We start from the raw sequence: 128,951 nt of genomic DNA, 5'->3' as shown, positions 1-128,951 counted from the left end.
TTCCCATCTGTGAAAAAGAGGGGGTCCCTTCAGGAGGGGCCTTCTCAGGATCACCTTCCTCACCAGGTCCCTGGGCTGCCGTTGGTGGAATGGGGGAGCATGACAGGTGGAGTAACAGCCCCAGGTGGACAGCTGGGACACACCCTCTCTGGGCTAATGCAAGTAAACCTCCGGGTGTGTCTGAGGCCTACTGTCTAATGTCTAATGAGGTCCCGGTATGGATGTGAAAAGTCAAACACACCTACTTCCAATCTTTTTTTAATTTAAAATGTTTAATGTTGACACCATTGCAGATGTCCTCCATTTCCCGCCTTTGCCCGCCTCCACCCAGCCCCCACCCAGCCCCCACATTCCCCCCGTAGCCCTCCCCACACTGTTGTCTGTGTCCCTGGACTATACATGTATGTTCTCTAGCTAATCCCTTCACCTCCCTTTATCCAGTCCTCCCCTCTCCCCGCTTCCCTCTGACATTTGTCAGTCTGTTCCATGTATCCGTGCCTCTGGGTCTATTTTGTTCATCAGTTTATTTTGTTCATTAGATTCCACATGTGAGTGAGATCATATGGTATTTATTTTTCTCTGACTGGCTTATTTTGCTTAATATAATAATTTCCCAAGTTCCTTCTTTTTTACAGCCGAGTAGTATTCCATGGTGTAAATGTACTATAGTTGTTTTGTCCACTCATCTACTGATGGGCACTTGGGCTGTTTCCAGATTCGGGCTATTGTAAATAACGCTGCTACGAACATAGGGGTGCATATATTCTTTCTGATTGGTGTTTCAAGATTCTTAGGATATATTCCCAGAAGTGGAATCACAGGTCAAAGGGCAATTCCATTTTAAATTTCTTGAGGAAACTCCATCCTCTTTTCTGCAGTGGCTGTACCAGTCTGCATTCCCATCCCTACTTCTCATCTTTGTCTCCCTGCCAGCAAGCCAAGCTCTGAGCCTCAAAGTACTCATTTGTAAAATAATAATGATAGCATCTCCCCACCTGTAAAAAAGGAGGGGCATCCCTTCCTGGGAGGGGCCTTCGCATTGAATAAAAGTATTGTTATTACTGGCATTAGAAGCACTTACTATTGTCCTAGATATTAAGTGCTTGCCATGCCCTGTCTCCATAAACCCTCACAACAGCTGGGTGAATTAGATGCTCCTGTCCTCATTTTCTGGGAGTGGAAAATGAGGGGCTGAGAGGAGAAGTAAATAGTAGACTGGATTCAAACCCAGTACTCAGCTACCATCACGGGAGAGGGGAACGTGAATGCCTACCTCCATAAGCTGAACGGACTGTGGCAGCAGCAGCGATGGGCAGCCCCTCCGTAAAGGACCACGTCCTCTGCCCTCGGCTTGGCGGACACGCAGTTCCGTGCTCTAAGGCTCTCTGGGTTGGGGTGAAGGGGTGCTGTGCATTGTTGGAGAAAGAAGAGATTCCGAGTCTCCATATCAGACTCAGACATGCGGTCCTCGTTTTGTCCCCCCAAAATGCTGGGGCTGGCGTTCTGGAAGCCCCTGCCAGATGCCAGCACTGGGGCAGAGGAAGTGGGTTTCCAGACTGACTTTATTTCCTCTGTGAGGCCACTCCTTCCAAGAAGGACAATATCGGGGTATACCTGTACATCCACTTATTTGGCTACTGGATTCCTTTCTGACAAAAAGTATCCTTCTTTTAATGCCTACATGGCAGGGATGTGGATGTGCAAAGTGAACGGAGCCCACTCTCACCCCCAGCCTTCGCAGCCTGGTGTTTGGACTCTCTGGCTAGCACTGCTTGATTCTGCCTTTTTTTCTTCTTCTTAATATTTTTATTGACTTCAGAGAGGAAGGAAGAGGAAAAGAGAGATAGAAACGTCAACGATGGGAGAGAATCATTGTTTGGCTGCCTCCTGCACACCCCCTAGTGGGGATCGAGCCTGGCACCCGGGCATGTGCCCTTGACCAGAATTGAACCTGGGATCCTTCCCTCCGTAGGCTCTGTTCACTGAGCCAAACCGGCTAGGGCTGATGCTGCCTTTTATAAAGTGGTCCCTGCCCAAGGGAAAGGAAGGAAGTTTGGGGAAATTCTATTCCAGAAGTTAGAAGACAGGCGCCCAGAAGGGAAAGGGTTGCAGTGTGTCTCAGCCTGGGACTTTTATTTGGATCACAGCTGCTTTAAAAAACTTTTATTTTATTTTTCAATTACAATTGACATTTAATATTATACTAGCTCCAGGTATACAGCATAGTGGGTAGACATTTATGTAACTTGTGAAGTGATCCCCCATAAGTCTTGCACCCACCGGACACCGAATATAATTATTACAGTATTATTGACTATATTCCCTAAACTGTACAAATTGACAATTACAAAATAGTCACAGAGCATCTTTTTAATGCATATATATTTTTATTGATTTCAGAGAGGAAGGGAGAGGGAGAGATAGAAACATCAATGATGAGAATCACTGATCAGCTGCCTCCTGCACGTCCCCCCCCCACCCCCCGAAACTGGGGATGGAGCCCGCAACCGGGGCATGTGCCCTTGACTGGATTGAACCCCAGGACCCTTCAGTCTGCAGGCCCACGCTCTATCCAAACTGTGTGTTTTTAAAGCTCTGCAGGTGATTGTGTGCAGCCAGTGTGAAAACGCTGGGTCAGAGACTCAGGAAAGGAGTCCTCTGTTTTGAGTGGGTTAATATGAATGGAAGAAAGTGGAGTTTTGGGTGACAATATGGGATAGGAACAAGATCACTTGCCGGGTGTTTTGGGATTGATGCTGCCTGAGGCTCCCAGGAAGAGTGAGCAGAGCTGCCCCCTAGTGGACATGAGGGGCTGCAGCAGGGTCAGGCTTCTCAGCCTGAAGCTGGGACTAGAAGGGGTGTGCTGAAATATGGTGTCAGAAGTGCTGAGTGGATATGGAATGTGAGGTCGTTAAATCACGCCAGCAGCGAGCCCAAATTAATCAGCTTCCAGCTAGAGGAGTGGGAAGAAGCTGGGTGAATGCGATGGACACTGCCATATGGCTGACAGAGCCAGGCTTGATGGCATGGGGCAAGATTAGAGGGCTGGGTCTGGGGTAGCCAAGGGCCCAAAATGTGCCAAAAGCATCCGATTGTGCAAGATGTCTCCTTTAGGGGTTCAATCCTGGAAGGTATGCAGGGGTTTCCTGGGAGATATTTGAGGGAAGGAGTCCTGGGCATGCTGTCCTGTGGAGATACAAGGATGGGAACTTTGCCAGACAGGAGCCGTGTGATGACAACAGAAGCCACGGCTGCTCGTGCTGGTTACCCACACTCGAGAGAAAGAGCTGATAGAGTTCCTGGACTGCCTGATGTGTGCCCTTGTGGCAGAAGAGCTTCCATTCGGGAAGAAGCCCTTCCCAGGTCCAGTCCATCCTTGGAGGCACAAGTTCTCAGGCCCTGTCTGCCAGCTGTGGAGGCACCTGCCAGAGCAGCTGCTGGCCGCCAGAGGCATCCTACCTGGGCTTCCTCAGAGCTGCTGGGGCATCACCTTTGTGGGGAAATGCACGAGGAACCCAGGCTCTTTCTGGATCTGGAAGATCTTCTCAACTCATCTTTGCTCAGGACTCCAAACCTGGTGACCCCTGGTGTCACTTTTGGGTCCCTATTCGGGCGCTCAGAGTCCTCAAGAGTAAGGCAGGGCTCTGGTCCTCGCTGGTGCCTTGTCAGAGGGTCTCCTGAAGAGTCCTGGGCCCAACTCCCATGGGGAGGAGCAGTCTCTTCTAGAAAGCGGAAAGTCAAGGAAGTGAGTGGGAGTGGAATGGAAGGAATATTTAGGGCCTGTCGGGACCAAGAGACCAAGTAGGAAAAAAGGCCCAAATGCTGCGAAGGAATCTGAGAGGTGAGAGATGGGAGGACCTGGCTTTATGTGAAAAGTGTCGCTGGCCATTTGCTGGAAAGCAAAGCCTCATCTCATTGCACATTTACCTACAGAATTCATCCAGCATCCAGCCAAAGTGTTTTAGTTCTTACTATGTGCCAGGCATTTCCCATGCACTATTTTGTTCAAATTTTTACAACAAACCTGCGAGGATATCACAGGCAGATGAGGAGCTGGAAGTCAGAAAGGTTAAGAAATGCATCCAAGGTCACAAAGTTGGAGGCAGAGCAGGGGTCTCAGCCTTGGTTTTCTAGCTCCTGATCACAGCCACCTGGCAGGGCTCTGCAAGGTGTTCTCTTGCATTTTGGGCCTCGAGGGAGCAATGTAGGGAGAGTTGCAGGGGCATTTGTCCCCCCCCCCCTTTCCCCCACACACCCCTAGTTGTTGTTCTTTTTTTTTAATTTTTAAAGAAAGATTTTTAAAAAATATATTTTATTGATTTTTTACAGAGAGGAAAGGAGAGGTATAGAGAGTTAGAAACATCGATGAGAGAGAAACATTGATTCAGCCTCCTCTTGCACACTCCCTACTGGGGATGTGCCTGCAACCAAGGTACATGCCCTTGACCGGAATCGAACCTGGGACCCTTGAGTCCGCAGGCCGATGCTCTATCCACTGAGCCAGACCGGTTAGGGCCCTAGTTATTGTTCTTATTATTTGTCAGTCTTAAAGGGCATGTGGAGGAGGCCAGAGGGGCAGGCAATGCCACTGATTAACCCTGCCCCTGGGCAGAGACTCCCAGACTTTCTGCACTTCCCCTGAAATAATAAGTAGCATTTATTGAGCACCTTCTGTGTGACAAGTAGTACTTTTGGGCGCTTTCACTCATTTCATTAATCCTCAAAACAACCCTGAAAAGTACGTAGGTATTCTTATTTTACGTCTGAAGAAGCTGAGACTGAGAGAAGGCAAGTAACTTGGCCAAGATCACCCAGCACTTTTTGTCAGAGCTGGGAATTCCAGCGCAGGGCTGGCTGACTTCAGTGCTTCTTGCAGATTTTTAAGTTCCAATGAACACATGCTGGTTGCTTCCAGGAAAGGAAGAGAAAGGTAAATATGAAGAGTGGTTAGGGTTAATTCTAATCCCTTGTCCACTTCCCTCCAAGGCATCATTGCCACAGCTTCCCTGCCAATTGTCCTTAAAAGAAATTGTTTTGGCTGTTCAGGTTCCTCCATAAATTGGAGCAGCATCTGGTCTTTGCAGAGAGCCAGGCATTCCAGGAGCTCATAACCCAGGGTCCGGATGATTCCTGGTTTGACGACCAGCTGGCACCAACGCCCCTGGGAGTGTGTAGGCAAAGTCTGATCTGCAGAGCAGTTACTCATTTCCCCAAATTAGGAGGCCCAGAAAAAATGATTCTTTTAGAGGCCCCAGATACGATCTGAATCCCAAGTTTGCACCCCTTCTTTTTTTTAATCCTCACCTGAAAATATTTTTCCCATTGATTTTTAGAGAGAGTGGGAGAGAGAGGGAAAGACAGAAATAATGATGTGAGAGAAACACCGATTAGTTGCCTCCTGCACGTGCCCCGATCAGGGCCCTGGCTGGGGAGGAGCCTGCAACCGAGATACGTGCCCTTGACCCAAATCAAACCCAGGACCCTTTGGTCCACAGGCTGACACTTTATCCACTGACCCCAACCGGCTAGGGCTGCACCTCCTTCTTTAGTAAAGATGCTGTGTTCATTTGAAAGCCCGCCACCATCTCAAGCACTGGTGCTCATGGAATCCGAGGAAGCCAAGGCAATGCACCTTCCTACGCACCCACACTCGGGGGGGGGGGGGGGGGGCGGGAATCTGTCTCTCTGTACTCCACAGTCCTTTCTGCAGAATCTGTGAACCCAAACTGTGCTGGAAATGAACAGTTCTGTGGTAAGTTTGGAATCGAAACTCATTAGTGACAAAAACCGGACTGGACCTTGTATTTCTCTCTCTTAGTGTGAGTATGGATAGGCTTCAGTGCAGAAATCAGTTGAGGAGTCTGATTATGGTGCTGCTGCCGCTGTGGGGTGTTATATAACATGTTGTATATGCATCACCCATTATTTCTAAAATGCAAAACGTTCTGGAGTCTGGCCCCACACGTTCCAGTTAAGGTGTGGCCTTGTTTTATAATGCACCGTATTCCAGCAGGAAGGTCATCTGATCAGGAAGCAGGTGGCTTACTTAGATTCATAAAGAGAGGCCTCCCAAGCCTCCCAAGTGGTCAGACGAGGCGCCTGACTTCCATCACCCAGGGGCTCATGCTTTGCTATCTTCTCTGAGAGGTGGATGAAACCTGAAGTAGCTTATCCCTGTATGTGGATTTTTCCTCTGTGGGAGAAGGCAGCTTGAGACAAGTGGGTACTTGGAGAGTGTGACAAAGTGCTAATGGGAAGGAAGATGGGACAGGACAGGGGTCTCAGGCAAATCGCAGGCCCAGGTAGGGCCTACAGTGGGCAGAGCCTGCAAGCGGTGCTGGGGGAGATCTAAACAGCATAGAGCTAAGCCAGGACCATGACCAGTTAGCCCGGCTCATTGCTCACCGCTGTCTGAGCTTTAGTGCACAGAGCACAGCCATGGAGTGGCCTTCAAATTACAGAAACCCTGTCCTTGGCAGATGTCACTCAGGGCTCTCTGGGTCAGGACCAGGGGGAGGCCTTGCACGTTGCTTCCCAGCTCCCCCAGGAGGGCCCCAACAGATGGGCAGGTGTCAAAGCCCATGGTATCAAAGGTGCGACCCACCCTGAGTGGAACCAGCCATTGTTTTCTAATAGAGCTGGCCAGTGTCGAGGTGGAGTGGCAGGAGACGTCTGAGGCCGCGTCTTTTCCATATTCAGAGGTTCCAGTTATTTACAAATGAAGAAATGCTGAAACACGGTTACACACATGCGGGTCAACTTAGCGTGGACGGTGCGGTCTTTCTGCAATCCTTCACAGCGTGTCTGGGACCGCAGGGCTGTTTGGGGGTAGCGGGGATGCGAGGCGAGGCGGCGGGGGCGCCCCCTACCGGACACGGCCGGCCGCGCTCAGCCGCAGACTCCGAGCTGCCGCGGGCCATCGGGGCGCTCATTCCGCCACCTGGCGGCGGCGGCGGGAACCGCGGGGGCGCACCGACGCCGAGCCCCGCAGGCCGGGCTGGGGCCTCCCCGCGGCCGAGGCAGCAAAGGGTTAAGCTGTCAGCGGTGCGATGTTAAACAGGTGTCAAAGGCGCCCCATATATCTGCAGATTGAAATCAAATTCTTTGCCGTATAAAAAGATAAATTACCCAGGCGCTGCCGCGCGTCCCACTCATCACGCCAGCGCCAGACGGCAAGCAATTTTTTTTTTTAATGTGCTAACGACCTAATCAAGCAATCAAGTCTGAGAAGATTGCAGAGTGACCGGGGCAGCCATCTGCCGGCGAGCCCCGCATTCATTTCCCGCGCCCCCGCGCGGGGCGGAGCCGGGGAGGGAGCTGCCGGGGGAAGAAGGGGAAAAATCCTAAACAAATTAACACCCAATTTTCCCCGTCTAATTAGTTAAATGAGAAGTGTTTGGGGTCCCCCGGGGAGGGGGGGCGGCTCGCAGCGCGGCTCGTGCTGCCTCCCCAGCATTAATTAGTGCGGGTCAATGCCACGGCTCCCGGGAGAGCAGCCGCTTTAATTTCCCGTGATATTTCAGTGCCTGAGGCCCATCGATTCAAACTGAAATTAACTTATTTTTCAATCAGCCCAGGGCTGCCCCTGGGGGTGACTCTTCTTTTGCCGCCTCCTGAATAGAGCTGGAGCAATTTTTCATCAAAAGCTGAAACCTCCGCTGCCGAGGGCGGGGCGGGGCCCGGAGGGAAGGGGGGACCGGCGAGGCGAGGGAATGGAAATCGCAGCGGAAACTAATAGATTTCTGAGTCCGCCCCTGCCCTCCCTCTTCTCCCCCCTTCCCAGAGCTCCTCGCTGCGCTGGGGCGACAGAGCCCAAGGGGCTGTGAAGGAACCAGAGGGGCTCCCCGGGCCTGGGGTCCTTCCCGCGCCTCTCACTCCTGGGGGAACAGTGGCCTGGCCCTGGTTCCGGCTCTGGCTCCTGTCAGTGGCTGGAAGTCTCAGCAAAGCTGCTTTGGGACACAGGAGTCTCCCCTCCCCCAAGCATGGCAGCTCCTCCCGGGCGGAGAGCGCCGGGCACCCCAGGACAACCGCCCATCATTCAGAGTCCGCACCAGTCAGTTGGGGGACCAGAAAAAAACCTTCCCTAGCGTGCCCCCACCACACTTTCCTAGGTCCCCACTCCCCTTTGCTGCTCCCACCACTGAGAATTTCCTTTCTTCCCTGACGGAGGGCTGGCTGCCCAACTCCCTCAAATATGATGCCGTTAGGTTGGTAGAGAGCTGCTGAATGGAGGGCCCTGTGGATGGCAGGCTCAGGGCAGGGCACGGAGGGCGCTGGCTCAGGCCTTCTGGGAGCATCCCCTCCTCTGCTTGGTTCCCAGGCTTCATGATACCTTCATGCTCCCTGGAAGCCTTCCGGAGACTGCTCGAGTCTCGGGCTCGGGGGAGAGGGGGTTCTGAACACGGCTAGTCCAGGCCCTGGGAAGGAATGTGTCCCTCTGCAAGTCAGGAAAACATTCTCTACGCCCTAAGGTCTGAGCACAGGAGCTACCTGGGTCGGGCTTCTCAGCTGCAAACTGAGGACCACGTTGGGCGCTGCTCACCTGCAAGACCCTGTCCTAGAGGTGTCCTTATCCCATTAGAAAAAAAAAAAAAGACCCGTTTCACCCATCAGACTCTCACAGGACTTGGGTCCTCATTCTGATGGATACCCCTGAGCCTGGAAGAACCCCCTGGGTACCGTGGGGCTTGAGTAAGGACACCCACCTGGAGAAACCAGCATTCCCAAGAGTATGGGGCCATTGGCCATGGAAGGAGTGGGGACCTTAACTCGACATAGACATGGGCGGGGGCGGGGGGGTGGCCTGGGCCCAGGACCCCTCAGAGCATCCTCCTGACCTGTTCGTCTACACCTGCAGGTCTGGTTCCAGAACCGCAGAGCTAAGTGGAGGAAGCGAGAGAAGTGCTGGGGCCGGAGCAGCGTCATGGCGGAGTACGGGCTGTACGGGGCCATGGTGCGGCACTCCATCCCCCTGCCCGAGTCCATCCTCAAGTCCGCCAAGGATGGCATCATGGACTCCTGTGCCCCGTGGCTGCTCGGTAAGAGCCCACACCCTCCTTGGGGTCCTGCCCCTGAGGCAAGGAGAGTGGGCTCTCCTAGGAGGGGACAGGCCCTGGAGCAAAGGGACCTAGCACAGCAGCCGAGCAGAAGGGAGGCCCTCCAAAGCACGGCCCCAGCTCCCTTGGGGGGCTCTGTGTGGGCTGGGCCCAGGGCTTGGTGTCTCTCTTGCATCTACCCACGGTACCTAGACGTCCATCCTGGACAGGTCCCTGACTGTTGGTTCTTTTGTCCTGTGAGGGGGGTGTGACTGGCGCCCCAGGGTCTGTACCCCTTCCTTCCCTTGTGGGAGGTGCACTTGTGAAGAATGAAACTGCCCCTCCTGGGGGCCGGGGGACCCCTGGGTCCCTGTGGCCACCATTCTGGCTTTGCCCAAAGGCCTTCTTTCCCCTAAATCTCCCCACCTGCCATCTTCCCCCGCCTGCCATCTGGGCCTCTGTCTGATAGCACCAGCCTGTCTTGGGGTTCTGGGATCTGGAATCCCAGGAGGGAGGGATGGGGAGCAAGCACTGCTTGGGAAGGCACAGAACAGGCTGCCAGGGGGGCAGTGCCCAGGGCGTGGCCGGGAGAAGCCCTCTGCAGGCCGGAGCCTAGCTGCTGGTCTGCAGCCCTCCCGCTGCCCTGGCCCAGCCCTGGGACTCGTGTGACTGTGGTGGGTGAAGTAAGGCTTTCTGCTTGTCCTTAATTCTGGCCTCTCTCTATCTTTGCCGTTTTCAGTTCAAGATGGCTTTCCCAGGCGCTTTTCTAAACCCGAATACCAACACTTCTTTTTAGGAATGCACAAAAAGTCGCTGGAGGCAGCAGCCGAGTCGGGGAGGAAGCCCGAGGTGGAGCGCCAGGCCCTGCCCAAGCTGGATAAGATGGAGCAGGAGGAGCGGGGCCCCGACGCCCCGGCGGCCATGTCCCAGGAGGAACTGAGGGAGAACAGCATTGCGGCGCTCCGAGCCAGGGCGCAGGAGCACAGCACCAAAGTGCTGGGGACTGTGTCCGGGCCCAACAGCCTGGCCCGGAATGCCGAGGAGCCCGAGGAAGAGGAGGCCATGGACGAAGACAGGCCGGGGGAGAAGCTGAGTCCTCGGCAGCTCGAGGACGTGGCTTAGGTCAAAGGTCAGGGTGCGCTGCCACTGGAGCCCAGGACTCTGCTCTTCTCGGGGCCTGTGGTGCCGGGAGGTGTTCTCCAGGCTGGACCCAGCCTGGCATTTGCCACCCTCCTCCTGCCCCATAGGCCCTCCATGACCCCTGGGCGACTTCAGACACAGCTCCGTTCTGGCCAAGGCTTTGGACCACGCTGGTATCCCCTTCCCAGTCTTGACCTCGTCAGCCTCCTCCTCAGCCCAACAGCCCTGCCTCAGAAGCCTTTCTGCTGCCCACACCGCCCCCTCAAGCCGCTTTCACTCAATCCCTGGCCACTCTCACTGTCGGGATCCACCCCTCACAGTCCTCTTGCTCTAGACCTCCTCCCAGCTCTAACCCCCTGTGGATTCTGCTCCCCCCAGGGAGAGGGGCCCTGCACTCCAAGGCCAATGTCCTGAGCACCCCAGTCCTCAGCCAACTTCTCCCCTCAGCCTGTCCCTTCCCGTGGGCCTGGACCTGGGCCTCCACCGTGTGAATGTACTGCCCTGCAGGCCCAGGTACAACCTCTGCTCCACCCCCATCAGTGGGACCCAGAGTCCAGATTAAACGTGGGAGGGAAGACTCAGCCTGGGCCCCTCGGCCGCCCTCCACGGTCACCCTGAGGAACCTTCCCTCTCCACACCCAGGCTGCCCCACCATCCCTCCCAGCACTGGTACCAGCCACACGTGAGATGATGTACACCTGTAGTGAGTCCAGGGCCCGTGCCCTGCAGCCAGGGGCACCTCTCACCGATGCCGTGGCTCTCTGCACTGCTGGGGGGGGGGCACCCCCTCTACCAGGGCCCTCGGACTGTGCTCTAAAGCACCGACTCCCCGATGTGCTGCCTGTGACCCTGACTTGCTGTGCAAGGCACCCTTCCCCTGGAGCTTCTCACAAATTACTGGTTCGCATGTGCCCTGCCTTGGAGCAACCCAATCCAGCTGTTAAATGAACACCTGGGAAGTCACAGACCTTGACCCAATTTCACCCAGGTTGTCCTTGGAAGGGAATAAGGCTCAAAGGAGGGAAGCAGGAGCCACTGTTAGACCCAAACTACAAACTCAGCAATAGGCACACACCTTCATGCCAGGTGTATGCCCAGGTGCATGTGCACTGGAATCAGACAGACAGTGACCATGTTGGAGTAGGGGGCAAAGGGTTTCTTCCTGTCTGCTGGGAGGAGCTGTCCGTACGGGTGGCCTCTCTGCAGCTGTCCCTCCACCCCCAGGCCAGGTCATGTCCCCCTCACCCCATCGCATCCCCTTACCATCCCACCACTTCTGCAGGGAATACCTCGTGAAGGGCCTGAGACAGTGAATTGGGATTTTAATTCCCTATCAGAAGTTGATTTCTTCTTCATTCCTTTCACAGAACTTCCCCCCAGTTCTTGTCTTTGCCCCCTGTTGGTTTGAAGTGTTAGACTGTAGCCCCTGGTGTGTAAATAATGTACATAGAGTGAGAAGAAAGAGCCTTGATATTGAGGTGTTTGAAATATGGAACTGTAATAACTTCTAGGTATTCTAAACCTGTGATTTCTGTGCCATTTTCTGTAAAGATACAAGTAACAATAAAATTGATGTAAAAACAGCAGGGGAGGGATCCAGCAGTCCTGTGTGTGTGTGTGTGTGTAGCATAAAAACCAAATCCATAAAGTCATTTTAGGTGAAATTGCTAGGTTCCCCTTTTAAAATTACTGCAACTGTAGAAGCACCGTGGCCTGCCTTTCTCCACTGAGCTGACATTTGTCACCTTTCAGTGACATTTATCACTGTGATAGGGGCCCTCCTCCATTGCAGGCACATCTGAAACAGCCCAGCCCTTGAGTCCCGAAATTATTACCGATGACTCCCTCCTGCTCCTCACACAATAGATTGCATTAACCTTCCCCTCTGGTACTTAACTTACAAACAACCCTATTTCGTCCACCCCTCAGGTGAAGCCCACAGCCCATCTTGGCCCCCAAGAGTGCCGACTCCTTCCTTTTGTGTATACATGTGCACTTGAATGTCTTACATCACAACATTTATTACACAACAAATGGAAAAGGCAAGGGTATCGGGAACTACAAGTCGGAGGAACCCTCGCTAAATCCCGGTCCGAGAAGGGAGTAAAAGACAAGCCGAGGAAGACTGCATGGACTGTCTGCAGACAGCTGGGGCCTACCTGCTCGATGATGTGTGGGATGGAATTACAGATGCGAGAGAGAGCAGGGAGCAGAATGGAGAGATTACATTTGAGCTGTTGGTTCAAGAAATCTTATGACTGTTTCCAATTGGCTCGGAGTGGAACTCAATGTCACCATCCCCCAGACCTCGGGCTAGGAATGCCCTTCCCTCACTCTGCCCAGCCACAACGCTCATCCTGTAAGGCCCCTCCTCCAGGAAGGACTTAGAACCTGTTTTGTCCTAGCACGTGGGACATTCCTCCATTAAGGTGTTTTTATGCAGTGTTGTAATTTCTTATTTACAAGTCTGTCTTCCTCACAAGACTGACTTCTTCAAGGGTGGGGGGTTACATCTTATTTATCGTTAATCCCCAGGACCCACCAAAGGGCCTGACACTCAATCCATTGTTGAATGAAGGAATGTTCTTCCTCTAACTCATGCATTCATCCAATGATTTAAAAACATTTATGGAGCATCTGTGTATCAGCCAGTGGACAAGGCCCTGGGAATAGAGTGGTGGGCAAAGCTGTCCTATTTGGAGGGACAGAATTCAAGTAATCACACCAATAAAACACAAAATTGCAAATGTTCTAAGGCAGTGGAGGCGTTGAAATAAGGGACCATGAAAACAACCATGGGCCCTGACCAGTTTGGCTCAGTGGATAGAGCATTGGCCTGCGGACTGAAGGGTCCCGGGTTTGATTCCAGTCAAGGACATGTACCTTGGTTGTGGGCACATCCCCGGTGGCGGGTGTGCAGGAGGCAGCTGATCAATGTTTCTCTCTCATCGATGTTTCTCTTTATCCCTCTCCCTTCCTCTCTGTGAAAATCAATAAAATATATTTTAAAAAAAAACACATATCCATGGGATTTGAGTCAAGGTGTTGAACCTCTGAGCCTCTCTCCTGTGTTCTAAGAATGATGTCTGCTCAACCAGCCTCACAGTGTTGCAATGTCCCACTTGAGCACAGGGGAAGGGCAGCCACACCAAGGCAGCCCAAGCCTGGGTGAGCCCTTGGCAGCTGCCCCACCCTCAGATCTGGGGGACAATGGGGACACTCAGAGGCTTGGGAGCTGCCAGAAATCCCCTGGACAATCACCCCAGGAAACTGAGCCTGGGAAGAGGCGTGCAGCTCTCTGCAGAGGGACATCATGCAAAGAGGCCTCCAGGTGATTAAGGAGGGGAGAGGCTGGGACACTGCAAAGGGAAGAAGCTGGACAGGAGGGGCCTGGACAGCAGGGCCCCCCAGGCAGAACGAAGAGAAGTCCTGCTAGGTGCTGACCAGCCCTGTGGGGGACTTCTCAGGGTCTCAGTGCCTGGGAGGATTTTATTTCAGGCTCCACCGGCCCAAAAGGCTGTGTGCACCAAGAGCCAGAGTATAAAAGGGCAAGGAGCCCTGATTTATGAGGGCTGCCTGGAGCTGCTAAGCAGACCTGGCAAGGATAGATGAGGAGTCTGGTAAGAGGAGGCAAGGATGAGGGTGTGTGAGCTTGAGGCCCAGACCTGTGGCCCGCAAGAAAGTGGGGCCATGACCTGAGGGATCTCTGGGACCTGGTCCATCCAGGCCCGTCTCTTGCACCCCCAGCTCCGTGGGGGCCTGGAAGTCTTCCTTCTGAGAGCTGCAGTGCCCTCTGCTCTCAGACTCACCCAGGGTGTGGAGGTGTGGCACTCCACCTGGTTTCTACACACTCATAGGGGAAACTGGCAGAGGGAGTTATGGGAACTCTGTACTATCTTCGCTGTTGTTTTATAAATCTAAAATTGTTACAAATATAAAGTATATTTAAAAAATAAACTAGGAACAGCTGGCATGGCTCAGTGGTTGAGTGTGGACCTATGAACCAGGAGGTCACAACTCAATTCCCGTTCAGGGCACATGCCTGGATTGCAGGCTCAATCCCCAGTAGGGGGCATGCAGGAAACAGTCGATCAATTATCTCATCATTGATGTTTCTCTCTCCCTCTCCTTTACTCTCTGAAATCAATAAAAACATATATTTAGAAAAACAACAACTAGTTTGTCTTCTAGAGGGAAACAACAGAGGGCTTCTCCGGGATGGAACTTTTGGCTGCTCCTTTCCTGATCTCTCACCCCTGGGCTAGGAGTTGCAGTTCAAGACCCCCCAAGAGCATCCAGCACGCAGGACCCACCTCTGGGAGCGAGACTGGGTCCAGAGCCACTGGCCTCAGCTAGTTCTATCTCCTGGTGTTTCCTTGCTACCTCTCCCGGATCAACCCCTCCCAACGCCAACTCTTCGTGGTGGCTGCCAGCCTCCTCCCGACCCTGACTCCTCACCTGATTTACCTGCATGGCTCTGCTCCCAGAATGCACTTCAGGGAGTCTGTCACAGGAAGGGGTCAGGGTCAGAGTGATGAGATGCCCTGATTGTGGATTTTCCACTTTCTCCTTAATTCTACTCGTTTACTGCATTTGCTGACTCATGCTATATTGTCTGCTTGTCTTCTGTAAGTTAATGTGATAGCTTTTATCTTTGTTTTTTCTGTGAGAATACCTGGATTGCGTAAGTATTTTTTCCAGTTTTCACCTTGGGCTAGACCTCTGTCAGTGTGTAGGTATTTAAAATGCAAGCTCCCATCCCCGGTTTGGCTCAGTGGATATAGCGTCGTCGGCCTGTGGACTGAAGGGTCCAGGGTTTGATTCCAGTCAAGGGCACATGCCCATGGTTGTTGGCTCCATCCCCAGTAGGGGGTGTGCAGGAGGCAGCCGATCCATAATTCTCACCATTGTTGTTTCAATCTCTCTCTCTCTCTCCTTACTCTCTCTGAAATCAATAAAAACATATTAAAAAATAAAATACAATGCAAGCTCTGCCCTGGCCAGTGTGGCTCAGTTGGAGCATCGTCCTGTGTGCCAAAGGGTCACAGATTCGATTCCTGGTCAGGACACATTCGTGGGTTGTGGGTTCGATCCCAGGGCACGTATGGGGGTAACCAATCGATGTTTCTCTTTCCCTCTCTAAAAATCAGTAAAAACATATCCTTGGTGAGGAATAAACAAACAAAATGAAGTCGCCAATGCTTTCACTGCCATCACTGTTCTGGCTCTCATGCCTGGGATTGCCCTTCTGGTTTCCTAGTTCAGTTATAGATGAATCTTGCTTTTATTATATTCTAGTCATCTCTAGCTGATCTTAATGAAAAATTTTTTTAACCAGCCTAGTCCACCGTTTTCCCAGAAGTTGCAAAGCTCTTTGCCAATTATTAGGGGCTGTAAAATCTAAATAACATAATTACCTCTCAAGCCTTCCCACTGCCCACCTAGCTCCCCACGGGAATACTTCCCCCAATTCTGACATCAGGCCATATGCTTGGATTTATTTCACTTGGTTCTTGTCAACCCCCTCCTACCACTGACACCTTCCTCTCCAGTTCTGTCCTCTTCATTCAGAAATGCCAAGTAAGCAGTAGAGGCCTGCGAAGTGATTGTTTGGTTAGGCAGAGAAACCAGGAAACCGTTAATTTTTCTTCTAGCCGTTTGCTCTGGCTGGTTCCAGATATGGCTGGAAGCATGCCAAGTTCTCCTGAGGGCATGCTGGCCATCTACCTGGTATGGCAGAGGTGGCAGTGGGAAGGACTTATTTAGTAGTTGCTTTTTGTTTTAACTGTTAATTTTGAATTGTTGTGATCTTTTATTTTTAAAATGAACAGCTACTACATTGCCTTATTATTCTCCTTACAGATATTACTGCTTTTCTAAGCTATTTGAGAGCAAGTTGAAGACACGATGTGCCATTACTCCTTAATATTTCACTGTATATTTCCTTAAAATGAGGATACTCGCCCACATAACTTCTATACAACCAATAAAATCAAGACATTGACATTGATTCAATGCTTTCATCTACTCCAGAGAATGCTGATCATTCCCATAATGTCCTTTGTAAGTGGTGGACCCAATCCAGGACCATGCACCCAATATAGTTGCTAAGTCTCCGTAGTTTCCTCCAATCTGGAATAGTCCCGTCAGTCAGTCCTTGCCTCCCATGACCGTGTCATTTTTGAAGATTTCAAGCTAGATTTTTAAACCTTTATTTTTATTGTTGACACTATAGTGCTGTCCCCAAGGTCATCCGTTTGAGTGTGTCTGGTATTTCCTCATGATTAGATTGCATAACCTAAATCTTATCATGAGGAAGTATCAGACTCAGTGCATCCCAGTTCACAGCTCCACTTATCTTCCTGCCCCTTCAACAGGGGTGCGGGGGTGCGGGGTGTGGGGGATGACGAAGGGCAAAACAGGAGGTATGGTGAGCTGATTGCTCACAAATCAGCCTTGAACCTCAGTTGTGCATGTTCAGCTGCATGAGGACCCAGGAAGAGCTGCACCCCTGCCCTTTGGAACGAGTGTCAATGGGAAGATGTGATCACGAATAGTGAGCAGAGAGTGAGGCAGCACCTTGGTGCGCACACTAGACTAAAGTGACATGAGGGTCCTGGGAAGGCTGGGGCAGGACAGACTGTTCCTTATCCGTTAGATTTTTACTGTGTGCCAGCACTGTGCACACACAGACACAATGCCTTCCTGCCCTCATGGAGTTCACACTCCAGTGAGCAAGGGGGCCAGGGAAGACAGATGTCAGGCTCCCCCGAGGGGAGAATTGGTCAGACATTTATGGAGAGTGCCTTAGGACTGAGGAACTTTGGTTCCTCCTACTCTATGACCAGGCTTGCTCCTGCCTGGGCAGCCAGAGTAGGTTTGGGATGGAATGCGGCTGGTCCCTGAATGGGCAGTGCCAGGTCCAACCCCTTGCAGAGGTGCCGAGGGAGGCAGTGTGGAGAGAAAAGCCAGGGCTCTAACTCTGCTACCTGCCCATCTACCCCCAGTGCCTTCTTTTTCATCCTAGGCATCTGGCTAGACCAGTACTTGGAAAATTCCTTTCAGCTTCCAGACTTTCCCTGCCTGAAACAGCTGATGGCCTTCATGCATCCCAACCTGCCTGGCTTGGACCTGGAGTGCTGTGTCCAACTTCTCCAGAGCCAGCTCCAGTGCCAGCTCTTACACCAGCTCCAGCTGTAGACCTACAGTCAGAGCCAGCTTCAGAGCTATAGCCAGCCCTAGCCCAGCTCCAGTGCTAGCTCTATCACCAGCTCTAGAGCCTGCTACAGAGCTACATTCAACTTCAGTGCCAGCTCTATAGTTAAGTGCCATTTTCAGAACTCATCAGCACCAAAGCTAGAGCCTGCACCAGCATCAGCCCTAGTTCTAGCTCTAGAGCTAAAAACAGCTCTCGCACCTACCCTCAAGCTAGAGCCATACTGAGTGTCAGCTTCCGCATTAGAAGCAGCTCTAGCACCACAGCCAGAGCTGGAACAAGCTCTAGGACTAGAGCCAGCTCCAGAACTAGAGCCAATACCAACACTAGCCATAGCAACAGCTTCAGAGCCAGATCCAATGATAGAGCCAATGGTAAGTACCAGCTCAGCCCCTGCTCTAACAATCAGTGAGGGCTAGAGCTTGCTTCAGAGGTAGAGCCTGTTCTTGAACATCTCTAGCAACCAGCTACAGGGTCACACCCAGCTATACTTCCAGCTCCAGAACCTGTGCCAGTTATAGATCTTTGGCCAATGCCAGTTCGAGTTAGAAGTGCCTGTAGCACCAAATCCAGCACTAACGCCAGTGCTAGGTCCACAGCTAGCTGCCAGCTCTAGCACCAGAGTCAGAGCTAGAACCAGCTCTAGGGTTTCCTTTAGCTATTTGAGCATATTTAAGACAATTGATTTAAAGTCTTTGTCTAGTAAGTCAAACATCTGGGCATCCTCAGGGATAGTTTCTGTCAATCTTTTTCCTTTTGAATGGGTTTTGTTTGTTGAAAACTGGACATTTACATATTATAATATGGTAACTATGAAAATCAGCTTCTTCCCTTCCCTCAGAGTGTGCTGTTTTTTGTTTTGATTACAGTCATCTGTTCATTTGGACACATTCCAAAAATATTTTAGCAAAGACTGTCACCTCTGTCATGTGTAGTCACTTGAAATCTGTTCAGCTAGTATTTTGACAAAGATTTCCTTGAACAGCAGGAACTAAAAACAAACAAAAGAAAACACATATCCCAGTCTATGCAGACTGGCTCTGTGCTGGGACACTCCCTTAACACTTAGCCAGGCGGTTTATAACTCTGCCTTAGTCTGCTTGGAGTGAGTCCAGAGACCACCCAGAGGTGAAAGCTTAGGTTGTTCTCAGGTCTTTTCTGAGCATGCATCCCCTTGTGGCCATGTATGTGCCTTTCTAGAGTCCCTAGTACACAGTCTCGCTCTCTGACCTGTCTGCCTGAACACACTGCCTTAGCACCACTACAGGGTGGAGCTGAGTAAGAACAGTGCCAAGACCTAGATGCCAGTCAAGCCAGGTGGGTGAGACTTCAGTTACCCAGGGCTGCAATTCCCCAAGTCTTGGACTCCCAACCCACATCTAGGATCATTTTCAGTGGTACCAATAAGGCATTAAATAACCTCGTCTTTTTTTCCCTCCCCATTCATTTTTAGAGAAAGTGGAAGGGAGGGAAGGAGGGGAAGAGAGAAGGAGAGGGAGACAGAAAGAGAAACATCCATGTGAGAGTTACGACTGGATACCTCCTGCATGCACCCTGACCAGAGCCAGGGATTGAACCTCAACCTAGGTATGTGCCCTTGACCAGGAATTGAACCCACGACCCTTTGGTGTGTGGGCCGAGGCTTTAACCACTGAGAAACACCGGCCAAGGCTAAAAAACCTCAAGTCTTATATTGAGAAAGTTACTACCCTAGTTCCCACTCCATCTTTCAAATTTTCTGAAGGAGAAATACCTCATTTGGGTGCTAGTATGTCTAACTCCTATAATATCCCTTAAACTCCTTTCATACAGAGGGCAAGACTCAGGCCTAGGCTCAGTCTTTGTAGACCATAGTATGGAGCTGCAATTTCTCAACACTATGGTTTTCACTGGATTCATTTTTAGAGTTACTTTCTATTTACATCAAGTGTAAACTTTCTTTAAAAAATGCATTTAAGCCGAAACCGGTTTGGCTCAGTGGATAGAGCGTCGGCCTGGGGACTGAAGGGTCCCAGGTTCGATTCCGGTCAAGGGCATGTACCTTGGTGCGGGCACATCCCCAGTAGGGGGTGTGCAGGAGGCAGCTGATCCATGTTTCTCTCTTATCGATGTTTCTAACTCTCTATCCCTCTCCCTTCCTCTCTGTAAAAAATCAATAAAATATATTTAAAAAAAAAAAAAATGCATTTAAGCCCTAACTGGTTTGGCTCAGTGGATAGAGCGTTGGCCTGTCGACTGAAAGGTCCCAGGTTCGATTCCAGTCAACCTGGAATGGTTGCGTGCACATCCCCAGTGGGAGGTGTGCAGGAGGCAGCTAATCGATGTTTCTCTCTCATCGATGTTTCTAACTATCTATCCTCTCCCTTTCCTCTCTGTAAGAAATCAATAAAATATATTATAAATAAATAAATAAATAAATAATGCATTTAAGCCCTAACTGGTTTGGCTCAGTGGATAGAGCGTTGGCCTGTCGACTGAAAGGTCCCAGGTTCGATTCCAGTCAACCTGGAATGGTTGCGTGCACATCCCCAGTGGGAGGTGTGCAGGAGGCAGCTAATCGATGTTTCTCTCTCATCGATGTTTCTAACTATCTATCCTCTCCCTTTCCTCTCTGTAAGAAATCAATAAAATATATTATAAATAAATAAATAAATAAATAAATAAATAAATAATGCATTTAAGCCCTAACTGGTTTGGCTCAGTGGATAGAGCGTCGGCCTGTGGACTGAAAGGTCCCAGGTTTGGTTCCAGTCAAGGGCACGTACCTTGGTTGCGTGCACATCCCCAGTGGGAGGTGTGCAGGAGGCCGCTGATCGATGTTTCTCTCCCATCGATGTTTCTAACTCTCTACCCCTCTCCTTTCCTCTCTGTAAAAAATCAATAAAATATATATTTTTAAAAAATGCATTTAAATGTAAAAACTGAGCTAATTAAAAAAAAATGTAAGTAATCAACAATACAACAAGTACAGAGTTGCCCAGCAGTGGTTGAGTGTTGACCTATGAACCAGGAGGTAACAATTTTATTCCCAGTCAGGGCACAAGCCCAGGTTGTATGCTTGATCCCCAGAAGGGGGCATGCAGGAGGCAGCTGATCAATGATTCTCTTTCATCACTGATTTTTTTTTGGTTGATTTGTTACAGAGAGGAAGGGAGAGGGATAGAGAGTTAGAAACATCAATGAGAGAGAAACATTGATCAGCTGCCTCCTGCACACCCCCTACTGGGGATGTGCCTGCAATCAAGGTACATGCCCTTGACCAGAATCGAACCTGGGACCCTTCAGTCCGCAGGCCAATGCTCTATCCACTGAGCCAAACCGGTTAGGGCCCATCATTGATTTTTTTAATCTCTCCCTCCCTCCTCTTTCTCTCCGAAATCAATAAAAATACATATTTTTTTAAAAACTAAAAAAAAAAAAAAAAAAACAAGTAGAGAGTTCTGGCAAGAATCATGACGGTGATAGAATACTGTTCTAGAATAAGGACTTTGGATTTAATAATTGTCCATCTCATGCTTTTGTGATTCCGGGGTTTTTTCTGTTCAACTGGTTGTTGTTGTTCCCTAACACAGATTTTTAAAAATCTCAACCTTATTTTTTTGAGGGATAAGACACAATCAAGCCAGCCAGCCAACCAACCAACCAAACAACAGGAAGTGCCTCAGAGGTCAGTGCCTCAGGAACAACCGGCAATTGGGGAAGAGATGACACGGAATGAAGTGAAAAGCCAAGAACAGAAGATGCCAGTGTGGTGGAGAACGCTGCTCCCTTCTCTAGGCTCTCAAATACAAGTCTGGAAATTCAGTTAAAAACATCACCTTATACTAGAGAAGAAAGAGAAAGAGGGAGAGCTGTAAATATTTTTAATGTTTATACTTTATATAAAAAAGAAGTTATAAAATTTAAATAGCTGATTAAAGTTAAAAATCTGTTGTTGTATAATTTAACCAATTAAAAAGATTTCTGATCTCTTGACTCCAAGTCCAATATTCTCTCCACATTGATCCTTCATTTCTTATAGAGCCCTCACTTTCAGGTTTTTCTTTAGAAAACAAATCTGAAGAAATTTGTAAGTAAATAATCAGCACTTCAAATGTATGGCACTCTGGCTGAGGTAGCAGGAGGCCTGGCAGGACTAGCACCCTGTGGAGGCCACACCTAGGTGGGCCACGGCTGCCAGCGCTCCCTGCAAAGAACCTGTGAGACGAACCTGTGGCCTTTGGGTGTCTCCTGGGCACTGCCATGCCCCAAGCGTGGCTCTCCTTTCAGTGGCCAGCCACCTCCTTGCCTTCATTCCACTTTGATTCTGGTCAGTTCCCACCTTCCTCCTCCACAGAGTTTCAGAATTAAGGAGTGAAACTACAAGAGATCACCACCATGCAGAGGTCAGGCTGCCCTGGCCATCACAATGAGGCCACTGACGCCCTGTCCTCTGCAACCCCATCCCCCATTTTGAGGGGCCTCTGGCCCCAGCCAGGCTCAGCCATTGGGTTCTTCCCCCTCCTCAGCCACCCTGTGAGCACAGGTACCTTCTCGAGGCTGCGCCGATGTCCCACGCTGATAAACGTTATGCCTAGCTGCTGGCCGATGCGGTAGAGTTCACTCTCCACCTCCTCCGTCAGGGCACTGGTGGCTTCATCAAGCACTGAGGGCAGAACCCGGTGGGAAGAGATGGAGAACTGCCCCCGCCTGCCTCCGTTTCTCCTTCAACCCACATTCACCTCCAGCGGGGACCCAGAGGGAGGCTGAAAGCTGCTCTGGCTTATGGGAACCCAGCCTTAGAGAGGATGGGCCAACCGAGCAGAGGCCAGCAGCATTCAGCCAGCAGAAGGACAAAACCCCTCAGCTTCCTATAGATCAGCACCAGACACAGCCTGGGACCACTCAATCCAGGGAATCCTGCTTCCCCACAGGATGTCAGTCATCCCTCCGCCAGGCACAGCTCAGGGGATGTGCATTTATGGATGGCAGAGCATAAAATCACAAGCTCTCCCAAGGCAGCTCCAGCTGCAGCGATGGCAGAAAGCTTATTGCAACACATCCAGAGCCACTCTGATGCCAAGCACTGCTGCCTTATGGGCAGAGACTGCCATCCTGTCCTGCAGGGACAGAAAGACATGCCCACCAATACAGGCGAGTTCTCCTACAAAACCAACCCTGCCCAGGTGTGCATGAACACACGCTGCTCCCTGTGGGCACACACAGCACCTGGCATGCACACTTACAGGGCAGACCTCACCTGCGTACTTCGGCTGCAGGTAGAAGAGCCGGGCAAAAGACAGCCTCTGCATCTCTCCGGGGGACAGAACGTCATACCTGAGAAAAGGGAACGGGAGGACCACTGGAGGAAGAAGTATATAGTCTGGCCTTTGCCTAGAATGGGTCTAGGCAGGAAGAGGTTCTTGCTACAGAGAGGCAGGCCCAGGACAGATGGATGTCACCTCCCCTTTCAATCACAGCCCTGTTGCCCGCACAAGGTGAGGCTAAAACTCTGCTCCCAAAGGCATGAAACCTAGACTTTGAGGTCAAGGAGCCATTCTATCCCTTCAATGGTCCCCTGGAACCCACAGTCTTTGGGGGAAATGGTTCTGGAGCATCCCAGCCCCCTTCTTACCAGTTCCAATCGATCTGGTGGTCCAGCCCCTCTGTCCGTGCCACCAAATCGGACTGTAACATACCCAGAGGAAACGATATCCATGAAAGTGCCCATCCTGCTTCCTGAGGAACCCCCTCAGTCCACTCCACACGTGTGTCTGAGACAGACCTACACCCCACTGGCGTACCAAGGTGGGGGCAGTCTGCCCCGGGCAGAGAGGAATATCCTATCAACTACATTGTTTAGACCGTGTTGGAGCATGGTGACAAGAAACAATAGTTTTATTATTATTTTAAAAGTCACTATAGAGTGTGCCCCTGTTTTGCCCATTATCTGGCCAACAGTTCCCTCAGCCACTTTTTACTCCCATTCTCCTTGCCCCAGGCTCGTCCTTCGAGTCCTGGGCTAGTGATCCGTGCTACCAGGTGGCCTTGGACCTCAGGGTCCTGCCCTCACTTACCAGGCCTGCCAACTCCAAGAACCTCATGATCCTCTCGTCATCGGTAGAACCTGCAAAACAGACAGGCCTCCTTCAGAAGTCAGCTCCTCCTCGGCAGCCAGAATAGATGGGGCACGGCATGGCAAGGGGCAGGGGAGGGGACTCAGGATCTGGGCTGAGGCTCTAGAGTGCCAGGCTACAGGCCTAAGAAGGAAAGGTTCTGGTGAAGGAGGCAATCACCTCCCTTCCTCCAGTGGGTTCTCTCCTCCCGGAGGGGAAGACAGACAAGATGAGGTCAGGGCACAGGCCCCACGAGTAAATAGTCCAGGAGGAGGGGACCCAACCTGAACCCAGCAGCCTGGCTGGGGCCTCTCCCAAAGGGCACAGGTGAGGCCGCAGTCAGAAAAAAAGTAGGAACGACCGAAGTGGGAGAACATGCCCCGAGGAGGCCAGCTCACCTGAGTCCGGGTAGATCTCCTTCAGGGGGTATATCACCTGATAAAACAAAAAGCACACTGGCCTCGGCCCAGGCCAAGCGGGGGCTGCACTCAGCCCACCCTCCCTCAGAATCAGCCCAGGAACCGCCAGAGGCCAGGCTCCTATCCACCCCAGGAGAGTCAGGAACGCCCTGGCCAAGGGCCCAGTGGGAGAGGTCACGCGGGTGGACAGTGGGCCAGGGTCACTGCAATCTCCAGAGCGTGTCTGGAGGAAAGAGCCTGTGAGTTAGTTTCCTGAGGGCAGGGCCCCCAGCATCCACACTTGGTGTTCACCAAACGCTGTGACCTTTCGGTTGCAGCCCCCACAGTTAACCTGTCCCGGCGTCGCCTGAGTAGACGGCCCAACTCATGGATGTGAATAAAATACAGGGGTGGGCAGTGGGTTTACAGTTGTGAGTACCTAAAACAGGGTTCATTCTTGTATTATTACTCATTAATCACTATATTATTTGTATGACAACTGAAAACCTATGCAACCGTAGACCAACTTTTGCCCACCTCTGTATTCTTAGAGCCAGGGAGTCCCCGGGCACAGGCCATTTTATTACCCCACCTCTATGCCACAGCTCCCTAGGGCTGAGGCCTGCATACTGCCAGAGGACCCAGTTGCGGGGGGGGGGGGGGGGGGCGGGTGAGGAGTGGGCCCCAGGCTGACCTGCTCCCGAAGGGTGCCGTCGGTGAAGAATGGCTTTTGTGGCAGGAACAGCACCCCATGGGGTCCAAAGTCCACCAGCATCTGCATTGAGCCTGCAGAGCCCATGAAACCTCCATTATGAGATCTCCCAGGGAAAGTAATGGCTTCTCACCCCTTTGCCACACACACACACACACACACACACACACACACACACACACACCCCTGCCCCTCCCCCCAGCCAAGGCTGGTTCTCACCCCGTGTGCTCGCCCAGAGGCCACCCAGCACGCGGAGCAAGGAGGTCTTGCCGGTGCCCGTGTTGCCGGTGATGAGCAGGCTCTCCCCCTCGGAGATCTTTAGGCTCAGATCCTTGATTAAGGGCTTGTTAGAGGAGGGCGCGGAGATGCAGACCCGATCAAGGAGAAAAGCTGTGTCCGCTGGCTCTGCTGCTGGCCATCCTGGGGCCCTGGGGTTAGAGAAGGGAGGGGGTGGGGAAGATCCAGCGTCAGTATGGCCAAGGGCAAGCTTTTCTCCTTGGGGACGTCACCTCTGGGTTGGGGTTATGGGCTGAATTGAGTCATCAAAATCACATGCTAAACTCCTAACCCCTGGTATCTCAGGATGTAACCACATCTTTAAAGGGGAGATCACATCATGAGGCCCTTTGGGTAGGGCCCTAACGCAATATGTCCTTTAGGAAGGGGGAGATGTCAGGAGTGTGCACGCAGGAAGGCCATGTGAGGACTCAGCGAGAAGACAGCCGTCTGCAAGCCAAGGAGGTGGGCCTCAGGAGAAACCGAGGACTTTTAGACTCAACTGGGAGAAGATAAATGTTTGCTGTTGAAGCCACCCAGTCTGTGGTACTCTGTTATGGCAGCCTGAGCAGACCAACACCAAGGTGGAGTTGGGGCCCCTGCTTTGTGCCAGCCAGGCTGGCAAAGCCCCACACACAACTGATGTTAGTCAGTCTTAAAATTCATGAATCACAGGTATTATCCCCTCTTGGCAGATGAGGAAACCGAGTCAGGTGGCTAAGTAACTTGCTCAGGGGCACAGAGCTGAATTGGTCTAATTCTAATGTGGGTGAGTCCCCAGGGTGTCACAGTGCGACTAGAGGACTGAGGGCAAGGACGGGAGTGGTAACAAATATAAACAGTTCCGGAGCTCCTGGCTCTCCGAGGACGCCCGTCTCCCCTGAGACCAGCAGCTCTGGTTTCCTGCAGCCCCAGCACCGGCACACCAGCCTCCGGGCTCACAGCTGCGTGAAGCGTGAATTTTGAATGGGGCGACAGTTAAGGCTTTCGTTCCTGAGAAGAGAGTTGAATGTAGGTCCTGGATTTCAGAAAATTTCCATTTTCAGAAGCTTACTCTGTAGACACTGTCCAAGTACTTTCTATAAATGATGGTATCTAATCCTCACAACCCTAAGAGGAAGGTTCCATGAATATCCCTTTATAGAGCTGAAGAAAGTAAGACACAGAACAGTTAAGTAATTCTGCCCAAGAAAAGCAAGGACATGAAACAAACCTTTAATGCAGAGAGAGGTCAGAAACATCAGAGCCTGCAGAGATACATGAGTACAGACACCCCCGGGCCTGCGTGGGGCATGCGGACAAAGACCAGACAAGCCCGAGGAAAGGGACAGGCGGCAGGGCTCAGTGAGAGGAAGCGGGAAACAGGAAGAGGAGGCCACCAGTCAGATTCTAACTCAGGCCCAGGCAGGTGTGTGCACTTTGCTTCCACCAGCTGGGGGACGGTGGAAATTAACACAACGAATGCCGGAAGAGCAACACCTATTATAAACGTTTGCAACGTGCCAGGCACAAGCCACAGATTTCTGTCAGTTGCTCCACACAGCTCTGCTGCCCCGCTGGGCAGTCCCAGAGCCTGAATTCTCACCAATGCACACACTGCCACCTAGTACTCACCTGTGTGAGTCCCACTCGCTCTCGTCCAGGAGCTCGCCGTCCTGTGACTTCAGGGACATGTCCAGCAGGGTCTCCTGAAGCTCCCCAATCCTGGGCAAGAAGTGAAACCTGAGGCAGGCGTTTGGGGGCCCAGGTAAAGGTAAGAATCCTTTTTCTCTCATGCTCACTGGGATACGGGGAGTTTTTCTGTTCCTTTTCTCATTCAGCCACTTCTCCCAGTGCACCAGCTCTGTTCAGAAACTAGAGGTGTGGGATGCAGCCTCACCTGTGTGTGTAACCAGCCACATCCGAGAGCGTGGTGGAGAGGTCGATGAGCCGGGTGAAGCAGCTGATGAGATAAATGCACACGAAGGCATTCTGGATGGAACGGGAGCAGTGAGCACAGGCCTTGACCCCCAGGCCCTAGGTCCTGGGCCCTGGGCCAGGGGGTGGGGGGGGGAGAGGGGCAGCATGAGGGGTCATCATAAGGGATTCTCACCTTGCTGACCAGGGTGCTGAGCTCTGTGGGGCTAAGGTCTCCATAAACGCCACTGAAAATGGGGATTGCGATCACAACATAACTCAGGATGCTGCCCAGATAGTCAAACGTGTTGATACCGACTGTGGAAGACATACTGCGTGAGATCCTGGAACATTCCTGTGCTCTGAGGGGAATGGAAAGCCAAGCAGGACCAAGCTATTCCCTGGATCCTCATGCTCCTGAGGACACACAGGGCGAAGGCAGTGGCTCCCCCTGGTTAATCCCTTCAGCAGAGCAAACCGTATCAGTGTGGAGAAAAGTAGGGAGGGGAGGGGAGGGGGCTATCCTGATCCTGTGGTTCCTGCCTCCCGGGTTCCCTCTACTTACTGTACAGCCAGAGCTCCTTGGACATCAGCTCCCTCTGGGTCTGAAGGAGTCTCTGCAGCCTGCGGTCTGTCCTCATGTGCTCCACATGCCCAGCTCTGATGAGAAAGGCTGGAATGTCCACGGGGTCTGGAGAGCCTCAGCCAGGCTGGGGACCCTCTGTCCCTCATCACACCCTCCGTTAGGGACTAAGCTCATCACACCCTCCATTAGGGACTAAGCTCATCCAAATGGTCTTCCCCTCTGACCCTAACACTAGCACCCACTCATTGCTTCACTCATTCAACATGGTATTGTCTGCAGAAAGAACCTGAACTCTCGAATGGCCAGACCTGGTTCAAATCCTGGCTCTGGTTAGTTAGTAACTAACAACAGACTGATTACTTAAGCCTAGGAGCCTCAGTTTTCTCATCTGTAAGATGGAGCTTGTAATAACCTACCTAACAGGCTAGAGTGAGAATTTCTGAATATTAAAGGCTAGGCCAGCCATGGGCAAACTACGGCCCGCGGGCCGGATCCGGCTGTTCTATCCGGTTCTCTTGCTCTCCCCTCCGCTCCTTTATTTTGAATTTATATTAGTTCACACAAACACTCCATCCATGCTTTTGTTCCGGCCCTCCGGTCCAGTTTAAGAACCCATTGTGGCCCTCGAGTCAAAAAGTTTGCCCACCCCTGGGCTAGGCACATGAAGGGACCCCAAGAGATAACAGCTGCTATCATTAAACAAAGGTACAGGGAGGAGGACACTACGTGGCAGGCTCCGTGCTAGTCAGCCAGTGTGACACAGAGGTGGTAAGACAGTCCCCGTTCAGGGGGCAGGCAGATGCGCCGCACTCTTCACCTGGAACATGGAAAGTGTGACTACACAGAGCATCTTCAAGCTCCGGAACAAACAGGCTTGGGCACTCATGAAGCCTAGGAAGGCTCTCAGGAGGAGGTGACCTGGGCTTCGAGGACAGGCAGCAAAGGAGGGGTGGATAGAGGGGGCATTTCAGAGTTTACATAAAGATGGGCACAGAGGCTCAAAAGAACACACCCAGAGCTCCAAGAACCAACCTGCTTCCCCCAGAGCCCAAAGCTTCCTGAGCAGAAACTGCAGAATCCAAAAAGCTTAGCACAGACCCACCCCACCACCAAACCCCAGATCAGTCCTAGTATTCCTGGCGCCCCCAGGTGGTGGAAGCTGGAAACCGCTAGTGACTGGCAGAAGTGCAAAGGTCCCAGCGCTCCTGAGTCCAGGTGCTCCAAGACAGCTCCCCTCCTTAAACACCAACCTCTGGGCCTGCCTGCCAATGACCCTTGCGGCCTCACAGGAGGCAGCACGGGGCCTTCCCGGCCCTGAGGGAAGGAATGGGATTTCACAACGCTCCTGTCAGGAGACCAAACACAGCTGCACGTGGACCTCACGTGGACAGCGCTTGTAGGGAGCAGGACTGCCAACCTCCGGAGGCTCCCGTTCCCGCCTGTACTACAGAGCAGCTTTGGACGTCAGCAAGACGAGAAGGCATTCGATCATTTCATCCTTGGAATAAATTTAGGCCCCATGCTAGGTCACTGAGAGGGACAAATCCCTGGGCTTAAAAAGGATGAGGCAGACAAGGACAGTGAGATGCAGGGAGAGGATCACAGCCCAGTGTAAGGACGTCTGCCCCCAGGGCCCGGTGATGGTGGGAGGGTTGTACCATTCAGCTCTCCTTCTCTGCCATCTCCCCTGGCAGCTCTGACCAGGGAGAGGGAACTACTCCCACTAAACTCACCTGAAGAAAGCAGCAGGCTCAGCATTCACACGGATCTGCATGTGCTTGAACCTGAGCAGAACAAAGGAAAATGTGTGCTGACAATGGGCAGTACCGACCCCCTTTTGGTGGCCTGAATCAAGACCTCCAGACAAAGGGGATCCAGCTCCACCTCGAAACTGCAGCTTTCTCCCCAATCTTTCTGTGGACTGTCATGGGGTGTGTGTGTGTGGGAAAGTGGGGGGTCCCAGGCCTAGGCAGGGTGGCCCCTTGCCTATCTCCAGAGAGGACAGGTGCTCATAGCACCTTTTCCTCCCAGGGCTGGACCGAAGGAGTCCACGGAGCACAGAGTAGGGGACGAATCCATCGGCTCATCTGAAACATGTGGTTAAAACAGAAGCACTGAGAAGGCCAAGGTATGATGATGTTAACCAACCAGACACTGTTCTCAGTGCTTCTCATGTATAATCTCAAGTAATCCTCACAGTTCCCTCATAAGCAACAGTACCATCCCTATTTTAGGATGGGGAACCAAGTTCAGAGAGATTAAAGACCTCAGCCAAGAGCACATGCTAGCAACTGGCATAGCTGGGATTTGAACTCAGGCACCTTACTCCAGATCCCATTCCTTAACCAGTATGCCCAGCCCTCAAACCTCAAACACCGGAGACACACCTGAAATCGCCCTCCAGCTTTTCCTGCTGCACCAGCTTCGCCACAATGGGCCCCATCAACATTCTGTTCACCACGGTTCCCAGGATGAAATACCCAAAGATGCTCACGGGCCCGAGCCAGCCTGTGCTGAAAGGCAGAGACAGGGATGGTGGGGGGCGCCACATATGCCCGCAGGCCTCGGCCCTGATGCCTGCCCCCTTTCGGGCAGCCCCTGTTCGATCTCAGCCACCCTGTGAAGCCTCGGCTCCTGTGCGGGGGCACCTAGTACCTAGGCTACGCTGTCGGAGCACCAGATCCCTGTGACAGTGAAACGCCATGGGGCCCACGGGAGGGCAGGACCCTAAACATGTGAGATAAGACTGGCATGCAGGTGGGAGGAAGGGAAGTCTAGCCTCTTTTGGGCCCTGGCCTGGGAGAGCTCGTGTGAGCGAGGGACCTCTGGGGAAACACCTGGCAGGAGCGGAGGAGGGACTGTGGCAAGAGAGGCTTCACCTTTGGAAGCACTGGTAGGTGTAGTAGACGAGGGTGAAGGGGGAGATGATCAGCTGGCTGGCCATGCTGCTGAGCTGCCGGCAGAACCGCTCCACGTCCTGGCTGATGCGCTGGTCCCTGGAACCAACAACACAGAGTAACTGGACCCAGGGAGCTGAGCTCAAGGGTTGAGAGACCAAGACAGTTCCATGTTACCCCACCTTTTAGTGACCCTGGGGGAAGATGGACCCCTACAAGGGCTGATTTTCCAGAAGCAATGAGACCCTCAGGATCCTAAACAGGGTTCTAAAGAGTTGCTTCTTATGGTGCCTCAGTTTACTCCTCAGAAAACGGACAACTAGAAGGCCCAGCACCCCAGGGTCTTGGTCCAGTTCTGAGGGTAGTTAAGCTGAGTTTCTGGATGGTCAGGGAAGCGATCCCATTTATCTCCTCCCATTTTCTTTTACGAGCATGAGCCTGTCTCCACGTTAGCTGTCTGGCTGTGGAAGTTTCTATAGGTTAGCCATAGAGAGAGGCCTAGGAGAGTTAAGCAGCAGCACCCTCCCAAAAATCATTGCCGCAGAGCTCAGCTTGAGCTGAGAAAAGGTCATCTCAGGCAAAAAAGTGCCTTGGGGGCGGGGGGCTGCCCAGTGGGGAGGGAATGAGTATGAGGAGAGACCCCATATATCCCGTCGCACCAGAGCCACACCGACTCCTATTTCCAATGAGACGTGACCTTGGGCAAGTGACCTGCATTCTCTGGGCCCGTTCCTCACCCGTAAAATCACAACAGCTAACTTACAGTGGAACACCTGCTCCGTCCCAGGCACTGCCTATGTGTATTACACGAATATCGTTTCGCCCTCACTATATTCTTTGAAATAGGAAGTATTCTCCTCATTTTACAGAAAGGGAACCTGGGGCTTACTAGTGAACGTAAGGCCTATAAACGGGGAAGTGACAATATAAAGATTTAAATCCTAGACTGAGTCCTAGACAGCAATTTTTTACTGCTAGAAATCCGAAAGCCGGTTTTCTAGCTTTTTCTAGCAAGGACACACTCTTCAGAGGGGGCCTGATTTAGAAGCCCAGGATATGAAACGGACAAAAGGGAGCTGCTCCTATTTTTAGCTTCTTGTTCTCAGCCCTACAGCCTGTCCAGGCCTCCTCTGCAGAGCACCCTGCCCGCCCTGGCTCTTATCAACACATGCAGGTAACTGGAGATAATCTCCAAGGGATCTGCCGCAGGAACTCTCCAGGGCTGATCCAGGTAGACAGAACCATGCAGAGGGCAGTGAGGACTGAGCAGGGAGGCCTACGGGTTATCGACGTCATCCCGCAGCACGTTGAGGGTGTAGTACACGCGGCCGCGGAAGTAGAGGTGGTGGAGATGCTCGGTGAGGTCCTTCCTCCAGCTCACATACAGCAGGTTGCAGGTGAACTGGTCAAAGCTCTTCAGCTGTGCAGTGGGGGAGGCAGGGGAAGGGAGGGAAAGGGAGAATGGCTTCCTGCAGGTCTCAGCTCAAAGCTCAGAAAGCATCTGCTGACCAGGCCCAGGCCACTCTAATGACTGCCCACTCACCACTTCCTCTTGTTTAAAGCCACAAGTCATGGGACTTTTCCCTTCCTCACTCACCCACATGGTCATTCCTTCACCAAACAGTGAAGGGCTTACCAAAGACAAGGCCCTCTAATCCCTTTCTACATTACACTGCCTCAATCTGAGAGTAGGCGAGCTTCTGGAGATTGGAAACAGTATTTTCTATTCCATTTATGTTCTTATTTTCTGTCCCAAAACATGGAACAGGGCTCTGTATACATAGGTACTTACTGACCGAAGACACATCAAAAGTGCCAAAGTGTGATGCGATGGCTCCCCTAAGAACCAAGACAACGAGCAGTACAGCCTGACAGAGTCCTAACAGAGCCCTGACTCTCATCATCCCCCATTTATGTGGCACCTGTTTGCTGAGCATGGGGGAAATGACAATGAGCTCAGTCTAGCCAGGGGGCAGACAATTACAAGGGTGTAAGGAGTGTTACCGCAGAGGTAAGCTCAAAGTAGTAAGCATGAAGAGAAAAGGACAGAGTTTGGTGGAGGAAACAGAAGAGAAAGCTGAGGAGGACTTGAAGGTGAGGCATCTTGAAAAGTGAGCAGGCATTAATCAAGTAAGCACGAGGTGGGGGGAAGGAGGCCATTCTGCAAGAAAACAGCAGGTGCAAAAGCTCGGAGGTGTGACACGAAGCCAGCTGAGTCACAGCCTCAGTCCCAGAGGAAGAGCAGCTCTGGCTGCTGATCCCAGCAGCTCTGGCTGCTGGTCCTGAAGCAAGAGTTCTGGGAATGAAAAGAACAATGATCATTTCCGCTAAGTGCTGGATTAAATCAGAACCTCGTGGCCTACGCCTGTGAGCTTGAAACACTCGAGGAATTGGCCCCAGTGGGCCAATAGCAAGATCAATGTCCTACCTAGGGTTCCTAGAAAAGGCAGGGGACACACACCCACAGCTTGATTCCTACTTCCTAGGGACTAAGTGACCCTGGGCGTTCCACTCATTCTAGGCTGGAGAGAAAGAGAGACACAGGGAGAAGACCTTACCATGGAGTTGAGAACGATGAGCACAACAGCCAGGAATGTCAGGGTCTTAAACCCATCCAAGTCTTTGTTTCCCAGGACCCCGTAGTATTGACTGGGGATCAAGCCAACCTGGTAGATCACCAGTTGTTCTGGGGGGAGGGAGAGGAGTCAGACATCAGTGATGAGGGGTGGGGAAAGGAGGAAGGCTTCCTCTTGAGTCCTTGCCTCACCAACACCCCAGAGAAGGAAAGGGACCCAAAACCAGGACTGCCCTCCCCCGTCTAGCCTGGACTCACTCACTCACCCAGGAGGGCCACACCCAAGAGGGTCAGGAACATCAAGGCATTCTGTGATGAGCAAGAGGGAAACAAAACCTTTTGTATCTGCAGGAACCGCTGGAGAAACTGCAGATCTAACCTGGGCCTGAAGAATAGAAGGAGAAGCAGAGAGAAACTGAAGAGGGCAGTTGAGCTTTAGAGCAGATACCAACCTTAGCTACACTGTTCTGGGGCCAAAGGGTGGGAGTGTTCAATATTCAAGCCATGCAGATGGTAGGGTGGGAACAGCGATAGAAATAAATTTCTTTAGTTGAATAATGCCATAAAAGGTTATTTACAGTAAACAACAACATAGTTAATAAAGAAACTTTAGCCACATCCTCTTGATGGTCATGAACAAGACAAGGAAGTCCCACTTCATCAAGGATTTCAAGGTCCTGGCTGAAGGAATAAAGCAGGATAAAGAAATGAGGTAGAGCCCTAACCAGTTTGGCTCAGTGGATAGAGCGACGGCCTGCGGACTGAAAGGTACCGGGTTCGATTCCGGTCAAGGGCATGTACCAGTAGGGGGTGTGCAGGAGGCAGCTGATGGATGTTTCTCTCTCATCAATGTTTCTAACTCTCTATCCCCCTCCCTTCCTCTCTGTAAAAAATCAATAAAATATATTTTTTAAAAAAAGAAATGAGGTAGAAGGATTGAAAGGGAAGAGATTAAATTGTCATTATTTGCAGATGAGTGAACATTCACATAGGAAACACAAGCAAATAAGTAAATAAAATGTTGTTAATAAGAGGAATTAAGTAGATATAGGGTTAACATACAAATATCAAGAGCACTCTATACCAACTATCACCAACTGGAAAATATAAAGTAAGTGTCATTTATAAAAGTAAGAAAAGCATAGAAAACCTATAAACTATCCAGGAATTTACTTTAAAAAAAGAATATATAAGACATTTTGGAGGAAAAACAAAAACTCTATGATAGGATGTGAAATAAAGAAGAGCTGGCAGGACTTAACATTATAAAGACCTCATTTCTAACAAACGTAGTCTATAAATTTAACATACCAATCAAAAACAGGACTTCTCTGAGAAACTTTATATGGAAATAAAAGTCCATGAATAGCTTAGGACAATTGTGAAGAATAGGAAAGGAGGAGGAAGAGACCCAAATCATCAGGTTATAAAGACATTATCATATATTACAGGGCTGGAGTAATGACAAAATGTGTTATTAATACAGGAACAAAAAAAAGCCATGGGGCAGGGGAAGCAATGAATAGAGACCCAAAAATAAAAAAAATAGACCTATGTTAGCATGGGCTCATAATAGAGGATACATCACAAGGAAGGACATATTAATAGTTGTCAACACTGATTAAACATGTACTATGTACCCAGTACTGTTCTACAAGTCTTACATGTATGAATCCACTTAACTGTCACAGCTGTAAGGTATAGAGACTATCTCCGATTTTATGGATGAGGAACTGAGGCACTTGCCCTGCCCCCCCCCCCCCCCCCCCCCCCGGTAAGCGGCAGCATTGGGTTTTGAACACAGGCAGCAGGGCTCTAAGAATCTGCGCTCATGCCAAAACCGGTTTGACTCAGTGGATAGAGCGTCGGCCTGTGGACTGAAAGGTCCCAGGTTCGATTCCGGTCAAGGGCACGTAACTTGGTTGCGGGCACATCCCCAATAGGAGGTGTGCAGGAGGCAGCTGATCGATGTTTCTAACTCTCTATCCCTCTTCCTTCCTCTCTGTAAAAAATCAATAAAATATTAAAAAAAAAAAAAAAAAAAGAATCTGCGCTCATAACTAAGCCACCCAGCTTCTCTAATTTTTAATTAATGCATTACTTATTAATTAAAAATGGTGGAGGAAAATTTAGGTCATTACCTTAAATCATTTACAAAAATAAACTTTAACAACTCCAAGTGGATTAAAAATTTAAATGTGAAAGGCAACGTTAGTATTTAGTAAATATAAGGAAATGTAGAATATCTCAATGAAGATATAGTGGGAAGGCAATTCATTCTTTCCCCTTTTTTTTTTTTAAGAAAAGCAAGCACGAATTTATTGAGCACAGCAAAAACATTCCCAGGGCAGTGAAACAAGGAAGGGCGTAGAAAAAGCAATAGGAGAGCCTAGGCTGGGCTGCTTTGGTTCGCTGGGAAGTCAGAGAAAAAGGGGGGACAGGGGCCCTGGAGACAGGTTCAGGGGGTTAGCCTGAGATGAGCTGCTGCTGACCACTGCTCCCCTGGTTGCAAGTCTCATGTGGGAAAAGGAGAGTGGGGAGGGAATGGCACAGGCATGCTCCCTGGAGCGATAGCATGCCGGCAATTCTTTTTTTTTTTTTTTAATACATGTTTACTGACTTCAGAGAGGAAGGGAGAGGGAGAGAGTGATAAGAACATCAGTGATGAGAATCATTGACTGGCTGCCTCCTGAATGCCCCCCACTGGGGATCGAGCCTGCAACCCGGGCATGTGCCCTTCAGTCCGCAGATCAATGCTCTATCCACTGAGCCAAACCAGCTAGGACCAGGTCGGCAAATTCTTAAATAAGACCCCAAAACCACAACTGTAAAGAGGAAAACAAATGAATTTAACTTAGAATGAAACATTTTTGTTCAATACAATGTCAAAGATTAAGTTAAAGAATTGGAGAAGGTATTTGCACAGTGTAAAACCAAAGAGGAATTAAAATCCAGAGCATACAAGGAATTCCTGCAAGTCAGGAAACCAGGAAATCCATAAAAAAAATTGGAAAAGGATATAGGCAATTCAGATGCCCTAGCCCGTTCGGCTCAGTGGATAGAGCATCGGCCTGCAGACCAAAGGGTCCCAGGTTCAATTCCAGTCAAGGGCATGTACCTTGGTTGCAGGCTCCTCCCCCGCCCGGGGCCCTGGTCAGGGCGTGTGCAGGAGGCAACCAATCGATGTGTTTTTCTCACATCGATGCTTCTCTCTGTCTTTCTCTCTCTCTCTTCCACTCTCTCTAAAAATCAATGGAAAAATATTCTCAGGTAAGGATTAACAAAAAGAGAGAAAAAAATGCTTAATATATGAAAATTAACACAATGGGATACCACCTTACGCTCGATAAACATTAAAAAAACCAAACAATATCAAACATGGGGGGGGGGGCGTGGGGGATGAATGGGGGAGATATGGGGAAACAGGGACCTTGACTCAATGCCCTCGGGAAGTATAACCTGGTGTGACCATTCCAGAGAACAATTTGGTAGAATAGGTGTGACCCAGCATGGGATAGATAATCCAGAGAAACCCCCCCCACTACCCACAGGAGACAAGTGCTGGTATGGTTTGTGGTGGTTGAAAGTTGGGAGCAGGTCCTGGCCGGGTAGCTCAGTTGGTTACAGTGTGCTACATCAAGGTTGCAGGTTCGATCTCCCACCAGGGCACATATCAGAAGCAACCAATGAATCAGTGAACGCATAACTAAGTGGAACAACAAATCAATGTTTCTCTCTCTTAAAAAAAAAAAAAAAAAAAGGAAGCCATCTAAGTGTCCATCACTAGGAGAATGTATAAGCAAAACGGGATCTAATGCACTCAGGTGTACCCAGATGTGAAAACTAGATTACTACAGCATATATGATCTCAAGAACACAATGTTGGGTAAAAAGTTTTCCAAAAACTCACAGCGTATTATCATTTATATGAATTCTAAACCACTATTTTGCTAGGTAACATATATGCAAACCTATGTAAAGTGGGCTGTAAAGGCACTCCCTAAAGATACACCAGAGTGTATGTCTCAGAAGGGGAGTGAAAAGGGTGTGAGATTAAGAAACGAAAGATGATAAATAAAACATGGGCCACAGTGTGCCAAGAACTGAGCAGGGTGAACAACTCAATTCTGTGCACTTGAGGTGAAAGAAAAGCAGGGAGGGAGGAAGGAGAGAAAGAGCCAGTTCCCCGGGAGAGGATCCCACACCCTGGCTGCAGAGGATGGCAGAAGTGCGAAGCTGGCAGGGCGCCTTCGGATCCCAGCGGAGGTAGGCGCCCCTTCGGGCGGCGGCTCTCCAAGCGCCGCGCACTAGAGCGGAGCCCCTTCCCCACACAGCCCCGGGTAGGACGCCCCGAGGCCCGACCCTCCTCCCGAGTCGCCCTACTCACCTGGCGCCAGCCCCCGGCGCGGGCCCCCGAACCGCCATGACCCCGATCCCGACCCACCCCGGAGCTTGCCTGCCCCGGCGTCGGGTCGGATCGGGCAGAGTCCGAGGAGCGCAGAACGTACGACCGCCCAGAGCGGGGCGGGGCCCCGACGACCACAGAGACGGGCGGATAGAGAGGACACAGCCGCTCCCGGAAGCGGCGGATTTCTCTAAAAGAACCATGGAGTGCAGAGCATCACATTCCGTCGACCGGGCGACCAGAGCGCCCCTTGTGGATGTGGGAGGTTTACCTTTTGACAAGAGGTAGCCAAGAAATGTGACTGAAGTATTTTACAAGTATTTTAGACTCTGAATATAGTAGATATTTCATGCATTCTTCCAAAGAAGCCGTAGTGATCTTTTAACAACATAAATCAGACTTGAGATTGCAGTTAGAATAAAATCCAAGGGTTTTCATGGCATAAGTGATCAGGTCCTCCCCTGGGTCTGCATTAAATGTTTCCTCCACCCTGTTTCCTCTCCAGGGTCTTTGCAATTACAGTTGTCTCGCCCTGGATCACTCTTCCCCCCACGCCTGAAGCTTTTCATGACTGGCTCTCTCATTAGTGCAATAGTCATCGCTCACTCTACCTAGAACATGTTGTCCAGCTCCATCATTCCCTATTTATTACAATACATTTTTATTTTCTTCACAATATTTATCATTGAAATTATCTTGTTTTGCCCTAGCTGGTTTGGCTCAATGGATAGAGTGTTAGCCTGCAGACTGGAAGGTCCCAGGTTCGATTCTGGCCAAGGGCACATGCCTAGGTTGCAGGCTTGATCCCCAGTATGGGGCGTGATGTTTCTATCTCTCCCTCTCCCTTCCTCTCTAAAATCAATAAAATATATTTAAAAAAATTATCTTGTTTTTCTTGCATATTGTTTGTTTTCCTCTATAAGAATAAACTTCATGTGAGTGAAGTTTGACTATGGCTTGCTCATTGCTGTTGTATTCCTAGTACCTAGTATCCACCCCAAAGAAAGAAAATACCTGCCCCATCTTCCATTCTCATGCAAATGAAGATCCCGAATTCTCATAGTTTGAAGGGCTCCTAGTGGCTGTTGCGCTCAAAAATTAAACACACACACAGCACCACCACCACCACCACCACCAGCAGAAAAACCAGAGCCTAGCAGTGGTTTCTAAACAGGGGCCTCTCAACACAAGCCCCACTTGAGGGGGAAGCCTGCCCTAAACTGTCTGACATTTGCACTGGCCGGTGTTGCTCAGTGGCTCCAATGTACACACACACACTAATAAAAATTAAAGGAAGAAAAAAGAAAAACAAAACAAAAAGTAAATAAATAACCAAAAAAAAAAAAAAACAAAACTAAAAACTTTTTAACTCCTTAATATCAAATAGCCTATGTTCAAATTTCCAATTGTCTCATGATCTTTTTTTTTACAGTAAAAAATAAAATCAGGATTCAAATAAGGTCCACACATTGCAGTTGATCAATACATCTTTTGAGACTCTTTTTTAAAAAAATATATTTCAGAGAGGAAGGAATAGAGAGAGATAGAAACATCAATGATGAAAGAGAATCATTGATTGACTGCCTTCTGCACACCCCCTACTGGGGATCGAGCTGGCAACCCTGGGCATGTGCCCTTGGCCGGAATCAAACCTGGGACCCTTCAGTCCACAGTCTGACGCTCTATCCACTGAGCCAAACCAGCTAGGGCTTGAGACTCTTTCAATCCATAGATTCCTCCTCCACCACTTTAGACCAACCACTATCATCTCTCTCCTGTCCTGCAAAAACCTCCTAACTGGTTTTCACACTTGCATTCTTGCTCCTGCTCTAATCCAGTCCCTCCCAGCCAGGGGGATCTGTAAAAATGTAAATCAGATTAACATCTCCCTTAAAACCCTTCAGTGGTTCAAAAGGCTCTAGTGCCCTGGCTCTACCTAGAACTCCAATTTCTTTAGGAAACCCTCTCTATGAAGAACTGTATTATTCCTTCCCATAGCACCCCATTTTTCTCCTGATAGCTCTTACTATAGCTTGTTATTATAGTTTCATTTTGTGTGTTTACTTCATTAATGCCAATCCTGGCTGGCATGGCTCAGTGGTTGAATATCAACCTATGGACCAGGAGGTCATGGTTCAATTCCCAGTCAGGTATATGCCCAGGTTGCGGGCTCGATCCCCAGTGTGGTGTGTGCAGGAGGCAGCTGATAAATGATTCTCTCTCATCATTGATGTTTCTATCTCTCTCTCTCCCTCTCCCTTCCTCTCTGAAATCAATAAAAATATATATGTTTTTAAAATGCCATGCCCATTATGTTCACTGCCACTGTATGTCCATTGTCCGGAAGCACTTAGTAAGGGCACAATAAATATTTGTTGAACAAATATGAGCTAGACAATCCCTAATCTCAAGAAGCACACAGTCCACTGTCTCTGCTCATACTGTTTTCTACTAGGACTAAGCTTCCCCTTTTCCAGATACTGGACTTCTGGGCTACTTCCTCACTCTTAAATATAGACAAATTGGTTAAGGAAAAAAAAAGGAAATTCATTTGGTAATAACTACCAAATTTTATTTTCTTAAAAATATGTTTTTATTGATTTTTAGAGAGAGGAAGGGGGAGAGAGAGAGAGAGAGAAACGATGATAGCTCGGATGCCTCCTGCATGCCCCCTACTGGGAATTGAGCCCACAACCCAGGGCTGGATTCCTAGTTCCTGGCATACAGATGGTGTTCATTGCCTTTTGGAAATGAATGAACCTACTCCCTTGACCCCCGGTTCCCTGTATATAAAATTAGGATGGCACAACAGTTTATGGCTGTCATGAGAAATTCCCAAAAAAGATGAAATTGTGTAAAAATATTACCAATTCAAAGTCTATGTGCCCAACACTTCAAAGGTCAATATTCAAACTGTCAGAGTTCAGCCCTAGACAGTTTGGATCAGTGGATAATGCATCAGCCTGCGGACGGAAGGGTCTTGGGTTCAATTTCAGTCAAGGGCATGTACCTCGGTTGCAGGCTACTCCCCAACTCCAACCAATTGATGTGTTTCTTTCACATCAATATTTCTCTCTGTCTTTCCCTCTATCTTCCACTCTCTCTAAAAAAATCAATGGAGCCCTAACTGGTTTGGCTCAGTGGATAGAGCGTCAGCCTGCAGACTCCTTTCCTCTCTGTAAAAAAGCAATAAAATATATTAAAAAAATAAAAATAAATAAAAAATCAATGGAAAAATATCCTCGGGTGAGGATTAAAACAAACAAAAAAACCTGTCAGAGTTCATTGGAGAACATGTGGGGTCTTAGGGCTTCTTCCAATCAATCTTAAGAGAGCCTAGAATTCAGGCTTCTTTTATGTCAGGGGAAGGAAGAATGAGTGGGGCAAGACGTCAGTGATGAATGCAGACATCTAGGTACCAACAGAGATCCAAGGAAGAGCATGCAGAACCTCTAAATCTCTTCATTCCCAGTCCATTGACCCCTGCTGATCTGAGTCCCATCTTGAGGATCTTGCAAATTTTTGACCAACAGTCATTATTTTGTACATATTTCCCCACCTCTTCTGGAGAGGCACCTTCTGACAAGGGGCTGTTCTTACAAAACCTCAAGCCTCAAGCAGAATTCTTCTAATTAACCTTTCTATAACAGAAGCTATTGGCCTGTAGGCCAAAAGAAAAATGCAGGCTAGGATTAAGACAAGAGTCAAAGAAAGCCAGCATCTCACTCTGCTACAAAAATGCTCAACAATAACCACTTAATCTGAAATTTATCCTATGGGCTGACCAGGTCTAAACACCTGCATTATCACTGGTTCAAAGGCCGTGGCAGCTTCCACATGTGAGACCAGCATGTAAAATGTGTTTACAGACTAAAGGAGTGTTAGGATGAACTACCCTTAATCTCTCCTGCTTGGACATGTTTTCTGAAATATACATTGTTATAAGCCTTTTCCCATAGCTTGGAGCAGACGGCTGGCGCCTGCAGAAGCCAGATAAGATGAAACACCCTTCCCTTGGCCAACCTCTGCACTCTCCTCCCTTGACTCCCCTGACCGACTCCTGCCCTCCCCTCTGCTTGACCTACTGGTGCACCTACATCCTGACCCTATATTGCATACTTCTACTCTATATAAGAGAACCTAACTATCCCCTTGGGGCTGATACCGGCACACCGGTCTCAGCTCACTGTGAGAGAATGAAATAAAATTTCTTAAACTCTCACAATGACTTTTGGCCTGGACCTAACAAGGAGGACAGAGCAGGAGGAATAAAGTTGTTAGCTGCACAGATCTGAAACCATCTGGGCCTGTTCTCACTCCAGAAGTCAATCCTTTAGAAAGATGGTGTCCCTGAGTTAGATGCTTATTAAAAAGTTGGAGCCTTTATATTAGAAATCACTCAAGGACACCCTGGCTAAGAGTAATATTAGAGTAGTGTCTGAGCCTAGAAAACTTTCCCCTCACCCCTTTACTTATTCTGACTCCCCTCACCCCTTTAATTCCTCTGCCTGGTTGAATAATTCAACGTACAAGATACATTAGAGGAGAAAAATCAAAATTTAATATGTACACACTAGAGGCCTGGTGCATGAAATTCGTGCACAGGTAGGGTCCCTAGGCCTGGCCAACGATTAGGGTTGATCAGGGGCTTCCGGCCAGGGCCTTTCTTCGTTTCGTGCCGCCCCCTGGTGGTCAGCATATGTCATAGTGAGCGTTTGAACTCCCGGTCGAACTCCTGAGGGGACACTTTGCATATTAACTTTTTATATATATATAGATGGGGAATTCACATAAGCATGGAAATTCCAAAGACAGTGAGGAAAAATAGGTATACACCTCATTTGGGACTAAGGAAGGGGAGATAGACAATTCATAGGTAAAAGAGAAAGAGTAAACATTTGGTAAACAATTTTTTGCAGGGCCCCCTAGAATCAATGGGACAAAAAGGGATCTGGCAGAACAAACTCTTGCTTGGACCCTCCCTGGCAGCCACATTCCAGGGATACCCTTTCCCAACACCCACAGTTCTCATTGCCCATGGTGGCAATGAGAATTCATTCAACATTCAGTGTTTACTGAGCATCTGCTCTGTATGTGCCAGGCAGTGGTGCTGGAGATACAGCAGTTCCAAAACAAAGTCCCTATCTCCACAGACCTTAAGCAGATACATACAATTAACAGATAAAAAGATATTAAATATGTCCTAGTGCTAGAAAACATTATAGAGGGCATTAGGGTTGAGTCCTCTGGAGTGCACACTCTGAGTGTTTAGCATGCTCAATGTTGATAGAGAACGCTCTTGGATCACATCTGTGTTCCAGCAGCTGGGCACTAAGTCCTTCATTAAAAAGGGGGATCTGGGCTATACATCTCCATGTCCACCACACAGTATGTAGAGAGAGGGATGGGTGCCAGTGGTCCTTGAGATAGGGTACTCAGGAAAGGCCTCTCCGAGGAAGTTTAAACAGCAAACCTGGGTGAAGTGAGGGAAGGAATCATGGGATTCTGAAGGATAGCATCTACGCTAGTAAAAGAGTAAGATGCAAATTGACCATATCTTCATGACACCCACCAGCCAATCAGGTGTGAGTATGCAAATTAACCCAACAAAGATGGCGGGTTAATCTGCATACGCAGGTGCCGAGTGACCGGGGGTGGGGTGGGATGCTTGCGTCATCACCATGGCGATGACGCAGGCGTTCTGCACCAGCCCAGCTGCTCTGGGCCTCTGGGCAGCGTGGGAAGGCGGAAAGGCAGCTCTGGGCTGGAGCAAAAACGCAGCTCTGGCCAGAGTGAAGGTGGTGCTGGCAGCCAGGGGAAGGAAGGCCCATTCTTACACTCATCTTCATGCATCGGGCCTCTCGTTCTAAATAAAGGGAACAGCAAATGCAAGTGCCCCAGGAGGGAATGTTCTTAACATGTTCAAGGAATAGCAAAAAAAAGTCAGCTTGACTGGAGTGCAATGATGAGGGAGAGGGGATGGAAATGAGCAAGGGCCAGATAATGCAGGGTCTTGCACACGTTCACAGGGGTATTGGGTTTAAAACAAAAGTGACAAGAAAAAAAGTGACAAGAAAAAATTTGACAAGATTTGGTTTGTGACTTTAAAAGGTTACTCTGGTTGCTGCTGTGTGGAGAAGGAAGAACTAGAATGGAGGTAGGGAAACCAATTAGGAGGCTATTCTGATATTTCAGGTAAGAGATAATAATTGTTGAGACGATGGCGTGGTGGCTGTAGAGAAGTTGTTCATAGCCTTTTGCCCATACCTTCTTCACTGCCCCCCCCCCCCCACCGCCACCCCTCAACCCATTCAGGGACATTTAACAATATCTGGGTACGTTTTTGGCTGTTACAACTGATGGATGCTACTAGCATTAGGGGGTAGAGGCCAGGGATGTTGCTAAGCATCCTACAACAATGCACAGGACAGACCTCACAATAAAGAGTTACCTGGTTCAAAATATCCAAAGTGCCGAAGCTAAGAAAACTTGCTTTAAAGGAAGTGAAAATGATTAAATTTGGGATATATTTTAAAACTAAAGCCAACAGGATTTGAGTTTGGATGTGGGGAATGAGAGAAAGAGGAATCAAGAGTGATTTTAAGGGTTTGGGGCTGAGCAACAGAGTGAATGATGCTACCATTCATTGAGATGGGGAACTCTGGGGGAAGAACGGATTCTGGGTGGGGGTTAGGGGGTAAGTCAAAGTTACATCAGAGATGCCCATCTCAGATGGCATATCGGATGGTGAAGTTACATGGACAATTGGCTGTTTGGGTCTGGCGTTTAGGGGAGGTGTCTGAGCTAGAGTTGTAAATGTGGGAATCAGAAGGAAGTGGGATTTTAAATCAGTAGAGTGCAAGAGGTCACCTAAGGAATGAATGAAAAGAGAGAAGCAATGAGGACTGAGCGCTGTGGGACTTCAACATCTAGTGGAAGGACCAGGAGAGGAGGAGGAAGAGCCAGCAAAGGAGATGATGAAGGAGCAGCAGGGAGGGAGGAGAAGACCCAGGCAGGTGAGTGTGGGTCTTCTCCCACAAGGGAAGCAAGGAAAGCAAGCACTTCAAGAAACATGGCCAGATCGATCGACGGTGTTGAATCGATCATGCACAGGATAGCCCTCACGACAATAATGCCTAGGATAGCCCTCTGCAATCTGAGGGGCTGCAGATGAGACTGAGAACTGACTGCTGAAATTGCTTTGTACAGAGCAGGTTCCATGGAGTGGGTTCAGGAGAGAGAAAGAAGCGAGGAAGTGGAAATAAGGGCTACAGGCAATTCTCTCAAAGAGTTGTGCCATAAAAGGGGAACAGAATCTTCCAGGAGTTAGAGGAGGCTATGGGGTCCAGGATGGAAAGATATTACAACACATTTTTAGGCTGAAGGGAAGATCTATTAGAGAAGGGGAAGTAGTCGATGTGCCTCCATTGCATACTTGCTACGTTTCAGGAGCTGCATTAGCCATTTTATATGGATTATTTAATTTAACCTGTACACCAAACCAATGAGGTAGATCACAGTTATTCCCATTTCACAGAAGACAAAATTGAGGCATGGAGAGGTTCAGTTGGTTATATGGCCATACTTATATGACTAGTAAGTGGGGGAACTTGGATGTAACCCGGATGTCTGACTCTGGAGCCCATATGTTCTCACTTTCTTCTTCATCGGAATTCATCTCATTGCAAATTGAAACCACCAGTTAAATTTATATCATTATCATTTGTCCCTCCCTTCAGTGGAAAAACAATATTATGGACCCTCTAAGACTCAACTAAAGCTAATCCCCTAGAATTTTAAAAAATATATATTTTTACTGGTTTTAGAGAGGAAGAGCCCACAACCTGGGCATGTGTCCTGACCGGGAATCCAACCATGACCTCCTGCTTCATAGGTCAGCGTTCAACCACTGAGCCACGCCAGCCGGGCTAATCTAGAATTTGTATCTGACTGCTCCCACTCCCAATCCTCTGCTTTCAGAGCAAGGCCAGGATCTGGTCAAACAGGATCCGCTGCAGGTCTCGACTACACTGCTGTCCAACCCACCACTCATGATAACGCGTCTGGGTCTGTACTTATCAGCCTCCTGCAATGGAGTGGTTGCTCCTCATGGGCAAGAGATAAGTCTCACTCATCTTTCCGTCCCTGGCTGGCCAGCAGGACAGGTACTCAAACAATAAATATTTGTCAAGGAGTTAAGTGGATGGATAATTGAATGAATGTAAAGGGTTAACTAGGAATATTGGAAGCCATCAGACAGCTGGATCCGGGCATCTAAATTTACAAGCTGGATACATACAAAATTGCTCTCAAAATTCAGAGTGCAAAGGAATCCCTGAGGAGTGGGGGTTAGAAGGCGAGGATGTTTGTTAAGGAGCCTCCAGTCCAAGAAATCTAAGTGTTAGTACAAGAAATTTATTCTCTTTCCAAAGAATTCCATGAAAGTACTCCATGGTCCCCACTGGAAGGCCAGGGAATCAGAACACTTGGATTCTAGTCCATATTCCCCACTTACCATCTGGATAGGGTTGCCAGATAAAATACTGCATGCAGTCTGGCCAGTGCGGCTCAGTGGTTGAGCATCAACCTATGAACCAGTTGGTCATGGTTCGATTCCTGGTCAGGGAACGGTTTGATTCCTGGTCAGGGTATATGCTGGAGTTTTGGGCTCGATCCCTATTAGGTGGTGTGCATGAGGCAGCCTATCAGCGATCCTCTCTCATCATTGCTGTTTCTATCTCTCTCCCTCTCTGCATTCCTCTCTCTGAAATCAATAAAAAAATATTTTAAAAAATACTGCATGCAATATTTGAGACAGTAATTTTTTAGTATAGCATGTTTTTATAAAATTCAAGTTTAACTGGGGTGCTGTATGTTTATTTGCCCAATCTGTCAACCTTCCAGCTGGGTGGCCTTGGCCAAGCTGCATCATAAACTCCTTGGAGCTTCAGTCTCCTTATCTATAAAATGGAGAAATGTGAGCTTGCTGATTGTCATGAAGATTAAATAAGATCTTCATGTAAAGTGCTTCACCGTCAAATGGCACATGGTAAGTGCCCAATAAGTGAGCTACTAAAATTCATAACATTTATTTTAATTTATTTCTCTCCTAGAGCATGAAATTATAATCCATCAAATTAGATTTATGTCCAGCTTCTCAGCAATGCATAACTTAAATGGTCAGTTAATGTGAGTCTGGGCAGCTGGCTGGGATGGTGGGGTATAAAGAGCATACGCCCGTCCTGGGCCCCAAAGAGGTTAATGGAGGACATCCAAATTCTCATTCAGCCGCTAATTTCTCAGTCAGATCTTGGAGTTTCCCCGAAACAGCAAACCAGCAAAAAAAAAAAAAAAGGATGTGATTCTTGCAGAAACCAGTAGGGTGTGTAAGTGCGCGTTTTGGGTAGGACTGGGGTATTCCAGCATCTAGTCAAACAGGATCAGCTGCCGGTTTTCGTTTTATTTAGGGGGTGGTGCACTGGTCCAGGGGAAAGTGAGGCCCCCACAACCTCCGAGTGAATCAGCCTATACAGCACCAGCCCCTAGGGGCAGAGCTGGGCCTACACTGTGTAGAAAGAAAGAGACATTGGATGTTGAAAGACACCAAAAGGCAAAAGCAAGGGACAGACCAAGACAAAATATTTGCAAATTGTATAACAAAAAAAAAAAATCTAGAACGTATAAAGATGTCCTGCCAATCATTAAACCAGACAAAAAAAAAAACAAAAAAAAAAAAACACACACAAAATAAACTAAAGAAAAGTGGATGACAGTTATGAACAGACGAACTGCGAAAGAAATACTAATGGCCAATAAACATATGGAAAACAGATTAATCTAGCAACAGGGATTAATCTAGCAATACAAATTGAACCAAACCCTGCAGGGAGTTTCTGTCTTGTTTTTCTATGTCCATTAAGGGGAATAACCTAATATGCACTGAGCGCCTATTTTGTGCCAGGCATTGTGCTCAGAGCTTTCTAAACATTAACTCAGCATTTCATCTGTACAAAACTTGAGAAGTAGGAAAAAGCAGTATTCCCATTTTACCTAAAGACACTGTGGCTCAGAAAAGTTACTGACTTGCTTGGAATTCACTCAGCTGGGAAGAGCGGATCAGGGTTGCGACCAGGGTTTGCGTGGTTCCAAGTCCCCACACGGGTTTTTCTAGGACTTCAGTCCAAGTTACATCTAATGCTTAAGATGGTGCTTTGGAGAAGGCCCTGGAAGGCCCGCACGCAGCCAAAGAGAACTAGAAACGCAAGAACTAGCACGCAAAAACCTCCGGAACGCAAGCAACCTTGGTAGGCGGCCTGGGGAAGCAGTGTGCTTTGGCAGAGTGTGGAAAGCGGGGATTTGGAGCCTGGCGGAGATGGGGATTAGGAAGGCCACTGGGGGCGGGGAACCAGTTCATGGCCACATCCGAAGCGGAATGGGGTCTGGCTGCCCTGAGAGTTCACAGCTTTAGAGGCTGGAACCGAAGGAATTTGTTTGTCAAACAGAACTGCACGCTGAGTTGCAATTCCCATTTCTAAACTTTCCAGGCCGAAGTCCGCACTCTCCCCCCCATTCTCACACCTGCTGGCAGCAGGGGCTCCCATGAAAGGACAAGTTCCACAAATTCTTGCCCCTTCCCCCACCTTTTACAAAGCTAAGCGCTGGGACAAAAGGCGCCCGGGCACTGGGGCTCCTTCCTCCAGCTCCTGCCAGCTCTGGTGAGCGCCAGACAGCTGGAGCCGAGCTCCACACCGCACCATTTACATTTTTTACAGCACCCCCTCCCACTGCACTCTCTCCCCCATGGCCAAGGCCAGGACCCTCATAGTTCCCTGGAAGTTGAGGTAGTTGCCCACGAAACAGATAGCCAGGCAGCAGAAATACCCAGACGTGCAGGCCTCCCACCCCAGCAGCAGCAACTGGAAGTTGCTTCCCTGTCCTTTGTGATTCTGATTCCAGGCCCCACACGGTGGCTGCCAGGTAGGAAACTGGTCCCTATCTTTCTTGAATGGCTCCCTAACCCACTGATAAATGCAGCTACTATTTATTGAGCACCTACTGTGTGCCAGGGACAGTGCTAGATGCCTTTGCATCTGTTCCCTCATTTTATTCTCACAACAACCCCAGGTGAAATAAGCATGAACCCCCTTATCCCCATGAAGAAAGAGGCTCAGAGGGGAGAGGCTCACCCCAAGCCTCCACACTGTCGGCTGGCAATCGGCTGTCAGCAGCCGTGCTAGGATGTGAACCCAGGTCTCTCCCCAACCCCACTTTGAGTGTGAGTCTGAGGACTGACTGGGCAACTCCTTCCTCAAACTCTTGCACAATAACCCAGTCCCTACGGTTTACCTGTTTACCAACCGGCTCCAAAATTGGACAGGCCATCATCATCCCGACCTTTCCCATCCTCGGGACTGGGCCCACCGGGGCTCCTGGTGCCCTCCTAGGTGGCCTGCTGCGGAAACCTACATTTTGTTTCAAGTACTAATTCAGCAGGGCAGCCTGGGGAAAGGGACAGTGATTCCTGGGAGAAACTGGCCAGATTCAGGCCTGGCTCGGATTTGCTGCTCCCTGACCCTCCTCCATCCCTGCAGGCCCTGCCCTGTGGACTGTGCGGAACTTCAAACAAAATGAGTGCTGGCTGATTCTAACTGTAGTGCGCCACCTCTATCTACATCAGCCTCCCAAAGCGCTTCCAACTTCCTAGGTTTGGGGCCAACACGACAAAAGGCACCCTGTGGAGAAGAAGGAAAACTGCCCTGGCCACCTCCAGCTTTAGATAGAAAGTCCAGTTACAACCATGGAGAAGGTCATAGTTCCAGTCAGCCCAGCCAGCCCTTGACCTAAAGGGCCCAGTGGGTCCTGACCCACTTTGGCTACAAGAATTCCGCGCATGTGCCCAGCAAATGACAATACAACGTGCTTCTGTTGTTCATTTACCAAAACACAAAAATAAAGACACAAGTATGTAAATACTTATCTACACATTACGTTCTTTGACTAAGCAACCCCACTTTGTGAATCTTACAGAAATGTTTTCAAGTATGCAAATATGCCTCCTACACGTTGCTTGTAATATTGAAAAACTGGAAACAGCCTAAATGTCCAGTTGCAGGGGTTGCTTATGTTATTGTATATCTCTGCAATAAAATATTCTGCAGCCGCCAAAAGGTGCGAGGTAATTTTATAGGTATTGACAAGGGAAGAGATCCATGACATATTGTTGTGTGAAAAGAAGCAAATAGCATAACAATATATAAATGTCATGTCATTTTTGCAGCTGTAAAAAAGAAGGATCTCTTACCCTTTGAGGTAGCATGAAGGGACCTGGAGAGTATTATGCTAAGAGAAATAAGCCAGTCAGAGAAAGACATGATCTCACTTATATGTGGAATCTAATGAACAAAATAAACTGATGAACGGAAAAGATCCAGAGACATTGAAGCATGGAATAAACTGATCTATTTCAGAGGGAAGGGGGGCGGGGAAGCAGGAAGAGATTAACCAATGAACTTATATGCATATATGCATAGCCCATGGACAGACAATAGTGGGGGTTGGAGGGGGGGGAGGAAGGCCTGGTGAGCAGCCAACTTAAGAAATAATACCTTAAAGAAACAGAAGGAAGGAAAGATTGATTCTGAAAGGAAAATGAGGTTGTAAACTCTTTATATGAAATCTAGCCTGGCTGGCGTGGCTCAGTGGTTGAGCATTAACCTAGGAACCAGGAGGTCACAGTTTGATTCCCAGTCAGGGCACATGCCTGGGTTGCGGGCTCTATCCCCAGCGGGGGCTGTATGAGAGACAGCCAATGAGTCTCTCTCATCACTGATGTTTCTGTCTCTCTCTCCCTCTTCCTTCCTCTCTGCAATTAATACAAATATATTTAAAAAAGAAATCTAAACATACATTATCTGCCCTGCTCTTTTGGGAGAAGAAAGGTCTGAAATTACCACTAGTCTGTAAGCACTGAGGTAGTTGACATATAGCCCTTAGTGATATCAAAGTTTCTGATGATCTCTAAGGTGTTCTAGAAGTCTTGACCTCTTGACTTTAGGAGGTCAAGTCTTCAAGGGCAGAATAAAGAGCTGGTGTTGCTGCCGAGTTCTGAAAGACATGGGCCACCACTTTGTTAGGAAACCGGAACACAAACAAAGCCCTTTGCACAGTCCTGACGCAGCAGAGGCCACTCAATAGGCCGTAGCTTATTCATTTCTTTCTTTTTAAAAAAAATATATTTTATTGATCTTTTACAGAGAGAAAGGGAGAAAGATAGTTAGAAACATCGGTGGGAGAGAAGCATCGATCAGCTGCCTCCTGCACGCTCCCTACTGAGCATGTGCCCGCAACCAAGGTACATGCCCTTGACCAGAATCGAACCTGGGACCTTTCAGTCCGCAGGCCGACGCTTTATCCAGTGAGCCAATCCGGTTAGGGCAGCTTATTCATTTCTGAGTGGATGAGCTCAGATGATCTTAGTGTCTGCTGAACTCCGGACACATTTACCTGGTGCCCTGTCATCCTCCCAAACAAGCCTTTGATATTCCATTTTATAGATGAGGAACCTGGGGCTCACCTGGGTTAGCACTTTTGTCAGAAACAAGAATTAAAAGCTAGTTCTGGCCTGGCTGGCGTAGCTCAGTCGTCGAGTGTCGACTTATGAACCAGGAGGTCACAATTTGATTCCCCGTTGGGGCAACAGGCCCAGGCTGCAGGCTCAATTCCCAGTGTGGGACTTGCAGAAGGCAGCCGATCGGTGATTCTCTCTCTCATCATTGATGTTTCTATCTCTCTCTCCCTCCCCCTTTCTCTCTGAAATCAATAAAAGTATTTTTTAAAAAAGAAAAAGAAAAGCTAGTTCTGCCCAACTCCAAATTCCATACTCTGCTTACCACACTGTCACTTCTTAGGGACATTTGGGGCAGGGAGTTAACTGTAATGTTAGGCCCTCATGTTCAGATTTACTCTTTAGACCAGTGGTCAGCAAACGCATTAGTCAACAGAGCCAAATATCAACAGTACAACGATTGAAATTTCTTTTGAGAGCCAAACTTTTTAAACTTAAACTTCTTCTAACGCCACTTTTTCAAAATAGACTCGCCCAGGCCGTGATATTTTATGGAAGAGCCACACTCAAGGGGCCAAAGAGCCGCATGTGGCTCACGAGCCGCAGTTTGCCGACGACGGCTTTAGACCACCAAAGGAAGGGAGTGTACAGCTGAAGTTATCTGGGCTCTCTCTGCTTAGAGATGATAGGACATCTTAAAAGATTGTGCCCATATGCGGTTCTGGAAGGCCTGAAGTTGAAGCCAACCATGAAAGAAAAGGAAGGTTTCATCTCTGAGCCCAAGGGGAAATGTTAGGGGCTTTGGGCCTTTGCTCTGTGCTGCACATAGACCAGGGCAGAGGACCCCCCCATCTCTACCTTTCCCTCCTTCCTCAAAACAACGGCTGCTTACTGGTTTTCACACCTGTGTTTCCTGGCTTGGAGACAAGTTTATCTTCCCCCCTCAGAGGATTTGATTCTGCTCTTCTTTTTCTTTTTTTCATTTCCCTTAAAAAAAGGAGTGTGCCCTTGGACATTCCTACCCCTCTTCACACCACTTGAATCAAATAAAAAAAGGGATTTATTGAGTACTCACTGTACCCAGCAGCTTAGGTAGCACATCAGTCCTGGAGAGTCTGTCTTGGATCATCCATTGCTCCATCACCTTTGTCTCCTGGGCAGCATGGCTTCCATGCCACCTTCTCCAGGAAGCCTTACTGGATCTCAGCTGATCTGTGTCCTCATGGTACTTGGACACCTCTATTGCATGGCTTCCCATGTTCTGTTCTTGGGTTATGGCTATTGTGTGAGCATTTCTTTGAAGGCAGAAACAATATATTTTTTTTATTTTTGTATTCTTCAAGCACCTAACACAGTGCCTGGCATAGTAAATAAATATATATACAGTTGTTTGCTTATATTCCTTCCAAAAAAGGATTTGAAGCCCCTTATTAAAATACATAGGGTAGCAGAGAGGCTGAAGGGTAAGGAAATCATAGAATGAGATCTAATACCAATAACAACATAAATAATATTTGATTGCTTACTTATATACTAAGCACTGTTCTAATTGTTTTACCTGCATCATCTCATTTATATCTTTACTAGAGGCCTGGTGCATGAATTCGTGCACTGGTGGGGTCCAGTCAGCCCGCCCCGATGGGGGCTGATTGGGGGTGTGGCCGGCCAGGGTGAGGGGCCACAGTTGTTCCGGTCATTCCGGTTGTTCTGCCATTCAGTTGCTAGGCTTTTATTATATAGGATAATCATCCTGTGAGGTAGTTACTATTAAAATGATAATTTCAGCCCTGGCCGAATAGAATAACTCAGTTGGTTAGAGCATCAACCTGATATGCCAAGGTTGTGGGTTCAATCCTCAGTCAGGGCACATACAAGAATCAACCAATGAACCTGGCTGGTTTGGCTCAGTAATTAGAGGGTTGGTGGACTGAAGGGTCGCGGGTTCAATTCTGGTCAAGGGCACATACCTCTGTTGCATGCTCAATCCCTGGCCCTGGTTGGGGTGAGTGTGGGAGGCAACCAATCGATGTATCTCTCTCACATCGATGTTTCTCTCTCTGTCTCTCCCCGTCTCTTCCACTCTCTCTAAAAATTAATGGAAAAAATATCCTAGGGTGGAGATTAACAACAAAAACAACAACAAAAGAATCAACCAATGAATGCATAAGTAAGGGGAACAGCAAATCAATATCTGTCTGTCTGTCTCTCACCCTTCCTCTCTCTAAAAATCAATAAATAAAAAATTTTGAAAACTTATCATTTTACTTTTAAGGAAACTGAAGCACAGAGTTCACACTTTCACACATACTAGCTGTGGGATTGGAGCACAGGCAGTGTGGTTACAGAAGCTGTGCTCATACCCATAGCCCTCAGGATGTCAGCCACAGGCATTCTGTACAGAGAGCTGGGTTCTGAATGTGGCTCTGAGGTTCCTAGCAGCCCAGGCCAAGAAGGAAAGGCATTCAATGACAACAGTGATTGTATTCATTAGCAACAATAAACCTATTGCTTGCAGGTTTTGTGACCTTAAATCTAAAAGAACTCATTCCCCTGGTTAGTATTCCATGGGTGAAAATTGTTAAACTCCCCAATATAGGTATATTTGTTTATAAACTATACATTTGCACTAATGAAATAATATATTACGTGCATTGTAATACACAAAAATAGAAGTGGAGAAGAATGAGAAAAAGTATAAAAACACACGGAAATTCTGCTGAGGATCCCCTTACATACTCTCTCTGGAAGATGCAGGTCCTCTCCGAGTTCCTTGGCACGGTGGGTGGTTCTCTGCGCTGGATCCTGGCAATAGATAACAGTGGCAGACTTCACACCATCATTTCTCATAATGACCCTCAGCGAGGCCCAAAGCTTGACACAGAATAAGTGATGGCATTTCTGGAGGGACCAAAATAATACACCTCTCTGGTTACCTGGCTTGATCTAGTAGTAACTATGTTAAAGGCTGACTAATACATTTTTAAATATTTTTAATTGATTTTTAAAGAGGCGGAAAGGAAGAGGGAGAGAAAATCTATGCAAAAATGAAATATTGATCAGCTGCCTCTTGCACGCCCCCTACAGGGGATCGAACCCGCAACCCACAACCCACAGCCCAGGCACGTGCCCCGACTAGGAATAGAACTGGAAACCTTCCCGTGCACAGAGCGATGCCCAACCAATTGAGCCACACGGGTCAGGTCAAGGCTGATTAATAAATATTCATTGAGACTTTTCGGTAAGACAGTCACCGTACTAAATGCTTTATTTGCATTACCTCATTTAACCTTTATCAGAACCCTATGAGGTAATTGTCATTATAATCACCATTGTACAGATGAGGAAACTGAGTCTCAGAGAGGTTAATTGGTTCATGGAATAGAGGGAGGTTTAAATGCATGTTTATTAGATTCTGAAGCTAGCTCTCTTAACCACCACTCTCAGCAGCCTCAAAAATGTTGAATACAGATGGTCTTAAACAGCAGTTTCCCTCCTTTTACAAATCTTTTTTATTTACAAAAAGAATGCATTCCCGTGCTAAAAAATACAAACAAAACCGAAGTGTCCAAAGTAAAGCAGCCTCTTCTTGCCACAAACCAGTGCACCACTCAGCGGGGTTCCCCCTGTTAGTTTGTTCTATTTACAAGTCTTCCAGACTTCTTTCTACTCCGTGAACACGGGTATAGCGAATATACATTTCAATTAGATCTTTGCAAATGTGGGCCATAGATTTATTTTACTCTAAACTTGGGCCATCTTTCCAGGTTGGTTCATGCAGATCTATTCACATCTTAGGATGGGTAACACAATAGACTACTTCCTTTCTTCTTAACATACTCTCTCTTAATTTTTCCTTTTGCTTCTTTGTTTTTTTCCTCCAGCGGACTCTCAAAGGTGGTCCTTTTTTTTTTTTCACCACCTTTTCCTCCTCTCTCTTCCACTCCCTTGGCTTTAGAGCTTACTAATTAGTAACTTTCAGACTTATTTCACTCTTTACCTGGAACACTGGGATTTTCTGTATCTTCTATTTGCTTTATGGTCATTTTAAGCCTATTCAAAACATAGTTGGAGAATGTATATTTGTATTTGCTTGTACTCCGGAAGGAAACCAATAAAAGTCATTACCTGTGTATGGTGGTGAGCAACGGAGGGAATTTGGAATAAACCAACTAAGATCAAGGGCACCAGGCCTGAGGTTAAGAACGGAGTGATTGGGATACCTTGGGGTTGGCCTATTGTGATCTTACCTTCTCTTTATGGATGAAATAGAGGTGACAGAAGAAATGCAATGAACTTGGGGGATGGGACCACAAGCTCTTGAAACCTTGTTTGAGTGTCTGAGGTCTACCTGTTCCCCTATTGGGGTACCTGTGCCTGTTTCCTTGGTGTGGGAGAGGGGGTGGGGAAGGTGAGGAAGTGGGGGTGGGGGAGATCAGATGGGGATGTGGGGGTGGGGTGTTAGTTATCCACAAGCTTCCTCTCTTCTGTTAAGTCCCCTGAGCCTCTGTGTGAAGTCCATCTCTCCAAAGGCACCTGGCAAAAGCCCTGCAAACAAAGTGGGCATCAGTCCAAGGGACCAATAACTGCCCACACGGCATCTCTGCTCGCTGTCCTCCGGCTAAGACAGGGCCCGCCTGCTCTCCGCCTAAATGGGAATGCTGCTTGCAGGTAAGTTTCCTTCCCTCGTGCTTCCACAAAATGATATTCCTGCTCCTCAAAAATAAATATTTAACTTTTCTATTATAAAACTTATTAAACACACCAACAGTGGCAGAATAGCGTGATGAACCACCCTGAGCGAATGGTAAAATGAGCCCCTGAGATTCAATACTTATGGGCATTTTGCCATATATTTTTTATTCTTCTTCTCTTGCTCTGATTTTTATAAAGCAAATACTTGAGGTCCTATCATTTCATCCATAAATCCATGTATATCTGAAAATTGAGGATACTTTCTTACTTTTACCACTTTTAACAAATTTAACATTAATTCTTTAGTAAATGCTAATATCCAGTTTATATTCAAATATACTACAAAATTAAATGACAAGTAATACCTGATTGGAGCTGCAAATGAAAACAGAGCCATCAGCATCCGTCTGACAGCCCTCTCAATTGTAATTTGAATTGATAATGATATCTCCTTGGTATTAAATATTTCTTCACAGTCAAGGAGTGATATCCCTGTTTACTTCAGTCATTTAGTGAATATCACTACCCTCATTTTACAGGTGAGGAAACTGAGGGTCAGATTTGTCTAAGAGAAGTTAGTAGAGAAGCTGAGATTCAACTCAGGTTGGTTTGATTCCAAAATCTGAGTGGTCCTATCTTTTACCTTGGTAGTACAGCCCTGAATTCTGGGTCGCGGCAAAGAGGGTAAAAGAGGAGAGTGGAGGGCAGGGGCAGGGGCAGGCGGGGGGAAGAGGGGAGAATAAGGAACAAAGAAAATGAAAGGGAATCCGGAGATTATGATGTTATGGAAGTGAAATAATTAGCAGCCAGCCATTGGATGTAGGGCCTTTGTGTACAGTAAATACAATAGGGATTCCTTGTGTTGTGGAATAAACGAGAAGCCTTTGGAGCCTCAACTCTCAGGCACTGAAATCCAGAGTGTAGACATCACCACGTCTCAGGGCTGGTGCAAGGCTATGACACGTATTAGGAGCTCAAATATCTGTTGACAACGCTTGAGTGAATGTATGAGTTAATGAATAACCGAATAAGCAAATGATTGGTGAGTGATGGAGTAATATATATAAATTATTTAATAAGGCATTGTGAGCAGATGGATTCATTACATGAAAAGACAGATGAATTCTTTAAATCGCAGTAAGAAAGAGAATGAGAGCTAAATCTAATAGCAGTGTCGTTTACTGAGCGTTTTATCATGAGACCTGTGCTAAGAACTTCATAAGCAGTTTTTCACTTAATCCTCATAGCAACCTCTTGTGTATTATTATCATCATTTTTTAAAGTGAAGAATTAGGTCTGGAGATGGGAGGAAACTTGTTCAAGGGCACATGGGCAGAGCTGGAATTTCAACCCTGCCATTATACTTTCAGGCTCGGACTCCTTACTACTCAGTGCTCAGTCACTGCCGGATGAATGCTTCACTCAATATAGGACTTGTTTTTTGTAGCTGATGCAAATACAGGTGAACCCCCACTTACACAATCCCTGGAAAGCTGCACATTTAAACAGTTAATTACTTATCTCAGCTCATTAGTTCAAGGAAGCTTTTCTATTGTATGCCCCTTTATAAGTGAAGGATTACCCCTGACTCATCTGCTTCCTAAATCTAAATTTTGTTCAAAGCAAGATACATATTAACTAAAGATGTGTACTTGTAAGAGTGGGTTTAATTATTTCTGGGAATCTGGGATTTTTGATGTTTGGACATCTAGTGACTAGGTCTTTAATTTTGTGACACCTCATCTTAATAGTTTAGAAAAAAAGTAAATTAAAGTTTATCATCCAGAATCCATTGAAGAAAAGACCGATGTGCTCAATGTATGCAAAAATAAAAAGATTTCTTCAGGATTAAAAAAACACACCACAAATTCAAAAAGATATTTCTAATTCCTATCATAGACCAAAGGCTGTCTTTATACAAAACTCTCATTAATTGATAAGAAAAAGGTCTATAACCCAATAGCAAGTAGGCAAAAATATTCACAGGAAAGAAAACATAAATGGCTCTTAAATACATGAAAAATGCTCTCCATTATTCATAATAAAAATGTAAATTAACACCACCCTGAGGGACTAATTTTTCACCTATTAGATTGGGAAAGATTAAAAACAATAAAAAGTGACATGCACAGTCCTGGCCAAAGGTTATGGAGACTGAGCTCTCATACTTTGTTTTGGGGAAATAAACTGGTGCAACTTTAAGGAGGGACATTTGGCAAAATCTATACAAATTACTACCATACATACACTTTGAAAGTATAGTTATATATGTGCAAAATTATGTATGTGCAAGGTTACCCACTGTAGCATGGTTTATGAGCAAAAGATGGAAATGACCTTAAAGTTCATTCATAGGAGACTGGAGAGGACATTATATTCATCTATAAATGGATTTCATATTATATCTAGAAGTCTAGATGTGCTAATACATTTGCCACCAACCACATGTGGCTATTTGAAATGTGGCCAGTTCTAATTGAAATGTGCTTAAAGTGGAAAATGCACATTGGAGTTTGAAGACGTGGTACAAAAGATGGAAAGTACAGTATCTCATTAATAATGTTTTATATGGATTTCCTGTCAATGATAGTACTTCACATATATTGGTTTAACTTAAATATATTGTTAACATTAACTTCAGGTGTTCCTTTTAGCCTTTTTAATGTGGCTACTAGACAATGTAAAAGTACATGTGTGGCTTTCATTATGTTGCATTGGACAGTGATGGCTCTGGGTAAAAAAATAAAGTGAAAACAGCAAGGTGCATAAGAGTGTACCGCAGACTACCATTTGTGCTTTAAAGAAAGGGAAAGAGCACTGTGAGATATTTATTTATATTCAATATGTTTCTGGAATAGTGCTCTAGAAGCAATATTGGCTGCTTTGGGAGGGAGAAACCATGGACAGGGAATAGGACTAAAATTTGAACGCCGATTCCTTTTGTAAATTCCCGAATCAAAATTTACAAGCATTTCATTCATTCCTTCATGCAATTATTTATTTTTTTATTTAAGTCCTCACCCAAGGATATGTTTATTGATTTTGGAGAGAGGAAGGGAGAGATAAAGATCCATTGATATGAGAGAGAAACATCAATTGGTTGCCTCCCATATGCACCCTGACCTGGGATTGAACCCCCAACCTGGATATGTGCCCTGATTCAGAATCAAACACACGACCTTTCAGTGTATGGGGTGACATTCTGACCAACTGAGCCACAGCGGCCAGGGCTATAAGCATTTAAAATAATATATTATTATTTATGTATCATTTATGTATATGATATATTATGCATATATAAAGTATATTATTTAGTCAAAAGTAGTTTAAAAATGTTTAACAGAGTGAAAATATGCATAGAGAAACTAGAAAAATATACATGTATATATGCACAGGAAAAGATGAAAATCACAGAAAAAGAACTGTGATTATCCCTGGCAGATAAGCAGTTAGGAGAATGTGTTAGGGAAAGAACAAAATTTGCTACATTTTTTACTCTATACCATTTGACTGTTTTGTGAAAAGAATGTTTAACTTATATAAGTCAGTCTAAGAAGAAAAACTAGATTAGAAAGAAATATACCAAAATGTTCACAATAGCTGTCTTTAGATAACAAAAGTACAGGTAATTTTTTCTTTCACTTTATTTTAAACTATTGCCAATCACTCTAAATTTTCTCAGTCTATAAATAAGACTTCGGTAATGGAATCATCAACAAATCACTGTAATTTCTTTTAAAAATACTTTTAAAGATTCTATTAACCTTTAAAAAATTTTTTAAATGATTTTCATTGCTTTTTAAAATGATAGCAAGTAATGCAGACTCCATATGAAATGTCAAATGACAAAGAAAGATATAATTCGGCAAGAAAAAGTATCTCCTAATTCCATTTCCTTCTACAAGATAACCGCTAATCTCTGAAGCTTTTAAAATACTGCCTTTATATTAAGAACTTAAAAACATTTCAAATTAAATGGAAAGGCTGAGAACTGGGATCTATTTGCTTTGTGCCAAGCACAGTCTTAAATGTTTTAAATGTGTCCTTTCAATGAATCTACCCAATAGCTCTGTGGGGTAAATGTTAAGCCCCAGTAACCTCCAAGTCAGGGCCCTGAGACTTTGAACAATTTGCCCAAGGCCACACTCTAGTAAGGGGCAGGGTTGGCATTTAAATCCAATTCCAGGGGATGTCCAAGCCACTGCCTCAGGGGACTACCATTATGGTGGGTGGGGCTGGAGTGATTATAATGCAGGGATTGGACGTGAACTCACTTCTGGTAGCTCCCTGGTCCAGTGCTCTTGGACAGTAGAAAAAGGATTTTTGATTAGGTGACAATTGTAGAATAGAGCTCATGCTAGGCCGAGAAGAAAATGATAACAGTGGAGCTGGGGCATAACCGACATTGGGGGGCATTTTACACTGGGTTGCCAGGGGTATGGTGATAATGAGGAGCATTGGGTGATACTGGAAGCCCGGTGGGAAGCAGCTAGCCCCTCACTCCAAAGGGTTAAAGTCGGGCAGGAAAGCCCCTGGGGGGAGATACCACTGAAGGCTGCAATCCTTGGCTTTTACCTCCCCCACCAGCAGGGACCAGGCCGGCCGATAGGATTGGTTCCTCCAGGATTATCTGAGGCCCCTGGGTTGAGGTGAGCTGTGGGGACAGAAGCCCCAGGTACCGCATCTCCCCACCTTCATCTGGGGCTCAGAAAACTAGGTGTCCTGGGATAGGCGCCCTGGCCCAGGCGCACTTAGAGAGTAAGAGGTGTTGAGCCCTCAGCCTGGGCGATGCTCAGAGAAAGGTGGGGATGGAGGCCCTGGAGAAAGTAGGGCCTCTCTGGAAGGGAAGGGGCCTGCACCAAAGCCTCCAGCCTCCCTGACTTGCAGGGTCTGGGGTGGGAGAGCTGCCTCAGGAAGAGCTGCATCTTAGAGGTTCAGAGAGCCCCAAAGTCTCTAACCCATCATCCCAGGCCAGTTTCTGGACTCCAGCTTTGCTCTCCTCCCTCTCCCCCATCCTCCCCTGGCCTGGCCATGGGTTTTCTTTTCCTTGGGATTTTCTATCTAAACCTTCTCCTCCCCTCCCTCCCCTCCCCCCAAACTCTTGGGAAATCTTTAAACACTTTCAAGTTTTTCCTGGGCAGTTTGAGGTCGGTTTGAGAGCCAAGTCAGGGCGCTTTAACACCCCCAGCTGGGGAGAGTGGATGAGACAATAGCTGCTATCACTTTACCATTGGAAGTGACCCCCGAATTTGCACTTCTTTCATCTTGGGACCGGAGCACTTGAGAGTAGGCGATTTCCTTGGGGGGGAGTGGCTTAAACGGATTCTCCCCTGGCCAGTTGGCTGTAGGCCTCCTTGCTCAATGGACAAATCTGAAACCCGTTCTGAAGTGAGAGTGGCTTTCAGCCGGGGATGCTGTCCGCAGGGTGACTTAAATGTCCCACGCTGGAAGGTGGAGAGAGAAGTGGACGCCCCCCGGGCTCTGGGCTACCATTGAGGTCAGTAAATTAGGATGTTAATTCAGAATTAGGAAGGGTGAGTGCCTGTGTAGCTCGGAGTCCTCAGGGAAACAAGGGCTGGCCTTGGAATACTGAAAGGCCCACCGATGGAGGAGCGACTCCATGAAGATGCCGTAAGCCTGGCTGTGTGTGTGTGGAGAGGGGAGGTGAGGCATTGTTTCAAATTCTTTTCTCCCCACCCCCACCCGCCTGCCTATCTCTCCTCTCCACCCTACACAATGGTCTGGCCTCACCTCCTCCCCGAGCTTCCTGAGTTGGGTCCGCTGTCCCAGATGCTCTGGGCAGCTAGCTCTCTCTCCTCCACCCGTTGCCTCCTGGCACACCCACGAGTGACTGGTTGCTTGCCTGTTTCCCTTTGTGGGCCGCACTTCCCCAACCCTGTCAGACATGTGTCCCACTAGCAACGCTCCTTGGGAACTCCCAGGCTGACCTGGTAGCCTCAATGCCTGCATGGGCCTCCCAGGTGCTCCCGCTGCCCTTGGTGGGAGGAAGTGCTTTGGGTCACAGTCGCCTCCATTAGCCAGCCCCTGTGCTCCCCCCACCTCTCTGGGCCTTCTGGCCACTGGCCACTGGGGAGGGAGCCAAGACAAGACGGCTGGCCCTCCCTCGAGTTAGTATCTGGACTGTTAGGCTAGTGTGACCGGGGGAGTGAGGACAGGCCAGAGCGGCACAGAGCCAGGCCCCGTGAGCTGCCTAATGGCTCATCCCGGTCTCACTCAAGGCTGAGGCCTCTGTGGTGCTTGTTGGGGCTGGGTGACTAAAGAGACTGCAGGGCCAGCTTTCTGTGGGACAGGAGGAAGTGGGTAGAGGGTGGGGAGAACATAGGGTCTTTGGCGAGCTACCACAGAGCCCAGCATGAGGCTGGCAGGAAAGCAGTTTGTCCTAGAGGCCAGAGGAGACAGACTTACAGCATTGGTCAGCAGATCCTTTGGCCCTTTCTTCCCTTGCCCTGCCCAGGTCTCTGGCTCATCCCTTCTCAAATGCAAAGACGGAGGCCAGAACTGGGCTCTGAGACCCCATCTGCTTTCTAAGGAGACTGGGGGAGGAGGAAAGCTGGCCTTTGTGAAGGTGAGGCTTTGAGCCTCCTGCAGAGTTGCCCATGTCGTTTTCATTCCTGGGCTCCAGAGTCCTTCCAAGGTGCTAAGATGCCGGCTGGATGCTTTCAGGACATGCTCCTATTTTATTCCCTTCCAACCTCAAGCCAGGGGAGCCGTCATGCCTTTTCAGATCCCTTCCAAGAGTCGCCGGGGGGGGGGGGGGGGGCGGGGAGGGGAGACAGCTGGGCAAAGCCCATAGATTAGCTCTCATTTTCTGCACCTAACACATGAATACACCTGGCAATCACCGAGCTGCGTTGCATTGCACTTCCAGGAAATCACTGCTGAAAAAGACTGGCACCTGAACCCCATCAACCTTGTCTACTTAAGGATGACTGGCTTCCCCGTAGGGCCTCTGGCCTTTTCCACTGCCCTGTTCTCTGGTGGTTCAGACCCTCTCGGTTAGATGCGGGCTGCAGAGCCTCTCCAGGGAACTACTTTTCTCAGCAAGCTGTTGAGGAAAACAGAATTTGGGTATTACATACACCTCCTCATACCACTGTGGGTAAGAGGAAAGAATGAGGTAGGGTGGAGTAGGGTGGGACTGGGTCTGGGCCTGTAGGTAGGGTGGGGCAGGATAGAAAGGGGTGGGGTTTGTGCAGGAGGAAGTGTGCCATATCTGGACATTGTGTTGGAAGGTATTTGGATACTGTTGCATGAATTCAGGTAAGTCGACCTTACCTTTCTGGATCTCAATGTCCTTATCTGTAAAATGGCCTGGTTTGTCTCAAAGCTCCAAGGATCCCTGTGTTTCTGATCCTTTTGGATGATGTGTATTTTGGGTGACGTAGCCCCTGGGTCAGTGGTCGGCAAACTCCTTAGTCAACAGAGCCAAATATCAACAGTACAACGATTGAAATTTCTTTTGAGAGCCAAATTTTTTAAACTTAAACTTCTTCTAACGCCACTTCTTCAAAATAGACTCGCCCAGGCCGTGGTATTTTGTGGAAGAGCCACACTCAGGGGCCAAAGAGCCGCATGTGGCTCGCGAGCCGCAGTTTGCCGACCGCTGCCCTGGGTGGTGGGTTTCAGTGGTTGGGAGGGGATCTCTGTTCAGATGCCTAAGCTTTCGTAGTTTTAATAGCTGTGGTCTTGGGAAAGTTATTTAATTTCCAAGCCTCTGTTTCTCCAGGTGTGAACTAGGAAAAGCCATTCTAGCGCTGGTTGCAGGTGTGTTGGCGTTGCAGTTCACAGGGAGGAAAGGGGAGAGCCACATGCTAAACAAAATGACCTCTGAGAAGCCTGAATCCAAACGCTCTCCCATGTGAAGGCCACAGAAACGTAATCATGAGGGAAGATTGTAGGAAGTAGGCTCACCGAGTGGAAGGGCAGAAAGGCTCACCCACACAATTAAATTAATTGTCCCCTTTTATCTCCCCCCCCTCCCCGAGATTTTGGTTGAATTACCAGAGTAAGCAGTAGGTAGGTGGTGGCTATTTTCATAATTTTGTTGACAAAGTAGCTAGGGAGTGCTCATTTACATGCAGCTGTATAGCAGCGTTAAAAAATCTGTGCTTGCCAGAATGAAAAAGCTCTTCTGTGTGTACAGTTGGCACTTCAAGGCAGTTAATTTTTTTTTTAAATCACATATGAAAACGCTCTCTTCACTAAGAACTGATAGGAAATTTATCCCCTACTTTTCCAAAGAAAACTAATTTGTTTTTTCAAGTAGGTCTAAAGTACATAGAGGATGAACAGATTAAAAGTCCAATTCCAGGGCCAAATAATATCCAAATAGAAATTTGGTGAGAGGCTAGACCAGATTTGTCACAATATGCACATTTAAAAAAATCTGCAGCTGAGAAATTTTATCCAAAAGTGTTCCTGATGACCAGTTTTTAAAAAAGCTTATTTTTGTGTGATTATCAAGTAAAATTCTGTTGACACTTTTGGTGCTTTTTTGTTTTGTTTTGGTGCTTTAAAAACCTTTTTTGTTTTCAACTTTACTGAGCCATAGTTTACACTCAAGCACATCCTTTTCAAGTGTAAAGTTTGATGACGAGACAAGTGGATACACCCAGTTTTTTTTTTTTTAAGAACCTCATTCTTTAATATATTTTTATTGATTTCAGAGAGGAAGGAGATAGAGAAACATCAATGATGAGAGAGAATCATCAATTGGCTGCCTCTTGCACGCCCCCCACTGGGGATCAAGCCTGCAACCCTGGCATGTGCCCTTGACCAGAATCAAACCTGGGACCCTTCAGTCTGCAGGCCGACACTCTATCCACTGAGCCAAACCAGCTGGGGCTCAAACACAGTTTTTATTTTTATTTTTTTTAAAAGTATTTTTATTGAGAGGAATGGGGAGGGAGAGAGAGATAGAAACATTAATGATGAAAGAGAATTATTGATCAGCACCTCCTGCACACCCCACACTGGGGATTCGGGGCCCACACCCCAGGCATATATCCTGACCTCCTCCTGGTTCCTAGGTCAACGTTCAACTACTGAGCCACGCCACCGCCGCGGGGTCCAGACACCATTTTTAAACTGAAGACTAATCTAAAGCTATTTATTGAATTCTATGTTCTCTATGAGAACAAAGGTCTGAGAAATGGTCTCCCTTTAAATTTAAAAACAGTCTCCATGAAGGAATATTACTTTGCTTTGCAATACAACGCTGAAAACAGGCCAGTCATTGTAGTGATTAGTTTGTGGTGAAAAGGTGGCTGCAGTTGAAACTAGATGAGATGAATCACGGGCCCTAAAGAGCATCTGGTTTCAACTACTGGCTGTACCACTTGTGTGACTGGGCAAATTGGGTGAAGTAAACTAACATTGATTATCTCAGTTTCCTCACCTGTGAATTGGGGATAATGGTATTATTACCTTAACTTGTAGCCGTCAGAATTGGGACAGTGCAGAGCAAAGAGCACATGCTCAGTAAGTTTTAGTTATTAGATCTGTGTCAGCACAGTGGCCAGGCAGACACAGCTGCTGCCCCTTTGAAAAGACTGGCTTGTTCTGCGGCAGCAGTTCTTAAGCTCTTGGTCTCAGGACCTCAGTGTGCTCTTGAGAATTGAAGACCCCGAAGAACTTTGTTTGTATAGGTTACATCTGTCAATGCAGATTGCATTCAAAATGAAAAAGGAGACATTCAGAAAATATTTATTAAAAACAATAAATCTGTTTCATAGGAACAGTATATAGTTTTTATGAGAAATAACTTTTCCGGAAAAGAACATTATTAGGAAAAGTTCATTCTTTTACATTTCTCCAAATCTTTTAATATCTGCTTTAATGGACGATGAGTAGATTGTGTCTCTATGTTCGATCTGTTGTGATACATTGTTTTGGTGGAAGTATATGAAGAAAATCGCATTTCATCCAGATATATGGATGGAAAGAGGAAGGCTATTTTGATAGCTTTTCAGTGGGTATTCTTTGATAATTATATCAAACTTGACAAATAGTTTCTCAAAGCTTAGTTATAATGTAGAATCTGAAACAATATCCATGAACTTTTTTTACCCTACTATATTAAAATCCTTTGCTTTCTTTTATACTTTGGATCTTTTACCTGTGCATGACTTTGTAACCACCCAATATATTTGGGAAATATTATTCATTGAGTGATGCAGATCTTCAAATGTTGACAATTCCATTATATGTATAAAAAGTTACATTTATAGTGTCACCACTGATCAGAAAAATCTTTAGGATACAGGTTTCTAAAATTCTAATTTCCTCCTCCTCCTCCTCTTCCTCTTCCTCCTCCTCCTCCTCCTTTTTCAAGTTTCCTTGAGCCAAACTGATGACAATTGCCAGGAAGCAACATCTCAAATGTTCCCCAAAATTCCAATTTTCAAATGAAAGCTCAAAATTTCACTGGCAGCAAATGGTAGTTTTCCTTAAAGTGACAGGCTCACTTTATCATTTTTGAGAAAATGTCTACTAAATATACTCGCCTAGAAGACTAATGTCTCTCCATTTTCCTTTGAAGTAAATGGTATTCCAAGTTAAGAGCAGCTAGTTCATCATACAAGCGTCATATGAGACCTTCAGTGTGCAGCAGAAATGCTTTGTGTGTACCCCCCATTTTGTCACTCCCAATATTGAAAAGTTGTGTTTTTAAGGGTTGTGATTTAAGAAAAATAAGCTTTATGGCTTCATCAAGGACATTCTCTCTCTGTTTTTTAGAGTGGGAGGGAAGGAGGGAGAGAGAGAAACATCAATGTGAGAGAGACACATCGATTGGTTGCCTTCTCTACAGCCCCCCAATCGAGGCTGGGGATCAAACCTGGGACCCAGACACTGCAACCCAGGTATGTGCGTGGGCTGACACTCTAACTACTGAGCAGCGCTGACCAGAGCAATCGAGGACATTCTTGAGTGAACCTAGCTTTTGTTTTTTTCCTAACTGCAACTGAATGGTGGTAAAGAAGGTAATGACTTCTAGCACAATTTGATTCATACTAAGGTACCGCCGTTTTAATCAAGTGTTTATACAGTGAAAAAGGCAACTATCTTAGTGTTGGCTTAGTATATCTTAGTAGTATTATGAAAATAGCTTAACTTGCAGACCCCCTGAAAAAGTCCCAGGAACCTCAAGTATGGTCCTGGAGAATCACTGTTCTAGGGAAAGACAGGGCAATTTTGACTACATGTAATTGTAAGTCTTTACCAGGTACAGAGGTACAGCTTTTATGGCTATCCTATATAATCTGTATAGTACTAGATAATACTCTAATATATAATACCTAGCATTTCTACAGTACTTCACAATGTGCCAATCACTATTCTAGGGGTGGATATAAAAGTGTGTGTCCCTATAAGGTAGATTTTTTTTTTTTTTTTTTTTAACACAGAGAAAGAACCTGAAGCTTAGAGAGGTTAAGTGACTTCTTCAGAACCAAGAAGACCAAGCTCTTGGTACCCCTGAAGGACGAAATAAACCCTGGGAGGAAATGGGGGTGGTGCACATTATCTTAAGGGAGAAGGTGCAGGGCTGGATGGGGTACCACTGCTGGTGCCATCTGGGCCCTTGTCCTGACCTCTGCTCTCTGTCCTTTGCCCTGGCAGGATGACATCCCGGGAGCAGCTGGTGCAGCAGGTCCTCCAGGAGCTGCAGGAAGCAGTGGAGTCCGAGGGCCTGGAGGGTCTCGTGGGCGCTGCTCTGGAGGCCAAGCAGGTCCTGTCCTCCTTCACCCTCCCCACCTGCCGGGAGGGAGGCCCCAGCCGCCAGGTGCTGGAGGTGGACTCGGTGGCCCTGAGCCTGTACCCAGAGGATGCTCCCAGGAGCATGCTGCCGCTGCGGTGCAAGGGCGAGGGCAGCCTGCTGTTCGAGGCGGCCAGTATGCTGCTGTGGGGCGACGCAGGCCTCAGCCTGGAGCTGCGGGCGCGCACCGTGGTGGAGATGCTGCTGCACAGACAGTACTACTTGCAGGGCATGATCGACTCCAAGGTGATGCTGCAGGCCGTGCGCTACTCCCTCTGCTCCGAGGAGTCCCCCGAGATGACCAGCCTGCCGTCCACCACGCTGGAGGCCATCTTCGATGCGGACGTCAAGGCCACCTGCTTCCCTAACAGCTTCTCCAATGTGTGGCACCTGTACGCCCTCGCCTCCATCCTTCAGCGCAACATCTACTCCATCTACCCCATGCGCAACCTCAAGATCCGGCCCTACTTTAACCGCATCATCCGGCCCCGCCGCTGTGACCACATGCCGGCCACGCTGCACATCATGTGGGCTGGCCAGCCCCTGACCAGGCACCTCTTCCGCCACCAGTACTTTGCCCCTGTGGTGGGACTGGAGGAGGTGGAGGCTGAAGATGCCACCTGCCTGGCCCCTGCTCCTCCGGCCTCAGCTCCTCCCGCCCCGGCTCCTCCGGCTCCTCCTGCCCCAGCTCCTCTGGCTCCTCCGGCTGCAGCTCCAGCTCCAGCGCCACCGCCAGTCAAGACCCCGGAGCTGCTTACCCAGGAGCCTGGCCTCAGCTACTCCCACTTCTGTGAACGCTACAGCGTCACCAAGAGCACCTTCTACCGCTGGCGGCGACAGTCCCAGGAGCACCAGCAGAAGTTGGCCACCCTCTGCTCGGCCAAGCATGTCCTGCAGGACAGTGTCCACCGTGGGGGCATCATGTCCCTGCAGCAGTTTCTCCAGAGGTTCCCCGAGATCTCCCGCTCCACCTATTACGCCTGGAAAAACGAGCTGCTGGGCACTGGCGCCTGCCAGCCCCTGGCCCCCAAGGAGGCGCTGGGTGTGGAGGAGCAGAAGCTGCCAGAGGAGCCGGCCGCCCAGGGGCTCGGGTGCTCCATGCTGCCTGTGTCGAGCCCTGGAATGGTCCTCATGCAGCGGGCCAAGCTGTACCTGGAGCACTGCATCTCCCTGAACACACTGGTGCCTTATCGCTGCTTCAAACGCAGGTTCCCTGGCATCTCCCGCTCCACCTACTACAACTGGCGCCGGAAGGCCCTCCGGAGGAACCCCAGCTTCAAGCCGGCCCCAGCCCTCTCCACAGCCCAGGCTCCCCAGCCAGCATCTGTTGGGGAAGAGGCTCTGCTCCCTGAGAAGGGTGAGGTGGGAGAGGGGCCAGGGAAAGCAACAGGTGGGGGGTCACCCACCCCCCAGGAGTTCCTGCCCCCGAGGATGCCCCTGTCCCGTCGGCAGAGGCGTCTGCGCAGGGCTGCCCGCAAGCAGGTGCTCAGTGGGCATCTCCCCTTCTGTCGTTTTCGCCTCCGCTACCCTAGTCTGTCCCCGTCCACCTTTTGGGTCTGGAAGAGTCTTGCCCGGGGTTGGCCCAGAAGCCTGTCCAAACTCCAGACCCAGGCTCCTACCTTGGGCAAAAGGGGGGTGCAGGAGGCTGAGGCGAAGCGAGAGGAAGGGGCTGGCAGGAATGTGACAGCTGCCATGGCCCCAGCTGCAGCTCCTCCAGGAGAGGATCCAGGGAAGGCCCAGGGGGGTCCTTCCAGAGAGGGGGCCCTACCAGAGGGGGCCACGGCCCAGGGATGGCCCCACAGTGGGTCCTGGCCCAGCCACCCTGTGGTGGCAGCAGCAGGTGGCAGGGACAGCCAGGTGCTGATGATGGACATGCTCGCCACCACCAAGTTCAAGGCTCAGGCCAAGCTCTTCTTGCAGAAGTGCTTCCAGTCCAAGAGCTTTCCCTCTTACAAGGAGTTCAGTGCCCTCTTCCCCCTCACCGCCCGCTCTACCTACTACATGTGGAAGCGAGCCCTGTACGACGGCCTCACCCTGGTTGATGGCTGACAGGGTGAGGCAGAGGGGCTGGGAGGAAGGGGACAGTTTGGAGAGGGTCAGGGACCAGAGTTGCCCCTGGCTTGGCCAGGATGCGCTTTGTTCTGGTTCCCACAGTGCCTACCCTGAACCCAAAGGCAGATTTGTGTTGTTTCTTGGCTCCCGGGCAGAGAGAGCCAGACATCAGCCATGTGGTCTGCTGCAGAGAGTCGCGGGACCAGAGGAGTTCTCTTCAGTTGTTTGCCCTTCTTATTTTGATTGTGTCTTGGTTTTAGTTTTTTATTTTGATTTAAGTGGGTTGGCTGGGCCCACTTGCTGGTATTGGAAGCTATATGTGTTGGGGGGAGGTCTGGAAGAGGGTTGGTTAGCTAAAGCTGCTTTCGTTTTTTTCTGGGGACAAAAGGAGTATTATAGCATGGCCATCTGCCTCTTGGGCAGAATATACATCTTCAGTTCCTTTTGGGACTTGGCACTCTCCTTACTCAAACACATTTCCCTAAGGAGCATGAGAGATCAAACGTGGAGCGGGGGCAGTAGCTTCTGAGTGGCATCCCCATGGGGAAAGGAGTCAGGCTCAGTGTGAGCAGAAGCAGGATGTATAGGAAGAACAAGGGCCCCTGAGGGCTGTCTTGGTCCTTGCAAGCAGCGTGGTCAGGGTTGAGGGAGAGGCGCTGAGTCTCTGCTTGCTGGTGCCTGGCCCATCGGCGGTCCTCTGCCAGTCGGGCTTGCTCTTGGGAACCCCTGTCTTTGCTGAGCCTCTCCATCAGAGCCTGTGCCCCATCTTCAGGGAGGGACCACACAGTGGCCAGGCAGGTGAAATACTTGAATTTGCATTGTCTGAGAATGAAGTTGGAAAACTAAAGAAATAAAATGATGTGATGCCCACAGCCCTTGGTCTCTGGTATTTGTTCTGCTGGGATAAAACTGCCCATTCACACATTTCTCCTTGAGTTTAAGGCAGGGGTGGGCAAACTTTTTGACTCGAGGGCCACAATGGGTTCTTAAACTGGACCGGAGGGCCGGAACAAAAGCATGGATGGAGTGTTTGTGTGAACTAATATAAATTCAAAGTAAAGGAGCGGAGGGGAGAGCAAGAGAACCAGATAGAACAGCCGGATCCCGCGGGCCGTAGTTTGCCCAAGGCTGGTTTAAGGGGTCTGAGAGTGATCATTTCTCTGTCTTGCTGGGACACTCCTAGGTCCAGGGCTTGGAGAATGAGGGGGCTGATGATTCTGGGCATTCTATTTAGAATTGGGTTTAAAAGTGGGTGTTCTTCCAGCTGGGGGCGAGGCTATGGCTGCCTGGAAACTTGCCTCCCAGCAATGGGAGAAAACTGGCTAAGTGCACTCAGAGGCCAGGCCAGGGAGAGGGTCAAGCCTGCCATGAGCCCAGGCAGGATGGGCCCAGTCTTCGATAAGAAAACAGAGAGATTAGTTTGCATGCCGCTCCCTCCAGTGGGGCTGAGCTTTACAGCCAGACCTTTGCTTGCTGTCTTCCATGTGGTTTGGGGGAGCCATCCTTTGTTCTATTTTTTCACTCCCACATCCAATCCATCAGCAAATCCTGTTGACTCTGACTCCAAAATATGCCTAGAATTCCCGCTCTCATGCTGCTGCCATCATTTCTCCTGGTCCACATCTCAGCTTCCTACAAGTCTTTCTGCTTCCACTCTTGCCCCATATAATCTGTTCTCTATAGAGCAGCCTGAGAGATCTTTAAATAAAATCTGATTCTGTCCCTTTTTTGTCTAAAATGTTGAGTGGCTTCCCTTCACTCAGAATTCTTTGCACTGCCTTACAAAGGCCTTCATAATCTGGCCCCTGACTTTAAAAAAATGTTTTTATTGATTTCAGAGAGAGGAAGAGAGAGACATAGAAACATCAATGAGAGAGAAACATCATCAGTTGGCTGCCTTCTGCACGCCCGCTACTGGGGATCGAGCCTGCAACCTGGGCATGTGCCATGATGGGAATTGAACCATGACCTCCTGGTTCATAGGTCGACATTCAGTCACTGAACCATACGGGCTGGGCTGGCTCCTGACTCTCTTCAGCCTTCTCTTGTGCCACTCTTGCCCTTCATAACCACACTGGCTGCCTCTGATCTTGAACATGCTACACTTGGTCTACACTGCTTTTCCTGAAATTTTTCTTGTTTATATGATTATTAGCCTCCCCTCCCCCCATTAAAACAAGCCCTCTCCATGAAAGGTAGGGCTTTTTCTTGGCTTGCTTTCACCACTATATTCCCAGCAGGAAGATTAGTTTCTGGCACATCATAGGTGCTACAGTTTATTCAAAGAAGGAATGAATGAAATCCTAACCAGTCCTACTTCCTAAATATTTCTCATTGACCATTTTTCTCTATCCACGTTGTCACCCCCTAATCTAGGCCAGCATCTGATCTCATCTCTGATACGTGAATGGTTTTCAAATGGACTCTGCCTCCACTCAGACTATCCCATTTCATCCTCCTGACAGGCCAGAATGATCTAACTAAAATCTTAACCCATTACTGGATTTCCCATTGTCCTCAGCACAGAATCCAAACTAATGAGGCCCACCAGCCTGGCCCATGCCTACGTCTCAGGCTTATTTCCCCCCCTGAACCCTCACTCATTTTATCTGTCCCATAATGCTAACCACATATTGCCAGTGCTTGTCTTTCTCACACTGTGAACCCCCAAGCAAGTTACTTTGTAGTCCCTTAACGTGGAGGGACCGGACTGCTCCTCCTACCTGGCTTGCAATGACTGCCTATAGCCAGAAGGTGGCAATCTGATGCAGCAAGAGACAGATTCTGGGTTTCCAGTAGGCACAGCTGTTTCCAACTCCCAATCTATCCCCCTTGGCTGGTTTGGCTGTCAGAGGGTGGCTCCAACCCTGCTTCTGGGAACTGCCTTGCTTGGGGCTCTGTATTTTCTTGTTTGTTCTGTTCTCTGCTCTCTTGGAACCAAAGCAGATCTGATGGCAGGAACAGTGTTTCACTAGGGGGTCTAAAAACCACCTGGAGGGAAGACCCTGGGGGAGCTTGTTAGTAGTGGGGATTCCAGGGCCCCACCCAGATCTACTGATTCTCACCTGAGACATGGAAGAGGGTGAGTTACTTAGCCTTGCTGTGCCTTGTTTTCTCCACCTGTAAAATGGGGATTACAGTGATGCCTGTAATATTGTACCTTGCTAGATGAGCATTTGCTATTGGTAAAAACGTGGTCTAGTTTGAGAACCCCTGGATTTTTAAGAGGAAGCTAATGCCTAAGGAGACACTTGCTCAAGGTAGGTTACATCTAGATTTAAGACACCCCTGTCCGAAAACGGATAGGTCTTCTGTCAGAGACCAGCACTGAGCCCCAAACCCGTAGAAAGCTAAGATAAAACTGATAAGTCAGTATTGATTTGGACAAGGTTTTATAAGTCTGGTTAAATTATTCTTATAAAATGAACAATGAATAAAGGGAGAAAACAATATTTGAAGTTAGCTTTATATTTCCCAACATCTTGTGCTCTTATAAAGTTACACTGGTTCTGAAAATTTTGAATATAAAAGCTTCACCATAAAAAAGCAACCAGGTGAAATGTGAATAATTTAAAAATATTTTTTATCTATGTATTTATCCCCTGGGGGCAGGGTCCTGTATTTGGTGGAGGTCATATTGTCTATCATAATGCATGAAGCTTCTTAAATATTTATCTGGAGTCCAGCACACAGGCCCCTGGGTAGCTCTTGGGCCCCAAGCATCCACCTCATATCTCAACTGCCCCTTCTGGATGGATGTTCCACCAGCACCTCAGACTTACCATCTGGCAATCTGGGCCCAGGCTTCCATTTCCCACCAACCTGTTCTCTATTTTTCACCCTGGCTGCTGACAGCATCAGGTTACCAGCTGAGCTGGCTAAGAAGCGGGGCATCATCCTAGAATTTTCTCTTCCACATCTCCATTCCACCAGGACCCTAGGAATATTGCATGGTTCATAAGATTCCACGCTGCTGGGTTATCACAGGAAGAGAATTTGATTGGTCCAGTCCACCCCACTCCTACCCCCTTTCCTCTGAGCACAGCTCTCAAGCCAGGTCATAAGTGAGGCCACTCTCCTGCCCAAGTCTGGTCCAGTCTGTGGCTGCATCAGCTTTGCTCACAAAGGGCTCTGGCAGATGTCATAGGCTCCTCTCCAGCAACCCACGATAGGCTGAGCCCCGTGCTATAAACTGAGGATACAGAGCCATTTGACCTCAGCTCTTGTCCTCACAAAGGCCTTGGTTTACTGGCAGCTGTGGTCTGACACAATATGATAGAGGCTTCCATATGGAATGCACAGAAAAACACCATGGGGTTGCAAGGAAAGCATATGCTGGCTTGGGCATCTCATAGTTCATCCTGACACCCCTCCCAACTTGGAGCTTCCTGAGGCCAACTCTGCTCTGTGAACAGTAGGCTGCCTGAGGGTCTCTGGGAAACGCCTCAATTATTTCTCAGATGATCACGGTTGCTGACTGTAAAATACCTCGGTCTGGTGGCTGTGCGGGAGGATGGGAAGCTGCGGGAGAGGTGCTCTGACACAGGCAGCTGTTAGGATGGGGCTGAAAGGCCCAGGGAAGCCAAGTTGGGGAATGTGTTTCAGGGGAGCCTCTGCCTGCCCTGGGTGCTGTCTGCCTCCCTCACTGGCCTGACTTCTACAGGAAGGTTCTAGTGTGATTTCTCCTTCCCAGCCCTGGCTGATGACACCCCAGGATGCCTGTAGAGTGTCACTAGCGGGGACCTAAATGTTCCCATCACTGGTTTATCTCATGGAAGAGGAGGAAGGAAGCTTTCAGGGAGACGAGGAGTGTCAGAAAGTAGGTTTAATGGTATAAAAAAAGCTTCTGTAGAAAATGGCTTTGAAAATAGCATGAAATCCTCTTAACTCTGGTGGCTCCTCCCTGCCAGGCAGAGAAAACTTGGGTGGGTGGGGGGACCTAGATAGGAGGACAGCCAGGAAGAGCCTGGGCAGGCAGCTGTTCATGTGTCACCCTCTTCCTGAGGGGACCATGGGATGGCAGAGGACAGGCAGGCTGCCGGGCATCCTCCTCATTGCCTCACCTGTTCCAGACACAGCCCTCAGGATGCAGACTGGGGAGAGGCCAGGGTCAGGCAGGAGGGAAGGCACAGCCTGTCGGGAGTGGCTTTGTGGTCCACTTGCCCCCAGCCCAGCCTGGCTCAGGAGTGCCAATGTTGTTTTGTGGCCTGTGCATGTTGACAGTCAGCCACGTTCAGTTTCTAGGCCCCCTGACTTTGGGCAGAGTTATTTGTTGTCATTTAAGACAGAATTGGGGGGACAAGAAACCAAGATGGCGGCACAGGTAAACACCTAAACTGTTGCCTCGCACAACAATATCAAAACTACAACTAAAAGACAAAACGGACACCATCCAGAACCACAGGAAAGCTGGCTGAGTGGAAATTCTACAACTAGAAGGAAAGAGGAAAGCACATTGAGAATCAGAAGAGCTGCAAAAGACTGAGGTACAGAGACGCGTGAGCCTGTGGAGAGGACGGGCGGCTGTGTGCACGGGCGGCTGAGTGCATGGCTGGCTTTCTAAAGCGGGAGGGAGATGGAAGCTCCTGACTGCGCTGAACTCCAGTTCCGGGTGAGTTTCTGGGAACCCAGATTCATTCGGGGGGAATCTGGACTGTCAGGAAAAGAGAAAGCACACTGAGACTCAGGGGAGCTGCGGAGGCAGAGGTCCAGAGGCATGCACGCGCAGAGAGGACGCACGCGCAGAGAGGACGGGCGGCTGAGTGCACAGGCGGCTGAGAGCACGGCTGGCTTTCTAAAGCGGGAGGGAGACAGAAGCTCCCGACTGCGTTGAACTCCAGTTCCAGGCGAGTTACTGGGAACCCAGACTCATTCGAGGAGAAACTGGACTGTCTGGCAGCAGGTGAAACTCGAGGGCTGTTTTCTCTCAGAGGTGCTTACAGCGATTACCGAGGGACACTGAGACCCAGGGGCCTCATAGGGCAGGGCTGATGGGAAACCAAGACTGTCTGCTCATCCCTGAGACTCCACCCCATCCAAGCTGAGCACAGAGGCTTTTGCAATTTTGCAAGTCTTGTCTCATAAGGGTGTCTCCAGCACAGAAATTCTCCCAGCATAGACACAGCTGATCCTCACAGCCAACTGGCCTGGAGGTCAATTCCTCCCAGTGATACCAACAACAATCAAGACTTAACTACAACAAGGCTGTACACATAGTCCACAAAGGGGTGCACCAAGAGTGTCCACCTCAGGTAACTGGGGAGGCTGACCCACTGGGCCATATAGGACACCTAACACACAAAGCTACTCTACCAACTCAGGGAAGCAGGGAAATGTAGAGACAAAGACACAGATCACAAACGAAAGAAATGGAGGAGAGCAAATGAGTGGATATAGAGTTCAAAACCATGGTTATAAGGTTTTTCAAGAATTTCCTAGAAAAGGCCAATAAATTTAGCGAGACCCTCGAGGATATGAAAAAGGACCAACTAGAAATTAAACATACACTGACTGAAATAAAAAATATTATACAGAGACCTAACAGCAGACTAGAGGACTGCAAGAATCAAGTCAAAGATTTGAAATACAAAGAAGCAAAAAAACACTCAACCGGAAAAGCAAAAAGAAAAAAGAATCCAAAAATTTGAAGATAGTGTAAGGAGCCTCTGGGACAACTTCAAGCGTACCAACATCCGAATTATGGGGGTGCCAGAAGAAGAGAGAGAGCAAGATACTGAAAACCTATTTGAAGAAATAATGACTGAAAACTTCCCCCACCTGGTGAAAGAAATAGACTTACAAGTCCAGGAAGCGCAGAGAACCCCAAACAAAAGGAATCCAAAGAGGATCACATCAAGACACATCATAATTAAAATGCCAAGAGCAAAGACAAAGAATATTAAAAGCAGCAAGAGAAAAACAGTTAATTACCTACAAGAGAGCACCCATACGATTGTCAGCTGATTTCTCAACAGAAACTATGCAGGCCAGAGGGGAGTGGCAAGAAATATTCAAAGTGATGAATAGCAAGAACCTACAATGGAGATTACTCTACCCAGCAAAGCTATCATTCAGAATTGAAGGTCAGATAAAGAGCTTCACAGATAAGAAAAAGCTAAAGGAGTTCATCACCACCAAACCAGTATTATATGAAATGCTGAAAGGTATTCTTTAAGAAGAGGAAGAAGAAGAAAAAGGTAAAGATAAAAATTATGAACAACAAATACATATCAACAAGTGAATCTAAAAATCAAGTAAATTAAAAATCTGATGAACAGAATAAACTGGTGAATATAATAGAATCAGGGGCATAGAAAGGGAGTGGACTGACAATTCTCAGGGGGGAAAAGGGTGTGGGGGGTGCGGGAAGAGACTGGACAAAAATCGTACACCTATGGATGAGGACAGTGCGGGGGGTAGGTAAGGGCAGAGGGTGGGGTGAGAACCCAGTGTAGGGGAGCTATGGAGGAAAAAAAGAGGAACAATTGTAATAATCTGAACAATAAAGATTTATTAAATTAAAAAAAAAAGAATTGGGCAAAAATGAGGGCTGGCTAAGCTGCACTGCAGTGCCTAGACAGGTGCTGATCACTGTGGATTCCACCGATCCTCAGACCTCACCTTCATGGGGCAGGAGGAGGCTGGTATTTTTGGGTTAGATATCCCTCCTTCCTTCCCCTCCCCTCCCCTCCCCTCCCCTCCCCTCCCCTCCCCTCCCCTCCCCTCCCCTCCCCTCCCCTCCCCTCCCCTCCCCTCCCCTCCCCTCCCCTCCCTCCCTCCCTCCCTCCCTCCTTTCCTTCCTTCCTTCCTTCCTTCCTTCCTTCCTTCCTTCCTTCCTTCCTTCCTTCCTTCCTTCCTTCCTTCCTTCCACATTTGTTGAGGCCTGAAGGTGAGGGAGAGCAAGGTTACAAAGCTCAGTAAGACCTAGCGCCCCCCTGGAGTTGTTTATAAACATTGACTACATAACTGGTTCTCAATCCTAAATTCAAGGATTCTCAGGGCAGTAAGTGTAGTTTGCAATTTTAGGTCTTCATTCAGAATTTCAGATGACAACCTTAATTCATTTTATTCGATAAAGACAGAACCCTTTTACAATGATAATTTGCCACTGAAAGACATCTCTATGCAATAAGACTAGTTTTTAAAGCCAGTCTCTTGAATCAGGGCTTTGTTACATGCTATGAGCTGTAACAGAGGGAGGCGATGGTGCTGTGGGGAAGGAACAGAAGATAATGAAGGCCTGGAGCTGGGAAAAAGCCCAAGAGAGCAGGATTTTGATTCAGCCCTTTGGCCCTGGCATGTTGATGAGGCCCAAAACCATTTAAAATACTAGTTTTCTAAAAATTACCACATCATGTTGGTAGTTTCAAATTGGCCACAATGGACTACTTATACCATACACATGGGCAGATCCTACAGATCAGACAGCTGTGCTGAAGGGCCCCCAGCGGTGCCTGTGACATCCCTTGTGGTCACTCCTTTCCCTGAATCACTCTTCCCTAAATCCTACAGAACTGGCTCTTGTTAGTGCTTTCAGTCATGCCATCTGCTCAGGGAGGCCTTCCTTGACCCCCCACCTCAAGTGGGTCCCAGTCACTATCCATTACTACATCCCTTCATGGTCATCATCACCATTGGACACTTGTTTTCTGGATTATTGTCTGCTACCCCCACTGGAATGCAAGCCCCCAGGAGCAGAAACTCATCTGACTTGTTCATTGCTTGATGCCTCTGGCTAGAACAGAGCCTGGCACATAGTAGGTATGCAGAAATATTTACTGGATTAAGAAATGAGTGGGTTTGGAGTGGGAGGCTGAGTGTGGGTTGCAGTGAAAAGGCTGGTGCCGAGTACTGGCCTGCTCTTGGCTAGGCCAGCCTGGGTGTGAGAGAGAAGGAAGAGGAGGGAGGGGAGGAAAATTCTCCTTGGTCTGGAAGCTGCTGCAGTGGGTGGGAATGGGCCAAGCCCATCAGATCCTTGTCTTGGGGATGAGGTAGCCAGATTTAGCAAATAAAAAGAAGGGATACCTAATTAAATTTGAATTTTGTATAAACAATGTTTTAGTATAAGTATGTTCCAGGTAATATTTGAGACATACTAAAACATTATTCATTGTTTATCTGAAGTAAAATTGAATTGGATGTCCTATATTTTATCTGGCAATCCTACTTGGAGACTCAGCAGTCTGAGTATAACTGTGGTTTAGCTAATAGTATTGTACCAATGTTATTTTCCTGGTTATGATAATTGTACACACTTATGTGAGTTATTAATCTTAGAAGAAGTTGAGTGAAGGGTAGACAGGAATTCTCTGTACTATTTTTTGCAACTTTTCTATAGGTTTAAAATTATTTCAAAATAAAAAGTTAAAAAAGAAAATCCTAAACATCACCTCAAAGGCCTGATATTACCTAGCCCCTCCCACAGTCCCTGACCATTCTCCCTTCATCCAAGCCTTTCATATGCTCTGGCCTCCCAGAGGCAACCCTTCTCTACCTGCAATGCTGCCCTGACCCCACCCACCCTGTTCAGAGTTCAACCAAGCCCCATTTCCTGGTTTCTTCTTTCAGTCTGGGTCAAACCTTGCCATTACAGGTTCCCATAGGCCCTGAAGTTTATCACCAGCACAGTAAGACAGTTGTTCTTATCTTTAGACTCACCTGGGAATTGTTAAAAACTTCTGGTGCCTCTGATGGGAGTGTGCATACCTATATATACCCACTTTGGAAAACTGTTTAGCAATATCTATAAAAGCTAATTAGTAGATGAACTTCTACATTTCCTAGAATTCCCTAGGGGAATTCTACTCCTAAGTATATACTAAGAGAATGTAAACTTAAGTTTAAGAATGTTTATCACAGCCCTAGCTGGCTTGGCTCAGTGGATAGAGCGACAGCCTATGGACTGAAAGGTCCCAGGTTCAATTCCGCCCAGGGGCACATGCCTGGGGTTGCAGGCTCGATCCCCAGTAGGGGCATGCAGGAGGCAGCTAATCGATGATTCTCTCTCATCATTGATGTTTCTCTCTCTCTCTCTCTCTCTCTCTCTCTCTCTCTCTCTCTCTCTCTCTCTCTCTCCCCTTCCTCTCTGAAATCAATAAAGAAAAATATTTAAAAAATAAAAAAGAATGTTTATCATAGTACTATGTCTTCTCCTTTGACAGTATAAAATAAACTGCAAAACTGCTATTCCCACCCTGGCTCAATGGTGTGGCCCGAGGACCAAGGGGTCTCGGGTTTGATTCCTGGTCAAGGGCATGTGCCTCAGTTGCAGGTTCAATCCCTGGCCCCAGGCAGGGTGTGTGGGAGAGGCAACCAGTTGAGACACACACACATTCTCTCTCCCTCCCCTCCATAGGTACGTGCCCTTGACCAGGAATTGAACCCGAGACCCTTTGGTACTCGGCTGAAGCTCTAACCACTTAGCACACTAGTCAGGGCCAAACCTGCATTTTTTTGGTACAACTCTGACCCATTTGCTACATTCCTTTTCCCCCTATAAAATACACGACTGATAATAAAAGTTATTGACTTTAAAAATAATAAGTCATGGGGATATAATGAACAGTAGATGACTGCAGTCAACAATGCTGTATTGCATATTAGAAAGTAGTTAGGAGAGTAGGTTTTGAAAATTCTCATCACAAGAAAAAAAAATGTAACCATGGGTGGTAATGGATGTTAACTGGATTTATTGTGGTGATAATTTTGCAGCATGTATAAATAAAGAAATATGTTGTACACCTGAAATTAATATAATATTATGCCAGTTGTAAATTAAAAAAAAGAATTCTGGCTCTGGCCAGGTGGCTTAGTTGGTTGGAGCATCGTCCAGTACACCAACCAACCAATGTTTATTTCTCGCATCAATGTTTCTCTCTCTCTCTCTCTCTTTTTCTCTCCCTTCCTTTCTAAAATCAATAAAAACATATCCTCAGGGAAGGATTAAAAATAAAATTCTGGCAACCCTACCCATGCAACCTCTCTCCAACCTTGTCATCCTTGGCCCATAATCTGGGACTTCTATCGGGGAACATGGAGTAAGTCAATTCTCAATTCCTATGCAAAGGATAACATTCCTATCAGGTGGGAACATGGTCCAACATCCAACCACAGCCCCTAAAAACCCTCCTCTGGTTCCTCAGGGACTTCTGGGAAACAGGGGGTCTCTTCCTTAATTCCGTGGTCTTTGGGTTCTTTCATTTACTAGGTACCTTGTATATATCACATTAGATCCTGGCCCTCAGGCTGCACAAAACTTGTGTGGGCTGGAATGGGAACAGATCAGAAACAAACTAGAATGATATGCAACATTTACCCTGGTGTCTATACTAAGTGGAGGATGAAATAAGTCAGAGAAAAACAAGTACCATATGATTTCACTTACATGTGGAATCTAAAACACAAAAAAATGAACAAACAAAACAGAAACAAACTCATAAATACAGAGGAGAAACAGATGGTTGCCAGATGGGAGGGGGGTGGGTGGTCCGTATGAAAGAAGTGAAGGGATCAAGAAGTACAAATTGGTAGTTACAAAACAGTCACGGGTTGTAAAGTACAGCATAGGGAATTTAGTCAATAATATTGTCATAACTGGTGCCAGGTGTTAGTAGAGTTATCGGTGGATCACTTCATAAGTGATATAAATGTATAATCACTATGCTGTATACCTGAAACTAATGTAATATTGAATGTCAAGAGTAATTGAAAATAAAAAAAGAAGGAATTCAGTATGCCTGCGGGAGAGAGATAGTTTCTGAGTGGTGAAGAGAGAGGGGAGGAGGAAGAGAGGGAAGAGTTCCTGAGAGGGAAGGGGTAATCTTAAGAATAAAAACACCTGGAACAAAGGGTCACTGCACAGGAACAGGGGTGAGGTGAGCAGAGGATGAGCCCAGAGCAGGTGATGGGGCCAGACTGTGAAGGGCAGGTGAGGAATTTGGGCCACACCTTATAGTCCACAGAGGACCATTACAGCAGGTTTTGTGATTTGGGTGGCTCTTGGGGGCTCTGGGAATGCCTTAACGTTGTGTATAAAATTGTGCAGCCCTGGCTGAGTGGCTCAGTTGGTTGGAGAGTCGTCCTGTACACCAAAAACAAAACAAAACAAAACAAAAAAAACAAACAAAAAAAACAAACAAAAGGTTTCAGGTTTGATTCCCAGTCAGGGCACATACCTAGGTTGTGGGTTCAATCCCCAGTCAGGGTGCATAATGGAGGCAACTGATGGATGTTTCTCTCTCACATCGATATTTCTCTCACTCTTCCTTCCTCTGCCTCTAAAAATCAGTAAAACATATCCTTGGGTGAGGATTAAAAAAATTGTATGTGCCTTTTTCTGGGGAGGGTCCTCAGCTGCCATCACATTCTCAAAGGAGCCTGTGTCCCAAAGCAGGTAAGAAGTTAATTGTTAGCCACACTGGTTCTTGTTGCTTTCCCCCAGTGGCTTGTGTTCCAGCCAGGCCTGGCGCCTCTACACTCCACAGCACAGGTACTGCCTGATCCACCTGTTCTCCACCTCCTGCTAGCAACCCTCCCCACTCATGGCCACCTGGGCCACCTCTGAGTTAGTCACCGTTGATTAACTCCCATGTTTGAGTCTTTGGTTTTTTTTCTCCATAGAGGGCCACACCTATTGCCTCCCACTCCTAACCTGCTACTGTCTTGTTCTACCCCTTTCTTCTCCTGAGACAGCTCTCAAATGTCACTGATGAGTGAGTGATGAGTGATGTCCCAGGTGCTAAATCTGAAGTCACCTTAGGGTACTGTCTCTTCCTCCACCTCTTCTACCTCCTCCACCTCCTCCTCCTCATTTTCAGAAAAGCAACTCTCTCTTGACCTCCCTGACATTGCACCTGCATGTCTGGAATCTCCTCCTACTTCTGAGATCACTGCTTTTCTGTTTTTCTGTGTTTTTCCTTACCTCAAATATTGTGAGTTTTAAAAAAGAGGTGATGCATGCATATGGGGGAAAAAAAGTCAAACAAAAGAACATATAGTGAAAGTTACTTTTTCTCCTTCTCCTGATTTTCTTTTCTTTTTTTAAAATATATTTTTTTTATTGATTTCAGAGAGGAAGGGAGAGATAGAAACATCAATGATGAGAGAAAATCATGCCCCCTACTGAGGATTGAGCCCGCAACCCAGGTATGTGCCCTTGACCGGAATCAAAACTGGAAAACCTTGAGTCCACAGGCCGATGTTCTATCCACTGAGCCAAACCAGCTAGGGCTCCCCTGATTTTCAATTCCCCCAAGTTTCTCCCCAAGGGCAACTGTTACCTCCCTTTGAAATCCTTCCAGAACTGTGAGTCCCATACAGTCGCCACTATCTATGTGACTATTGAGCACTTAACATATGGTTAGTTTGAACTGAGATATGTTGTAAGTGTAAGATATATACCAGATTTTAAAGACCTAGGACCAAATATATATATGTATATGTATATATATGTATATATGTATATGTATATGTATATGTATATATATGTATATATGTATATGTATATGTATATGTATATATAATTTAATTAATAATTTTTAAACATACAAGTGTAATAGTTAAGCTAGAAAAAAATAATTTTAAAATATTGATTAAATGTTAATACTATTTTGGATTAAGTAAAATAAAATATATTAAAATTAACTTCACCTTTTTCTTTGAATACATTTGTGGCTAACATTATACTTTATTGGACAGCACTAGTTTAGAGCTAGACTTTGTTGATAAGCATATATGTCTATATGTATTCCTTTAAAAACACAACATACGCATAGCATTGTATGCACTCTGTAAACTGTACTTAGCCCTCTTTCTCAGAGATTGTATCATATCCGTTTAGCTAAGCCTGCCTCATTCTTTGTAATGTCTGCATAGCATTTATGTAGCCAGCCCTCTAGTGATGAGCATTTCAGTTGTCCCTAATTTTTAATGATCAAAACAAGGCGAGTCAGAGAATGTCCTTGCACCTACACCTGTGTGCATATGGGCAAGAATATCTGCAGCACGAGTTCCTGAAAGTGGATTCACTAGGAGTGGCTGTTCTTGGAGCACGGTTGATGGCTTACCTCTTTGTGTCCTGCAGTGCCCAGGCCAGTAAATTGTGGATTATTTGTTGAACAGAAATCTCAGATGTGGAGAAGTTCTGAGCTGAAAGGGCCTCAGAGTTCACTATTGATTTATTTCACATTTTCTGAACTCCCATGGGTTTATAACAGGTTCACAGACAGGCAGATGGGGTCTCTGCCCTTGAGGAGCTCACATTATAATAAGGAGACAAGCGTGCAAACAAATATAATGAGGGTGCATGGGAAATGCAGTTGGAGCATTTTAAAATATGTGATTTCAGAGAGAGGAAGGGAGAGGGAGAGAGAGAGAGAAACATTAATAGTGAGAGAGAATCATGATTGGCTGCCTCCTGCATGCCCCTCACAGGTGATCAAGCCCACAATCCAGGCATATTCCTTGACCGGGAATTGAATGGTGACCTCCTGGTTCATGGGTTGATGCTCAACCACTGAGCCACACCAGCCAGCTGGCAGTAGGAGCATTTTATTGGTGATGAAACTGAAGTTCACAAGCCGAAGTGACTTTACTGTGGTCGCTAGTGTGGATCTCTTTACACCTTTAGAATATAAGCTTTTGAGAGTCAGGATCCAGCTTATGTTTTGCATCTGTGAGAGCTTGAGCTCCCCTCCTGCAATCAATGTATTGTAGTCATTGTGACCTAACCGTTCCTGAAACAAGCACTTTCATACCTGATCTGATTTAAATATCCTAACAACCCTTGAGATAGGTTGTTGCCACCCGACATCAGCATTCCCCACACCCTCACTCCAACCACTGAGCCCATGTTGGCTCCACTCATCTGGCCCTGAGCAGTCAGTGCTGCTTGGTAAGGTGTGACCAGGAAGCCAGGTGGAGTGCACTGGGCGGACAGCATACTGCATGGTTAAGGATTCATCTTCTGGATCCAGAATCCAGACTCAGATGCCAACTCTACCATTACCTGTGTGACCTTGACCAATGTAGTTCATCTCAGTGGTCTCATCTGAATGATCCTAATGATCATCCTTACCTCAGAGAGCTTGAAAAGACACATAAAATGCTTAGACCGGTACCTGGCCCACTGTAAGTGTCCAGAGATGGAGGTTGTGTTCGTGGGACTGGACACATTATTATTTTTTTAATATGTTTTTATTGATTTCAGAGAGGAAGGGAGTGAGAGAGAGAGAGAGAGCTAAAAACATCAATGATGAGAATCATTGATCGGCTGCCTCCTGCATGCCCCCTACTGGGGATTGAGCCTGCAACCCGGGCATGTGCCCTTGACTGGAATCAAACCTGAGACCCTTCAGTCTGCAGGCTGATGCTCTATCCACTGAGCCAAACTAGCTAGGGCCATAGAACAGGTCTTTATTGAGAACTAGAGGCCTGGTGCATGAAATTTCATGCACTGGTGTGTGTGTGTGTGGGGGGGGGTCCCTCAGCCTGGCCTGCACCCTCTCGCAGTCTTCCCTTGCTCCTTACCACCCTCCTGCAGCGGAGGTGGGAGAGGCTCCCACCACCACTGCTGTGCTCGCCAGCCATGAGCCTGGCTTCTGGCTGAGCGGCACTCCCCCTGTGGGAGCGCACTGACCACCAGGGGGCAGCTCCTGCGTTGAACGTCTGCCCCCTGGTGGTCAGTGCACATCATAGCGACCAGTCGTTTCACCTTTCAGTCAATTTGCATATTAGGGTTTTATTATATAGGATTATATAGGATGGTTCCTGCTCTAAGCAGGAGGATTCAGCCATTTATGAATAAGACCCAGGCACCCCTTCCCATGGAGTCAGCATTCCAATGGCAGAAGGCTGACAAACACATGGGTAATGAAGTGTTAAGCAGGGAGAGAGCCATGAGGAAAAAACAAAGCAGGTAAGTGGTAGGGGTGAGACCACCAGGCACGGCCTCTAAGATGAGTGACATTTGAGCAAGCAATGGCAGAACAGATATGGAGAGAAGGGTGTTTCTGGCGGAAGGACCAGGACTAGCAAGTGCAAATTCTGAGTGAGGCAGGAGCATGTTTGGTGTGTTCAAGCCAGGAGGCCGTCTCTGTTTGCCTCACTTCTGACGACAAGAAACTCATTCTGCCCTGGAGATCTTAGTAGACTGTTCCATGCTTAATAGGTACGCTGTCAAGACTTAACTGATGTTCAACAATGAAAGGAAGCTGGGAGGCTGGGCAGAGGTGTGGAGATGCACAGCTGTCCTGGCTGAGGGGAGGTCAGGGCTGGCCTGTGGACCCCGTGTGGGGAGCTCCTGGCAGATGGCTCCCTGAGGCTCCCTGGGCAGACTCCTGTTGGGGGTCCCAGGGCCGTTCAAGCAGCACTGAGCCCAGCAGCTCTGCCAGGATGATGATCCTTAATTGGCCTCTCTGAGTGTGGAATCCTCCATGCATCACCCCAGGGAGTCGGTGCAGCTGGAGGACACGAATCTTCACCTCTCCAACTGCAGGCTTTTTTTGGGGGGAGGGGTGGGGAGTGTGAGGGGCAGGGAGCATGGGAAAAGGGGGACTGAAGCTGGTAGGGGGCCAGAGAGGGCTTTGCGTTAAGGTAGGGTGGCTGTGCTGGGCAGAAGGCTGGTGAATTCTGAGAGGGTCACCTGCTCCCATAACCAGACACAGTTCCTACCCAGATTTGGTTAAAGAAGAAAATGAAGAAGCGCTTCAGGCAACAGTGGAAACTGGAGCCTGCTCCTGTGTTTTGACTTCACTTTCTGACTCACCCTTGCTGGAGCGATGCGATTTGAGTATATAGAAGGTTCATTTGAAGACGGAAGACCCAGCAATGAATTTTAAGGCTCCTCAACTTCCCAGCTAGTTGAGTGATTTGCCTTACCTCTCGGAGCCTTCGTTTTCCTGTCTAGAAAATGTGGGTTAACACAACAAAGAATGAGCCCAGTGGCCGGCATATGGTGGCACTCAATAATCCAAGTCTAAAACCCCGAAGATGCCTTTCATTTCAAGTCTGTGGTTGAGAAGATCCCTACTTCATCCCATCTCCGCTCTCCAGAGGGACCTCTGACTCCAGCACCTTCCTCCCAGCCCGCCTCAGCAGCACACAGGTCACCTGCATGGGCAGGGTGGCCGTTGACCCATCACTTGGGCAGAGGAAGCATGGTGGGAAGGGGATGGCAGCAAGACCTGCTCTCATGCCCCTGAGGTATGCTTCCTGTGTCTCTGGTCAGCTGCTACCCCACCCTGTGCATGAACCCCCTCCTGATGGTCTTGTTTCCCAATTTCCTGCTCCTTCTTTAGGGATCTGTTCTGGATCCCACCTAAGTGGGCTGTGTGTTCCTCTGGCTCTGTCCTCCTCACCTCTCACTGGACACTCAGATGAGGGCCAGTAACTGTTCCGTCTTCATTATTCACCAGGTGGCTGGGCAGGTGCTGGGCAGGTTTGCTGGGCTTTTCGATTTAGGAAGCAAATATTAAACTAGCCCTAGCCGGCTTGGCTCAGTGGATAGAGCGTCAGTCTGCGGACCGAAGGGTCCCAGGTTCGATTCCGGCCAAGGGCACATGCCTGGGTTTCGGGCTCGATCCCCAGTGGGGGGCGTGCAGGAGGCAGCCAATCAATGATTCTTTCATCATTGATGTTTCTATCTCTCTCTCCTTCTCCCTTCCTCTCTGAAATCAATAAAGAAATATATATTAAAAAAAAATATTAAACTACATTGAGGGTAAAACGTGATCCTCTCTCGATGACCCTTAACCCTGCCTTAGTGCCATTCTGAGAAGGGAAGAGGAAAGAAGCAACGGGGGAGGTGACTCTGGTGGCATGGTCAAGGCACGTGGAATTCCAGCTTTCCATTACTACTTGTATGACCAAGGGCAGGTTATGTTACCTCTCTAGACCTTAGTTTCTTTATCTCTAAAATAGGGGTACTGATAGAACCAGCCTCCTAGGGACATTGTAAGGATTTGTTGATTAATGTTTGGGAAGTGCTTAGAACAAAGCTTGGTACAGAGTAAGTACTCAATATCTTTTTATTATTATTAATCCAAGAAGGGAGGGAAAAGCCTTTCAGGCAGAAGGAATAGCATATGCAAAGACCCTACAAGTGTGAAGGCTGAAGGCAGGCAGACCTGGTGGGGTAGAGAGAGTTTGGGGGAACTTGTGGAAGTGTGGTGTGAGCTGGAGTTGGAGGCAGGGTTAGGAGCTTGGTTATTGTCTCAGAGAAATGGGTATCTTTAATCAGGGAGGTTAACTCGACCAGATTAGCTTTTAGAAAAGTTGACTTTAGCCAAAGGGAGGCAGGCAGGTGATTTAGTAGGAGGCTTTTTTATTTTCCTCTCATTAAAATCATCTTTGAAAAGATACTGAACAGATTTATAATAGAGCATTTCTTTACAATAGTACATGACTACTTGCCCCAGTCTTTAAAAGAAAGTGGTGAAAAACACATAACATAAAATGTACCATTTTATCCATTTTAAAGTATACAGTTCAGTAGTGTTAAATACACTCACAATGTTGTGGAGCTGAACTCCAGAATGTTTTCATCTTATAAAACTGAGACTGTCCCAATTAAGCAATAACTCCCAACTTCTCCTTCTCTGCAGCTTCTGGGAGACACCATTCTACGTCCTGTTTCTGTGAGTTTGACTACACTAGATACCTCACAGAAGTGGAATTCTACGTATTTGCCTTTTTGTGACTGGCTTATTTCACTTGGCACAATGTCCTCAAGGTTCATCCATGATGTAGCAGGTGTCAGGACATCTAGGTGGCTTTTGCTGGAGCCTGAGAGAGAGCTGATGGGGGCTTGGACTAGGTCTTGGCAATGGAGGAGGGGGAAGTAGATGGAATCAGGGGGGGTTGGGGGGGTAGAGTCACAGGATTTGTGAAAGTGGGGAGGTGGCAAGGTTGAGTGAGGCAGTGCTCCTGCCTCTGCCTTGGCCTTCAGAAGGCACCATGGACAAGCCCGTGGCACTCAGACTTGTGGACTCCTTTGGAGGGTGGGAGAGGGGAGGTGACTCAGGGGCTGAGTTGGGAGCAGAGGAAACTGAGAACCCCTTCTCCGTCGTCCTCAGCTCAGAGCCTCATGGAGACCAAAGGGGACACAAGGAGCACGCAGTCACCTTTGTCTCCCGTTTGCATCCTTGTTTATAATTTCCTACAGAGCACAGACCTGGATCCACCAGAACGTGGGTCTATATGGCATCCTAGATGAAAGGCGGGGGAGGCATCTAAGAGTTCTGCAGTCTGTCCCCATTCAGATACCACCAGGCTGGGCACCGCGGGGGTCCGCCCTTCTGTCTCTCTCTCTTTCATCCTCCTTGGAATTGTAAAGGACCTCCCTGCTAGACGCCCCATCCCTGCTCCTATCTCCCTGAAGACGTGGGTGATTCTCCCCTCTGAGCGAGATATCACGGCGGGAAGAATTTTGACCTCTGACCTCTCCAGCTGTGTGGCAAGTCACTTCTTTCTCAGTGATATGCTCAGTGAGTCCGTGTTGAAAGTCTACAGAAAGCCCCACCCTCAGAGGAGCAAAGGTTTGAATGGGTGTGATGGTGGCTCATGAAAGAGGGTGGGTAGTTCTACAAGGTTTTGGCACCAGGGTGCCAGGGGCGGGGAGTGTTGTCTGGGATAGAGAAGATGAGATTTTCTGGAACTGTGTCTTGGAAGATTTTTACCATTTTGGGGGAAAGGTCGGGGAATAGAGGCAGATAAGGGAATCCCAGGCAGGGGAACACGTGAAACAATGCATGCCTTCAGCTTGCTACCAGGGATCGGCTGAGAGCTCAGCAGGGTCCCGGTGAGATGCACTGGGGTTTTGGCTTTAATCTCTCTCTCTGGCTGTGGAAGGGGTGATGATGGTCAATGGGAGATGTTAGAAACATGTTTCACATAGCACTTACTAGGGACCCAATGCCGTTACAGGAGCCATCCAAGTGTTAATGATGTGAGGTCACAGCAGCAGTGTGCTGTAGTCACGGTCACCATGCCAGATGGGAAAACACGGGGGTTAGGATTTGAACCAGGCAGCCTGGCTCCAGACTCTGCTTTCAACCACTGGGTTAGGCTGTGTCTCCCGGCCAGCTCAGAGCGGAAGTGTTAGGACAGGGCTGGAGAGGATTAAGGAGTGAAAATGGCCTGAGTTGGCCTCAGGTGGGATGTGGGCCCAGGGTGACGATGGAGCCATGGCAGGTGCTTAGAGGCCCTGGGACCACTCACTGACCTGTGGAACCAGGAGGCAAGAGGGCCCTGGAGGCTTCAGTCTTGCTATCTGTAACATGGGTTCAGGAACCTGCCTCAGTGGCTGAGGGCTGGAGTGAAGGTGCTTTGTGTATTAAAGTTGCTCTGTCAATGGAGCCTGCCCTTGCCACCTGCCCTCTGCTCCTGCCACTGTCACACACATGCCCAGTGTCCCCCCTGTCCCCTTTCCGGCTGCCTCTCAGGGCACCCTGCCCTCAGGAGATTTCTTTCTTTGGTGTTTCCTCATGAAGCCAGAGATGGCTTTGAAGCCCTCTCAGCTCTTTAGAGAGAGAGAGAGAGATAAAAGCAGTTCAAGGGATGTAGGTTGAAAGAATTTGGAAATGCAGATGGGCTGCATGAGGACTTTTAATTTTTGTTCGGAACATCTGAGTGCCTCTGTGGGCCTCCCACCTCACAGAGCAGCGCCTCCCCCTGTCACAGCGAGGAGGTGAGAGCACATGGTGGTGGTGGGGGGGTTGCTGTGAGTTTGGGGCAGGCAAGGTGATCCCCCTCCAGCCCACCCCTGCCATGCCACCAAAATAGAAGGGTTGAGGCACCAGCCCTGGGAGGGGCTGGCGGGGAAGCCTTTGAAGCAGGAGGGAAGGCTGAGTGTGTTAATATTCACCCTCCGCCGCTGTTGCCCTGGGTTTTCTGTTTCCATGGCAGGCAGAGGCATCACCCGTCTAGCTCAGACACTCCAGGGCCGGGGAGGCAGAGCCTGGGCTTGACTCATAAATCGCTGGGTGCCATTGGGCAGCTCCCCTCCCTCTCTGGGCCTCAGTTGTCTCATCTGTAGCATGGGTGACTGTGACTGGATCACCTCCCCGGTTCCCTCCTGCTGCAACGTTTAGGATGCACGTCCTTGACAACTTGGCCACCAACCCCTGCCTCTGCACTTCCCCTTCCTATCCTCTGGCTGGGGCTCAGGCCTGGCTAGCCCAGGAAATGTCTCTCCAATTTCCCTCTCTTTCCACCTTGCCAGTGAAGGAGAAGGTTGAGGTGGGGTTGCAGAGTGGGGGAAACCAGAGGAGGTGCAATTTTTAAAAGATATGTTTTTGTATTGATTCCAGAGAGGGAGGAAGGGAGAGGGAGAGGGAGAAACATTGATGGGAGAGAGAAACATCAATCAGTTGCCTCCCATACACACCCTGGACCAGGACCAAACCCGAAACCTGGACGTGTGCCCTGATGGGAATCAAACCAATCAAACCGTGACCTTTTGGTGCACGGGACGTTGCTCAGCCACCTGAGCCACGCCGGCCAGGGCTGGAGCAGGTGCAATGTAAGGGCAGCTGGTGGGGAGTCCTGGTGCAGAGCCCCCGCTCTGCCGGTTGCCCCGACATCCCTGTGCAGCAATTTCAGTTTCTATTTTAAACAGTTTGGGTTGGTTGCTTCCCTGACTTCCTGCTGGGTGTTTATAGTGAGAAAAATAATTGGTAATATTTGCACAGATGTGCTGGCACTGCAACTCATCAAGGGCACCTTTACCTGGGGGACCCTTCCTCCCCCCAGCTTCTCTGCCAGCCAGAGGAGCCAGCCTCAAGGGGGGCGGGGAGTAACTGCAAGCCCTGGTGCCTCCCAGGAGCCCCAGGCGGTGAGGCACAGGCAGAGCTGGGAGGCAGGAGGCCTCCAGTGCCCCAGGCATGCCCAGAGGTAGGCCTCAGCATGACAGGGGAGGGGGCCCTGCCTGTGTTGCAGGACTGAACAGATGGCCCCTCCTAGGGGCTGCAGGAGAGAAGCCCCTAGAAGCTTGTTTCTGGTTCCATTTTCTCCCGTAGAGCCTGAATTTGCAGCTGGGGGTGAGGGATGAGGGGGTGGTGGAAAGGAGGAGGTAGCAGGACTAAGTTGAACATAGGAGATCACTGGCTTCTCCCTTTTCGGGAGGCCTGGAGCCCAGTTCTGAAGGGGTGGGAAGGAGGCGGGAATTGTCCTGGCTGTGAGGCAGCCTGCCCACCTGAGCAGGGCCTGGACTGGAGTGTGCACTGCCCACTGTCCATTCCGGGACCCAGCCAGGATGGTGATGTGATGACCGCAGAGCGGGCAGGCCTGGGAAGATGCCTCAGTCACCACGTCTTCTTCACCCCTTGAAAATGCACGCACTGAATGTGTGCACACAGTATTTGTGCATGTGTCCCCGTGTGTATGTGCGCATGTGTGCGCATGACTGCACGCCTGTGCCTGCATGTATGTGCAGGCACGTGCACACGTGTGCACATCTATGCTAATATATGTGTACATGAGTTTATGTGTCTTGGTTTGGGTCCCACAGAGGCTGACCCAGAGACAAAGATTCAATTGCAGGTAGTTTACTGGGAGATGACCCCAGGAAGCACAACAGGGGAGTGAGGAGGAAGACAGGAGAGGAAGGCAGTCTCAATGTTCTCAAGCAAACTGCTGCTGTGAGCAACTGAAACTCAATCCAGAAGGGGAGGCCCAGGAGCCAGTGTACACCATGACCATTCCTCCCCCACAGAGGGCAGGAGTCAGGCCCAGATGTGAGCCTGTCCTCTCAGGAAGGCTGCCGGGGGCAGGAGCAGCAGACAGGCGTGGGGCAGGATGGGACACAGGCGAAAGTGGAGGCAGGCACCAGGTGTTACAGAAATGTTTATTACAAGGATAAATATACACAATATGGGACATTAAAACTGCTGATCCTGGGCCTGTGGGACTTCAAGGGATGCAGGGAATGGAGGGCTGGGTGACCCCTGGGGTGAGGGTGGATGGTGGGACAAGGTGGGTCAGCGGTGGATCCACAGTCCCAGGCTCTGGATGGGGCCCGGGAATGACCAGGGCCCCAGATCACGCACAAGGAGGCCTTATAGCTTGAGCCCTGACAGGCTTGCCTTCCAGTGTGCTGCCTTCCTGCCTGCCTGTATGTCTCTAAAATTCTGGATGATCCCTAGTTGCTGGGGTGCGAGAGCAACTCTGAGTGGGGGCATCAGCAAAGAAGCCCCAAGGCTGCTCAGGGGCCCACCACTGACTTCCAGCATTCAGAAGTGGGAAAATAGCATTGGTCTTTGAGAGACAGGCCCAACCTTCTTCTCTGAGTTGGTGGAGCCCTCAGAAATGATTGCAATTTGGTTCCAGCCCACGTGCTCCTGGCACAATTCAAAGAGCTTAGAACGCCCCTTGGGAGGCTCCTGTCACATCCCTGCCCATGAATACTAAGGGTGATGGGAAAGCAAATCCCTTAGATAGATTCTCCTCATCCTTCTAGAATCTAGACCGTGCCAAAGGGACACCTCCTCCAGGAAGCCTTCCTGATCCCTGCTGGCTGCTCAGTCATGCCAGCCCTGTGTCACTCCTTCATCGAACTCACTATACTCAATGGGGCTTCTCCTCGTTGGTTTCCCATAGAATGCAAGGCCCTGAGCTCAGTGGCTGGTGGGCTGCTGATAGCACTCTCTATCCATTTACCTGGGATGGTGCCCTCTCGCCCCTCCCCCTCCCCAGGAGGAGTCCAGAAAAGGATGATGGGAGCAGGGACCAGGGGCAGAGTGTAGAGCCCCAGGAGGTCCGGCAATATTTCAGGACCCCTGTCATCACATCTGCCTTTTGTTCCTGCACAGAGGAGCTCCAAGAACCTGGTCTTGGTGCAGAATTTACATGCCTGGGACTCCCCCATCTAGAATCTATGGTGTCTCACAAGCCCTCAGGAGGGATAAGCACCATCCAGAACCAGAAAGAGCAAGGGGCCCCTATGTCTCCATGTATTTCCCGCCTGGCTGGCTGGGTTTGGGCATCAGGAGGCCAGATGGTGAAACTAGGGAAGCCCAGGCTGTCCCCAGGGTAGCGATTCCTATGAGCTGAAAGGACTGGGTCAGGTCTCCTGTCCGCCAGACATCCCTTTCCCTCCCTGCCACCTCCTGCTCTTTCTCTGTGGAGAGGTTGGCAGAGTTGGGTAGTGGGCTGCCTGAGGACAGAGACACTCTGGGGAGTGGGCAGAATGGGCTGAGCTCCAAGCTGGCATCAAGCCAGAGGTGGGGCCTGCCTGGTTGGTGTGATGGGCAGCACTACCCTCTCCTGCTTCCCAACACAGCGCGGGCTGGAGAGTGGTGCCCCGGCCCTGCTCTGGGGCCAGGAGCAGTGGGCAAGAGGAAGTGAAGGTTGAGCCCTGCAGGCTGCAGCCCGGGAGGCGTCCCCAAACAAGCCACCTCATGACTTGTCTTCAGGGGCAGGGCTTTCCAGCGAGTCTGCAGCCTCAAGCCCCGCTGCCCCCTCAGGCGGAGCAGGGGAGTCAGGATGCTAGACCCTACCGGCCACTAGCCATGGCCATTGTGGGACATGTAAGCTGCCAGAGCCACCACCACAGCCACATAGAGACCGGCCCCCACGGCAATGGAGAGTGTGGCCAGGAAGAGGGCCCTGCGGGAGGTGGTGCTGGCCAGGCGGAAGTCCCCCTTGGAGATGGCCTTGCTGGTCTAGGGAGAGAGACGTGCTGATGAGAGGGGGCATCCCCATGCCCAGCCAAACTGCCCCAGCCCACCAGGCCCCTGGCCCCCTCCTGCATATGCTTCTGCCAAGCCCTGCAGTGGAGGAAGGTGGCCAGAGTCCAAGGCCTGGGCCCCACGTGCTCTTACCCCCTGGGAGAAGTAGAAGGCGGCGATGCCCAGTGGCCAGAAGCAGCAGAGCATGGAGAAGATGGTGAGCCCCAGGTGGTCCCTGGGGGGCAGCGTGATGAAGTTGTCTTCACTCTCACTCTCTGTCGAGGTTGCATCACTCTGCAAAACACGAGTCGGGTTTGTGAGCAGGCCCCGGATCGCCCAGCGGCAATGATGTGGTTCTCTTCCGTTCCGATGGAAGTGTGTAGGTTGGGCTTGGTGCTCTCTACCAAAAAACCTTAACAATGACCCACTGATTCCATCTTTAGGACTTTATCACAAGGAAGGAATGTAAGTACATATGTACAGGCATGTTCGGCACCGGACAGTAATTGTGAAAGATTGAAAACAATCACAATGCCCAGCGATCAGGGGGTTGACTTAAGAAGTGATGGAATATCTACCATGGAATACCATGTAACCCTTTAAAACAGTGGTTCTCAACCTTCCTAATGCCGCGACCCTTTAATACAGTTCCTCATGTTGTGGTGACCCCCAACCATAAAATTATTTTCGTTGCTACTTCATAACTGTAATTTTGCTATTGTTAATGAATCGTAATGTAAATATCTGTGTTTTCCGATGGTCTTAGGCTCTACAGCAGTGGTTCTCAACCTGTGGGGTCACCACAACATGAGGCACTGTATTAAAGGGTCGCGGCATTAGGAAGGTTGAGAACCACTGCTTTAAAATCACCTGGTAAAGAGATTACATTATGTGGAGCAACACTAGATATGTTGCTTAGAGAGAAAAATCAAGTTAAAAACTAGGCACTGCAAGATCTCTCTCGGGGACTAGGATGGGATAAAAACATGAATAAAAAATGACTAGAAGATCACCCACGACAATAATGTTATCTTCCAGTGGTTTTCTGCATTAACTGTATATTACTTATATAATTAAGAAAACAGGAACAATAAACGCTATTTAAAAATTAAATAGCCAACCCAAGCTAGTGTTTCTCAAAGTGTGGGTAGCAGTTGTGTCAAAGTGCCCCTGGGAGGTGTGACCCCAAGCCAGGCCTAATTAATCTCAACACCTGGCGGTGGCCCTGGGAATCTGTGTTTTAAATACATGTACCCACCTCCTCCTCCTCTTGGTCGTCCTCCTGTCCCTGCAGCTCCTCTTGAACCCCATAGGACACAGTCTGGATGGCAACATCCTCTTCTGCTTGGCCAGGTTCTGTGGACCACTCTGTGGGCCCAGCCTGGGGCTCCCTGCTCTCTGTGAAGCTGGTCTCACAGCTGCCTGCCCTGGGCTCCTTGACCTTGTCCCTCCCCAGGAGGCAGCTAGGCCTGTACCAGGCTTCCACGGCCAGCTGCAGGGACCCTGGGTCCAGGAGCTGGTGGGCGCGAGCAGGGTCAGCTCCTCCTAGGAGGAAGGAGTAGAGCTTCTCCTGGCAGGACCAGCTGGGCGAGGCCTCAGGGTAAGGGTAGGGGCGGTGGAGGTGGGCGGGGCGGTGGAGGTGGGCGGGGCTCCGAGGCAGCAGCGGGTTCTGCAGCTCACTCAGACTCTCCATGGTTCTGGGGGCAGTTCCAGGAAAGGAAATCTGGGCCAGCTGGGCAGTCCTCAGAGAGCCTGCTGGGAGCACAAGACAGACAGACACTGAGGCCAGGGCGCCGGATGCAGGACTGGAAGGGCTTAAGAGCCCGGGTTCTGCAGTCTGACTTGCCTCAGACCCTGCCTTTACCACTGGCCAGAGGTGGTACCTTGACTTGGCTACTCAACTTTTCAGAAACTTCTCCATTTCTTTATCTGCAAATTGGGGATAACAGCTGTATCTACCTCATAGAATTGGTTTGTTCATGTATCCACTCAACACATATTTAGTGAGCATCAGCTCTATGCCAGGTGCTGTACACACAGATGCTGGGATATGATGGTGAGAGAGGTGGGGAGGAGAGGAAGAGGGATGCACACTTTTCTTCCCGGAGCTTACAGTCTGGTAGAGAAGACGGCTGCCCCAAGAAGTACAACAGGGGGTGTGGGAACAGAGGTGCAAGGAAGGCTTTTAAACAGATCTGAAGGAAGAGGACAAGTTGACAAGCTGAGGGGAGGGGAACACATTTCATGCAGAGGCCAGATAAAGGATGGCAGGTAGGTCTGAGAGCCCGGGAGAAGGCAGGTGTGGTTCAGGTACAGAGGGACGTGTGAGATGGGTGTGGGGCATGCAGTCCTGTTGGAGTCTAAGATGGCTTCATGTGTCTTGGCAGGTATGATAGGATGAGATTTGGATCCTGAAGCCTTTCAATGTTTATGTGTGGAGAGTGGCTTGGAGAGGGCTGGGCTGGCTAGTACATCATCTAGGAGGCTTTGCCATGGCTTCTGGTCAACTGAAGACAACTGGGACTCAATGGGGAGATAAAGAAAAAAGGACAAGCCCTGGCTGATGTGGCTGAGTTGGTTGAAGTGTTGTCCCATACACCAAAAGGTGGCGGATTCGATTCCCAGTCAGGGCACATACCCAGGTTGTGGGTTTGACCCCCCCATTCAGGGTGTGTGCAAGAGGCAACCAGTCAAGGTTTCTCTTTCACTCTCTCCTTCCCTTCCTTTCTCTCTAAAAATAAATAAAAATATTTTTAGAAAACTAAAAAAAAAGAAAAAAGAAAAAAAAAAAAGAATTCTAAGTCTGGCAAAGGGCCATTTCTACTTCTGCCCCAAGAGAAAGGACTAGATTCTAGAAAGCTGGTTCTTGGGAAACCTGAAGACAATGCATGCCCCAGGAACAATGCCCAGGGGAAGGGACAGAGGGAGGGGAGGAGAGGGACCAAGTGTTGAGAGTGTGTCCATGGGGGACTGGACTCCCTGCTGGCCTGCTACGCGGGAGGAGGGTGAGCTTTGGCCTGCCTGGAGGCAAAGCAGCAGGAAGAGGCTGCCCATGCCTCAGGCTCTGAGCCCTGGGAGGTGCGGCCTTTCTAACAGAGAATCCTGGAGGCGCACGAAGACGAGCATGTGGCCCAAGTGTCCACCTCTTCATCCAGGAAGGGGACAGATGGTGCTGGAGACATTGGGCTGCCAGGTGCCTGGGGGCTTTGTTGGTGCATTAACCAGCTGCAAGTTACACTTGGGCTGAGAGCAGCTGTGGCGGGAGCTTCTCCGCACACAGAGATGGGCACACAGGCTTGGGAGGGGGTGGGGCTTAGGTCACTGCTCTCCAGTGCTCACCAGTGCAGGGGCCTGGCTACTTCCTCCTCCTTTCTCTCTAGAGGTCAACAATGCAGGGAGCCCCTCAGACTACAGCGGTGTGGAGGGCTCCTCCCTGCAGGTGGGGAGTTGGGAGTGCCCACGACAGAGGTCTTTCAGGGCTAGTCTTGTGTCTGGGCTCCTCTGGGCAAATTCCAAGCAGGCGTGGTCTCTTTTGACCCCCATGGGCAACTTCTGAGCCTGTCATAACTTCCCCTCCTCCAGCAGTTGTGACTCATGGATGCAGAGTTGAAGGTTATGTGACCACAAGGCTCATGTGTTTGGTAGTCAGGTACACTGGGGCTCCATTCCTGAACCACCCCCATTAACATTTTGACTGGGCACCTCAGTTTTCCCATCTGTAATAAGAAGAGCTGAATTAAATGGTCACTGCTGCTGATGGCACTAACATTCATGATCCCATAGCCCCAAGGAGCCCCACAGAAGTGAAATGCCCCCGCTCTTTGTCACCTTTCAAGAGTCCAGGGTAGATGAGCAGGCTCAGAGCCCAGTGAGGTGCAGAGTCCTCTCCTTCCCTCCATGGCCCCTCAGAACAGGATGAGGGAGGCAAAGGAAAGGCAAGACATCTACTCGCCAGGTGGACCTTCGGGCTTCCCAACTCTCCCTGGGCTGCCTTAGTCCCAGCCCCGCCTGCCCCTCATCTTTCCCACCCTCTGGGATTGTAGGACATGGTTCTCAAAGGTCCCCCAGCCTCTCCACCAGCTGGTCTTAATTTACCCGCCTCTATGTATAGCCTTGAAGGTCCTTGTTGCCATTCATGTGGGCAGAGGTATGGAGGGCCTTTCAGCAGGGGTGGGGCAGGGAGTACCAGTCCCAGGGTCCTCAGAGCAGATGAATGCATCTAACTCACCCTTGCCCTCTGCCCTGCTTCAACAGGGTAAGTCACCTGTCCAACCCCCCAGAAGGAAAAGAAGGATGCTTGTGGCCAGGAATGAGGCCCTGGGGCTCTGGAGACTGTGAGGGCATTTGCAGGGCACTTGTCCAGGGCAGGCAGGGGCAGCTGGGTTCCAGTTCATCCTCCTGCTTTGGCCAACCACCTCTTTTGGTCAAAGTACACCCAGCTAAGCTTCTGGAACCCAGCCTTTCCTGGACTGTGCCATTAGGCAAGGCTTCTCAGCAGTTCATTGTAGAAAGATGCACGATCCTGGGTTTTCCACAACAGGAACAAACTGAAAGCCACCTGAGTGTCCAACAGTCAGGGATGAGTTAAATAAATTATGGTCCAATACGAGGTGGTACAAGACCTTCCAACAGGTTTACAAAGAGGAATGGCAGGAGACAATGCTCACTGCAGATTCAGTGAGAAGGCAGGAAAGAATGGTATGTGCACATAATTTCAACTCCAGCCAAGTGTCAACAGCGATTACCTCCAGGGTGACAGCACGGGTGTTTTTTCCATTTTCTTTTTTACACCATGGTTTTCCGGTGTTCCACATCTCCTTTTTACAACGAGCATGTACTGCTTTTAAACCAGAACAAATTAAGTGCATAGATTTTTTTCTGAACCAAATTATCTAAAATCGGTTTAAAACTTCCCTAGGCTAGAGCGTTTCTTCTGGGTTTAGAGGTCTGAGCACAGCATCAAAGCCTACCCTGACACACAGATAGGTATACACACACACACACACACACACACACACACACACCCCTCCACTTCTATAAAGCATCCAAGCTAGGGGCTGTAGCACCTGCTCATAGTGGCAGTCAAGGATCACAGTTCTCTAACAGGTCATGTTCTCCCCATAACCTGCTAGGGCTACAAGGGTTCACTGAGCTGATCCCAGGGACCCAGCACTGAGCTCTGGCCAGATGGAGGAGGTGGCAGGTCCCCAGGGCAGCCTTCTCTGTCCTTGGCCTGGCCTGACCTCTTGACCTGTTGCTTGTGGCTGTTTCTCCCTGCTCTCTGGGGTAAGTGACCAGTTTTCATCTCCACCTCTGCTGCCTGGGCTCCCTTGGACTGTGTGTGCAGTATTGTGTGCCTGCTTACGGCCTGGTGAGCATGCCTGTGTGAGAATGTGTGTGTGTGTGTGTGTGTAAGTGCACACATGTCCAGACAACAGACATGAAATGTCTGGGATTCTGAAGCTAAGCAGATTGCTCCAAATTGTGCGTTTGAGCCTAGCTGTCTGGGCCCCACAGGAGGAGAGGGAAAGAAGATGGCTCTGGCTTGTTTTCTTTTCAGCTGAGAACTGAGCTGAGCTAAGGTTTTCCAGTCCCTGATTTGGGGAGGGAGAGCACACTGCCACCTCTCAGACCAGAGGCAGGAAACCATCCAGGAGTCTACTAGCATCCAATTACAGCGTCCCACTGGAGTCTGATTGCACCTGAGTCTAATCATAATATAGTGTAACATCAGTTTGCTGATCTATAAAATGTATAGATGGGGTAGAAAGTGTTGATTTTTAACAGCTCGGCTCAATATGACCCTGGGATTCTATTGGGAGAAGAATAATAATAACAACACTTACTGAGCTTTTTGCATGTGCTAGACACTCATTTTGACTCAATAATTCTAGTGGGAGAATAAAAATAGGATGGGTGCTTCCTCTTCTAGCTGTGGCAGACAAACTCAGGTCACACAATACCTGCCAATAATAGCTAGAAAAGCCAGGGAAAATATGAGGGCATCGAAGAATCACCCAAGGGAGCAAGGATTTGAGGAGTCAGGATTGCAGGCTCCCAGAGGAAAAAGAAACACAGAGAGGTGAGCCTGGCCCTTGGCACCACTTTCCCCTTCTTCTAGCGGCATCAGAGGCTGGGGAGAAAACACTGAAGGAGGAGGGGACCCAGAAAACAGTGCCAGTTTTCAACCTCTTTAGGCTACCCCTCTTTCTGGTAGGAGCAAACCAGAAAGCAGGCCTTGAATCAGCTCCGTCCCTCGGAGTAAGGTGACCTGCACACAGCCTGGCTGCCTTCCAGAAGCCAACGTTGTCTCAGGGCAGTGGTTCTCACTTTAGTGTGTACCAACACCACCTGTGGACTCCTTAAACCCAGACTGCTGGCTTCCACCCTCACCGTGTATGCTTCCAGATGGGCCTGGGCATGCACATCTGTAACAAGTTCCCGGTGCTCCTGGCGCTGCGGGTCCGGGGACCACGCTTTAAGAACCACTGCTCTGATAATCTACTGAAAAAAATAGTGAAGACATGTGTAACCTGTAAGCTAATAGATGGGGAACATGAAATAATAAAAATACTTGACTATCCAAAATGAGACAAGATAGAAAAGGGGATGTAGAACAGGTGAGACAAATAGAAAACAAATAGTAAGATGTTAAACTTACACCCGATTATATCAACAATTACATTGAATGTGAACGAAATAAAATTGCCCATAAAAAGACAAGGATAGTCACATAGTGTATTAATCCATTTATATGGAATTTGAGAGGCAAAACTAGAGCGACAGAAAGCAGATGAGTGGTTGCTAAGAGCCAGGAGTTGGGGGAGGGGCATGAGGACTTTTTTAATGTAGGGGCTGTTCTATACCTTGATTGATTGTGGTAGTGGTTACATGACTGTATTTCACAGAACTCACTGAATTGCATACTTAAAATTAATGATTTTTATTATTGCATGTCAAAAATGGATTTTTTTGCCATTTATTTGTTTGTTTATTTATATTTTATTATTTTTAAATCCGAGTATATGTTTTTTATTGATTTTTTAGAGAGAGAGGAAGAAAGAGAGAAACATGGATGTGAGAGAAACATCAATTGGTTGCCTTCCATATGTGATCTGACTGGGGATCAAACCTGAAACCCAGGAATGTGCCCAGACTGGGGATCAAACCGGCAGCTGTTCAGTGCACAGAAGGATGCTCAACCAACCAGACCCCTTTGACTGGGCTGGATTTTTAAAATAACAAAATCCAACTACATGCTGCTTATAGCAATGCACCTTAAATATGAAAATACAAAGAAGTTCAAGGAAAAAGAATAAAATAATGATACCAACACCTCATACTTATCAAGTTCTTACTATGTTCCAGGCACCATTCTAAATGCTATCTATCATCTCATTTAATTCTTACAGTAGCTCTATGAAGTCTGTGCCATCCTTATCTCCATTTTACAGATTAAGACTCAAAGGCATAAGAAAGTTAAAGGAGCCCTCAGGCACCCAGCTGGTGAGTGGTGAGCTGGACGTGACCCCTGGAAATACGACTGCAGAGTCACTGTGCTTAGTGCCAGTAGAGGTCAGATACCATCCACTGAGTGTTTGCTTGGTTCTGAACACCAGGCCAAGTGCTTCAAATGCAGTATCTCATTTAATCTTTTCTCTGTCTCATGTGGGGGAAGTGCAGCTCAGAACGGTTTAAATAGGCTTTCTGAGATCACAGAGCTGGAGCATGGCGGAGCCCCATTTGACCCAGGTCTGCCTGACCTGAGCTCATGCTGGCCTGAACAGCATTGAGTTCTCCAGGTTAGCTGCAGGATGGGGCCTGGAGTTGCTGGTTACACACAATACCTGGGAAGAGGCATCATGAACACTATTTTTTAAGAAGGCCGAAGGGATAGTGTGATGTATAACTAGGTGTTGGGTCATATCCTTGGGGTGGGGCCCGCCCTTATCAGAACCCTATAAAATTATAATTAGAAACTATTTACTGCATGAAGCTAGCTATTATTATTTCCCATTTTTCAGATAAAGAAACTGGCACTCAGAAAAGTTAAGTAACTTGCCCAGGATTAAACAGTGACCGACTGGATGTGAACCCAAGTTTAATTGAGTCCAAAGCCTAGCCTTTCATTACTATGCCTTTCAGAGCCTACCTGTGTATAGAAGGTCAGGATAAATTGTGTGGATCTGAACCTGAATGGGTTAAAACCAGAGGCCTCAGTGAAGGGAATGGGGCAAAGGAGCTTTAATAAAAGATTAAGAGATTTGGTGTGATTTAGTAGCTCAGGGGTGGCTGCCTAGATAACCTTAAGGTCTGGATTCATATAAATACAGAGCCATTGTGAAAAGCTGAACTATTCACCTTGCTATCTCTCAGTACAGCAGGAGAGATTGCCTCTAAACTGAAAGATCAAAGCAAGCACTTCCTAGTAAGGCAGAAGATTAAATATAAATGATTAAAATCAGAGAAAAGGTGAAACCTTTAACAAAAGGCGCTAGACTACCTTCAAGTCAGATACTATGGAAGCTGTTGTACAAGCTGTGAAGTGTGGCTATGGTGGCTGTTTGTAATGGCTTGGGACTGGATTTGATGATTTCTGGCCTATAAGCAAGAAAGCCACCAAGATAGCTGGGGGTCATGGCTGTAGCTTCCTGCACCTGGCAGTAAAGAGAGAAAGTCAGGGGCAAAGAAGGGGAGGAAGGGGAGTCAGAGTCAAGGGAAAATGGGGAACTTGGCTCTCTTTGCTTCAGTTTGTCTTGGAAAGCTAAAGTAATTAATTATCCTTGCTTTCTCCTCTGTCTTCAACAGCTCCTAACTCCCGATCCTTCTTAACAAGCACTTAAACATATTGTTTTCTTCCTTGCTAGAAAATAAATCAACTGCAGTGGTTGTAAAATCTGGCTGTAGCTCTAGCTGGTTTGGCTCAGTGGATAGAACGTTGGCCTGCGGACTCAAGGGCCCCAGGTTCGATTCCGGTCAAGGGCACATGCCTGGGTTGTGGGCTCGATCCCCAGTAAGGGGCATGCAGGAGGCAGATGATCAATGATTCTCTCTCATCATTGATGTTTCTATCTCTCTCACCCTCTTCCTTCCTCTCTGAAATCAATAAAAATATATTAAAAACAAACAAACAAAAACCTGGCTGTAAATACTTTGACATTACTCCCATTGAGAAGTGGGGGCCTAGGTCCCTCCTCTCTAATCTGAGTGGGTGTGACCGCTTCAACCCCCCACCCAGAGCACAGCAGAAGTGATGCTGTGTGACTCCAAAGCAGGTGACACGAGGTCATGCATCTTTCACCGCTTTTGGAACCCTGAGCTGCCTGTACGTAGTTGGACTACTCTGAGGCCGCCATGCTGGAGAGGCTGTGTGTGTGGATCCTCCTGTCAATGGATCCTGCTGAGCCCAGCCTTACAGTCATCCTTGAGATGCCAGATGCGAGAGTGAAGCCATCTTGGACTCTCTGAACCAGCCCATCTGTCCGCTGAATACCACTGGGTGACCTCTTCATTGCGTGCCACAGGGAGAGAATAATCACACAGCTCAACCCTACATGGATTTCTGACCCCTGAGGTCCTGAGGTATAATAAGATGTCTTTTGTTTTAGCTGCTAAGTTCTGGGGCAGTCAGGCAGCAACAGATAACTGGAACATCCTTCCTCAGTGCCAGTTCCCTCAGCTCCTGTCTCCTCTCCCTCCTTCACTTTATAGCTGTGTTTCTCAGAAGTATTGTCTCTACTCACATCAGAATACTTCAGCTCCCGGCTCAAAAGTCACTTCTTCAGGGAGGGTGTCCCTATCTCCTCAGTCTAGATTTAAGTGCTCTGCTTCTCTGCTCTCCAGGCTCCAGCTCTTCCTCTCAGAGAGCTTATCACAGCCTCTACTTATATATGTGTGACTCACTGATTAGCATCTTTCTCCCTTACCAGACTGTGAGCGTCAAGAGGGTGGGGATTGCCTCTGTCTTCCTCATCCTTGCAGCCCCTTGTCGGGCGTAGAGTGGGTACTTAAACAGTTGATCTCATGAGTGAATGAGTGAGCTAGGTATGCTGAGCCTCCCTCATAAGAAAGTACTTTCCAGGATCTGGGATGGATGGAGCACATCTGGCCAGGGCACTTTTTGTTCTACACAACAAACATTTCTTGAGCAGTTACTAGGGATGCAAAAATAAACAAGAAGTGGTACCTGCTCTGAGGAGGGGTGGGGAATACAGACTAGTAAATACAAAATTTCAATACAATGGAGTCAGTGTGTTAGCAGTACACAGAGAGCTATGGGACGCCGATAAGGGACTCCTATCCTGGGATGGGAGTGGAGGCGATGATGGGAACTATGAAGAGGCTTTCAGAGCAGGTGACATCTGAAGTGAGTCTTGAAGAAAGAAGATGAGTCATCTAGGTGAGACAACGAGGGAAGGGCATTTCTAGCAGAGGAAACAGCACAGAAGCATGGGCTACTGGTATGAAGGAGAGGCCAGGGTGGCTTGGTATTGATGGAATGAGGCAGGAGAAGGGGGAGGGTCTTCTACTCCATACGGAGTTTTTTCCCTGTGGATAGTGGGGAGCCAATGATAGTTGTAGCAAGGGAGTGGTATGGTTGCACCTGTGTTTCAGAGCACTCTGGTAGCAGCAGTGGATAGAAAGGGTTAGAGGTGAATGAAAAGGGAGGCTAGGAGTCCTGTAAAGAGACTACTGTAAAAATGGAGGCAGGAGAGGATAAGGACCTGAACCTGATCTATGACAAAATGGATGGAGATGAAGAGTCATACCTGAGGAGTAGTTAGGAGGCTAAATAAATAGAACTTTGTGGTTAACTAGAAGTGAGGGAGGGGAAGGAGCCAAGAATGACTCCCGGCTTTCTGACTTTGTCAGCTAAGTAGAAGGTGATGCCACCAGATGAGACAGAAATTCCAAGGGGAGACTGCTGGTTCAAGAAGGCAGCCTGGGCCGAAACCGGTTTGGCTCAGTGGATAGAGCGTCGGCCTGTGGACTGAAGGGTCCCGGGTTCGATTCCGGTTAAGGGCATGTACCTTGGTTGCGGGCACATCCCCAGTGGGAGGTGTGCAGGAGGCAGCTGATAGATGTTTCTCTCTCATCGATGTTTCTAGCTCTCTATTCCTCTCCCTTTCTCTCTGTAAAATATCAATAAAATATATTTAAAAAAAAAAAAAAAAAAAAAGAAGGCAGCCTGGGCCCGGCCAGTGTGGCTCAATGGTTGAACGTTGACCTATGAACCAGGAGGTCACAGTTTGATTACTGGTGGGGCCACATGCCCGGACTGTGGGCTCGATCCCCAGTAGGGGGCAGGCAGGAGGCAGCAAATCAATGATTCTCTCTCATCATTGATGTTTCTCTCTCTCCTTCTCCTTTCCTCTCTGAAGTCAATAAAAAAAATATTTTTTAATAAAGAAGGCAGCCTGAGCACAAACGACCCTCTCTTCTCCTTCTTAAGGTTCTATTAAAATGTCAGGGCTTTCTTTTTTTAAAGAATAAAATCATAACAAAATTAGGAAAGAGAAAAGAATGATATCAGTGAACCAAAAACACTGAGGAATTTCTGGGAGATACAGAGCAAATGAAATTCCTTGGTAAAGAAATCTGCAGCCTCAAACCCCAGAGGTAAGAACAATTCCCCTTCAAGGGAGAGGCCTGTTAGGAAAACAAAGGCAACCTAGGCCCGGCTGGTGTTGCTCAGTGGCTGAGTGTCGGCCTTTTCTTTTATTTTCATGTATTCGTTATTCCTCGATGCCCATGCAAACTTATGAATGAAGGAAGGTGTTGACTAGCACAGGTGGCTGGTGTGGATTTCTTCGGCAGGGAGGCTAGGAGTCCTGTAAAGAGACGATTGTAAAAATGGAGGCAGGAGAGGACAAGGACCTGAACCTGATCTATGGCCGCGCTGGGGATCGAGCCGCAACCCGGGCATGTGCCCTGACCAGGAATCAAACCATGACCTCCTGGTTCATAGGTTGACATTCAACCCCTGAGCCGTGCCAGCCAGGCCCAGGCTGCCTTCTTGTACCTAACTTCCAAGGAAATCCACACCAGCTACCTGTGCTAGTCAACACCTCCCTTCATTCATAAGTCTGCATGGTCAACACCTCCCTTCATTCATAAGTCTGCATGGTCAACACCTCCCTTCATTCATAAGTCTGCATGGTCAACACCTCCCTTCATTCATAAGTCTGCATGGTCAACACCTCCCTTCATTCATAAGTCTGCATGGACAATGAGCAATAATGAATACATGAAGAGAAAAGGACCAAATAAACAGAACAATTGACATAAGATCAAAACATCCAAATTATAGAAAAGACCTTTATAATTTTTTGAATTCATAATCTCACAGATATATAAGAGGATGTTGCATCCATAAAACAAGAATAGGCTGCTATGAAAAAGGAGCAAAGAACATGAAAGAATTTGGAAAATTGAAAATAATTGTCTAAATTTTAAAAAATTTAATGGAGAGAGTTGGCAATAGAATAAACACAGTTAAAGACTAACTTTTTTTTTAGTCCTCACCTGAGAATATGTTTTTATTGATTTTTAATAAGAGAGGAAGGGGGAGACAGAGAGAGAAAAACATTGATAGGTTGCCTCCCATATACACCCCTATGCATGGATCAAACCCATGACCTAGGTATGTGCCCTGATCGGAATAGAACTTGCAATCTTTCTGGTGCATGGGACAATGCTCCAACCAACTGAGCCACCCAGCCAGGGCAAGACTAACTTTTTTTAAAAAAAACATGTATTTTATTGATTTTTTACAGAGAGGAAGGGAGAGGGATAGAGAGTAAGAAACATCGATGACAGAGAAACATCGATCAGCTGCCTCCTGCACACCATCTACTGGGGATGTGTCCACAACCAAGGTACATGCCCTTGACCAGAATCGAACCCGGGACCTTTCAGTCCGCAGGCCAACGCTCTATCTACTGAGCCAAACCGGCCAGGCAAGACTAACTTTTTAATGTAAAAGAAAAAGTTAATAAACTTCCCCAAGGTATGGAGCAAAAAGATGACGCAGGTGAAATAAAGTTAAGAGATAAGGATGAGAGCCCCAGAGTTCTGAATCAATCTAGTAGGCATTTCAGAAAGACTGTAGGGAAATAATAATTAAAAGAACAAAAGCAGAGCCCAGTGTGCTGAGTGGTTTTAGTGCCTGCCTGCACACTGAAGGGTCGTGGGTTCAGGCACATACCTGGGGGCCACGATCCAGGTGTATGCGGGAGGCAACCAATTGATGTGTCTCTCTCACATCGATGTTTCTCCGCCTTTCTGTCTCTCAATGTCTCTCTCTTCCCCTCTCTCCCTTCCGCTCTCTAAAAATCAATGGAAAAAATATCCTCGGGTGAGGATTAAAAAAAGAACAGAAGCAGAAAGTGTTTCCTGAGCTGAAAGAAAAAAGAATACTTACATTGAAAAGGCTCACCAAGTACTGAGCTGGAAAAATGAAACACACACACACACACACACACACACATACACACACACACACACGCACGCGCGCGCAAAAGAAAGATGAGAAAGAGAAGTGGATGAGTTTGGTCTTGAAGTGTCTTTGGGTTACTAGGGTAGAAACTCCAAGTGGCAATTAAATGTATAAAGTTGAAGCCCTGCGTAGTGGTCAGGGCTGGAGAGAGATTTGAGAATTATTGAAGGACCTATGGAGAGGGAGGAGAAGAGAAGAGCAAGGAAGGGAGAGAAGAGGGCTGAGGAGGGAACCCAGGAAAGGGAAAGGCAGCTGAACACTTCTCAGCTCCCAAGTCTTCTAAGGCGCTGTCTTACAGAGAACAAAAGTCTACCCTGTTTTCTATCCACTGCCACCTGTGTTCCCATGAGCTGGACTGGCCTCTCTCTCAGAGCATAATCCATCTGCCTGGGGGATGGGAATGTGGCTGACAAGGGTGAAAATTGCTGGGAGGATTGAGGTGGTGGCACCACTACTCAAATTAGTCCATTTGCAGGCAGAAATTAAATCTTTATTCTCACTGAAACAACCTGTCTCTACTGAAGCAGCTCATTCCCAACCACTTACAGCAAACAGAGCATCTGATGGCAGAAGATAGCACACATAATGGGGAGGTAGAGCATGGGGCCCTCACGCCCTGGCTTGATTTGCTTGGGGTGGGGGGTGGGGGTGGCAGCTGCAGGGAGGAGAAAGAAGAGAGAATAAGGGAGGAGACAGGAGAAGAGAGAACCTGGATAGAAAGAGCAGGGATGAGATCAGTTTTCATGGCCCCCTGGCTAGTAGCAGAAGGGACTTCGCTCCAGGCAGAAAGCCTACCAAGCCCCTGAGAAGGGAATGGGGTTGGACAATACCCAAGGTTTAAGGAACTGAAATGTTTCTTCTTCCCAAAGTGCAGGCTGCTGCTTCCACTTCTTCCTCCCTGGAGTGGTGTACTTTGGGGCTGCAAGTCCCTCTGGGATGTACAAATGAATTGGTCTTTGAATCTAAAGGTAATGAATGATGTGCAGGTATCTCCAGATATTCTCTTACTATTTTGTGTGCGCCACCCAGGGGAAGGGGCCTGCATATGTGTATTATGTGTATTTCAATGTTTCCATCTCTCTCTTACACACACGCGCACACACACACTTCATTTCTTAATGACATTCATCACTTCATTTCTTAATGACATTCATCTCTTCCTCTTCTTCAGACCTCTCTTGCCCCCAGCCCCAGATAACCAAGATCACCCAATCAGGTGCCTGCGTTGACTCCCTTCTTCCCTTTGAAGCCTTGCAGAGGGAGGGGAACACAAGAAGTAGCCAGTGGTAGCTTTTCCCTGCTGGCAGAGAAGCCAGATGTGTCTGCCTGGTGATCAGCGATGCCCTGAACCCTGACAGCTCTGGGGCTGGAGAGTCCACCCAGACAGCTGTAGAAGGAGGGGTGGTGCATGGTTCTATCCCCAGCAGCAGGCCAGCACCCCCACAGACCAATCTTGCAGAAAATAAAGCCCCTCTCCATGGTTGCTGCTGCCGCTGCTGCTGTCACTTTGTTATAAAGGTTAGTGACTGTCCATTAACTCCGAGGAGCTGATTCTTGCCAGTGCTGCACCGGCAGCTGGGAGCCAGAAAGTGCTGACATGGGGGGAGGGGGCGGTGGTGGGTAAGTAGGGGAGGTCACTGGCATGGCCTACTCAGCCCTACCCAAGTGCCAATTAGCTGAGGTTTTTCTGCACATCAGCCAGGCCTGCCACAGTTGAGGAAAATTATTGTCAGAGAAGCTCATTTTGTTCTTATATTAAAAAGTGTTCTCCCCAGGGATGGATCTTTCCTGACTGTCCCCTCCTTCAGCCTTCTTAAGTGGGGGATCCCAACCAGGCAGGATCCCTGGGAGGAGATGGCCAAGGACAGGGTCCCTGGCCATTGGCTACTCACAGAGGATGTTGGGGCGGGGGGAGTGATTTCCTAGCCTTTTGGCCTGGAGGCAGCAGCCCTCCCAGCTCAGCAACTCTGCACACATTCCTGGCTTTCCCCGGAAAATAAGGAAGAGTAGGGGATCTTAAGAAAACACTAAAACTATAAATATCTTTTCCTAAGTTCTTATTTCTTCATTCCTCTGCATTCATAAAATCCAGTTCTTCACTGAAAGGACATTAACATACTCTTCAGATCAGGTTTGTGGAGCTGGTATCCTGTGTTCAAGGAGAACTTAGGGATTTGTGGGCTCGGAATAGCCCTCAGATTGCCCCACAGAACATTAGAACTCATAGTCTTAAAACTCATCGAGTTCAGCCTTCTCTTACTGAAGTGAAAACTAAAGCTTACAGAAGGGAAGGGACAGCCTGAGACAGTCATTGGCAGATCTGGGATCAGAACACAGGGCTCCTGACTTCCAGTCAAATGTTTTTCTTCTGAGATATGTTAACACTTCGCTCTTGCATTTTACACCCAATTACTGAGTCTTTGCCATCTTTCAGGAGCTATGGGGGAGGTGGGGTGTTGAAGGAGGCAAAGAGATGAAAACAACATAATCCTTGCCTTCAAGGAGCTGTTTCCCTAGATCTGTGATTTTTTTGGGAAAAAAATAAAAACTGTGAGTCAGACTCTCACCCTATATCGTCTTTATAGGTGATGATGGAAGAGTAGACAAGGAGGGAACCCTTTTACCTTCTCAAGTTTTATAAGTTGGGTTTCACTGACTCTGGGACCTCAGGGAGGCCAAGGACAAAGGGAGCCATAGCCAGGCTGGGAGGAAAGGGGGTAAGGGTGACAGTGCACAGGCCACTGACAGCAGGTCTGGCTGGTGGGTAGGAAGAGGGATAACAGCTCACACTAATATGGCAATGTACAGTCGACAAGCCTTCAATCAGGTACATTGTTTCATTGAGTCTCAAGGCAGTTCTCTGAGGGGAGCAGAGCAGCTGTGTTATCCCTACTTTAGGGATGAGGAAACTGAGGTTCAGAGAGCTCAGATAATTGGCCAAAAGCCAGTAGATGCCAGCATCTAGCCAGGAACTCCTAGTCCAGTGCTCCTTCTACCACTGTGGGTGGGGAAGTTGTGCTGGGATAAGAGGATGGGGATAAAGCAGTGGTCAGCCACAGTGATAGGCCAGTCTTCCTCTACGCAGTTTTATTTTGATTGCTACATTCTGGCACGCAGAGAACTCTGCTCTGAAGACCTGGAAGCACTTTGCAGGCCTGAATGATCTCATTCAGCTCACTCTTGCCAAAAGAGGAAGGACTCCAAATAGAGATTCTGTCTAGGGTCACCAGCATTAGCCACGTAATAGACAACAGGACGCAGGATCTCCCACTCTTTGCCCTCATGCACCAAGCTGTGTGATGCAAAACCAGTCTCTTTCCATGAGAGTCAAGAGGGCCACAGGATAAAATTAAGGTATCTTCTGGTACCTCCTTCCTTCCATGGAGAAATGGGTTAATAGGTCCTGAGGGGCCTAGCCCATCCCTTGGCCCAAGGGTCATTCCAGGGCAAAGAAATCTTGAGGCAGTCCCCCTAACGAGCAGGGTTGGGGGAGGAGAGGGAAGCTAGTGAAGCTGGTTCAGATTTCCCTAGTGTCGCAGAGCCCTGGTGGGGACTGAGACACCAGGAGTCTGGAGACTCATGAGCATTTCTTGGGGGGCAGGGTGTCTCAGAGCTGCGTGAGGCTGGGGTCAAGGCCTGGTGGTGTGGGGTCAGGGTACCCAGGTGCCTGCCTGAGCCCCAGTCCCTCAGGCCCCTCTCACCCTGTAGGGTGAGAGGAAGGCATGGACTTAGTGTGATCTCTGGCAGAGCCCGCATCCCTGAGAAGGGCCCCAGCTCAATCCTGGTTCAGCGCCTAGCTCTGCGCTCCCGATGCGCCCCCAGACGGCCTCTTACCTGTCCTGCCGAGGACGGTCCCGCCTCCTTCGCGGGGCTCGGGGGCCCGGCATGGGCCGGTGAGCGACAGCGCTCTCTCCTCGTGGCTGCGGTGGAACTCCCAGGAGGGCACCTCTGCTCCGGGCCCCGGGTCGCTGCCACTGCCGCCGCTTCAGAACCACGGACAGCTCCCGCCTTCTGCCAGCCGCTGCCGTCCGCCCCGCCCCGCGTGGTCCCGGGAGCCCCGCATCCTGGCCCGGCCCTGCCGCTGCCGCGCAGCCCTTAGCCCGGCCCGAGGCGGCTCCGCGCTGACTTGGGAGAACAGCCAGGAGGGTCCCCTCTCTTCCCCGCCTCCCGCCGCCGCCGCTGCCTCCCTCTCGCCTCCGTGCTTCGTGCTCCCTTCCACGCTCCTGAATCAGCCCACCAGGGCGCTCCGGACCCAGCTCCGGGGCGGGGCGGGGCGGAGCGGGAAGCCCGGGGAGCCCAGAGGAGGCGAGAGGCAGCAACGGGCGTCTCTGGCTTCTGGAGCCGAGTCCTCTCTCCCAGCCCTTCTTCCCACCCTGCTCTCGTGCTCCCGCAGAAGCGATGTGTGATCCTCCCGCTTCTTGAAGCATTTTTGGAGCTCCTAGGCGCCCAAGCCCTGAGATTTAATATTAATATGCCCTAAAGAGAAAAACAAGCAAATAAAAATCATTTATTGAGCGCCTACTATTTATCAGACACCACGCAGGATTTTATGTTTTTAAGCAATATAATCTCATTTAATTTTTAAACAACTCTAAGAGGCAACAACTCTAAGAGGCAATACAATCCGCCCCCCACCCCCATTTTACTCATAAAGACGCTGGGCTCATAGATTAAATCTCTTCATGTGGTGAGAACAGTACTGTGCTGGGAAATGTATGGGCTTTAAAGACCATAGACCTCAATTTTAATCCTGGTCTCCCACTTACTAACTGTATAATCTTGAGCAAATTACTTAACCTCTCAAAGCCTCAGGTTTCTCATTAGCAAAATGGGGGAGCTGTAGCCACCTCATAGGAGTCACATGAGGACAAAGCGAGATGACATGTGTGACACATTGGCTCCAACTAGGCCCTCAGTGGGTGAGCATTCCCCTCAGTTCTCCCAGAGCGAGATCTGAGCCCTGAGCCCAGGGCTTCCGGCTGCTCTGTCTCCCCCACTGGGCTGCTCTTTTTCACCCCCTCACTTCAGTTTTCTTTTTGTAGCTTGGGGACACCCTCATCTTGAGGGTCATGAATGGACGAGGCTATTTTTCAAGCTCTCCACAAGGTCTTGAGTCTCACCACAGTACCAGGAGATTGGGAGGGGAGAGTATTTTTGTTTTCTGAAGGTAAACATGGGCCAAAAAGTAAACCTTGGAGCCTGAAGCAGGGTGAAGCTGGGGCCAGGGCTGGAAGGAGGCCCTGGGGACAGGGCTGGCAGTGTGAGTCCCCCCCCCCCCCCATCCAAGGATGCCATAGCACACTGAATGGTAGGCTCCCAGACCCCTCACTCCCACATAACACAGGGCATCTGGAGCAGTTCCATTTAGTTCCCAACTGGCTCCGTCTGAGGCAGACGTCCTACCCACCCCCGCCTTTCTAGTCATGGAGCTTGGGTCTCCTCTTCAGGGCTGGGCAGAAAGCTCCCTCAGCCTTGCAGTCTGTCTCGGGGCTGGTATTGGTGTTTAACCTGTTGGGTGTTAAATATATTATTGCTGTTATTGCCCCTGCCCCAGTAAAGGGGAGGCCCCGAGGTTAGGAAGCCTCTTGAACCACTCATCTGAGGCCTATTCAGCATCTGCACACACACACACACACACACACACACACACACACACACACACGCCCTCCCACACACACATGAGACACTGGCCCCATAAGTCTACATGCCTTCTTGCACCTTTGGTTCCTTCACAGGGGCTCACGGCCCCCTATTTGGCCTTGTTCTCCTTCTGCTTCTTTTCTCTGTGTCTTGGATTTGCTCCATGTCTGGGCTGCATACCGAATTACTAATCAAAAGGATAATAAAAAAGCCAGTGAAGCAAAGCGGCACATAAATTCCAAATACTAATGTTGATAATTATATGCTGTTGCCTGGAGGGGAAACTTCAAGAGAGGCCATTGGTATTGTGTCAAGGGCCCTGGCCTGGGCACCAAGAGACCTGAGTTCTGGTCTGGTCTTTGTCATTAATTGTCTGTGCGAATTTAGGCAGTCCCTAATCTCCCTGGGCCTTTGCTTCCTTAGGTTTCCAAGCCGCCTCAGCAGCTTTGAAGAAACTGTAGGGCAGTCAGCACTAAGAGTTTCCTTTGAGAAAATTACCTCTTATCCCTCACAAGATATAGGGAGTGGCTCAAAAACTGAAGAATCTATAACTTTGCAAAGATTTCATTCCATTTTACACTCCCTTCCTTTCTCATCAAGCCCTCCCAGCTTTGTAAGGAAGGTCAGATCACTCCTGTACTCTAGAGAAGACAAAGTATAAGCCAAAATCAGGGGCCTTGAAGGAGCTGCCGCGAAGGGTGGTGGGGTAGAAAGACATGTTAACCAGCAATTCCAGCACATTGAGATAAATGCTATTATAGGGTTAGTGAAAAGTGCACAGAGAAGGAAACAATTAGTTCTGCCTGAGAAGTCCCTGGAGGCTTACTGGAGGAGGTGACATTTGAGCTGAGTTTTTCTAAAGGATGAGACATTCACCAGGAAGATCAGGAGAGGAGGAAATTCTGGGTAGAAAGGCTGGAGTGAAGAGACAAGGCTGGAAGACTGGTGAGAAAGCTACAGTAGTGTCCAGTAAAGAGATGGTAAGAACAAGGCAAAGTCAGCAGGATGGAGAACAGGAAGCAGGCTTGAGACACTTCTGGGGGAGAACAGAGAGGAGAGATTGGTTGTAGGCATCAAGAGCAATGTTGGGCCTGGCCCGTGTGACTCAGTGGTTGAGCATTGACCTATGAACCAGGAAGTCATGGTTTGATTCCTGGTCAGGGCACACGCCCGGTTTGCAGGCTCAACCCCCCAGTAAGGGGTATGTGGGAGGCAGCCAATCAATGATTCTCTCTCATCATTGATGTTTCTCTCTCTCTCTCCCTCTCCCTTCATCTCTGGAATCACTTGCTACCTATAAGAATGAGGGGAACAAACTCTGCTTACTCTGTAATGTTGTTGAGTGCTATAAACCTCTTAGTTTCTAGTTTTTTTATACTGTCTGTTTCAATTTTATTCTACCTTTAGTTCCTAGGGATTTTTCTTAGGCCCCCCCCCCCCCCAAACCTCCCATCTTATCTTGAATGTCTTAGTGGAAAAAGGAAAGGTTCATGCTTGGCCCAGGAGAGTTCAATGGGGGCAGAGCAGTCCTGGAAGGCTTCCTGGAGGAGATAGCAGGTGCCTTAGCTGGGACCAGAGCAAGGTGCACAGAAAAGGGACAGAGGAAGCACTGGGTGAAAATCTTGAAGAATATGCCTTTATGTCCTGTTCTGCTCCCACCTCTCTGATATTCTCAAGGAGAATCCTATGGGCTCTGTTTTTGTTGGAGTCTGTTCTTGTTGCTAATTTCCATCTAGGGACTTCCGTTCATAAGATCTTTCATGCACAGACTTTTAGCTCTTTCTTCAAGGGGTTGATTTGCTCATAGCTTTCCCAAGGACATGTAAATCAGCACCAAATGTGGGGAGATCTGCTTTACCAGTTGCATCAACAGGCCACACATTGGAAGTGATGTTCCCCATAAGAGGGGAGGCGAGCCCACCTCCAGCCCAGTGAGCTCAGTACTTCCAAGTCAAGCTCATGGTCAAGGCCACATGGATTTCTGGGTATAAGCGGGTAGTGGGGACCAGTTCTTGATTCTCATAAACATCTATCATACCCACATTACAGGTGAGGGAAATGTGTCCCAGAGAAGGTAAGTAACTTCCAACTTTGAAAAATAATCAGAGAGCAGCACTCAGTCAAAGGAACGAGGCGTGAAATTGATGCACGATCCTGCCTTTTCCCTGTCCTTGAAGCTTCTGCCAGCCTGTGTGTGTGTGTGTGTGTGTGTGTGTGTGTGTAGGGTAGTGTGTGCTTGTCCCAGAGGTGACTTTCTTGGGGAAGACTTTTCTCCCTCTATGTGTAGAAAAACACTTCCCACCGATAACCACTGATTAAGCATTTAATGTATTTAGGGAACAGCGTAGGTTCTGAGGGTACACAGAGTTGAAAGATATGGCCCTGGTCATCAGACACAGCATTATTTTAGCCGTGGAATAGGCCAAATACACACAAATATAAAGAGGTGACAAGTGTGAGTTCTTTAACAGTGCCCTGCCTTCACATGTGCTGTTCTGTTACCTTGAAATCCCCCACCACACCCACCCACATGTCCCTAAAATCTCAGCTCAGGTGTTCCCTCCTCAGCCTGGGCTGGATTCCCCTCCTCTAACTTCCTGTAATATTCTTTATTGCCTATCACAGGAATCAACACACTGTCTTTTTAAATCTTACTTGCCTCTCTCTCTCTCACCTGACTCCGAGCTTCACGGAGAAGGACAGGGCTGTATTGTTCATCTTCGGTACCTAGCCTGTGTCTGGTATAAGTGGGTGCTTAATAGACATCTGTTTAAAAAAAAAAAAAAAAGCAACCATTCCCCTTGTACTGCCTCCAGCATATAAGCTCTAAGGTCCCTTGAAGCTCTCACATACTGTGACTTTATGCTTGCCAGTTGAGGCATTGTTTTCATTGGGGCTGGATCTGACTTGGCTTATTGGTGAAGGAAACCACCTCACTGCTGCCCCCGTTTTCTCCCTCAGGGACAGAAACATAATCCCAGCAGGAACAGCAGTGGCAACCTGTGGCTTACTTCACCTCCCTTTTCTTAGAGTGACCAGAGCTGGCCGGAGTCCACGCCTAACAAGGTCTCTGCCTAGTTACCTGATTGCTGGTCAGGGGATCAAAGTTTTGCCACCCCAAAATGTGCCTCTTGGGGTATTGATTTTAAGCTAGTTATTGAAAAACAAATGACTCAATAAGAAATGTTGACCCTCCCCCTGACAAAAGCAATTCAGATTAAAAAAAAAAAATCTACCCTACACACACACACACACACACACACACACACACACACACCACCCCCACACACCACCCCACACCATACACACCACACACCACACACCACACACACACACCATCACCCCCACACCACACCACACACGCACACACCACACACACACACACCACTCCCCCCCCACTCCACACACGCACACACCACACACACACACCACCCCCACACACACCACCCCACACCACACATACCACACACCACACACACACACCACTCCCCCCACACACCACACCACACACACACACCATTCCCCCACACATACCACACACACACACACACACCACCCCCTTCCACACCACACCACATACACACACACCAACACCACACACACACACACAACCCCACACACCACACCCCCCACACACACCACACCACACACCACACACACACACGCACACACACACACCACTCCCACCACACACCACACCACATACACACCACTCCCCACCACACAAACACACACACACACACACACACACACATCACACCCCCCACACACACCACACACACACACCACACACACACACACACACATCACACCCCCCACACACACCACACACACACCACCACACAGACTCACACCACACACACCACACACACACACACACACACACCACCCCCCACACACCATACCACACACACACACACCACACACCACACACACACACCCCCATACACACCACATACCTCACACACACACACACACCACACAGACTCACACCACACACACACACACCACCCCCCACACACCATACCACACACACACACACACCACCCCCCACACACCATACCACACACACACACACACACCACCACCCCACACCACACACACACACACACACACACACCCATACACACACACACACACACACACACACACACACACACACTCTGGCTGGCAGAAGCTTCAAGGACAGGGAAAAGGAGGAAGGGAACCTTAACACAATCACCTTAGAACACATGAGTTAGCACGCGTGTGACAGACGGGAAGAAACATTGTTTCTGGAGGGCCCAACAAGAATTTGTTTGCCCTATGTTTGCTCTTTCTACTACTTGTGAATTACCTACTTTCCCTTTGGAATCCCACCCGCCCCGCTTCTCTTTTGTCTGGAATAAAACATAAGCCTCAACTACCCCATGTGTTTCCCATCTCACATGTTATGACACCCTCAGCATAAACTCTGTACATTCTCTCCTGTTAATCTGTCTCTGTTAATTTGGTGATTAGCCCAGCTAGAAGAATTTTTATTTATATATCAGGGGAGAGCACGAACGCAGCCGTCCACGACCACAGCCGAGTTTCCCACATTTGGGGAAATCGCAGGGGTCAGTATATCGGGAGTGCAATAGATAAGCCTTGACCAGAAAACCACCTTCGTGATCATGGTATCTTCCCTGCCAAGTAAGTATACCAGCTAGAAGAATTTAGAAGGTGGGAGGAATGTTATATTTTTTTACATCCCCGCACTGGGGCAGGTGAGACTGAGAAAAACCAGTGGTTAGGCAAAACAGAACACTCTGGAAAGGAAAGCATGCAGAAGTATTTGTGGATTAGGAAGGCAAGGGAATTTGATGAAAACAAACATTCAAAGTACCTGCCAGGCTTTTAATAATGTCAGAGGAGAAGAGCCTGGAGGAAAAAGATAAGGAACACATTTATTTCCTCTGCCAGACCACATCAACTATCCTCCCACCCCACCCCATCCCCGTGCCCTGGGTTTTACCATTAGAAAACAATGGTGGCATTTCTTAGGCGAGCTGCATTGTGGCACTCCTACAAGTAGGAAAACCCAGAGGGAAAATTTGCAGCTCCCCTGGGGTGTGTTGCTGTCCGTAGTGCTGAATTCCCAGTAGTACCTCGAGGCCTCTGGGTCTTAGCCAGGTTCATTGGCCCCCGTAGATGACCCAGCCAGTGGCTGATAGGAAGAAGTTGGGCTGTGGACAAGGAAGACTGGAGAGACTGTCTGGAAAGATAGGTTTACAGTACATCATCTAAAACCCTTGGAGCCAGATGTTTTTCGGAATTCAGAATTTTTCAGATTTTAACAAAGTAATGTGGTGCACCTACCATAAATTATGTAAGATCCTTAGTGAGGTTCCCGGGCAGCACCACATAATCAAGCAATTAATATGTCCTCAGAAAAAAATGTCATCCCAAGTATGATCAATAGAGACATTACATAGCCTCATGGCGTTTCAGGGTCTTCCTCCAAGTGAGTTCATTCACTTTAGACTTACCAAAAAGCTTTTGGTTTTAGAGTGTTTTGGAGTTCAAGATTTTGGTTGAGGGATTGCCATCCCACAGTGGTTCCAGCCCTTGGGTTCCCCCTTGAGTCAAATTGACCTGCAAAAATGCCTATGGTTGATTGAATTTTCTAAGCTTGTAAATTTACAGACTAGTGGTGCATAATAATAGCTACTAGCCCTATTGACTGCCCACTCCCTGTCAGGCTCTGTACTAAGTGTTTGACATCCATTTATCTCTCTGATCCTTACCACTATCCTGGGAGGCAGGATTGTCCCAATTTCACAGATGAGGAAACTGAGGTTCATAGATGTTCAATAACCTACCTGACATCATAAGCTGGTAAATGGTGGAACCGGGGATTTGAACCGGTGCCTGCATTGCTTTACTACTCTTAACCTTGCCTTCATTATTAAGGGAGTTGGTTTGAGTGTGAATAAGGGGGTTACATTGCTGCCAGTTTAGTTTGGGGTGGGTGTTTAGTTAACTTTACTGTGAAATGACATACATACATATATTTATATATATATTTTATTGATTGTTTACAGAGAAGAAGGGAGAGGTAGAGTCAGAAACATCAATGAGAGATAAACATTGATCAGCTGCCTCCTGCACACCCCCTACTGGGGATGTGCCCACACCCAAGGTACATGCCCTTGACCGGAATCGAACCTGGGACCCTTCAGTCTGCAGGCTGATGCTCTATCCACTGAGCCAAACCGGTTAGGGCAAAATGACATATATTTATATTTACAGTATATGTTTCAAGTTTTAAAAAATTATGAAAGTAATAATTGTTCATGAAGTAGAGGAGTGAAGAATAAAAGGCTGCTTCTTGGTTCTTTTAGTATTTTTTTTTGGGGGGGGGGAAGGGCTGCTTACTGTTTATGGCCTCCCCAGGTCCATTCCCAACAAATTAGTGGTGTATTGTATGCCCTTCCAGAAGTACATATGTGCTTGTTAGCTATCCTAATAGGACTTTTTAGTGTGCATAGATCATACATAGTTTACCATGAAATTTTTTGCCTTGATAATATATCTTTCCATATTTGAACATACAGAATACCTCATTTTGTTTTTATTAAACTAGTTTTTTAAAAAGGAAGTGATGGCAAACAGTGATGGAAGGAATGGATTTCCAATGACTAGACTTTAAGATATATAATGCATGGCTGTTTGTCTGCTTTTTGAAAGAATTTAAGAAAGTAGTTAAGAGCCTAGATCTAGAGCATTTTGTATTCAAATCCCCACTCTGTCCCTCTTAAACTCTCTAACTTTGGACAAATTAATCTCTCTAAGACTCAATTTCTTTTCCTGTAAAGTGGACTTAATTGTGGTACCTACCTCAGCAAGTTGTATAATGCAGTTCATGGGTTTAGCAGTTTAGTATGGTGCCTGGGGCAGATCAAATTATGTAGTTCAGCCACACTCCTACTGCTCAAGTAGATGTAGAGGGGTACCCCTAAATTTGCTTGATAGCACTGAATTCTTTTACCCTGGCAAGTGATAATAGGTGGATCCAGGGGTCTTTTACTCTCTGCTCCCTTCCCCCCATCACAATCAACTATAGTCAAAGAAGTTTGGAGGGAAAAAAAAAAAGGCTTGGAAGTCACTGCTCTTGGCAGATTGGACCTTGGACCTTGGACACTAAGCTCTTGCCCTGGGAAAGGCGGCAGGTGGGTATAGTGAAGTCAGCGGGTAAAGCATTGAGTATGGAATTAGAAGTTCTAACCCTAAACCTGCCACCAACTTGCTGTGTGACTTTGGACAGATCACTTCTCACCAGAGGATTTCTAAATCACATCCGGCTCTAGGATTCTAAGATTCTCTTCCGATTTCCAGGATTCCGCTTTTGATTTCCAGGTCTATGCAGATGTGGCTGCAGGGAACTCTTGTCCTTCGAAAGCTGCTGGTTAACCTGGTTTTGGTGTTTGGTCCACTTGGAAAGCAGAGTTCTACTTAAGCAATGCAGACTCTGAAATCTGAAAAGCAGGTCCAAATTTTGACCCAGCCACTCCTTAGCTGGGCACATCACCTAACCTCTCTAAACCTCAATTTCTTCATTATGTAACATGGGTTAATATTAGTGTCTATCTTAAAAACAGTACCTGTCTTTCTTTGATCTTTCATTCTACAAATGTTTGTGAGTGATCACTATGAGCCAGGCACTGGATACAATTATGAGAAATGCAAGTTGTAACTTAGAGTCTAGTGTGGAACACAATGACTGAATAATCATATTAACTAATATAAAATTGCAACTATGACAAGTGTGCCTAAGAATGGCAACATGGTGTTTTAAGGACCTATAATAGAGGGATCTGATGTAATAAGAAATTTTGGACAAGGTGATGCTTGAATTGAGCACTAAAGAATGAGGTAGCTAACTAGATAAGATGGGAAACAGAGTGTGCAAAAGTCCTAGGGTGGCAGTCAAGGAAAAAGGCCAGTAAGGCTGGAGGGAAGAGAATTAAAGGGAACCAAGGACCAAGTCACGGTGAAGAGATAAGCAGGGTCTCACAATGCTTAGTTTTTAATTCTAAAATCAGTGGGAGGACATTGAGGGGCCACTATTATCAGATTTGCTTTTAGAAGAGACTCCTAGCTAAGAATCGACTTTGGGGAAAGTGGTAAAATTAGTTTAGGCATATCAGCTACTGTGGTCCAGGTGAAATAAGATGGTAGTTTAGAATGGGGTGGGAATAGAGGGACTTAGAGAGAAATGACAAGATCAGAAACTATTTAGAGAATAAAATCGACCAGATTTAGTAATAGATTATATATATATGGGGTAAAGTGGGGGTAGTGAGGGAGGGGAATTTGTCAGGAATGATGCCCAGATTTCTGGTTTGAGCAATTGAAGGTGCCATTCTCTAAGAGAGGGACTCCCAGAGGATCAGCATATGTTGGGAAAAGAACCTGAGTGACTTTGGATTTGTTGGCTTTTATTTTTTGTGGTTCCCCTAAGATATTCAAGTTGAATTGTCCAGCAGGCATCTGGATGTGTGAGTCTGAACTGGAAATACAGATTTGGGGAAAATTAGCAGAGACAGCAGTGGACACTGTGCATAAGAATGAGATGCCCCAGGAATCAAGAATAGTGTAAAGAGCCCTAGCTGGTTTGGCTCAATAGATAGAGCACTGGCCTGCGGATTGAAGGGTCCCAGGTTTGATTCCAATCAAGGGCACATTCGGGCTTTCGGGCTTGATCCTCAGTAGGGGGCATGCAGGAGGCAGCTGATCAATGATTCTCTCTCATCATTGATGTTTCCGTCTCCTTCTCCCTTCCTCTCTGAAATCAATAAAAATATATTTAAAAAGAAAGAAAGAATAGTATAGTATAAAGAAGAGAGGGCATGGGTCTCAACCTTAAGGAAACCCAACATTTAATTGTTGGGTAAGAAGAATGAACCTGAAAAGGGACAAGGGGGAGGGGGAGAGGAAATCAAACCTAGAAATTGTAGGTTACAGAAGTGAAGGAAAGAAGGATTCGTGAAAGGAGTGCTCAGTCATGTGCAAAGACGATGAAAGGTCAAGTAAGATGAGGACTGAAAGATGCTCATTGCATCTAACAACACAGAAATCATGGTGACCTTAGCCAGAGCTGTAGATAGGGAGTGGTGGGGTGGAAGCCAAGGTTGAGGAGAGAGTGGGAAGTGGAGAAATGATCATAGTGAATGCAGAAGTGTGTCACACTGTGAAGGGAAGGAGAGAGATTGGGCAGAAGCCTGAGATTCTTGGAAGGTGCAAGCTACATGATGCGTATAAAATGCTTAGGATAAAAAAGTAAATAAATAAAATGCTTAGGACTGGCCTTCACAAATTAAACTGGGACTGAGGGTATTCGCTTTAGAGAAAAAGACATGACTTCTTTGAATGACCCAGGTACCTGACATTAGTGAAGCATGCATTCTAGAACTATGAATGAACTCAGCCCTCTTGAAAGGGAGACCTGGAGTGCAGCTGGGAACGGAACAGATTAAAGCTACACTCTTCAGGAGTCACATGGTCCCCAGGTCAGGCAGGTCAAGCAGAGTTAATAACTGTGGTTAAGGGAGGGGGGTGGGGAGGGCTGATTTCCCCACGAAGGTCCAAACCTCCAGAGCATCTCTCCTCCTTCAGTGTTCTTCAGTCAAAAGCCATGAAGCTTTCATCAACCATTTTAACTCAATGAGTTCCTGTAGCACTTAGCACCTTATATAATTTACCAATAGTTTATATGAGAATCCAACAAATCCAACAGATAAAATGATATTGATTGTAAGGGATTTATTTTATAAGTTCAATTTTTGTTATTTATTATAAAATGAGTAAATGAAAAAAAAAATGAGGCTGTTCTGATAATGTTTTTATTTTTTAAAGGAATTCAGGAGTTCTATTTGCTTCAGAAACCAACTTGTTTATTTTGTTTTGATTATAAAAGATGCCCCAAATCTTGATTTATTCAGATCAGTAGTTGCAGATAACAACAGTTTTATCTTGAAATGCCAGGATGCTCTTTAATTAATCAAAGATGGCAGAAAGACATTTATTCTAAGGTGCACAAAAATGAGCTAGTTGAGAGAACAAGCTGGCTTTTGTTGTGTTAATATGTGTGTGGAAATACATATATGACAACTATACATTGAAATCTCCCCAAGGATTTTTTCATTGATTTTTAGAGAGAGTAGAAGGAAGGGAGAGAGGGAGAAAAGGGGGAGAAAGAGAGAGGGAGAAAGAATGAGAGAGAGAAACATGATGTGAGAGAGACACATCAATTGGTTGCCTCTCACACATGCCCTGACTGGGACTCAGAATGGAGCCTGCAGTTTAGGTACATGCCCTTGACCAGGAATTGAACCCGAGACCCTTCAGTGTGTGCATTGATGCTCTCACCAATGAGTAACATTGGCCAGGGCTGATTCATTATAATGTATTCCTCCAAACAACCCTATGAGGTTATTATTATTATCCCCATTTAATGTACAGGAAATTTTTCAGAGAGATTGGACAGACTACTATTTCTGGAAACATAAAAATCTAAATACACTAAACTACCCTTGTACTGAAAACAACTAAAAGTTGTGCATAAAATATTTTTAATGCATCAATCATTTGGCAAGAAAGTAAGGAATCCAGAGTGAAAGAAGGAATTCAAATAACTGAACAGATTCTGAAGCTGGATGTCACCCTGAGGATGTCCCGCAACCTTAGTAATTAAAGCTTGAGATTTTACAGACTTCCCAGGCTCAGGAGACAGAGCCTAAGTGTTCCAAGGTTTTTGTAAAGTTTGAAGAAAGAATAAAAAACTAAATCACTTTAGATTTCAATAATTCAAGCATGTAGCATTTTCCTAAGGATAATCACCAAAAGAAAGATACAGAATGTATCTTCCAAACTATTACCAGAAACAAATGGAGTGAAAAGAATTTCAATTAATGCAAAAGAAGTCAAGAAAAATGGGGAAAAACACAGAAAGAAGCAGGCAGATAAAATGCACAAAATACAACATAGAAATTAATCCAAATATTGTTGATTATAATACAATAAATATACATGGACTAAATGCTACAGTAAAAGAGTCTCAAACTAGATTTAAAAACAAACCTCAGCTATATGCTATTTAAAGGAGACACATCAAAAACATAAAAGTTCAAAAAACAAGTGGAAAATAATATACCAGACAACTGCTCACTAAAAACACCCCTCCATTGCCACGATATTAATAACAGTCAAAATAAAATTTAAGGCAAAAAGAAAAAAAAAAAGCATAATCACAGATTAAGTGTGTCACTGCCTAAGGATTAAAATTTTAACTCGCTAGTCAAACAATAACAGCGAAAATTCCAAACTTATATGTTCCTAATAACATAACCTCAAAAGGAAATAGAGGCAAACAAGGTTAAATGATTTGCCAAAGGTGATATAGTTATTCATAAGGGGCACAGTCAGGATTTGAATTCAGGTCTTCAGACTCCAGTTCCAGTGCTTTCTATGAGCCTGATGGTTATACCATATCCCACCCAGCGCTCTTCACCTGACTGAGCCCTGCGGAGAGCAGAAACCCCAGAGGTAGGGCCTGGCTTCTTGTCCTGGCTCTGCTGCCTACTAGCTGTGTGACTCTAGATCAGCCGTGGGCAATGCGGGCCGGATCCGGCCCGTTCGGCTGTTCTATCCGGCCCGCGGAGCTGAAAGAGTGGAGGGTTCTCTTGCTCTCCCCTCCGCTCCTTTACTTTGAATTTATATTAGTTCACACAAACACTCCATCCATGCTTTTGTTCCGGCTCTCTGGTCCAGTTTAAGAACCCATTGTGGCCCTCGAGTCAAAAAGTTTGCCCACCCCTGGTCTAGATAATCATGTTCTCTCTCTGGACCCTTCTTACATATAAAGTGAGGGAGGTTGCCCTAGCCAGTTTTCCTCAGTGGATAGAGCATCAGCCTGGGGACTGAAGGGTCCCGGGTTCGATTCTGATCAAGGACACGTACCTTGGTTGCAGGCTCAATCCTGGACCTCCATCCCCAGTGTTGGTCAGGGTGCATTCGGGGAGGGGGATGTGTGCGGGAGGCAACCAACTGATGTGTTTCTCTGCCTCTCCCCTCCCTTCCACTTTCTCTAAAAATCAATGGAAAAATATCCTTGGGTGAGGATTAAAAATAAATTAAAATTAAAAAATAAGGTGAGGGAGGTAGAGTAGGTAATTTAAAAGATTCTTTTCAAGTCTATGATTTTTTTAAATTCCATTTTCTTTTCCCAGTTAAGTTATATATTCATTTTGCTTCCATCTTATAAGAAGTGTTACGAACGCAGTGGTGGTGGTGGTGATGGGGTGTCACCCAATTTCCTGCCAAGTTGGAGCTGGAACCCACAGTCCAGCAGCCTGGTACATTGCAGTCAGTGCTCATCAGTCAGGGCTGGGTGAGTGCAATTAGACTTCCCGGGGAGGCACTGAGAGTCCCTGCCCTGGGGGGTGGGGGTGGGGTCCCAGGAGCCAGGGCCACGCCCCTGCATGAGCCGGCCAAGGGAGACCACTCAGTCCAGAGACTCAGGCTGAGGGGAGGAGAGGGCAGCCCAGAACTATTCACAGTGAAGCCTCCCCAGGCATTTCACGCTTTTGAAAATGGCACTTAGAGAAATGCTATCAGGAGGCGTATTTAATGGGTTTTGGAAATTGGCTAATTTTGTCGCAACTGTCTGGATGTTGTCCGATGCATGCTAAGCATCCAGGGCTGGCGTGGGCTTGTGAGTAGGGCCAGGGTGTCCAAAGCCTTCAGAGAGATTGGCACGGGGTGGGCAGGACAGAGCTGCTGGCCGGTTCTAGTCTAGTTGCTTGGCCAGACAAGACCCCAGCTAACCGTAGGCCACCAAGCTAGGCGCTGGGTCAGTGCCCTCTCCTGCTCCACAAGGAGTCACCCCTCCCCCTGCCTGCACCCGTTCTCCTTTCACATTGGCCCTCCCTCACTTCTCTCCTGAGGCCTCCTTTCCCACCCCTGCCCATAGCCCCTGATTACCCCACTCCCCTCAGCCAGCCCTCAGCAGAGTTCCTCTTGCAGTCACCTTTCTCCCTGCCTTGGATCAATCAGCCATCAATATCCTGCCCGGCAAGGAACACACAGCTCCTTGCAAGCCTGATTCACCAAGAACTGCTCTGCCAGCCCCTCCCGGGGCCCCTGGCACTCTCCATCCTCTGGGCCCTGCTTTTCCTTCTCCAGAGACGGTGCCATCCATCAGCTCTCTGCCTCACTGGTCACAGTTACTTTCTCTGGCTGTCTTCAGCTTGGTTGTTTATGCCTGTCCTCTCCCCTCTTCCTACTACCCGTCCCCCCACTTGTTGCTGGATTTGGGTTTTCTGTAGGTTGCTTATCAGGGTTGTTCTGCAGAATGGAGCAGAAGAGAGGCCCAAAGCCAAGCTCATTTCCCCTCCCCAGATGAGACTCTTCTCCTTCTCCAACATTGAGGATTTTCAAGGAAAAGGGCTATAATTGCCTGCAGAGGCACATTATGTAATTTAAAGGGCCCAAGATCTCATCTTGAAAGGGGTTTGACTTTTCTCGTTGTCCAAGACCTGCATTTAATAGCAGATAAGACTCCTCATGATCTCGGCATCTCCAGTTTATAGTCAACAGACCTGGTTGCAGAGGATAATCCAAGAAAAGTGCTCATAGAGATTCTGCAAACATTCTTTTTTTCTTCTCTACTGGATTAATAATTTTGAGTTTTGGAATTGCTGTGGCAGCTTTCTCCTTGCATCTTAAAACATTCCCCCTGGCAATGACAATGATTGCTGGCTACGGTCAGTTATTAGTGTGGCAAACGTTGATGTAGCCGAGAGTCAGAGGCATTCACCACTTCCCCAGCTAGAAGAATCATGGAGGTATAGAACTGAGCACATTGAAATTTAGGCTTTAGCAACAGAGAAACCAACAATAAGCACCTGCCTATAATCTTATCTGAAACCTGCATATCTCTAGCACTTTGGACCTTTTTAAAGTTTCTTGAGCATTTTACTTTAAAAATAAACAAACATTTATTTTAAATATTTAAATATATAGGGCCCACGATTTGGAATCAGAAGACTTTAGTTTGGGGACTGATTTGGAGAGAACTTTGGGTAGGTTCATTAACCTCTCTAAGCTTCAGTTCTCTTATCTATAAAATAGAGCTGTGCTGGCTGATTGAGAAGAGAATAGCTATCATTTATGGAGTATATTCTTATTTTCCTCTTTTTAAAAACTGTTGACACTCTTACAGATGTCCCCATCTCCCCCCTAGGGAGTATATTCTGTATGTTGGGCTCCATGCTGGGCATTTTCAAATATTGATTGCATTGAAGCATGTTTCTGAAAGTGCTTTGTAAATTAGAAAGTGCTGTGCAAATGCCAGTTATTCTATAGAAACCCAGAAAGCCACTATGGCACCCACGTGGCTCTCTTTTGTACCCAGAAAATAATTAAATGGGTCCTTTTGAACATTTCTGCTACTAAAAAATTTTATACATACACTATCTTATCGATGACCTTCACATGAGTGCTCTGAAGTAGGTAAGCAAATGTGATTAGCCCCATTCTGTGGATAAGGAGATCAAACCCAGAAAACAGTCTGGGGAACTCTGTCTGTTTTCTCCACTTTCCCCTGCGTCCTGCCGTCCTCCCTGCCCGCCACCCCTCTGCAGTGGGCTGGGGAGTGCACCTGTTTCATCTTCCTGAGGGTAAGCCGGGGTTGAGTGGGGGTAGGCAGTGTGTGAGTGTGCATGTGCCATAGGCAGCATCTTGAAAGATGGACTGAAATGACAGGAGCACATAACTGGGACCGTCAGGGTGGGGCTCTGAGAGGAGCAGGACACCCCCGGCAGGTGGCAGGCCGGGGTAGCACAGGAGCACCGTCTCCGGAGGGAAGGGAGCCTGGTGGGGAAAGCTCCCAGGGCCAGGGTGCTGGCAAACGCGCTTTGGTTAGAAACCAGCAGGAAACGGGGCTGCCTAAGAGAAGACATGGTATATGTGGTGGTGGGAGCTTCTCAACGTGGGGCTCTGAGCCCAAGAGCCTAGCAAGGACTTGTTTTTACTCTCTGCTATCCTTGGGCCACACAGATCACCTCCCAAACCACACCTGGTACCCTGCGTCCTCAGGCCACAGAGCCACACTGTGCAGTGAGTTATTACTTTAGAAGCAGTAGCCAGCTAAGGCCACCAGGATGTAGTCCCTTCTGTCAGCTAGGCTCTTTCTCACCCCATATCCCTCTGAGCTCCCTCTTCTCACCTCCCATGGCCCCCCTCCCTCCAAAATGTCCCCTGGGCTCTCCCTCCCCCTCCCCTCAGTGACCTGATGCACTGTGACCTGGTTTCCCTTTGGGCCATCTCAGGTGGAAGCTGCTCTTCACTCTCAGCCGTGGCTCAGGAGATGGGATGGTGGCCTCTGGCTCAGCAAACCATGAAGCCCTGCCCTCTCTCAGGTAAATTGGCTGCAGTGGTTCCTGCTGCCTGCGTTGCACTCCATTCTTTCTTGGTGCTGTCCGAGGAAGAATGGAGTGCATTCTGTCTGCAGGCCGACGCTACCCACTGAGCCAAACTGGCTAGGGCTACCCTAGAATGGAGTGCATTCTGAATGGGTGCACCTCATTCATGGGAGACATTGCTCTCCCTCTTCTGGGGACAACTTTACCAGCTGCAAGCCTAAATGTCATCATTATCTGGGTGACATTTGGGCCACTCCCTCAATAGCTTGGTCTCTTGCTATACCCCCCACTCCATAGCCACCCCCTGAACCTACTCATCTTGGAACGGCCCCACATCTGGAATGTTAAATCGAGACATCCTGCAGGCAGGCCACAATCCCACAGCCCCAT

General features: G+C 48.2%; 4 protein-coding genes across 12 annotated transcripts in view; 2 read left to right on the top strand and 2 right to left on the bottom strand.

Annotated features, from left to right (window-relative positions):
• The window catches only part of VSX2 (visual system homeobox 2), a gene marked incomplete at its 5' end in the record, with an annotated part of 24,969 nt that extends 13,304 nt beyond the window's left edge, over positions 1–11,665 (top strand). The window contains 2 exons of one of the 2 annotated variants that reach the window (XM_080685391.1): positions 8,858–9,038; positions 9,832–11,665. In XM_080685391.1, the coding sequence (XP_080541517.1) occupies positions 8,858–9,038; positions 9,832–10,157 (507 nt within the window). In that variant the 3' untranslated portion in view covers positions 10,158–11,665. Of the gene's footprint in view, positions 1–8,857; positions 9,039–9,774 lie in introns of both variants that reach the window. The other variant, XM_080685390.1, reaches the window with a different exon arrangement.
• A 9,572-nt stretch (positions 11,666–21,237) lies between these two features.
• On the bottom strand, positions 21,238–37,341 carry ABCD4 (ATP binding cassette subfamily D member 4). 7 transcript variants are annotated; one of them, XR_013961483.1, is made up of 19 exons: positions 37,214–37,311; positions 33,093–33,211; positions 32,810–32,937; positions 31,532–31,671; positions 30,234–30,350; positions 29,742–29,867; positions 29,088–29,138; positions 27,334–27,428; positions 26,965–27,086; positions 26,752–26,843; positions 26,487–26,576; positions 24,816–25,024; positions 24,579–24,670; positions 23,885–23,921; positions 23,448–23,497; positions 23,006–23,058; positions 22,639–22,707; positions 21,921–22,036; positions 21,238–21,750 (listed from the first exon to the last, which is right to left on the bottom strand). XR_013961483.1 is itself a non-coding variant. In XM_080685334.1 (19 exons), the coding sequence occupies exons 1-19, from the start codon at positions 37,249–37,251 to the stop codon at positions 21,682–21,684; spliced, it is 1,821 nt and encodes a 606-aa protein (XP_080541460.1). In that variant the 5' UTR covers positions 37,252–37,332; the 3' UTR covers positions 21,238–21,681. The 7 variants fall into 7 exon arrangements, 5 of the variants coding, with proteins under 5 accessions (XP_080541460.1, XP_080541463.1, XP_080541462.1 ...); XM_080685334.1 differs by having other exon boundaries at positions 22,631–22,707; positions 37,214–37,332; XM_080685337.1 differs by lacking the exon at positions 31,532–31,671 and having other exon boundaries at positions 22,631–22,707; positions 37,214–37,295.
• Positions 37,342–67,128: 29,787 nt separating this feature from the next.
• On the top strand, positions 67,129–69,312 carry VRTN (vertebrae development associated; the record flags this gene model as incomplete). The annotated part of the gene is made up of 1 exon (XM_080674184.1): positions 67,129–69,312. The coding sequence occupies one exon, from the start codon at positions 67,129–67,131 to the stop codon at positions 69,310–69,312; it is 2,184 nt and encodes a 727-aa protein (XP_080530310.1).
• Positions 69,313–92,136: 22,824 nt separating this feature from the next.
• Positions 92,137–111,706, bottom strand: SYNDIG1L (synapse differentiation inducing 1 like). 2 transcript variants are annotated; one of them, XM_080672890.1, is made up of 4 exons: positions 111,310–111,706; positions 95,236–95,732; positions 94,131–94,271; positions 92,137–93,971 (listed from the first exon to the last, which is right to left on the bottom strand). In XM_080672890.1, the coding sequence occupies exons 2-4, from the start codon at positions 95,668–95,670 to the stop codon at positions 93,813–93,815; spliced, it is 735 nt and encodes a 244-aa protein (XP_080529016.1). In that variant the 5' UTR covers positions 95,671–95,732; positions 111,310–111,706; the 3' UTR covers positions 92,137–93,812. The 2 variants fall into 2 exon arrangements, with proteins under 2 accessions (XP_080529016.1, XP_080529017.1); XM_080672891.1 differs by having other exon boundaries at positions 92,138–93,971; positions 95,236–95,729.
• Between the last annotated feature and the right edge of the window lie 17,245 nt (positions 111,707–128,951).

The sequence above is a fragment of the Plecotus auritus genome (genome assembly GCF_963455305.1).
Source record: "Plecotus auritus genome assembly, chromosome: 1".
Classification (NCBI taxonomy): domain Eukaryota; kingdom Metazoa; phylum Chordata; class Mammalia; order Chiroptera; family Vespertilionidae; genus Plecotus; species Plecotus auritus.
This window is presented reverse-complemented; position numbering and strand designations above follow the sequence as displayed.

Excerpts from the sequence above, each read along its gene's own strand:
- ABCD4 (XM_080685334.1), bottom strand. The coding sequence starts at position 37,251 with ATGGCGGTTCGGGGGCCCGCGCCGGGGGCTGGCGCCAG. Across the intron at positions 29,139-29,741 it reads AAGCTGGAGGGCGATTTCAG|GTTCAAGCACATGCAGATCC; the intron begins GTGTGTCTCCGG and ends TGTTCTGCTCAG. Across the intron at positions 23,059-23,447 it reads TCTTGGAGTTGGCAGGCCTG|TCCGATTTGGTGGCACGGAC; the intron begins GTAAGTGAGGGC and ends GGTATGTTACAG.
- SYNDIG1L (XM_080672890.1), bottom strand. The coding sequence starts at position 95,670 with ATGGAGAGTCTGAGTGAGCTGCAGAACCCGCTGCTGCCTCGGAGCCCC. Across the intron at positions 94,272-95,235 it reads ACGACCAAGAGGAGGAGGAG|AGTGATGCAACCTCGACAGA; the intron begins GTGGGTACATGT and ends CGTGTTTTGCAG. Across the intron at positions 93,972-94,130 it reads CCTTCTACTTCTCCCAGGGG|ACCAGCAAGGCCATCTCCAA; the intron begins GTAAGAGCACGT and ends CTCTCTCCCTAG.